We start from the raw sequence: 121896 nt of genomic DNA on the forward strand, positions 1-121896 counted from the left end.
GGGCCAGGACTGCATCACAGCGGCCCTGGCTTGCAGCAAGATCCTGAAGGAGCTGTCCAAAGAGGAGGAGGACATGGACAGCTCGGAGGAGATGCTGGTGCTGGCCGAGGGCTTCGAGCCATTGGTGAGCGCTGGCTGGGGCAGTGGGGGCTGTGGACGGGGACTGGGGGTGGGCCGAGGCTGGGGGCAGCAGACCGGGCCCCTCTACGTCCAGGCAGCACCGTCCCCAGGGGGCCCAGTGAGGCGACCCCCAAGTCTTCTTGCCCAACTAGGGGTCTTCACTGAGTGCTACCGGAAGGGTGAAGAGAGGGCTCAGAAACTGCTCATCCGCATGTCGGAGGCCTAGGGGAAAACCACCTGCCTGCAGCTGGCCCTGGAGGCCAAGGACATGAAGTTCATGTCCCACGGAGGCATCCAGGTGACTGGGGGACCCCTGGGGGCACAGCCTCTGCTGCGGTTTTGGGTGTCTCAGTGGGGCAGGGACAGCCCCTCACGTACTCCAGGCCTGAAGTTCCTTTGCTCCCCGATTTGGAGATCGGAAAGTGCAGCCAAGCCAAAGCGGGGCCTGGCTGGACACGGCACAGACACTTTCCTCCCCGGCCCGGGGTGCTCCCACCCCAGGGCTGTGTGCTGGGTGCCTGGGGGCCTCTGCTGTCCAGGGTGGGCCTGGCACGGTGTGGCAGGGGCCCTGGCAGGGTGTTCCCAGGATGTAGCTTCATGCTGTCGCCTAGTCATAGAGTGGCAGTGTTGGGGGGGTCCCTGTCCCTGCCCCACCCCCGCTCCCCTCTCCCACCCTCCCACCCCCCAGCTTGGAAAGGCGGCTCCGTGGCCCCACTGAGCTGGGAGTCTAAACATCCAGGCTGGAGATGGGACACTCAGGATTAGGGTCAAAAGCCTCAGCTTCGAGACCTGGCCCTGCCACCCCCACCCCTCATCCTTCTCTGCTGCTACTTGCTGCTGAGGCCCAGCCTGGCACCCCCACCCCTGAGCAGTCCCTTTGGCCCTCACTACATGGCTGTGGGCCCAGGTGGCTCCGTGATGAGGAAGGACCGGGACTGTGGGGGACATCGTGTGAGCTGCCGGCCTGCCCTGAGCCTGCCATCTGCCCGCAGACCTACCTGACCAAGGTGTGGTGGGGCCAGCTCAGCGTGGACAGCGGGTGGTGGTGGGTGCTCCTGTGTGTGCTGGCCGTCCCGCTGCTCTTTACCAGCTTCATGTCCTTCAGGTGTGCCCTCACGCCTGAGTGGGGCTGGGAGCAGCAGGACACCTCCAGGGCCAGGGGCTGGCAGTGGGCGGGCTCCAGACTAGCAGCTGGGAAGTTCAAGGCCCAGGTGGAGGCAGATGTGGGGCCCCAAGTCACGCTTTCCTTCTTCACGGCGCCCGTGGTGGTCTTCCACGTGAACGTCCTGGCCTACTTCATCTTCTTCTGGCTGTTCGCCTACGTGCTCATCGTGGACTTCCAGCCCACGCCCTCCTGGTGCGAGTGCACCGTCCACTTCTGGCTCTTCTCGCTGGTGTGCCAACTACTTTCCTTTTGAGAAGCAGCTTTTAACTTGCTACTAGGCCTTAGTAGAGACTGAATGCTTAACCATGGGCCACCAAGTTACCATGAGACCTGAGTTGCCTATCCAGAGCTGGGTGTTGTCTGACCCATTGCATCATAAAGTTGTACATGCACAGCAGCACTCCATCATAAAATGGAAATAGTATATTAGAGATAGGGCTCAAGCAGGCCCTGAAGTCACAAGTAAGTCACATGAGGAAGTGGCTCAAATGCCCATGGTCACGACTCCTGACACATTATCTTTTCTTTCCCAGACCAGAGCTATAGCCTCTTGGGGAGTTTCTTACAGTCAGTTGACTGAGGAAGAGAAAACTCAGGTCTGGTTTAAGATGGTTCTGCACGATATGCAGGGACTACCCAGAAGTGGAAAGCTGCAGCATGACAATTCCATTCTGGGACGTCCTTAAAGGACAATAATGAGGGGAAATTCTCATGGTGGGTGGAACCTCAAGCAATGCACATAGTTGTTCATTTTGCTTGGAAGGAGAACTGGCCAGGGGTGCATTTGAATACTGACTCATGGACTGTTGCTCATGGTTTGGCTGGATGGTCAGGGACTTGGAAGGAGTATGATTGGAAAATTGGTGACAAAGAGGTCTGGGGAAGAGGTATGTGGATAGACTTTTCTGAGTGGCCAAAGAATTTGAAGATATTTGTGTCCCATATGAATGCTCACCAAAGGATGACTTCAGCAGAGGAAAGTTTTCATATTCAGTGAATAGGCTGACCCATCCTGTAGATATAAATCATCTTCTCTCTTCAGCCACTCCTGCCATTGCTGAATAGGCACATGAACAAAAATAGGCATGGTGGTGTGGTTGGAGGTTATGCATGGGCTCAGCGACACAGACTTTCATTTACCAAGACTGATCTAACCATGGCCAGTGCTGAGTGCCCAATTTGCCAGCAGCAGAGACCCACACTTAATCCCTGATATGGCACCATTCCCTGAGGTGATAAACCTGTTACCTGGTGGCAGGTTGATTACATTGGACCACTTCCATCATGGAAGAGGCAGCAATTTGTTCTAACTAGAGTAGATACATACTCTGGATATGGGTTTGCATTCCTTGCATACAATTCTTCTGCAAAATCTACCATTCATGGACTTAGAAAATGCCTGATTCACTGTCATGGTGTTCCACACAGCATTGATCAAGGAACCAACTTCATGGCAAATGAAGTGCTGGAATGAGCACATGCTCATGGAGTTCTCTGGTCTTACCATGTTCCCCATCATCCAGAGGCAGCTGAGTTGATAGAACAGTGGTATATGGCCTTTTGAAGACCCAATTATGATGCCAACTAGGAGGCAATACCTTGCAGGGCTGGAGTAATGTCCTTCTGGAGGCTGTGTGTGTTCTGAATCAGTGTCTACTCTATGGTACTGCTTCTCCCATAGCCACGGGATTCATGGGTCCAGGAATCAAGAGGTGGAAATGGGAGTGGCCCCACTCACTATCACCCCTAGTATCCACTAGGGGTGCTTCTTGTCCCTGAAACCTTAAGTTCTGCTGGTCTACAAGTCTTCATTCCACAAGGAGGGTTCCTTCCAGGAGATACCATAATGACTCCATTGAACTGGAAATTAAGACTGCCACCTGGTCACTTTGGACTTCTCATGCTATTGAATTGACTGGCACAGAAGGGGATTACTTTTTAGTCTGGGGTAATTGATCCTCACTATCAAGGGGAATAGGACTGTGTTCTAGTTTGCTAGCTGCCAGAATGCAACACACCAGAGACGGATTGGCTTTCAATAAAAAGGGATTTATTTTGTTAGTTCTTCAGAGGAAAGGCAGCTAACTTTCCACTGAGGTTCTTTCTTATGTGGAAGGCACAGGATGGTCTCTGTTGGTCTTCTCTCCAGGCTCCTGGGTTCCAACAACTTACCCCGGGGTGACTTCTTTCTCCATCTCCAAAGGCCTGGGCTGAGCTGCTAGTGCTGAGATGAGGAATGCCGAGCTGCTTAGCTGTGCTACGTTGTGAGCTCTCATTTAAGCACCACCCAATTAAGTCAAACGTCACTCATTGCAGCAGACACGCCTCCTAGCCGACTGCAGATGTAATTAGCAACAGATGAGGTTCACATACTATTGGCTTATGTCCGCAGCAACAAGACTAGGTATGCTCACCTGGCCAAGTTGACAACTGAATCTAACTAACACAGATTGCAACTATGCAATGGAGGTAAAGAATAGTTTTCCTGGAATACAGAAGATCCCTTAGGGTTCTTAGTACTACCATCCCCTATGATTAAAGTCAATGGAACCTTGCAACAACCCAATCCAGGTAGGATTACCAATGTCCCAGAAACTTCAGGAATGAAGGTCCGTGTCATCCCACCCACAAAAACCACAGCCAGCTGAAGTGCTTGCTGAGGGTAAGGAGGACATGGAATGGGTATTAGAAGAAGGTAGTGAGAAATATGAACTACTACCATGTGACCAGTTACAGAAATGAGGACTGTGATTGTAAGACTATTTCCTCCCCGTATTATTATGAGTATGTTTGCATTTGTACATAAGCATATATCTTATTTTCCTCTTATTATATGACATAAGTTGTATTGTTCATGTTACAATATTTAAGTCATAGTATATAAAGTTTAAGAGTGAATGTTGGGCAGGCCATGGTGGCTCAGCAAGCAGAGTTCTCGCCTGCCTTGCTGGAGACCCAGGTTCAATTCCTGGTGCCTGCCCATGCCAAAAAAAAAAAAGAAAAGAGTGAATGTTACCTAAGGACTTGCACCCTATTCTGGAGAGATGCAGTGCATTTCCAGTTGTATGCAGGACAGTTGAGTATTGTTATGCAAAACATATGTCTGTTATTGTGTTATATTTTTAAACTAAGCATGTTTCAAGATGATGTGTATAGCTGCCAAATTGACAAAGGGTGGACTGTGATGGTTGGGTTCTGGTGTCAACTTGGCCCAATGATTATGATCAGTTATCTGGTCAGACAAGCACTAGCATGACCTTTGCTGCAAGGATATTTCATGGCTGGCTAATTAAGTCATCAGTCAGTTGATTGCATCTGTGTCTGATTACATCTGAGATTAACTAAGGCATGTCTTCCACAATAAGATAATACAGTCAGTTGAAAGCTTTTAAGGTGAAGGAGAGACCCTTTCATTGCTTCTTCGGCCAGCAAGCCTCTCCTATGGAGTTCATCCAGACCCTTCATCAGAGCTGCCAGCTTCACAGCCTGCCCTGAGGATTTTGGACTCTTCCATTCTGATGGTTGTGTGAGACGCCTTTATAAATCTCATATCTACAGACCACTCCTGCGGGCTCTATTTTTCTATAGAACCCTGACTAACACAGGTATATACCTAAAAGTTCAATTACTGGACCATGTGACCACTCTAACTTTAACATTTTGAGAAACTGTTTTTCTAAAGTGGTTGCACCATTTTACAATATCGCCAGAAAAATATGGATTCCCATTTCTCCATGTCCTTGACAACACTTGCAATTGTCTACTTTTATATTTAGCTAACCAAGTGGGTATGAAGTGACATCTCATTGTGTGTATGTGTGTGTGTGTTTTGTATTTCTTTGCATGATATTGCACATCTTTTCAATTGTTTATTGGCTATTTGTATATTTTCTTTTTGAAAATGTCCATTCAAATCTTTTGCTGATTTTTATTAGGTTATATGACTTTTTATTGTTGAGTCATAACATATTATATTCTGGATACAAGTCCCTTGTGTGATATATAATCTGCAAATATTTTCTGCCATTCTGGGGGTTGTGTTTTTACTTTATTAATGGTATTCACTGAAGTAAAATGTTTTTTATTTTTATGAAGTCCAATTTATTCATCTTTCTTTTGTCACTTGTGTATATTGTCATATCTAAGAAACAATTGCCTAATCAAAGGTAATGGTGATTTACTCCTCTGTTTGCTTCTGAGGGTTTTTTACTCTTAGTGCTTACACTAAGGTGGGCGATCAATTTGAATTAGTATTTGTATGTTATACAACTACATTCTTTTGCATATGGACATCCAGTTGTGCACGCATCACTTGAAATCACTATTCTTCCCCCACATTACATTGCCTGGTACCCTTGTCAAAAAACAATTGTCAATACATGTAAGTATTTATTTTTGGAGTCCTGATTCTATTCCATTGATCTATATTTCTATTATTATGACAATAATACATTGTCTTAATTACTGTAGTTTTGCAGCAAGTTTTGAAATAAATACGTATGAGTCATTCAAATTTGTTCTTCCTTTTCAAGGATATTTGGGCTACTCTGGGTTCCTTGTATTTTCATATAAATTTTAGGATCAGTTTACCAATTTCTTCAAAGAAGCCAGCTGAGATTTTAATAGTGATTTCATTTAATCTGTAGATCAATTGTGAAGATATTTGCCATGTTAACAATATTATAACTTCCAGTTTATGAATATGGACTGCCTTTCAATTTATTTAAGTATTTATGTGCTTTTAACCACATTTTGTAGTTTTCTGTATTCAAGTCTTGCACTTATTTTGTTAAATTTATTCCTAAGTATTTTATTCCTTTTGATGCTATTGTAAATGGAATTGTTTTCTTAATTTCATTTTCAAATTGTTCCTTTCCAGTATATAGAAATTATAATTGATTTTTGCATATTGCTCATGTATCTTGCAACCTTGCTGAACTCATTTAATCATAGTTTTAGTGAGTTCTTCAGGATTTTCTACATACAAAATTATGTCATATGCAAATACAAATAGTTTTACTTTTTTCTTTCTAACCTAATTGAGTTTTATTTATTTTTCTCTCTTAATTTTCTTGGCCAGAACATCCTGTACAATGTTGAATAGAAGTAGCAAGAGAGACATCTTTGTCTTCTTCCTGATCTTCGGGAAAGCATCCTCTCTTTTACAATTGTAATATTATCTATAGATTTTTCATAGATGCCCTTTATATTGTTGAAGAAGTTCCTTTTTATTCCTAACTTGTTGATTTTTATATTGTCAAAGATATTAGATTTTGCTAAAGGTTTTTCCTGCATCTATTGAAATAATCATGTTTACTATCTTTTATTCTATTAATATGCTATATTATAATGATTGATTTTCATATATTATATCAATCTTGCATACCTAGGATAAATCCTATTTGGTCATGGTATATATTTCTTTTTATATGTTGATGGATTTGGTTTGCTAATATTTTCAATATGGTTTGCTAATATTTTGTTGAGGATTTTTGCATCTATATTTATAAACAATAATGATATGTAATTTTTTTCTTATATATTTTACTTATTTTCACATCAGGTTAATACTGGATACACAAAATGAGCTGGGAAGTGTTTCCTCCTCTTTTGTATCTTGGAGAAGTTTGGAAGGATAGGTATTCTTCAAATTTTTGGTAGAAATTATAAGTGAAGCCATGTGGTACTTGGCTTTTGCTTGTGGGAAGGTTTTTAATTGCCAATTCCATCTCTTCACTTGTTATGGATATATTCATATTATATTCACATATTCTATTTCTTGAGTCGGTTTTGATAGTGTGTGTTTTTCTAGGAAATATTTCCCTTTCTTTTAAAATTATCAAATTTGTTGGCTTACAATGCTTGAAGCATTCCCTTATAACCCTTTGTATTTCTCTAAGGTGGATAGTGATATCCCTCCTTCCTTATTGCCTTTAATTATATGATTCTTCTCTGTTGTCGTATTTTCTCTTGGTTAGTTTACTCAAGGTTTGTCAATTTTGTGATTATTTCAAAGATTCAGCTTTTGGTTTTGTTGATTTTTCTATCTTATTTTTCTACTTTGCATTTTTTTCTGATTTCACTTTAATCTTTTATTTCCTTCCCTCTGCTTTATTTGAATTCAGTTTGCTCTTTGCAATAGACTTTTTAAATTCAAATCTCAGCAATATTTGCTACTGTGGAACATTTTATCCTTCATAATATACTCCCTTAGTGTTTATTACCCACCATTCCACTAATTTTTCTATTTATTTAGTCTCTCCATTTAAGTCTGCTCTCCCAGTTTATCTTCTCCTGGGCCTTTAAATATTGGAGTTCCTCAAGTTTTAGTCTCACACTTTTTTCATTCACATGGTGGATATGGTTATGTATTTCCCAAATTCAGGGTAAAAGGACTTATTCTTCAAGCTGCTGGAAGAGCTGCTGAGAGAGAGCTCTTCTCTGCCTTGCCATGTTTAAGAATTGCTTCAGCTGGAGTATTAGGAAAGCCCACATTCAATGACTGGTCAACCTAGGGTTATAAACGGCTGATGCCTTACCTTCACTTGTAGAATTCGGGGACCTATTCTAGCTCCAGAACTTTGGTGGTACTCCATCACTACCCACCTCTTATCACTGCTTAATCACGTCCTCTTCATGTCATGCTCTTTGATACCACGGCACTCTCTCAGAAATTTCCTGCATCCTGACCTCCATCTCAAAGACTGTTTTCTGGGAAACTCACCCTGCAATATCATTGTATACTCTATCTGTAGGTGACTTCATCTAACTCAAAGTTTATCTTCTGTATGTGAAAATCATAAATTTATATCTTTATCCTAATCTCCTCTGAACTTTAGACCGCATTTCCCACAGCTGTCTCCATATGTGCACCTGGATACCTCACAGTGAGCTAAAAATAAGCAGGCCCCAAGTGGAAATTATGATTTCTTCTCTGAAATTTTGTCTTCCTTTATCCCCTGTTTTAGTGTAGGTGGAATATAACCTAAGAAAATGCCTTTGGCCCAGGATTTTACAAGGTTTTAGAACCATTTACAAGACAATTTTTTGATTATCACTAGAATTATTGAGTAGATAAGTGGAGGCCAGCAGGCCTAATGTCAAGCATTTTCCTAAGCGATTTAAATGTATTAACTTATATAATTCTTATAACAACAATATGGAGTCAATTTTATAATTTTTAACAGAAACTGTCATATAAGAAGTATACAAACTGTCCAAGGCCCTATTATTAAAATAAGGATTTGTATATCAATAATTTTGCTGTTATAGTCTACATGCTTATTATTTTCTTACACTGCCTCACTGATACATATGCATCTTACTTGGAACTTCCAATGCATTTGAAAGGAATGGACGGTTAAGAGAAATAGGTTGTCATATATAATGATGATTGATAGGAACCACAAAGAGCAAAAGCATATTATTTGAAAATAGTATCATTTTACGTCTGGTAGGACTTTCCAGCCTTTAAGAGTCTGAGCAAAAATTACTCATGCATTGAAGAGATTCTATTTATTGATAGTGTATAGGGCATTTGATTCATAAGGTATTTCACTTGAAACCAATATCCTCAAAGAATGGGAGTGGATGGTAAGGAGAGGTGCTGAGACTGATGAAGTATAGTTAACAAAACAAGAGGGGACAAGGAAATCTCTTGGCTAGGTAGGTATAGGAAAAGGAGTCTAAGCAGATATCCTAGATCAGGAGCTTGATTTTAAAGTCATGTGATCAAAATAAATGTATGTTAAGAATGCATGTGCTTGTACGTTGTTTTATCAATAAAAATTAAAAAAAAATAAATGGGACAGGTTACAGCTCTGAGATTTTATGATTCTATCAATTCAAACGGTTAAAAAACACTATAGCTTGTTATTGAGTTTGCTTCACAAAGGTCTTATCATTTTATTATCACTGTAAGCTCTTAATAGAATGTTTTAAGGCATTCAATTTCTGAGACAGCCGATTATCTTGTCTTAACACAGGGATCTGAACTGCTATGCTCAGTTCCTTTTAACATCTGACTTTCCAAATTTTCTATTAACATCACACACACACAATACTTTCAGGGGAAACATCAGTGATTTTAGACAAATAAAAAAGGCAGGGATAAAATATATCCATATATATACTTTATGAATAAATACATATACAGAAAGGAAGAATATAATCTTGAATTACTTTAGAATAAAAGGAACAATACAATGCATATGAAGACAGGCAGAAAGAAAAGATTGTAGCAAAGGCAGGTATGTTTAAAGAGCTATATAATACCCATGTTTGAGAAAAAAATGCATAACTATTAAAAGAAAATATACTTTGCCCAATCATTATTATTGGCATCAGAATTTTTTCCTATCTATAAGAAGTTCTGACATAATTTAATTACCTTAGTCCATGTCTTAATTTCATCATTGTTTACCATTTTGCTAAAATAGCAAATGTCATCAAATTCATAAAATATTAACTGTTACACATATGTATTTAAAAAAGGAAAGAATATTATGCATAAAGATATGAATCTAATATAAGTAAAGACTAAGTAAACCTCTTTTTACAAGACTTGAATAATATTATAAATAAAATGTTTGGTACTAAGAAAATAAATAAAAAGTAAATAAATGGGACAGGAGTAAAAAAATGGATGGAACTGGCCTTTGAAAAACCCTGATTCAGGAACTCTCCCCTGTAACTGGCTCTTCCATAGTTACTGAGTGATACGTGTGGGCCGAGTCCTGATACTAATGTATGGGAATGGGTTGTATTTAAGGGGACAGGGTCATATGGTTCTTACTTGCAGCTTTCCACATTGGACTTGCATGTCATATCTTGAGCAAAATGTGAAGCCTTCAATGTGTGGCTACCTCACATTTAAATCTAATTTCCAAATCCTTTTTTTCCTCTTAGGGATAAAACATCCCCCAAATCCAGGAGAAAAAACAGGAAATGGTTTTCATCTGAGCACCTAGAGTGTGCCAGGACAATGATGTCATACTCAAACCTCACAGCACCCCTGAAACTGTTGACATTAATCTCTACTTCATAGATTGGGAAACTAAGGCTTAAAAAGGATGAATATCTCTTCTATGCCATAAAAGTCTAGTTGAAACTATATCTGATTCTAATGTTCAGTCACTAAGCCAAGTCATCTATTGACATCCAGACTTCTTTACTGCCCCTCTATAAAAATGCAAGCTTTATTTCTTTATCTATTTTACACAATCAAATTCATACTTTGAAATGATTTCATGCCAAAGGCTTGCCTAATTAAGAAATCTTTATGTTAAGTGTTTTCCTATTTGTGACTTGAAAGAGTTCATTGAATTCCGATTTGATCAAGGAATTTTAGATTTTAGATGAGCTGTGGGGGTGGAGGTGGCGATTACAAGGTAGAAGGCCCTGGTATCCATGTAGCTATCAGTTGGTTGGCTCTTGAAGTTAAAGCTCATTTAACCTTTTTGAGGGTGATGGTGGCCTGGAAGGAGGTTCCTGCCTCCCATGAGGCTAACATCCTCTGCTCAGGGAGAATCCCACCACTGAGAACTGCCATAACCTCCATGTTCAGGCAACTAATGCAAGTAGATTAACCAGAGTTTTTCTTTACTGGATTCTTTGAGACTTCAGAGCAATGTTCTTACAGGTGCAAAGCAGATAGGAATTTTGCCGAAAAAAAAATAATAAATTCCTAGTATGAGTTCAGGAATCTGCCTTTTTATCAAGCCTGATGTTGATTTTGGTGTGGTGGCCCAAGGACCCTACTTGGAAAAACACTAACTTGGAGACAGCCCTTTCTGACCATTTCTGGTCTGCTAATGCACATCCTTCATGCACACCTTCCCTGCATCACTTCCTGTTTTTGCTAAGCTTTCACCCACCTCTCCTTGTGCCTGTACTGTCAACCCATGACATTATTTTAGTTCTCCATTTATTACTGTCATTGCTTATTATTTATGTAATTCCTCCCAGTGCATTGCACACTATTTTTTTAAATCTCTAATGATATTGCTTTTGACAACAATGTGGCAGATGGGTAAGTAGATTTTCTTTATTAAAAGAAGTATTATTCTGTTGACATAGAATATCCCCATGCTATTCTAACTAAAGGGGGTTCTAAAATTGGTTATCAATTGTCATATTAACATAGTAACTTAATATGAAACTGTCAGAAAGAATGTTGTGAGAGAACAGAAAAGCAACATATTTATTTTTTCAGGATTGACCTGTGTCAAGATGATGGGTTGAAATGACCCAAACTGTTGAATGTTTTTGCTGAGATAACCAGATATCATAATCACTGAAGTTATTGCAGCAAAGAAACAAAACTGACTAAAGTTAGGCCATTTGCCTTCTCAAGATGGAAAGGGAGGCAATTTGTTCTATTGATTTCATCTTATTTGGATCAGTTTTGGCAGAATGGTTGAAGAAGAGTTAAATCAGTTCCTTACCTTACTAAATAGATTTCCAAACAGCAATATTAACATAAGCGGCATTTTAAGGACCATTTCTTAAAAACCGTGTCTCAAAGTTTGGCTATAAACTCTCTCAGGGGCATTATCTAATTTCACCATTTCAAGAATCATAATTATAAAAACAATTCTCAAATCTAACTTGCCTTTATTCTTTTCTGATATATAGTCTTGAATCTAAAACACAAATTCAATAATGCCCAACAAAAAGTTAATCTTCTCAAATCTAACTTGCCTTTATTCTTTTCTGATCTATAGTCCTGAATCTAAAACACAAATTCAATATGCCCAACAAGAAGTTAATCAAACAACTCCCTCTCTGGAATTAATTCTCTACTTTTGAAAATGCTACTAGCATTCTCCTCCCAGCAACAAATGCTTAAGATCTGAAAAGCATCCTTGACTTGTACCGTATTCATAACCAATCACACTCAATTTTTTTAATCAAATTTTAAAATCCTTGCCTCATAATATTTTTCTGATTTCCAAAATCATGATTCTGGACAACTGTAAGCTTCCATGCATATCTCCTAAGTGGTCTTTGTTTCCAGTTTCTACCTTATTTTGCAAATTCTGTACTCTTCCAACATTGTAATCTTTCTAAATCCTACAATCCGCACTCATCTTGTTACTAATTTTTTGATAGCTTGCCAATATCTATAAGATAAATTCTTAACCTTGTGTCCTTTGTGATCAATTCTAAGTTCCCCTCTTTTAGTAACTTTTACTTCCTACAAATATAGTGGGTTGACTGTGGTTCCCCAAAAGACATGTCCTCCCAGAACTTGTGAATGTGACTTTATTTGGAAATAAAGTATTTGTGCATGTTTTTTAATTAAAGAACTCAAGATAAGATCATCCTGGATTAGGCTGGGCCCTAAATCCAATGACAAGAGTCCTTATGAGAGAAGAGAAGGAGAGAAGCTACAGAGGAGAAGGCCAAGTGAAGATGGAGGCACTAATTGGTGTAATGCAGCCCCAAGATAAGAAACCTGGAGTTAACGAAAACCTCTTAATAGCAAGGAATGATTCTCCCATGGAGCCTTTGGAAGGAGCTTGGTCTGCTGACGCCTTGATTTTAGACTTCTGACCTTCAGAACTGTGGGAGAATAAATACCTGTTGTTGTTGTTGTTGTTGTTATTTTTAAGTCACTAGTTTATAATAATTTGTTGCAACAGTCTTAGGAAACTAATACAACAGGTCAACTAAGTCTTCCTAAAGATACTTTGCTATTGTGGCTTCCCTTGCTTGAGATGCTCAACATATCTCTCCAACTACTAATGCTATAGTTAATATTTGTAGGCACACACAATATAAAATGCACTGTTCTTTCCACATATTAACATCTTTAACTCTTTCGTTGGTTCTATAAAGTTGTTACTTTGATGTCCATGTAGGTATACTTCCCAGCTGAGCTGATGTTTTAACAGAGGCAATCTTGCTCTAGAATCCATGTTCCTAACAACTTCACAAAATATCAAGGTCTGAGTTCAGAACACATCCTGTCCTGTTGATGAAATAAGCCTGCACAAAATGACAAATATGTGTGATCTTGTTCAGTGAAATATCTAGATAAACAGATTTGTGGAAACAGATAGGAAATTACATGTTTACTGGGGGCAAGTGGGTGAGGGGATTATGGAATCATTGCTTAATGGTTTCCAGGTTTCTGTTTGGGTGGATGAAAAAGTTTGAGTAATAGATGTTGGTGATGATAGCACAATATTTTGAATGCAGTTAATGTCATTGAAAAATCTATTGAAAGTGGTTAAAATGGGAAATGTTTAGTTGTATATAGGTTACTACCATGAAACATTTTTTAAAAAATCAAGTTGACCTTTTAAAAGAACATGCATTCTATGAAATATTTCCTGATCACCTGACTAGAAGCAATCTTTATGACTCTTTATAGCTATTTTGGTATGTACCACTCATGAAGCAGCATATACTGTATGCCATACACTTTATTTATTCAGCTACAATGTAAAATACTTAACAGGAGAAATTGTGTCTTATACTTTTTTTTTCTTGTTTTTTGGTTGTCTTTTTGTTTTCTTTTTTTGTGTTCTATATTTTTTTGAATCTTCTGCACAGGCTAACATAGTGCCTCATCTGTGTAGGTAAAGATAAGTAAGTCACTGAATGAGTACATCTGGTAGAAGAAAATCAAATGAACATGTTTAGCACAAGCTAAACAGAGGGTGAAACCATTTATCTGTGATTATGTTTTAAAACGGAGATAAAGGCTGACCTTCAGATTCTGATTCACCAATATTTTTTTCTCTCACCTGTAGGCCTCCTCTTACTTTATCTAACAAACATAGAATACAGAAATATGTTCAGAATGTTTACCTTTATTAACATAATAGCCATATGGAAGAAATACAAAAAATAATTAACTCTGATAAAAATGGTAAGATTTTCCATTCTTTGTAAATAATATTGCAGATGAAGTGGATGTGTTTATCAATGTAATTGCTTAATTGGTTTTATTTTTACATGTAAATATAAAAAGTATCTAAAAAGCCAATGCTTTGAGAAAACCAGATCAAGATGCTAAATTCAGTGACTTATTTAGTCAGCACAGGGATGAGAAGAATGACTCACCCCCCGATTCCTTTCCAGCCTCAATCATCCTTCTTGAGCAACAATTTGTGTAAAAGCAGAATCATCTCAGAAAAGATGAGAAACCCAGTCTAAAGCAATAAATTCATGAATGCTAGAGAAAGATCTTTCCCACCTCCAATTTTATAATCTATTGAATGTGGAAAGCTGGCTAAAGTTGCATTTATCAGTTCTAACAGTCAATCAATGCTACACCTATAAAAAGATATTTAAAATAAACATGGTACATATTTTTTTCTTCATAGAAATAGCACATGAAGGAAACCTTTAACAGATACAATTTAAATGTTTATTCATAAAGAAACAGTACTGCCAAATCTGAGGACATATGAAGAGCATACAATTAAATGTTTTTATTTAAGATTTGGCTTCCTGTCACAGAAGAAGAAATTATTTTAAGGGAGGGAGCAACCTAGCCAATGAAGAATGAATATGAATAGAAGTCATAAGAGAGTGATCAAGGTCAGTGCAGCACATGCTTGTTTCAGTTAGGAATGCTTTCAGCTGCAAGTACCAGAACATATAAGCAAACATAGTTTAAATAGAGGTATACTTATCTATATATAACAAGAAATTTTAAGGTCAACAACTACCAATGATGAATCTGCAGCTCAGCTATATCCAGGCCAGAATCTGTTTGATTCTCTTGACTTTATTCTATGTACCTCACTTTGAAGCACATAAGGCTTTAGTCATTTGCCTAAAAGAGCACAGGATAAGAAACCCCGCAAAGACCCCTTAATCAGAAAAGCAAAAGGTCTCTCCAAAGCCCTATCCAGTTTGTTTCCTTTAACATTTCATCCGCCAGAGCTCTGTCACATGATCACTTCTGGGAAAGAAGCCATAAAGGGTTGGAGTTGAATCAGCCAAACAATCACAAATACACATCTAAGTTTAACTATGTATGGATAACAATTTAAGATGAGAGTGTAATACATATTCCTAATACAAATGTATACAACTTCCTATGACTATATTTATCTATTTCCTTTTTGATGAGTTTACCAGTTATAGTTATCTAAAAATATTGACTATTAATTAATAATGAAATCATTTTAGTTTGAATAGAAATACTATGTTTTTTTGGCAATATATAAAGGGTACTATTTTTGTATGTGTGATTTAGCCAGATAAAGTTTAATCATTTAAAATTTGCTAATGTCTTATCTTTCTTTGTTGGTGGCAACAACCATCATGAAACAGATCCTTGGTTTTGAGAAGAATTTCTTAAAGATGAGCATGTAGAGAAATTAGACAGCTGTTTTCTTTCCCAGAGAAATAGTGTAATGGGGATGGAATTAGACATGCATAGGTGCAAAAGGAGCTATGGAACATCATTGGAGGAAAGAGATACAAACACTTTGGTATAGATTATTAGACAATCCCTGATGGTTTGGAACAATCATAACCTACAGGAAAGGATGTCCAAGGTAGCCCTAGAGGAAATTCAGAGCATGGGTGCCTGGACTTGTGATACCAACTTACCATCAAGATCTTGATTGTCTTGGGTAGGGTTGGGTAGTACTAAAAACCTCTCTTCACAGGTAAACTTGCCCCAGAAAATATAATAGGGAATGGAAATGATATAGCACTCCTTGAGACAGTGACAGAAGATTGTCTAGTTCTTGGCTGGCTGTCTGAAGTACTGCTACTGGAACAGAGGTAATGAGTAGCATAGCAATAGCTTTGGTGTGGTGATTCACTAGCAGTTGAGGTGGGCTTGCACCAAGGAGTACACCTGATGACTAATGATGCTACCGTGACCCTGGAGTGGCAGGACTGGATCTGGGATATGAACAGCAGTTTGTCAGTTCAGTGGCAACAGCAAATGGAATATCTGTTTGGATCATCCAATGCACAGCTATGGCTTATTTTTCATCTAGTCATAGTTATGATATCTTCTAGTTTTAAATTGATGAACCTGAGACCTGGAACTAATATTGAGAGGGGAGCAATGAGGAACAAAGTATGTGAATTTGAACCTTGGGAATTGGGCATCTCTTAGGAAAGTGCCTTGAATTGGAGAAAATAAAGCTGAGGTATAATTTTTTTTCTCTTAAAATGTTAAATTAGAAATGTAAACATGCTGACAATACTTGACATTTTGGATGATGTGCACAATCTTTAATCTGATCAATAGAAAAAACTAACATATACTAACTATAAGACCCCTTCAACCCATCACTTATTGAATGCTCAGTAGTTGAATGACACTGTACTGGGTTCTTGGAGAAGGGTGGGGGTTTGAAGATATGATATTCATTTTCTACTGAATTCATTCTGTTCCAGACATGCTGGTTTCTTGGATTTCCTCAAATTCAGCAGATATGCTCCCACTGTACAGTCTATTTTCCTTTAACTGGAATATTCTATCACAGATATGCAACTTTCTACTTTACTTTTTTTTGTTTTTACTCATGTGTCACCTTCTAAATTAAACCTTCCCTGAACTATCTTTTTTTTTAATTGCAATCCTCCTTCACATACTCCATTATTTCCTATCCACCCCTTTATTGCTTTATTTTTCTTCATTGCACTTATCCCCATATGTGGAATAGGAAACATATTTTAGTTGAGGAAACAGGAAGTACATAAATAAGCAAAATGTATATTGTATAATGTCAGATTATGACAAGTGCCATGAAGGAAAACAAAATAAAATAAGAAATAGAAAAGAATAGATGTTGTGTGTCGGGGGGTGGAATTTCAGATAAGATGGTCAGAGAGGGGTCTGTGGAAATGACTTTCAGGCAGAGACCTGAGTGAACTAAGGGATATGAATACATAAGCAGAGCTGATTCTATATAAAGGAAATAAAAAGTCCAACTCTCTGATCCAGGAATGATCTTAGCATGCTCAACAAACATGAAAGACAAAGTAGTTAGAACAGAATGATAGTAGAGTATGTAAAGAACTGAGTTCAGAAAATTAGCAAGGGGGCTAGATCATCACACAGCCCTTGGTAAGGACACTGGGTTTGTTATAATGAAGACAGAAAGATATTGGAAGGATATGAAGAGTTGAAAGGTCTGATCTTTATATTTTGATAAAGATAACTCTACCTACAGATAAAAGAGTGTTGGGGTAAAGGGAAGGAGTAGATGCAAGGTACCAGTGTTGCTAGGAGTAGGATGAGAGTGGAGCAGAAGATGATATGTAGTTGGGTTGAATGTAATTGAATGAAAGGACTGGCCACTAGCCATGGAAATATATAGTCTTGATTGCTTAAAATGATCTTCTGGTAGTAACATATTAGAGAATCAAGCATAATATTCACTACAGGGTATATTAGCATCAGATTATGACAGAGCTTCAGTTATGCTCATTTCAACCAATGTTGGTTGAGGAGCTAGTATGTGTGTTGCAGATTTGTTTGTTTGTACAGGAAGGATACACTGATGTGGTTAAGGAGCAGGATGTTTATTAAGGGCATGTCATGACCATGGAATCAATACCTTTGAAAGCTGCAGCCTTAGCTCTACCTTTGAAAGGTTCTCTTTAAAAAGCTCTGTCAGGCTTCAGTTTCTGGTATGGGATAAGATTAGGAGTGCCCATGGTCAGGGCCCATTCCCACTCCCCCTTTCATATAAATGGTGACCCTAGTCTGATGCAATGATATGTGTGAACTTGTGCTGTTGGATCAAATACTCTAAGAGCATTTGGTTAATGGTAGAGACTGAGGCTATTTAGGTAGGAAAAAAAAAAATCACCATATCCCAAATAAGTGTCAATTCCTGCCAGAATGATATCCTGGCCCTTTCAAGTTATCAGGGGTGTAATGTCAATTTTCCACCAAGTAGTTAGTTGGTCTTCTCCAGAGATGTTGTCAATAAGGGAGTCAGCATTAGTCTGTGTTCCTGGCAAGCTGGATATTTGGTGATGTTTGTTCTAGTTTGCTAGGCTACTGAAAACAGATATCGTAAAAATAGGTTGGCTCTTAACAGTGGCAGTTTATTAACTTAAAAACTTACAGTCCTGAGGCTGAGAAAATGTCCAAATCAAAGCATCATCAAGATACCTTCTTCCTGAAGACTGGTGTTGGTGATCCTGGAATCCTCTGTCACATGGCAAAGCACATGGCAGTGTCTGCTGGTCTTTCCCTCTCCTCTAGGTTTCATTGCTTCCAGCTTCTTGCTTCTGTGGATTTCTTCTTTGTCTGAATTTCATTCTTTTATAAAGGACTCTAGTAGAGGATTCAGATCCACCTGAATGAGGTGGGTCACACCTTAAGGTCCTACTCACCAAAAGATTCTACTTACAATGGGTCCACACCCACAGGAATGGATTAACTTTAAGAACATACTTTTATGGGGTACATACAGCTTTAGACCATCACAGGCAGCAATATTTACTTGATGAGCCTCAGTGAATGGGACTAATGCTGTTGTGCGCAAACATAGCCTCTATTCCTGCCACCATGTCAAGCACTAGGGAGCGGATTATGTCAGAACTGGGCTGGGTAATGACCACTGAATGATATCAACTACTCAGATTATCTATCACATTGCTAAGAGGTATTTCAATGGTGAATGCTCCCTGGAGGATTTGATATGTGATTCAAAGACCTTTATATTTGTGTGCACTACATGTGAATATCCACATGCCTTTATCCCTGGCTTCCTTGTCCTTCATTGTCCAGTGTTCCTCTTCCAGATTTTTGACCAGTCAGCCAAGACATTTGCTACTGTTCATGAGTCCATTCGTATTCTAACTTCAGGTCAGTTTCCCTCCCACACAAATTAGATACCCAGGTGCAACACTTGAAGTGATTTTCTCATACTATCTATCAAAGCTGCACCCATATGCAGTCCATTTTTAGGTTGTACCCACTTACTGAGCCTACTCCATAAGCATGTTCAAGATTTTCCTTCCATCACATTTGGTAATAAAGGATTCCCCATATGACTGTAGGTGTAAGCAAAGGGAAAGTTATCGGTACAAAAGTGATGGACAATATGGTTTGTTTAGGCTACCTGCTCAGGCAGCTTGCTTGTACCCTTCGGTCTTGTTTGTCTTTGATTCAGAAGGTGTCATTCCTATTCTTTCAATGAATGGTCTGTTACTGAGTAAGAAATTTAGGCATCCTCAAAACCATTCTCAGGTTCAATAAATCACTAGAAGGACTAACAGAACTCAGAAAAGCATAATACTTAAAGTTATCATTTAATACAGGAAAATGGTACTGATTAAATCAACCAACAGAAAAAGCGCATAGGGCAGGGTCTATGTGACAATATGTAGAGAGTAATGCCAACCAGAGACGTTCATTCAAGCCTTGTGGTCTGGAGTTTAACTGTGGCTCAGCCAGGTAGACATGGTTGATTGCCTATGTGACTGACCTTAGTCTGCAGTCCCTCCATAGGTCAAGCTGTTACCTCATGGACCAAGGACCCTTACCATAAATTATATCATTAGTGTAGACAATCTTATGTGGCCCCAAACCCTCAACTAAATTAAGACACTCTCATCAGGTAAGATATTCAAAGGAGATAGAGATTCCTTCCCAGGAGTCAAGGGCGAAGACCACATCTCTCTTTAGGAAAGGTTAATCCTTTACTGCACACTAAGCCTGCCAAAATTTATGATTATAAGTTTGACAGATCATACCTGTAGAGATTTGCAGCTGCATGATCACTTCTTTTCTTATGATCAGATTTTCTATCTCTACCAGAGCCAAGTAGCACTCTAAGGGGTTAATTTTCAAAAGGTCAATAATTTTCCATTGTTGATAATATCACCTTGCTCCAGAATTCTAGAGATCTGGGCTGTGATTTCCCCATTGGGGCTTGCATTAACTCTACACAGTAATTTTCTCATTGCTGATATCTGTAACACCATAAAGTTGGTTGAATCATTTGGCAACTTAAAAATGTAGGCATCATGTTTCAGGTTCGATTCCCAAGTGTGCACGTCAAAAAATATATATATATAAGCATCATGCTTACTTCTTTGTGATGGAAGGTAAAAGATAAAATAATTTTTCCTTTACTTTGGGTAGGATGTCCCAGAATGCTTCTGATCATTGAACTCCTAAAAGCTTAACTTATTTTAGAAGTCCACTGAATCTTCTTACAATTTTTCTGCCCTTCTCTGGTGTGGATATGTCTTATCAAAGTCTCTAGGGAGTTATCATTTTTGGTATATTAGATCCAATGAACATGATATCATCAATATAGTGGATCAATGTGACAGCTTCAGGATAGCCAGGTGGTCAAGTTCCCTTCAGACAGCACTATGGCAAAAGATAGGAAGTTAACCTAACCATGGGACAGATCTGTAAGTGTATGTATATATTTTTTCTATTCTATGTAAATGAAAAACAGGTTTTGATCCTCTTTACTAATAGGATTAGAAAAGAATGCATTCACCAAATCAGTAGTCTCATAATGTGTGCCTGAAACTGTGTTAATGTACTTTAGCATTGTGCCCATTGTTTGGACACAATGACTGCAAGTGGGGTTACTATTGGTTGCCTTAATGAATTATATGGAGATATGAAAGTGACCTTTAACTCGAAATCTGGTAGATCTTTAAGAAGGACACATATTTCTGCCATCTTCCTGGAGATATAATATTTTTATCAACTCTGTATCTGGTAGATCTTTAAAGATGAAACTTATTTCTACCATCAACCTGGAGAGATAATATTTTTTATTTATTAACTTGTATAGGTAAGGGGCAACCTCTCAGAGGCTTATACTTGGCTCCCCAACTAGGTAGCTCCTATCCAAAGGCCAAGGACCTAATGTGAGTGTTATCCCAATTACCAAGTGTGCCTATTTCAATGATAAATTCAGACAGGGGAAAATAAACACCATCCATGAGTTCAGCAGATTCACTGTGGGCTGGATCTTGGCCAGGACTCCATTTGTTACCAGGACCCCTTATGCCTCCCCTCATACAGGAATGACCTTTCCTCAGTATACATTACATGAAGAAATGGCAATAGTTTCCTTTGGGAAATAAGAAAAATCATTATCATGTTCATTTGCCAAGCAGCAGCAAAACCTGTCCCCTTGGGAACTCAGACTCTTCTTCAGTCAATAGGTCTGGGTCTGAAAACTGGCTCAGGTAAGGAAACAGGGCAAGTGTGGTAGGCAAAACAGCTCCCCAATGATGGTCACATCCTAATTCCTGGAATTTGTGAATATGTTACTCTGCATGGCAAATGTGAATTTGCAAATGTTGTTAAAGTTATAAGAGATTATCCTGAATTGTATGCATGGGCCCAATCTAATCACATGAGCACTTAAAAGCAGAGAATTGGAGTCAGAGAGAAGTGTATGAAGAAGAAGGAAAGTGAAAGGAAACAAAAATGGAAGGCAGAGAGATTCCATATATGAGAAGGATTTAATGCACTTTTGCTAGTTCAGAGATGCAGGTTCCACATGCAAGAACCAGAGAGATGCCTTTAGGATCCAAGGGTGACCCCAGCTGACATCCAGCAAAGAAATAACTCAGTCCTATTCAAAGAACTGGATTCAGCCAAAAACTTGAATGAATCTAGAAACAAATTCTTCCCAAAGCCTCCAGAAAGGAACACAACCCTGTGTTCCTTGATCTTGGTCTCCCGTGACTCTTGGCAAAGGACACATCTGAGCCATGCTGCATTCAGATTTCTGCCCTATAAAACTATGAAATAATAAATGTGTGATGTTTTAAGCCATGAGTTTGTGGTTATTTGTTACAGGAGCAGAAGAAGTCTAATACAGCCATGGAAGCATTACTTTTCTTGGGGTAATTACCCTCAGATTCCTGAGTATATAATTATAATTTATTGTAATGGTGCAGATTGAGTAGTACCCTTATTGCCTTCCTGTCTCTTTTTACCTTAGATACCTCTGGTATTCTATTGTCCATCTCTGTAACTCTTTGTATCAGGCTCCCTACCTGTCTCCTGACCTTGCCATTCATTCCAATAATCTCATCCTCCGTGACTTCTCATAGTGAGGCAGCATTATAAGGCTTCCATTATTCCCATTTCCAAAAGTAAGCTTAGTTCTGTAGCAGACTTTCTCACATTGGGCTTGTTCTTCAGAGGAGAGCCCTGCTAAATTCCTTAATCCTCACCAGAGGATTCCTTATGGTCTTGTTAAATGTTATATCCTCTGGGAATTCATGTAGAAATAATCATCAGGTGGGACTTCTACTGGTATATTCGCTTCAGCATGTCTTCTACAATCAGATTATATTTCAGGGTAAGACTTCCATCTGTATGAGGAAGATTGAACTCTATGTACCTGACCACTAGGATAAAGGACATGGAAAAGTCATGACATCGATCTGAGTAGCACTTGTCTATGGGTTCTCACTAGGGGGGAGGCAAAGTGATTCTAAGGGCACAAGTAGCAAATGAAGGGAATGTTTAATGGACTATTCATCCTCAGCCCAGCTGGTGTAGTCAAAGTGAAGGGAGTAGGGGTACGATACTAATCTTGCATCTACAGGGACCAGTTAGCCAATCTTCCTGCCCATAGAAAGAAGTGAGGTGAAATGGAAAATCTTTAACTCTAGGGTGAATTTATTCTCTGAGAAGAGAGGGTTAGATTTCTGATGCACTCAGAGCAAGTCAGTCTTAAATAGAAAACCATTTTAGGATCCAAAAGAACTAAGGGATTCCGCCATTCAGGGAATCATCAGTCAAGGGGGTGATGTTGGGAGAGGCCAATCAAATTATCTGATTTCTGTGGTGAAGACTCTTGCAGACTTCTGCAGAAAGGCCATTTTTCTAGGTCCTTCAGCAGAGTGCTCGCTGGGCAGATGGTACTGTCACCAGCACTAAGAAAGGGGTCTTTAAAAGGCTTTAAATCTAGGGCAGGTGGATCAGCAGGCAAAGTTCTCGCCTGCCATGTCGGGTTCGACTCCTGCCCACCCAAAAAACGAAGAAAAGAGAAGGCTTTAACTCTAAATACAGAAGGAAGGCCTTTGGCAAGATGGCAAAACTGATAATGCTCAGGACACTTTGAGGAATGAAAGGAACCCGGTAGAAACTGATCCAAAAAGGATTGAAAGACTTTTATATATATATATATATATATATATATAAATTTTTGAGTTTTGAATCAAAACTTAGAGTGCATATGCATAAAAATTTGCATATACTGCAACTGGAAAGCCATAAGAAGCTTGTTCAGGGGAACAGCTATTCTCTTCTATCTCAGGTTGAATATGCTCCTCCATGCATCTCCTTTCTCATTATTTTCTGCTCCCTCATAAATTTAGTTTGAACATATTTCTCATTTCACCTGAAACTTACTTTGAACTGGAAAATACTTTCTGGGTTTCTTATTCCAAACTTAAGTTTATAAAAGCAAGAATCTGACAAGCCTGAGTCATCTTTTCAAGGCAAACCACAGAGATCATTGTTGTCTGACCAGCCTGTAGTTAAGGAACCATTTGGTAGATACATGATGGCTTAGGCGGTCAGCTACCACGGAGGGAGGTAGTTTAGAAGTGGGTATGATCAAACAAGGTCTCCAGTTAATAGCTATGAAGCACACTGGCCTGAGTTTTTATATAATGTTCTCACAATACTTTGATAATAGACAGAGGCCAATCATTCCATTCTTCATATAGTGGGGACTGCACATAGAAAAAAGTCCATTGGCTGGGAATCACTTATTTCTCCAAAAAGTAGAAAAGTGAAGATTTATGTCACATCTTTTCCCCACTCCCTTACAGACACCCCTCACCTTTTCTGGAACTCTTTCTAGAATAAGTTATCTGCTTAGAGTTACTCAAAGGATGGATACTGAGCAAATGTATTCATGAAGATTGAGCTCTCGCTGCCCTCTAGTGGAGGTGGAGGAGGCAGGTTTACTGCTAATATTTGGGATTGAAGTGTGAATGGATAAGCAGTCTCCATGTTAATGCCCAGAAAGAGCCACTGTGAGAGAAAAGGAGAGAAGAGGACTTCAGCATGAAGGCATACAAAGGGACTGCGTATAGGAAGCCGAAGCAGTCTGGGAAGAACGGAAAACCAAGAAGGAAAGCCTGAATGCCCCATGCCCCAAGCTAGCAGAGCAGCCACAGTGAGGTTGGCAGACCAAGGCAGGGAATGAGGAGCTGTCTGAATGTTCAGGAGCTGTGTGGATGACAGTCCTATCAGAGAACTGCCCAGTCTTCCTCTGAATGGGAATGTCAAACTCTGCAGCCATTCTTTTGCAGCAAGGAGGGACTTTGAATCACCTGTTTCCAAGTGTGTGATTGGGATAACTCCAGCCCATGCTCCTTATACGAATTTTCCCATGTAATACTTTCTATGGTTTCCCCTCAGCTCTACAGTCAATATCTGGAACATAGGAAGTGCTCAAAAACTTATTTCATAAGCTGTAAAATCAACATGCGGCCTCTAGACCCTTGGTAGAAGGTGGATAAGAACTACTGCAGTAGTATTTAAAGGATGGAATACGATTATGGAATAGAACATCCTATCTAGGACAATGAAAATGAATAACTGTGTCATACTTAAAATAAGCATTTTTTGAAGTGATTCTGTTGACTCTTATTTGCAACCAAATGGCTAAATGTAAGAAGACCTGGCTATATAGAACCTCTCATACATGAGGCTTATGCTTTTCCTTTACAGCCGAAAATATCAAATTTTAAAGGGATTGCCTTAAGTCCTACAACTATTAAGCTATATAAGTGAGTGTTTTGGTTTGCTAAAGTGTCCAGAATGCAATATACCAGAAATGAGTTGGCTTTTACAATGGAAATTTATTATTTTACAAATTTACCATTCTAAGCCTATTAAAAAGCCCAAATTAATGCATCAAGAGGAAGATAGTTTCTCTGAGGAAAAACTGCTGGGATCCAGGAGTCTTCTGTCACTTGGGAAGCCAGGGTTCTTCTGTCACATGCATCTGCTGGTCCTTCATTCCAGGGTTCTATTGTTTTAAGCTTCTGATTCCAGTGGTTTTCTTTTTTGAGCTTCTGTGGGTCCACTCCTACTGAGCATCTCTGGGGTGTTTCTTCTCTCTCTCTCTCTCTCTCTCTCTCTCTCTCTCTCTGCTGTGTGTATATGCTGTGTGTCTGTTTTTGCCTTATATCCTCTCATGTAGGGTTCCATAAAGGACTAAGACCCATCTTGAATTGGACAGGTTACATCTCAATTGAAACAACCTAACCAAAAGGTCCCACCCACAATAGTTTACACCCGCAAGAATAGATTAAAAGGACATGGCCTTTTCTTTTAAAGGAGTACATAACAGCTCCAAACTACCACAATGAGTAAGTACAGATTAGCCCACAGAGAGCTAGAGAACAATGCATGGCGATGAATCACAACTGTTATAGAAAAACTAACCCTACCTGAGTCAAGATCTGTCTCTCCATCGTGGGGCATTGTGGTATATTAATTCTCAGCAGATTTACTGTATCAACGGAAGAGTGTAAGCTTGTTATTATGGGTGATGATCCAGCTGGATATACAAAAACTGCATATCACCTTATATTGCTTACATGATTTCCAGGCTGTGGGAATTTATCAAACATTTATGCACAGACTGAAGGCATACCATCAGAGCAAAATGATAAAAATTTCCTTAAAGGGTATTCCTGAAAATTGGCAACTATATTCACAAAATGACTCTCACAAACCTGTTTCAGTGTTTCAATGTTTGTATTTTATATGGGCAGTGGGAGGAGAGACTCTGGGACCTTCACCCAATGAGAAAACAAACTGTAGGAAAAATTCTATGGAGTTTACAGTTCAACCATTGCAGCATCCTATAGCATCCCCAAAGGGATAAACACTTTATATAATGACCAAAGGAGAAATGTTAGTGATATCAAACTACAATGTCAGCAGCAAACACAAAGCAATTACGCCAAGAACTACTTCTCCAACTCTACGTAAGAGTTGGGGATATATTGCGTGTTTGGGAATCGAGTCATATGGGATTATGTTAAATCACTGAAATAAATTTCTGTCTAGATAATAAGTAGCAAAGGATTTAATTCCTTATTCTCCAGGTTGGTTGATGATGGAGTCCTGCAAAAGACAGTGAGAGTTTCCCAGTGCCTGTCCATGCAAAAAAAAAAAAAAAAAAAGACAGTGAGAAAGACCCTGTGGCAGTGGTTCTGAAAGTTAGTTTACATCAGCTTCACCTGGAGGGCTTGTAAAAACACAGATTGCTGGGCTGCACTCTGAGGTGAGGTCCCATAGACCAGTAGATCTGAGGTGAGGTCCCATAATTTGCATTTCTAACAAGTCCTATATAATGCTTATGGTGCTGGTCTGGGAAACCAGAGTTTCCTAACTACTGCCCTATGCATCACATTGAATTCAGTACTTAAGAAAATGTTGGGAATGGGGAGGTAGGGTTGACATACATCAAGTTACAAGATGAACAATGACACTGAGGGCTGATTCTTGTAACCGTATCTAGACTTATAGGAAAGGAAAAAACCTGTATTGATCTTCTCTTATGTTATAGGTTCTTTACATACATTATTTCATTTAGTGGGCACAAAATTTACAAGCAAACATATTCATTATCCTATATATGTGAATAAATAGAATATTCCATAAAGCCCAAGCCCAGGTATATTGTGGTTCTGTCTTTTTATAATTTTCAATTCAAAGAAACATTAGTTTGACATAGAGAATTGGAAAAAGTATAAATCTTTACTAGATTCCTTCTCTAAGGACTAAAAGATGACAAACATTTTCTTATATTACAGATTGAGGTCCAAATGACTCGGTATGACTATTTCAAGGTTATACTGACAATGGCAGGTACTTGACAAAAGCTGGCCTGAAAAAGCAAGGACTGAGTAAAAATGAAAGAAGAATCGAATGAAACAGTGATTTCTATTTAACAAAAAATCCTTTCTTCACATCTTCTCTCCCTTTTAATATCTCTCATAGGTATGAACACAATACCAAGATTTTCCCTTGAGGTCATGTGAGATTTGTGTCACAAGAATTACTGAGGCTAGACAGAAAAGGCATGTATCAGATCAGAAAATTGAAAACTGAAGGGAACTGGGTGGGTTTCCCTTTTGTTTCCCAAATTTGGATTTTGAGAAACAAAATTTGCCAAAACAAAACAAGGTCCAGTGAATTGTGGCAAGTTCATTTATCAGGGATCTCAATTCTCATGTAGCCCAATCTAGATTCTGCTGCAAACAGTCCTGTATTTAAAGTCTTGGGAAACCTTAATATCTATTTTGAAGTGGTTTTTTTGGGACCTATCTCACCACTATTGGTAAAAGGGTTATCACGCAGCTGACACTTTGCCAATCATAGTGGCACATTTCCTGGGGAAGAGTAATTGGACCAAACGAACTACATTTACTGCTGGAATTTTCACCTGGAGATAAAGACTGTATTTTTCCTTTGGGATTTCTGGTGACCGTGTACTAAAATGAGAGAGTAGCAAGTGACTCAAGCCAAAAAGAAGCAAGCTAAGTCAGAAAATAGATAGAGGATGCAGATGAGAGGCAGAGGAACAGCACCAGATTAAAGCAAGAATTTGAGCCTAGATTTGAATTCCAAATTTTCCATCTAGCTCGGGCAAGTTTTCTGGTTTTTTTGGGCTTCAGCTTCTTCTATCTCATAGGTGAGGACCGAATGAGTTGATTTATATCAAGTGGTCAGGACAGCTCCTGGCACATGGCAAGACTCATATACATGTTACATACTTCTATGACATTTTTGTCCTCTGGTCTACCCAATGAAGTGAATAAATAGATCAAAATAGTTAATATCTACTTTTATCATAATTAATGTATAAGATAGATACCTCAAATAATAGCAATTCATTGCAGCAATGATTTAGTGTGCATCAAATGCCAGATACCTTGAAGATAAGCATATTAGCAGAGTAGTATTATACTCTATATGCTTAAGAAAATAGCAGCTATTGTATCTATTTATTAATTCATATAATATTACTAATTTTATGAATTGAGAAGGCATAAATTAATGAGGAAAAGCTGAATTGGTACAATTGGCTTGAAAGATTCAGGATGGTAATGGGATAGTTTGTGCTAGTTCTGAAATAATTGAACTAAAAGTTTAGAAGAAGAAAGTTTACAGTTGCAGAGACCTCTGTTTTTCAAAGATTCTAAATTTTTAATCACACTTTTGTTTATTGGATAACAGCAGATGAGTGAGAGTATTGAATTCAAAGTAATCTGTGGCCAAACAGACAAGGTGGTGAGTTGGATAGTCAGAAAAGAGAACACCCTGTAATGGTTAGTCCCCAAACCACATGGAACAAAACAGGTCTATGGAGGTTGAGAAGCCTTAAGGAAATTGGATGTTAAATGGATAAAGTTAATGCAGTCAACAGGCTGAAGAAGAAACACATAAGCAAAAGGATGGGTCAATAATGATTGTAAAAGATGATACATGGTTGCACAGGTGGTTCAGTGGTAGAATGCTCTCCTATCATTCATGTGGGAGACCCAGGTTAGATTCCTGGACTATGCACCACACACACACACACACACACACAAATACATATATATATATATTTAAAAGATGATACAGAAAAATGGAAAAGATTTTATCTAATAAAGACTTTTTTTTAAACAGGTCACTTAAATGTTCATAAAAATGACATGAGAAGCTAAGAGAAAAATTGACTCCACTAGACTCTCTGGTCTGACATTAGAGAAGAAACAATGGTATGGCAGAATAAGATAATATATCTGCAATATACATAAAGATGATTAAGGAAAAGGGTAAAAAAAGGTTTTAGGAAAAGTGAGACTTTAAAAACCTACTATGGAGCAGATGAATCACAGTGGACTGGGTTAAATAGGAAGATTATAATAGAAGTTGCTTATCATCATCGTAAGGGAAATGAAAAAACTATTGAGGTGGACACATGGCATGAGGCAAAGCAATAGATATCACAGGGTTGACTGAAACACTCTGGCACAGAGCTGAGGCAGGGGGTGGGGGCTGAATACTGGCAGAAACAAGAGATGAAGGAGAATTTCTATTAGTGTCTAAAGTTGTGAGCTTTTTTTCCTAATTCAGAAATAATGCTTATCAAAATGTTTTCAATGTTTACCAATATTTGAATTGATATTTTTTTTTGGAAAGTTTATTTCCCCAAGCCATAAAATGTACTTAATTTTGTTCAGTTCTGTAACAAGAAAAATAACCATCATGGAAAAATTCCTGGAAAGTGCAACATGCAAAACTTCTTTACTAGTTTAATGATTTTTAATACATATTTGCAATACAACTTGCCTAGAGCATAAAACTATTGGTAGTAGCTTATGGTAAGTCCTTTTGACTCTGATGCGAGCTGGTGCATGCTGGATCTCACATTAATTTTTAAAAGGACAAAAGTTAAATGGAATTTTAATGGCTTAAAACTCTGGAAATCTCTCTTGTCTCTGTTGTGTTTTCATTTAATATTGCATTCTCTTCACAGTTAAGATAATTCAGTTAATAGACAGCCAACTGGCTTTAGCATCACCCCCATTGTGTAATAATTAAAATGTCAGTTTGTGCTTCCAGAGCTGCTTCTTGTGTCATGTCCCAAAGAATCAGACTAAACACTATTACTATTTTATAAAGGCATATTCTTAGGTATTGTTTAAAATCAAACATAACCCTGTAAACCATGATCATAATCTGATTGAAAGGCCATAATTTTTAATTTTTCCACAATGAAATAAACATTAAAGTAAACCTGTGATCTGCAGCATGAACTTTCATGCTGAAGCTGCCATTCACGACATCATCATGTCTGAGAAGGTTTATATTGTAGAGAATGCAGAAATATTTGTGGCACTTTTGTAGGTTGTCATATATATCAAGGGCAAGTTTCAATCAAATTGACTCTGATGATATGAATAAAGATATAACTTCAAAGTCACTAATGCTTTTGCTGAAATCAAAACAAAATTTCATGTCTGCGTGCTAAATTTCATGGAATATCCTCAAATGCATGAGGTCTGGCAGGTTCATTTGAATTTAGAGATGCAGTTGAAACTGTGAATTGAGCATCACCCAGCTTACTTGGGTGACACAGGATTAAATAGCTTCTTGGGAGATGGAGATCAGAAAAGGGTCACCTGAGATTACCTTTTGATCTGGAATTTGCAGGCTAAATAAGATTTTATCGGAATTGTGGGAGAGATAGGATTGCGAACAGAAATAACAACACAAGAACATTTCCAAAGATATTAATATACGTTCCTAGGCATGGGGAATGCCAAAAACTCCAGGAGAACTTGAAGCAAAAGGTGGGGGGAGTGAGGCTTTATGTGATAAGAAAGAGGCAGGGGCATGGGGGCACCAGAAGTATTTAAGCAGAGAAACAAAAGACTATATAAGAACTTTTACAAGGTCAGTCAGTCAGTTAAATGGAGGATGAACTAGAAGCTGGAAAGCCTGCTAGCATCTTATCAGGACAATCCAGGACAATCCTTGAGGAGGTCAAATGAACAGCAGCAAAGGTAAGAAATAGTGGGCACCTGAACTAAGGCAAAAGCAGAGAAAGATTCTTTGAAATGTAAAAGCCATTTGTACCAGCCTCTCACCCTGTTTTCAACCTTCTCGTTTTTTGTGGCGTACAATATTTTGCCTTCCTGATTTCTAAATTAGGGAGTTCTTCCCCTGTTTCTCATTCTATGGCAACTGATCCTCAGGATCACTTTGAGAATTCAGTAACAGCACGTCTGAACACGTGTTGTTGAGGACTGAATCATGTCCTCCACAAAAGGCATGCTCAAGCCCTAATCTTCAGTCCTATGGACATGAACTCATTTGTAACTAGGATATTTGAAGATGTTTCCTGGTAAGGTGTGGCCAGACTGAAAGAGGATATCCCTTAGTGCATATGACTGGAGTCCTTACAAGCAGAGGTAATTCAGATGTAGTCAGTAGAAACCAGAGGAGGAGACAGAAAGGGACAGATAACCACATGACTGAGTACTGATAGAAAGCCATCACCAGAATCGTTCAGACTTTGGAGAAAACATGGCCTTCCTGACACCTTGATTTTGAACTTTTAGCCTCCAAAAGCATGAGACAATATATTTCTGCTGTTTAAGCCAGTCTACTATGTGGTAGTTGTCATAGCAGCCCTGGCAAACTAATACATATGTGCATTAATATAATTGTGTTATAATATAAAATATAATATACATTAGTAATATATTTCTATCTCTTCCACTTTATAGGATTTACGGTTATTTGTTAATCAGATGCCTTCCAAATAATCAACCCTATTCCAATCCTCCCATGGTCCATCTAATAACGATCCACTTTTTTAGTTTCACCTAAATGTCTGTGGCACTTTAAACTCAATTTGTATAAAAAGGAATTCAGTGTGTTACTTCTCCTGCATTCCCTATGAACATATATGGTGGCTCTTTTCTCCTAATAACTCATGGTATAAAGGCCAGCATTCTATGTACATAACTTCTGCAAAGCTTCATATGTCTGTCCTTCTTTCCAATTCCCTCACCACCACCTTTCTAAGGTGTCATAATTTCTTGCAGAAACCGTGACCAGAATCATTCCACTTTTCCACATGCCTTCAAATTCCCATTGCTGTACATTAAGATAAGACGAAACTTGATGTTTGCATTGTTCCTCCAATGACTCCACACAGTCAATGGAATAAACCATCAATACAAATTCTTGACCTGACATTTAAGAATGCAACTTGCTTTTCTTGTCACATTTCCTTCTTCTTGCCTACACAGAATCTGTACTCAAACCAAACTGGATGCTCTCTTCTCTTAACATGCCTCTTATCATCTTGATTTTAGACATGCTCTTTCCAAGGTCAGCTTGAACATCATCTTTCTATGCTATTTCTTCCTGATTTTCTTTTCCCCACTGCTAAGTCTGGTCTCAGTTACCACTGAAACACCATAGTACTTTAATCCCTTCTACTTGTGACATTCGCTTTAATTTCCACTACAGTAAATTTTTGCCTTATTTAAAAAAATTTACTATATTGTAAGAATACTTCTTGTGGGCAGGGACTTTGTTGTCCATTATTGATTCTAGCATAGAGCTATGCATGTTGAAGCAGTGCAGTAAAAATCAGGTTTATTTAATTGTAGTGGGTATACCCTCAAAGCACAGATATTCCTAGGCAAAGTGCACCATTTTTAATGAACTGCAACATTTGCTCATGCATTCTTTTGCCTTTCATCATCAATATCACCACCATTATATTCATCATCATTAGAAATTCACTGAATGTGTGTGAAGGCAGGCCCAATGTGATGGAGTTGCACGTAGTCAGCACAGATTCATTGCACATAATAACTTTTACTCCAGGGCTACATTGACAGTGATGATGAAAGTTAAGTATGGCTTGATGACAACCAGAATGCATGAGAAGACACATCTGCAGCTACCATTAATATTGATGCAATTTAAAAGTTTAGATATTGTCATAATTTTGGTTGGAAGTGGAGCACCCATCATATTAATTTAGCTTTATTAATTGCTTTCTTCTTTACAAGCTGGTATATTGCCCATTATTCTAACCTACATACTCAGCAATTCAACCACTAGGTAGCCCTAGCCACGCAGCCAAGTAGTAAATAGTATTTTAGCAGTTTCTTAGTAAGTTTGAAATGATGTATATTAAGTGTCTTACCAGTCCCCAGTTTGCATTTTATAGTAGGAATAAACAAGCCCCTAAATTTTGTTTGGATTGTTCCCATTGTCCAGAATACTGTATTTCCATCTTCTTCACTACTAACTGAATTTCCATTCAATCTTTACAGTTCAATTTAGCATTGTCTCCTCAGTGCTCTTCCTGTGAATTTATCCATTTCTCTGTCTTGGCACCTGCAATTTACTACATTTTCTGTCCCTCTTGGCTTGAATTGAACTGAAATGAACTAGGAAGGGGGTAGGAAAAAATTACTCCTTTAAAAAAGGATCAGAATTCACCTTGAGTATGTAAAAAACAACTTTATGAAATGAGGACCGAATTTAATAAGTTTAAAAGAAAGACAGTACAGGAGGAAAAGTACAAATTCAATTGATGTAAGAAAGGGAAAGACTTGTGTGCTCACGTATTGGAAGGGAGAAAAACTAAACATTCATTATATAACACAAATTGGATGATTCAGCAGCATAGAGCAATTTTGTTAAAAGCTAAACATTGCACCACAGTGTATTAATAGAGTTTGACAAGCTTATCATGAGTAGTAATATTTTCCCCAGTAATTTGACAATAATCAATCCCTTCCTGAAGTATTTAAGAAAGTTGTGGGAAAATGGGAACTCATTCAAAGAAGATCAATGAAATGACTATTAGAACAGTTGAAAAGTGCCTCCAAGGAGGTCAAATGAACAGCAACAAAGATATGAATTAAAATTTGTCATCAAACCCAGCCCACTCCTGGCAGAAGGTATGACAAATAACTATTTGATTAAGCAAAATACTTAAGTTTAAGCACAAAAGACAGAGGTGATAGTCCAGATTTAGTATATTGACCAAAATGGGATGAAGTAGACAATTCTAGAAATAGATTAAAAGTTAAGTGAAGGAGAATCTACTGATAGTACCAAGTGATTAGACACTGGAACAGACTTCAAAGGGAGATCTTGAAATATTCCTGCATGTGCATCTATTACAATCAGACGGCAGACTGCTCTGAATGGTTTAACTAAGTCAGGCATAGAAACAGATGGCTAGACTAATTGCAATCAACCACTCTACCAGAATTATACTGTTTCTTGTTATATTACCATGTTTTGTGATCTAGGAACCTGTGACTATAGAGTATTTAATCTATTTAACCTGTGTCCATGATTTCATATTTCTCACTTTCACTATTCTATATATATTCCTGGAGATGATGAAGAAAAGAATCTCCATTTACTTCCTTCTCCTTTCTTTTCACCTGGTAAGAGACCTGAACTAAGTTACAAGTAAAAAGAACTTGAATTTAGAAAGGTGGACTGTTTCTATTGCATAAATGATAACAATATTATTTTTATTTATATAATCTATCTGAATAATGATCCAGGCAACATTATGGGGGTTTTATATGCCTAATCTCAAAAATTCTCTGAGGAAGGTACTACTATAATCTTTTCCATGGCTGAGGAAAATGAATTAAGTAAATTGCTCTAAGTCACACAAATTAAGAGTCAGAGTGGAAATTCAAACTCAGATCTTTCTGACTCCTAAACACAAATTCTGTGCATTTACTCTTGCACTCATTTATTCAAAAGGTATTTACTGAGAAACTGCCGTGCCAGGAATTTTTGTAGATGTTGAGACATAGGTTGGGTTCCCTAGATAACAAAGCCTAAGGTGGAAATTTGCTTGTAAAAAGTTTACTGGGGCATGCTCTCAGAAACAAAATGTTAATGGATAAGTGGAAGAAGCAGATTGGAGCAGCAGGGAGAAATTGAACTACAAAGCAGTTACATTAAAGGCCTCAACCTATCTCCTAGAGCTCTTGAGCTGGATGGCTTTTCAGAGCTATCTTGAATTATGGAAAGGGATCTAGACTTGCAGTCTCTTGATGGAAGGTGCCCCTAGGGCATGTGCTTAAACTTGATGAGGCAACTCCCCTTTGGCCAAGGGCAATTCCAGGAAAGGAACTAACTCTGTTTCATCAGCTGGAAATACTCTCATGCGAGAAATAGTAGCCTACAAACATATTATAGTCCCTCTCCTCATGAAGCTTATCAACTAGTGATGAAATGGGAGACACTTGTCAAAAAATAATGTTTTTATGGCAGATGATGATACAGTGTAGTAAGAAAAATAAATCAGGAAGAGAAAGTGCCAAAGGTGAGGTTGGTATCTGATGCAATTTAAGCATAGCTTCATTGGGAAGGTAGCATCTGAGCCAAACTTTGAAAGGCATGAGGAGTAGATCTACAATAACACTGGTAAAGAGAACAATTCCATTCAAATGTCCCAGAAGGAAAGAAGAAGCATGTCTGGCTTGTTTGAAGCACTGCAAGGGCTACATCATAGCTTGCAGAGAACAGAGAGGTGAGATAAAAGGCAAAGAAGATAGGAGAAAAGAGGCCATATAATGCAGACACATTAAGGACTTTGGCATTTATTCTGAATGAGTTAAGAAGTTATTTGAGAGTTTTGAGCAGAGGTGTGAATGATCTGCCAAATTTTTAAAGGCTTCCTTTGGCTTCTGTGTTAAGAACAGATTGCAGGGAGACAAAGGCAGAAATAGGATAAAAGTTAAATTATTGCAATAGTCCAGGAAAGAATTGGTGATGGTTTGTGCCAGCATGGTAATAGTGGAGATGGTAAGAGGTGGTTAGGGTTTTGGTATATTTGGGAGGTGGAACCAACGGAATTTGCTAATCAAGGTCTCACAACTTATTAAGCGTTCTTAAGAAGTTTGCCTGATTTCTTAGAGCCATAGTATCTTTTCCTTAAAGTAAGGATAATATATCTTTTCTACAGAGCAGATTGTAAGGATTAAATGAACAAATGTATATGATATGCTTGGCACAGTGCCTAGAACACAATGGATGTCCAATAGACTATTTCCTTGCCCTTCTCTTATCTCCCATCTTTATCAATGAGTTTTTAACTTTCATCAATTCATTTGATCAAAAACTATGTTCTAACATAACAGAGCAAGCATTATTTAGCTTAGATTTATACATGAAGCAATACACCATTACTTTAAATTATTATATAATGAAAACATCTCTGAATTTAAGTCAATGCAGTGTACTTTCAAGTGTAGAGTGAGGTTACTTGCATGTTGATATTTAGATTCTTCCAGATATATCTTAAATCTCATAGATTTAATTATTCATAGAGAATAAATGCAGTCTACTTTTAGGTGGTTTACAAGTGTACTCTCAAAAGTTTACAGGTTTCCGGGGGGCCAAGATGGCGGCTTAGTAAGGTACACACATCTTAGTTCCTCCTCCAGAGCAACTACTAGGTGACCAGAAACAGTGCAGAACAGCTCCCGGGGCCACGGCAGGGAACGGACTCACAGTGTACCTCAGTCTGGACTGGCTAGACCGACTGCGAGACTCTGCTACGGTGAGATCCCCGAGCGGCGGGCGCTTCCCCGGGCCGCTGTGGCTGGCGGCCGGAGCTCCTCCCTCCCTCCTTCCCCGGCCAGCTGAGAGTCTCGAAGAGGCAAGTTTCCCAAGCCGCGGTGGCCAGCGCCCCTCTTTTGCAGGCAGCTTCCCAGACCGGCTACGAGTCTTGGATCAGCGACCTCCCCAAGCCACAGCAGCTGGCAACCAGCGCCCCTACCCCGCGGGCGGCTTCCCGGTCCAGCGGCAGGTCTCGGATTGGCGAGCTGCCCAGGCCGCGGCGGCCGGCGACCGGTGCCCCTCCCCCACAGGGGGCTTCCCAGTCCAGTGGCAAGTTCCCCAGGCCACGGTGGCCAGCAACCGGCACCCCTCCCCCATAGGTGGCTGCCCGGAGGGAGAGGAGGGAGTTTCTGACAGTGGCAGGGACTGGGTCCAACCAAACACTAACAGTGGCATTAATAAAGGAGCCACAACATCTTTTGCTGGTGGGACCCACAGAAAGACAAGCGCCACCTACTGGGCAGGATAAAAAAAACAGAGTCCAGAGACTTCACAGGAAAATCTTTCAACCTGCTGGGTCTCACACTCAGGGAAATCTGATTAAATGTCCAGACACCAGCAAAAAATAACAAATCACACCAGGAAAATTGAAGATATGGCCCAGTCAAAGGAACAAACCAATAATTCAAATGAGATACAGGAGCTGAGACAACTAATTCTGAATATACGAACAGAAATGGAAAACCTCTTCAAAAACCAAATCAATAAATTGAGGGAGGACATGAAGAAGGCAAGGGATGAACAAAAAGAAGAAATGGAAAGTCTGAAAAAACAAATCACAGAACTTAAGGGAATGAAAGATGCAGTAGAAGAGATGAAAATAAACAATGGATACCTACAATGGTAGATTTCAAGAGACAGAGGTTAGAATTAGTGAACTGGAGGATGGAATATCTGAAATCCAAAAAGAAACAGAAGCTATAGGGAAAAGAATGGAAAAATTTGAGCAGGGGCTCAGGGAATTGAATGATAATATGAAGAAGGAGAACAGAAGGGAAAAGGAGGAGAAAAACTAATGGAAGGAATTATCACTGAAAATTTCCCAACTCTTATGAAAGACCTAAAATTACAGAACCAAGAAGTGCAGTGCACCCCAAAGAGAATAGATCCAAATAGGCGTTCTCCAAGACACTTACTAGTTAGAATGTCAGAGATCAAAGAGAAAGAGAGGATCTTGAAAGCAGCTAGAGAAAAGCAATCCATCACATACAAGGGAAACCCTATAAGACTATGTGTAGATTTCTCAGCAGAAACCATGGAGGCAAGAAGACAACGGGATGATATATTTAAATTACTAAAAGAGAAAAACTGCCAACCAAGACTTCTATATCCAGCAAAATTGTCCTTCAAAAATGAGGGAGAAATTAAAACATTTTCAGACAAAAAGCCACTGAGAGAATTTGTGAGCAAGAGACCAGCTCTGCAAGAAATACTAAAGGGAGGACTAGAGTCAGATATGAAAAGACAGAAGAGAGAGGTGTGGAGAAGAGTGTAGAAAGAAGGAAAATTAGATATGATAAATATAATACAAAAGACAAAATGGTAGAGGAAAGTATTACCCAAACAGTAATAACACTAAATGTTAATGGACTGAATTCCACAATCAAAAGAAATAGGCTGGCAGAATGGATTAAAAAAACAGGATCCTTCTATATGCTGTCTACAGGAAACACATCTTAGACCCAAAGATAAATATAGGTTGAAAGTGAAAGGTTGGGAAAAGATATTTCATGCAAATAACAACCAGAAAAGAGCAGAAGTAGCTATACTAATATCCAACAAATTAGACTTCAAATGTAAAACAATTAAAAAAGACAAAGAAGGATGTTATCTACTAATAAAAGGAACACTTAAACAAGAAAATATGACAATCATAAATATTTATGCACCGAATCAGAATGCCACAAAATACGTGAGGAATACATGCAAATACTGAAAAGGGAAATAGACACATCTACCATAATAGTTGGAGACTTCAATTCCCCACTCTCATCAATGGACAGAACATCTAGACAGAGGATCAATAAAAAACAGAGAATTTGAATATTACAATAAATGCGCTAGACTTAACAGACATTTATAGGACATTACACCCCACAACAGCAGGATACACCTTTTTCTCAAGTGCTCATGGATCATTCTCAAAGATAGACCATATGCTGGGTCACAAAGCAAGTCACAACAAATTTAAAAAGATTGAAATCATACACAACACTTTCTCAGATTATAAAGGAATGAAGTTGGAAATCAACAATAGGCAGAGTGCCAGAAAATTCACAAATACATGGATGCTCAACAACACACTCTTAAACAACCAGTGGGTCAAGGAAGAAATTAGTAAATATCTCAAGGTGAATGAAAATGAAAACACAACATATCAAAACCTATGGGACGCAGCAAAGGCAGTGCTAAGAGGGAAATTTATTGCCCTAAATGCCTATATCAAAAAAGAAGAAAGGACAAAAATTCGGGAATTAACTGTCCACTTGGAAGAACTGGAGAAAGAACAGCAAACTAACCACAAAGCAAGCAAAAGGAAAGAAATAACAAAGATTAGAGCAGAAATAAATGAAATTGAGAACATGAAAACAATAGAGAAAATCAATAAGACCAGAAGTTGGTTCTATGAGAAAATCAACAAGATTGTTGGGCCCTTAGCAAGATTGACAAAAAGAAGAAGAGAGAGGATGCAAATAAATAGGATCAGAAATGGAAGAGGAGACATAACCACTGACCTCACAGAAATTAAGGAGGTAATAACAGGATACTATGAACAACACTATGCTAATAAATACAACAATGTAGATGAAATGGACAAGTTCCTAGAAAGGCATGAACAACCAACTTTGACTCAAGAAGAAATGGATGACCTCAACAAACCAATCACAAGTAAAGAAATTGAATCAATCATTCAAAAGCTTCCCAAAAAGAAAAGTCCAGGACCAGACGGCTTCACATGTGAATTCTACCAAACATTTCAGAAAGAATTAGTACCAACCCTGCTCAAACTCTTCAAAAAAATTGAAGTGGAGGGAAAGCTACCTAATTCATTCTATGATGCCAACATCACCCTCATACTGAAACCAGGCAAAGATATTACAAAAAAAGAAAACTACACACCAATCTCTCTAATGAATATAGATGCAAAAATCCTCAACAAAATTCTAGCAAATCAAATCCAACAACACATTAAAAGAATTATACATCATGACCAAGTAGGATTCATCCCAGGTATGCAAGGATGGTTCGACATAAGAAAATCAATTAATGTAATACACCATATCAACAAATCAAAGCACAAAAATCACATGATCATCTCAACTGATGCAGAGAAGGCATTTGACAAGATTCAACATCCTTTCTTGTTGAAAACACTTCAAAGGATAGGAATACAAGGGAACTTCCTTAAAATGATAGAGGGAATATATGAAAAACCCACAGCTAATATCATCCTCAATGGGGAAAAATTGAAAACTTTCCCCCTAAGGTCAGGAACAAGACAAGGATGTCCACTATCACCACTGTTATTCAACATCGTGTTGGAGGTTCTAGCCAGAGCAATTAGACAAGAAAAAGAAATACAAGGCATCAAAATTGGAAAGGAAGAAGGAAAACTATCACTGTTTGCAGATGCTATGATACTATACATTGAAAATCCTGAAAAATCCACAGCAAAACTACTAGAGCTAATAAACGAGTACAGCAAAGTAGCAGGTTACAAGATCAACATTCAAAAATCTGTAGTGTTTCTATACACTAGCAATGAACAAGCTGAGGGGGAAATCAAGAAACGGATTCCATTTACAATTGCAACTAAAAGAATAAAATACTTAGGAATAAATTTAACTAAAGAGACAAAAGACCTATACAAAGAAAACTACAAAAAACTGTTAAAAGAAATCACAGAAGACCTAAATAGATGGAAGGGCATACCGTGTTCATGGATTGGAAGACTAAATATAGTTAAGATGTCAATTCTACCTAAATTGATTTACAGATTTAACGCAATACCAATCAAAATCCCAACAACTTATTTTTCAGAAATAGAAAAACCAATAAGCAAATTTATCTGGAAGGGCAGGGTGCCCCGAATTGCTAAAAGTATCTTGAGGAAAAAAAATGAAGCTGGAAGTCTCATGCTGCCTGACTTTAAGGCATATTATGAAGCCACAGTGGTCAAAACAGCATGGTATTGGCATAAAGATAGATATATCGACCAATGGAATCGAATAGAGTGCTCAGATATAGACCCTCTCATCTATGGACATTTGATCTTTGATAAGGCAGTCAAGCCAACTCACCTGGGACAGAACAGTCTCTTCAATAAATGGTGCCTAGAGAACTGGATATCCATACGTAAAAGAATGAAAGAGGACCCGTGTCTCACACCCTATACAAAAGTTAACTCAAAATGGATCAAAGATCTAAACATTAGGTCTAAGACCATAAAACAGTTAGAGGAAAATGTAGGGAGATATCTTATGAATGTTACAATTGGAGGCGGTTTTATGGACCTTAAACCTAAAGCAAGAGCACTGAAGAAAGAAATAAATAAATGGGAGCTCCTCAAAATTAAACACTTTTGTGCATCAAAGAACTTCATCAAGAAAGTAGAAAGACAGCCTACACAATGGGAGACAATATTTGGAAACGACATATCAGATAAAGGTCTAGTATCCAGAATTTATAAAGAGATTGTTCAATTCAACAACAAAAAGACAGCCAACCCAATTACAAAATGGGAAAAAGACTTGAACAGACACCTACCAGAAGAGGAAATACAAATGGCCAAAAGGCACATGAAGAGATGCTCAATGTCCCTGGCCATTAGAGAAATGCAAATCAAAACCACAATGAGATATCATCTCACACCCACCAGAATGGCCATTATCAACAAAACAAAAAATGACAAGTGCTGGAGAGGATGTGGAGAAAGAGGCACACTTATTCACTGTTGGTGGGAATGTCAAATGGTGCAACCACTGTGGAAGGCAGTTTGGCGGTTCCTCAAAAAGCTGAATATAGAATTGCCATATGACCCAGCAATACCATTGCTAGGTATCTACTCAGAGAATTTAAGGGCAAAGACACAAACGGACATTTGCACACCAATGTTTATAGCAGCATTATTTGCAATTGCAAAGAGATGGAAACAGCCAAAATGTCCATCAACAGAGGAGTGGCTAAACAAACTGTGGTATATACATACGATGGAATATTATGCAGCTTTAAGACAGAATAAACTTATGAAGCATGTAATAACATGGATGGACCAAGAGAACATTATGCTGAATGAGACTAGCCAAAAACTAAAGGACAAATACTGTATGGTCCCACTGATGTGAACCGACATTCGAGAATAAACTTGGAATATGTCATTGGTAACAGAGACCATCAGGAGATAGAAATAGGGTAAGATAATGGGTAATTGGAGCTGAAGGGATATAGACTGTACAACAAGACTGGATACAAAAACTCAGAAATGGACAGCACAATACTACCTAATTGTAATGTAATTACGTTAAAACACTGAATGAAGCTGCATCTGAGGTATAGTTTTTTTTTTTCTTCTTTTTTTCTTTTTTCTTTTTTTATTTTTTTCTCTCTATTATCGTTTTATTTCTTTTTCTGTTGTCTTTCTATTTCTTTTTCTAAATCGATGCAAATGTACTAAGAAATGATGAATATGCATCTATGTGATGATATTAAGAATTACTGATTGTATATGTAGAATGGAATGATTTCTAAATGTTGTGTTAGTTAATTTTTTTAATTAATAAAAAAAGTTTACAGGTTTTCATTAAAGAAACAAGTAGTTGTAACTGAGAAGTTAGTTGCTAAGGGATGATTATGCTTACTGATTCATTATGTAAAATAATCCTTTTTACTTTCTGAGGTATTAGAGTAGACTGAAGGAACTACCTGAAATCTTTACATTGTAATCCAGCTGTCTTGATCTCTGATAATGATTGTATAGCTTCTATCTTGTTCCTTTGTGATTGTAAAAACCTTGAGAATAACCTCTACCAGTACCCATTTATCTAGTTTTTCGATTTTAGAGTCTTGTGATCACTAATGACAACTCCTAATATTTATTTTTTAATTTTTTATTGTATAATATATCATATATACAAAGCAGAGAAATAAAAAAGCAGTAGTTTCCAAAGGACCCCTCAACAAGTAGTTATAGGGCAGAGCCCAGAGTTTGCTACCATACGATGCTCTCAGATCTTTCCTTCTAGCTGCTGCAGTATATAGGAGACTACAAGCCTCCTATATTTTTATCATCACAATCGACTTTTTTTCTGTTTCTTTTTTGAAAAATAGATACAAAAAAAGCAATAAATTTCAAAGCACAGTACCACAATTAGTTGTAGAACAGATTTCAGAGTTTGACATGGGTTACAATTCCATAATTTTAGGCTTTTACTTCTAGCTGCTCTAAGATAGAGACTAAAAGAGATATCAATTTAATGATTCAGTAATCATATTCATTTGCTAAATCCTATCTTCTCTGTATAACTCCATCATCACCTTTGATCTTTCTATCCCTCTCCTTAAGGGTGTTTGGACTATAACCACTCAAACTTTTTCAACCCTAATGTTTATTAATGAAGGGTCTTGGGTCAGCCCAGAACTAACCCAGCCCAAGTCCAAAGTTAACTTGATAACCAAGACTGATCTAACCAAAATGGGCCAGGTTGACATGCACAACAGCTTAGATTTGACCTAAAAGTGACCTACACATCATTATAATATTAAAAATCATGTCTATCATCATATTAAGGCTGCATTTTCTTATATATGTTGTGATCAAGCATGTAGTCAATCTGTGTATGCTCAATAATTAGATCACTTCTAATCGCATCATCTGGGGCCGCTGTGCTCATTATCCTAAACCCTGTCATTGTTTCCTCTAAGAAAACAATCAGAATTACCGCAGTCCAGGGAGACAGATTTGGGGGTCTATAGCCTATCTGATTGCCTGCTTCACACCTAGCAATAAATTTTCTCACTCTGTTGTCTCATGAATTGATCATTTGAGCTCATTGGGTAAAAGAACCTACTACCTGTGTCTGGTAATGTACTAAACCAACTCTTTACATCTAACCGCTGGGAGAAGGAAAAAAAAAAAAAGAAGAATGGAATATAACATTTTAGAGCTTCTTCATATATGCTGGATAAGCAAACAACTATCAGACTTTTGAATAATATGAATGCGGTTAAAGCAGGTTTTTATGCAACTGTAGGAAATGTAGAAGAGTGAGAATTCCTATAATGACATGTAGAGTCCCAGACTTTCAAAGGCAATCATTACAATGCATATATTATCAACAAGGCAGAAGAATCAGGTTATTAAACAACAAAATTGCTGGCTGTTCCTGCTATTAACACATTTTAAATTGCATGTGTTTATAAGATTTTTATATGATTTTATTATAACAAGATTAATGATCCTGTTTATCTCTCTCATAATCACTATGTGAATAATTTCACACAATCAATGCATGTCTCTGTGTTTTATTTACTAATGGTGAGAACTAGAACTATTACCAACAGTTTGTAGGCACTATTACTCACTAGAAAATTTTTATGAAATGTCAGAATGGTAAAAATCATTAAAATTGTGCATTAGACGTAGTAATAACTAATGCTGTACTTTCAAGTTGAGTCAATAACAAACTTTTTAAATATAATGTTCTGATTGTGAGCTGATATTTTACTATTCATTGTATGGTTTTTTAGTCTAGTGGGTCTTGGACACAGATCCTTCTAATCTCACTTTGTTAGCAAGAGTCAATACTAATGGGACCAGCAGCTACCAAAATGAATTCAGAGGGCTCTCCATGATGCCCCCCAGCTCTGGTAGTCTCCCTTCCACCCAGGGGAAGGCCCAATGAAGTCCTAATGAAAGGACGGTTATGGGAGTCTTGAGTGAGTATCCCTAACAAAATCATCTGGGAAGCTTATTAGATATGCAGTTTCCTGTACCCTATGCAAAATTCCCAAATCAGAAACTTTGGGATTGCACCCAGGAATCTTCTTATTTAAGAAGGTCTCAAAATGATACTATTACATACTAAAGTTTGAGAATCACAAATTTTAACTTCAGAGATAACATGAACAAATTATTTAAACTTGCTGATCCTTGGTTTCCTTATCCATAATTTGAGGATAACTATATATTACCTAACAAGATCATTGTGGAGATTAAATTAGATAAAACCAAGATGAAACATATAGTGCATGTAATAATGCTTGGTACTATTTATTATTATTATTATTGGTCTAGAGTTCATAGTTTACTGGGCTGGTTCAATGGAAAGACAAGGGATGTGAGGATATTTTTTACAAAGCAGTTCCAGTAATAGGTCATGAGATTTTGTTACATTGATGATAAAGTGAAGTCAGAAAGGGCTTGGCAGACTGAAAGAAAAATGAGTGTTGGAGTGTCTGGGACTCTCATGAAGTCAAAGAAAAATATGTAATGAGCCTACAAGTAGAGGTAATAGGATGGAGAATGAAGAAGCAAGCCAGAACTCCTTTCCCTCAAATCTTCAGAATGGAATTGTGTGTGTGTAAAATTGCTATGTGGTAATACTCTCAGAAGTACATACAATCATCTAAAAAAGTTGTGAAATGTGGCACTGGGCAATTTAAAATGTGACAATTTAAAAGAGATAAAAATCTTTCTCTTCCGCATCCAAAGAATCTGTTCCTCTCCCCTAGGAAATCATGCTATTCCTTATGAGAATAAGGGACTGAAGTACAGAATAAGAGAACAAAAGTTGCTAAAAAATAGAAACAAAAATTTCAGATTTCATCCATCTAGTGGGACCAAGTGATAAGGTTCAGGACAGGAACTCAAAATGAAATGACTGGGGGTGGGTATGGTGGCTCAGTGACAGAGTTCTTGCCTGCCATGCCAGAGACCTGGGTTCAATTCCTGGAGCCTGCCCATGGGGAAAAAAAAATGACATGACTAGCCTCTCACCTCCCTTCCCTCTGTCTCTTCTATGGTGCCCATGTGCTCTCTCACATGTCTTCTCAATACATTTTCTGCCTGCTTACTCCAAAATAAATAAATAAATAGTATGGAGTTGAAAGCCAAAGGGATTGAGTTCAGGGTCTCTGTAATAATGACTGTTGCATGGTCACTCATATAGCCAGGAAGATGGCATGACTTGGGAGTGGAGACTAAGAACATACTCTAGGGCTAAGAAACTTATCACTGGGAGGTGGAGAGAACACAGGAGACTGATAGTTGAAAAGGAGGAGTGTAGCAGAGTCACAGCAATGATATGCACTTTGCATTAGGTTGAAAGATTAATGGTTTATACACGAGGCAGGATTGTAGACCTGGGAGACTGAGCTTTTCACCCTCACCCCAGTTAGTTTCCATAAACATACAAGATAACCAATGAATACTCAGACTGCTTTAAAGAAAGCCAAGTTCCTCTGAGGAGTTCCCAGTTTTAGGAAGACAGAAGGCCCAGTGTGTAAAAAGGTTGAAAATGTTAGGAAATCTGTTTACCATGGAGGGCAAGGCCAAGACTCATGAATGTTCTACCACTGCAGTCACACAGAGCCTCCCTCTCAAAAGGGGCCTTGCCCTTGGGGCTTAACACTCTGGGTGCCATCTTGAAAGTCTTAACAATTTTATCTTTGAATGTGCGTTTTGTAATTGATGTCTGATGGAAAAATAGAGCATGCACCAGCGACTTGGAATCTTGACTCACAAATGCTCCTACCTCCTTTTTTTCTCCTTACCTCCCTGGGATAAGATCTTACTTACCTGCTCCCTTAATCATCGATCTTACCAGGGGCCTGGACATAGGTGTGGGGAGGGGTTGGGGTCAGGCATGCAAACCCTGTCTGTACTCCTAGTTCTTGACAGGGACCTGTGAGAGTCTACAATTGCTCTGCCAGTGTCTCTGTGCCCACGACATTAAATAACAAATAACGAACACCATGACAGGTCGATAAAGAAATAGCAGGAAAAAAACGTTTTTTACTCCTTTTTTGCAAAGGGGCCCTGCATTTTCATTCTGCACTGAGCCCCTCAAATTATGCAGCAGCCCCGACTGAGGGTTTCCACAGGTGACAGTGGAAAGGGAGGAGGGAAGAGAGCAGTGTTGAGGAGACGATCAGAAAGGAGGTTTATCAGTGAAACCTTAGAGGAAGACGGACAGATAAATCGAGATAAGTGGTGGGGGGCGTGGGGGGGGGCGCGATGTACCTTGCATTTTGAGCAGTGGCCAAGGGTAAAATTGTAAGATACGTGGAGATGAGCCCGTCCAGATGAACTCTGGCTAAAGTTTCAGTGGGAGCACACTGATGTCTACGCTTAGCGTTATCGCTGACGACCTCTGTTCAGGGGACCAAAGAGAAAGTTGAGAAATCCTTGTAAAGTGGTTCAGTAAATCCTTTCTCAGAGGCTATTTAGTTGGTAGCAGCTCGCTTCACATTTGAAACAGCTCCTCTTGTTGATTACAGCAGTAACCTCATGCCATGTGTGGGTGGGTCTGGGCGAAGGGAAGTGGAGAGAGAACTGGGATCTCATCGTAAGGATCTGATTACAGCCAAAAATCTATTTAGTTTACAAAGGAAAATGAAAAGGCTTTGAGTCCTGACTTCTCAATTGCCATTTTTTTGACCTTGATGAAAGACATTATAAAATGAGAACAACTCCTGCTGTCAAGCTGCTAAGGCTGTTCAAAATTTCAAAGTACAGAACAAATGTGAAGTTGCCTTGCAAACTGCTACACAAATATTAAGTCTCTATTTTACTTTCCTTGAAGGATTATAGGAATATTTAAATAATTCCATGGCAGCGTTTAGTAAAGAGAACCTGGAACCATACTCTTTGACTCTCCTGCTCGTTAAAGCTTTAAGGTGGAGCTAAGCAAAACTTACAAAGCAAAGGTGAAGTTTCAAAATAGAGGATGGCTCAAAAAAACATTTATATATACATACATACAAACGTCAAGTGGATATGAGTGTTTTAGATGATAAACAGGGTAAAGGAGATTGCAGGAAGAAACAGAAATGTTCTTATTTTACTGTTTTGGATATTTTCACTCCCTATAATTCACCAGCATTCAAGTATTCTGAGTCTTTTTCTATGTTATAGTCTCTTTCTCTCTCCTAATATATTATGAGAGGGCATAAGATGCAAGTTGACTTGGCCCTACCTAGCTGTTTCTCGTTATTTACCATCCATACGGAGGAGTTGTCACACAAGTGCAACTGTGGGCAATGTGAAAATTACCACTCGTGAGATCAAAAAAGCATTTCATTAACTAATAATATCAACATTTTAGCAGTAAAAGTGCTATAGACAGGTAGCCAAGAGACTGAAATTAAAATACATACTTTCACAGCCACCTCCATGGTTAACCAATTTTTAAAATTAAAATCAAATTAAGATTTTTGAAGTATCTCTTCCGTTTGGCGAGATTTTGGAAACCATTTAAAATCATATCACATCCCAAAATTGTTTCTTTTGTACAGTGGAGATGGAAGTAGGAGCTAGTGTAGGATTTAAATATTAAGTGGTGTTACTAAGTGTGCTGTTGGGTGGAGGTGCCCGCCTAGCTTCTTTGAAAAGCTCGCCACCTAGGGGAAATTAATGTCAAAGCAACATCCGCAGTGCACTGTAATGCTGCACAACACCGAATGGTACATCTAAGGAAAAGAACAAGTATAATGTTCTCATATTTCAATAACTGAGGTGGGCCAGCTAGGGAATACATTCAAATTGTGTGTCTAAAATGTGTGCTTATGCACAATTTTGTTTTGCTTCCCAACTAAACTGGTATTAGAAGGGCATATAACTTTGGCTTATGCATTAGGGCTTGACTTCTAATTTCTATCTCTAAACTTCAAAATATTTTCAGAAAATATATATCCTACCATTTGATTATAGGTATAAAACTTATATTCCAGGAAAGTTTTTCAATTTAAAAATAAGTAAAAATATTTGTAAGTTTTTTTTTTTTGAAGATCCTGACATGGATCTTTATCAGAATAATGTCAGTCTGAATTAATGTCTTACAAATTAGCAAAAGCATTTCTCCTAAAACTCATGTAATTATTTTTGAGCATTTCTGATTAAGGTCCCAAATCAGAAAAGTGGAGTTGCAGATAATTTAGTTGGTCAATCCAGGTAAAAATGGACTAATTTTTCTTTGCTTCAATTTTTGATAAATGTCCTAGAGAATTACTGTATTTTCTGAAAGCAAATTTAACATGAACTATAATCCACATTTTAATTCTTACATGTAAGGTTACAGGTATAGGGATTTGAAAATAGCAGCAAATCTTAAGGTGGTTTTAAATGGGTGACTCAGCAACCAGGTGAAATTTATGTCCTATAGATTAAAAAGAAAAAAAGGTTACTAACTTCAAAAGCCAACTTTCCAAAAAGTCCTTGCAAGAATGATTTTAAATTAACTCGCATGTTCTAAAGATAATTCTTGGTTAACCATATGTCTCTGGATTAATGCAGGAATTATGGAGCAGACGGGAGTTTAAATAGGGAGAAAACAATGTGATGGATTATTTGAAGATGTTTTCATGTATCCTGTATTTCCCTTTATTAGTCCAGTTGTCATATTGTTTGTTGACTGCATATTAACTCATGGATTTTCCCCACTAAATGGTAAGCACTTTGGGAGAGTGGCTATATTTTATGCAGTTATTTCCATGGTGCGAGTTGTTCAGTGTTTGTTCTTTCATAAATATTTTGAATAACATCCTTAGATGTTTCTAGAGTACTTGGGATAGCGCCTGACATATAGTAGAGACACAAAACATGTGTCTACTATGGATAAATGAATGAATTGTTCCCCAAATTGGTCCTCTTCCTGCTTTAAATCTATGTTTATGAAAGAACCACCCTCCCACATGCAAAAAGAGGAAAACAGTAAGAGGTGAATCTACTGTAGAAGACACATAACATTTGCAAGGCAAAGGTTAATATAAATTATTCTCAATAACTTTTTTAGATTATCTCTATTCTCTCCATTTTTCATAGATAACCAGGAGTTAGTGTTATACCAAAAGAAGCTGTTTTTGTCATATGAAATATATTTTTAGTGTTAGCACTCAATGGAATATTTGGTCATGGGGTAGAAAAGACTTAAATGCTGTTACAGTTTAGATTGTGTCCCCCCCAAAAGATTTGTTGAACAGCTAATCTCTGGGAACTGTGACTGTGACTTTATTTGGAAATCAGGTCTTTGCAGATGTATTCAAATTAAGATGAGATCACACTGAATTTGGTGGAGGGTGTTTATGCTGGTTTGAAACTGTTATGTACCCCAGAAAAGGCTTATTCTTCTAATTCTGATTCAATATTGTAGGGTGTGACCTTTCGATTAGATGGAGATGTGACTCCACCCTTTCAAGGGGGGTCTTGATTAGTTTCCTGGAGTCCTTAAAAGAGCCGACAGGGGAAATATTTAGGAAAAGCTTAGATGCAGATGTTTGGAAATGCAGAAGCCCCAAAAGACAGCACTGGCTGAGATAGGCGACAGCAGTTAGACTGGAACCAGAGCCCAGCGGATGTGGTCACATGCCTTTCCATGAGTTGCTAAGCTAAGAGATAGAATCCAGAGGTTTGCCCTGGAGCAGCTAAGTCAGGACCCATGGATGTTTAGAGAGGAAGCTACTGGAATCAGAAATTGGAGGCAGTGGAACTGGAAAGAAGGTAGCAGATTCTAGTCACATGCCTTCCCATGTGACAGATATCACCCATTCTTCGAAGTTAAGCTGTCTTTCTCGGGATACCTTATTTTGGACATTTTTAAGCCCTTAGCACTGTAAACTTATAACTTAATAAACTTGTAACTAATTCCCTTCATAAAAGCTGATCCATTTCTGGTATATTGCATTCCAGCAGCTTTAGCAAACTAAAACAGTGTCCTAATCCAATATGATTGGTGTTCTTATGAGGACACAGGGAAGAAATCCCCATGAGGACAGAGGCAGAGATGGAGTGATGCATCTACAAGCCAAGTAACACCAAGGATTGCCAACACCAGAAGCTAGAAGAAACAAGGAAGCATTCACCCCGACAGGTTTCAGAGGGAGCAAGCCTTGCCCAACATCAATATTTCAGACTTTTAGCCTCCAGACATTATTTTAAGCCACCTAGAATGTGCGATCCTTTGTTATTGCAGCTTAGGAAACTAAGACAGATACATTAAGATGAATTTATCTGCCTGGGTTAAGTGTGGAGCGGGTGGTTAAACTGTGTGTCATGGGAACACAGGCTCAGACACAACAAAGACTGACACCATATAGCTTTCAGCAAAAAACTGCTTTAGTACTTACATTGAATAAAGGGTCCAAAAGAGATCCCATCGCTGATGGTCCTCCAGAGAGGCAGATCTGGGTCAGTGGATGGTGGCTCTACATGCTCCACTTTGCATCAGAGATGAGAGATGTCTGTACTACCTGAGAGCTGAGTACCTGTAAAACCCCAGAGAGAGGAGCCCGGGCTACTTACTGAGGGTTCCTGCCCTGATAAGCAGCTGGAATTGCTTGTTCCGTGTTTTGGGTTTCAGGTTTAAGGTAAGGTTAGGAGTCAGACCACCCGATTTGATCTAACACACCTCTGGCCCCGCACATGCTAGGGAATGGAAACATATTGAAACATCTGCACACAATAGAAAAGGAATGGTGAAAGGTAGGCAAGGGCTGGGAGTTGGTTGCTAGATGTGTCTAAGACCACCCCAGTAATAACTAAATTTGATCCTACCTGGTAAAATCATTTTAATTACTTGGTACTCCAACTATAATAATTCTATATTGTGTTAAATTTAGTAAGCACTGATTATTTTCAGTTTGCAAGGTAGGTATGTTAAAAATCCAAACTTTGGAGTCCTGTAAGTTTTGTATAAAAATGACTAATAATAATGAACATGTTAAAGGGTGAAAAATTCTGCGTTCCAAAACATACTTGGTCTCAAGGATTTCAGCAAAGTATCATGATTTATCTTGTGCATGTTAGCTAGATCAGCAAGCTTCCTCTGACAGTGCATCACTGCATTTGAGTGACAATGCATCACTACATTTGAATCAACATGAAATTTTGTTTTCTTCCCTAAAGGTTAACATCCTTTCATCTTTCTAAGCTAATAATTTTGCTAAACTAGGTGTTTTGGTTTGCTAATGCTATCAGAATGTAATATACCAGAAATGCAATGGCTTTTATAAAGGGGATTTATTAAGTTACAAGTTACAATTCTAAGGCCATGAAAATGTCCAAATTAAGGCATCAACAAGAGGATACCTTCAATCAAGAAAGGCCAATCGCTTCTGGGGTTTCTCTGTCACATGAGAAGGCACATGATGACATCTGCTGGCCCTTTATTCACAGAAAGCATTGTTTTCAGCTCCTGGTTCCAGTGGCCTCTGCTCTGAGTTTCTGTCTGTCTCCAAGCATCTCCAAATGTCTATGTTTGCTTTCATATCTCTGCTTTCTGTGTCAGCTCTTAGCTCTCTCTCTGTGAGCTCTTTTAAGGACTCTAGTAAACTAATTAAGACCCACTCAAGATGGGTCACATCTCCATGGAAACAACCTAATCAAAAGATCCCACCCACATAAGTCTGCACCCACAAGACTGGATTAAAAGAGCATGGCTTTTCTGGGGTAAATAATTTCAAACCAGCACACTGGATAAGTAATCCATGCTAATATATTCACTGTACATTATTAGTTAGCAACCCTTTCATGATAAATGCAAAGTCTAATAGTGACTTATAAGGAAAAAAGTCTTAAAGTAAAGGAGTGGTGAAGAACATGTGGGATGTTTAGATAAGCATAAATGTAAAAGATACTTTGAAGAAAAGAGCATTTTAATGTACATCCAAAATTAAATTGCCTGTCTTTTGCCCATACTTATGGTAGTTATAATACCTTATATAGTATTATTCTTAGTTAAAGTGTTAAAGAGCTGTTATTATTTCCTATTAGGTCTCATCCATGTTGTTTTCTGTTTAGATTCTTGTCTTCTGGGTAATACCTGATGCTTCTCTGATGACAAACTTTTCTCAGCTTTTACACTGAGACTCATTATACCCGTCTCCTTTCAAGTTACCTCCTGACTTTGGCTACTGCTTTTTTCTTCAACGTATTTTATTTTTTTCCCTAACTGTGGCTGCCATGTGGCAGCCCTCTGGCTCTTTTCCTGCCAGCAGCTAGCAATTTTCCATTTCCACCCACTTCCATTAGCAATAGCTGATTCCTAATTTAGAGAATCAAGAATTCTGCAATCAGAATGAGCTTTATACTCTCACCTTAGAAGGGGAAAAGGAGTCAGGAAAATTCTCTAACAATGTGAATATTCTAGTACAATTGTGCACTCTTCTTTTCTTCTTTAAAATGTATCCTATGAATAATTTATCACAAAACCTTTGCCCATCAATTACTGAAACTCAGCATTTTTCCAGATACAGTACTGTAAAATGCAGTATGACTGCATACGTTTGACTTTAGATATTGAATCAAAGTTATGTCCTTGAGTAATATGAACTAACCCAAAATTTCATCATATTCCCCTCTAAGTGGCAGATTTTCTCCTGAATTTCACATTATGATGTAAAGGATATAAAGAAAGAGTGTTACTTCCCACCTTGTCACCTATTAACTATGGAAACTTGGATAAGTTAATAGCTCTGAGCATCAGCTTCCTCATTGCAAAGCATATATGCTTAGCTCAGAGTGAGGGCTCAGCAAATGCTAGTTTAAATATGGAATATATTCTTATGAAATTTAAGGTGCATATTAAGAGAAGAAACATCCTGGGGGTTCATACTAGAGGTGATTTTGTGGCCCAGCAAGTTGGAGGCCAGAAAACATTTTGTGTTCAGTTCCCATGAGGATCTGTGTAATGTGTAACAGAGTTTAGAGTGCAAGATATGTGATTGGGTGCCCATTACCCCAATAACTCCTTCCTTGCTCCCTTTTCCCTATGCTCCCCTACTGAAAGTAACTTAAAAATAAACACAGGTCAGGAATAAGTCACTTTGAGCATTTTATTCATTCTTTCTTAATATTAAAAATATCTATTGAGGGCTTCTTATGTACAAAACTACACCAGAAACAGAGATAATCAATTCCCTGCCATCTAGGCCTTTATAAGAAGAAAAGAGCCATTCACAACTAACTACAATAAAAAAGGAAAAGGATACTAGAAGTATCAATGAAAGAAGTGTTGAAGTACAGAGCTGAAGTAACTACTCTTTTTAAAGGGGCTCTGGAATAATCAACTGCATTTCTAAGAAAGTAGAAAAATGAAGAAGCTGCTTCTAAGGCTAAGGCAGAACCAATCCTTAGCACTGATTTATGCTCCCAATAGAAGTAGCAAAGCAGCTGGAAATAGGGCAGTAATGACATTATCCTCTGGGTGCCAGACCAATAAATAAGCATATTTATCTCTTTCCTTAACAAGTTGTATCTAATTAGCAACTGCAACGATCATCAATAAATTAAAAGATGATCTGATCCCAAGAGATGATTGACTATCACAAGTCCTTTACTTAAAACTAGGTCAACAAGCACAGACTATCATTTTTATTTCTCAGGACTGAATTATTAACCATTATTTGGTTTGGCATTTTGGATACAAAATGTAAGTATATAAGTATTAATCACAATTGTTACTTGTCTGCTCTGATGTTAGTTTTTAAAGCAAAATAAATATACTATCAGTGCAGACTGTTAATGTCAATTAGTGATGTTAATGTTAAAAGGAATTCAAAATAGATTTATTGTAGTAATGCCTTTAGATAAACTATTAACAGGATAAAACCACTATAGCAATAAAAATAATGATATATGGGAATTCAAGGACTCTTACATTTACCCATCCTTTCTTTCCTTTATACACTTTCATATTTTATACTTATGGCTTAGTCTTGTAGATTAAAAATGATAATAATCATTAAACACTTTCTGGAAAGCAAATGACAACATAATCAAATAGTACATCTTAATATTATACTTTAAGCCAACACCTTTACAATATTCCTTTTATATGTATTACTGCTCTGAGTCCTTTAAATTGGTTCTGTAAAGACCCAACAAAACAGTGATCATTAGATCATATTTAAATTTGCACCTTTGCCACTAGGTGGCAGTTTTATATTAATAGTGGTAGAATATTAAAAAATGACATAAGGCAGAACTTGTAAAAGAAAGGAAAAAGTTTTATATAATTTTGTTCTATACTTAAATATTTGTGTTAGTAAATACCCTGATGTTATGGATTTATTGTAGAAAATATTACATATAGAATTCACTAAACTTTAAAAAGAAGAAAACTATTGTTTTTAAGAGTGAATATTGATTTTGGGGAATTCACTGAAAGAAACACATATACAGTTAGTCTTGACCTTAGCCTGGCATTTGATATTAGAATCTCCCAGCTCAGTCAGTGGAATGCCACAATCAATAAGAAATTAGGCAAAATCTACAATTATATACAGTAGGTATTAAAAGTTTGCTTTTGGTGATATTTAATTTGCAAGGTATGCTTTTATTCATTAATCTCCACTACCTTAGGCCCCACCCCGAGTCTAGAGATTTGATTGATTCTTATAACCTGCACAGTGGTGTGTGCAGCTCAAATAACATATCCAATTGCCGTTATTCTAGGGAAAACCAGGCAGTTAATGAATCATTTTGCTAATTATCTTGTGGGATTTTGTATTTATAGTGATTTTAATCATTAACAAGTGACTTCTAAGCACCATACAATATGTCAATGTTGTCTTTTGTGTATTTATTGGGTGCTTGTTCTTATTATAACTAGTAATAATTGAATGCCACTGTTCTGAATGCTTGGTAATGAGTTCCTACAGATGAGGAAAATGAGAAGCCAAAATTGCAGCAACCTGCCTGGGGTGATGGGTCACACGAGTAGTTAAATTAAATTTTGAATTCACAAACCCCAATTTTAATTCTTCATTAAGCTACCCAGAGGCCTCAACTGTGAGTCTAACCCTTAAACCACAACAATGCTTATAGATCTTTAATGTGCATACTTATCACTGAGGGATCTTGCTACAAGGCATATGCTAATTCAGTAGGTCTTGAGGGAGTCTGGGCTTCAGCATTTCTAACCCGTGGTTGGATGGTGCCAAGGCTACTGGTCCAAGGACCACAGGTTGAATAGCTAGGTACTGTTCCATCAGAAGCCAAAACAGAATTTCAAGAACAAGTTGGTACATGCTAGATTCAGTGGTAACAACTGAAATATCTGATTATCTCAGAGCCACAATTAACTGAGTTTTCCCTAGGCATTGTGAATGAATTGAGGCAGACTCAGTATTCAGAAATTAAGTGAGATGATACATCTGATTGTAAATGTAGTTTTGTGAATAATGATTAATAGTGATTTACAATCTATAATGCAATTATTCCTAAATATTGGTGTCTTTGCAACAAACCTGAGAGGCAACAGAGTAGGATTGCTGTGATTGAGGAAACCGAGACCCTAATCATGCGTGGCAGCACACAGATTCAGGCCATGCCCCTCCACCCAAACCCATTTCTTCCATCAGCAGATCTTGATCTTGGGTCATTAATTGGCTAAAACTAAATAAATGATCATGCTACTACTAAAATAGGTAGGATATGGCCATAATACGATTTTGCTTTAAATACACAGATACTTGAGGTCAAAGTGATTTGGAAGCATTAATATTAAGGGTAATTTTCAATTGTTATTACTTTAATAGAAACCTGCCTGAATACATAAATGTCTGATTTTGCTACTAAGACCAAAGTTATACTTAAGTTGTTTTCTTAGTACTATCCATTCCTCACCCCAAGATCCCTTTGGGAGAATGTCCAATTTATTTCCCAGACTCTAGGTTGGGATAGCTGGCAGGAGATTGTTTATTTCACTTCTTGTGTTTATGTCCATGGAGCTAAATATGTGAGAAACACTTTCTTTTTCATATATAGATGTTATTGAATTTTATGAAATCATATACACATAGAACTCAGCATTGATCTAAATGTCAAGTGTATTTACCATCCTTAGAGACCTAACATTTTCACAGAGAAATCCCCTTAAGTTACTGTGCAGATAAAATAATCAAGATAAAATTTTAAAATGCTGTCTGTCACTAGGAAAGGAAAATACCACAGTCTTCACACATGAAAACATCTCAGAAGAGACTTCAAAGCTGCTTATCTAGCCAGGGTTTTCTAAATATATGATTTATAGTATCCTTTATTATTGACAGAAAGAAATAATACCTTCTCTCTTGAAAGAAATGACTAAGTGGCTCTTTGTTCTTTGTCTCCTCTGATATCAAGTTTTGAAACAGCTTAAGAACAACAATGAACATTTTTTGTAAAACCGTTAATTTCTCCAAGAGTACACTTACCTCTAACATTAAGACTGAGTTTATCCTTTGCCATATTTACACTTGAGTCTGAATCATCATTAAATTGCACTGAATGAACTGCAGCAGTTCTCCAGAAGAGCTGAAAGCTATGGTGCTCCAATATTCTGAGAACAATTCCGAGGACCCTTCATTGCATGCTCGTGTTTGGGAAGGTCTGTCTGAAAACTGTACTATCCACCACCCCATAATCATGTCATACTAGCCTTTCAGATTAGTAAAGGAAAGGAATCACAATGTCTAGCTAATAAAAAGAGTTCAAGCCATACTAGCCTTTCAGATTAGTAAAGGAAAGGAATCACAATGTCTAGCTAATAAAAAGAGTTCAAGCATCTATTACTATGGTATCCTACTTTTAATAAGTTTCTTTTGGTGTCTATTCCAGAAGATTTAAATAGCAAAGAAAGTAATGGACAGATAATGTGACTTCTGCCTACCTCTCACTTCTTATTGGCTGCTCCTTCAGGACACTTTCTTCCTTCTGTCCTCAGTTTCTCAAAGGCATCAAGCTCCTCCCAGATCTGGGCTTTTGGACCACAGCTTCCCCTGCCCACAGTAAACATCCCCAGTTTCCCTCTGGTTCCCTTGTGATATGCTTTCATAGCAGTACATTTCCTTCATAAAACTTGCAGTGATTAATTTTTTCACTTAGTGCTCGTTTTTCTCTAGTAAACTATTAAGTAGAAATATTGCTTATTTACCATTGTGTTGTATACATAGCCATACTTATGCTCCTAGGCCTTAGGCTTCAGATTCTTCTTAACCAAACTAGGCCTCAGTTAACTTCCTCTTTAGAAACGGCCCCAGCTTTCAGCTATCTGCCCAGCAACCTATGACAAGTATATCACCCCACACGCTAGCTACCTCTTCATAGGATAGCATAGTAACCGCATATATCACCTCATATCATACCATCCTGCTTCTCATACCTGATAGGACAAAAGCTAACCACACATTATAATGTTGCTTAACTCATTAACATACCTGCTTAACTCATTATCATGCTAATATAACTATACGTGCAAACCCCGCACCCAATCGGAAACAAACACATCTTACCCATCACTATCAGACACCATCCCTTCTCCCAGTTAATCCACCCTCTCCTTACCGCTATATAAACCCTTGTACTTCCTCAAATAAACGTCCTGGTGCGCAGACTTGCTATCTCCTCCTGGTCCCGTGGTCGTCATTTCTCTCGTCGGCTGCGCACGCTCCAAAACCAGCTCCAGCCCCTCGGAGGCAACTGATCATCGCACTCCCCGCTCGCTGGCGCGGAGACCCCTCGAGACCCGGACTTAGCAAACCCCGGCCTCCCCAGGCGGGCGGAGTGCGAGGAACCTCGGCTGCCGACCCCGCACCATTGTGTCCTTATCACTATTCACAATGCGTGGCACCAATAGCTCAGTAGATATTAGTTGAATAATGGCTAGTGAACCAGATTGTTAATTGCTTCAGGCACTGCTCATGTTCCTATGCCTTCCAATGACTGGTGGACGATGCTTTGTACATAAGGAGGTAACTAATGCATTTAAGTTATTTATTTTAAAATAAAATTAATTCCAGGAATAAATTGAGTATTGTCCAGATGTGATCGTGAGAAAATTCAATGCTAAATGAAAGGGCTTCTTTAATGTCAACACTTCATTTTGACAATAGATCAAATGTGTTGGCTGACACATTTATGAGCTGACTGGTAAGGATTTATAACAGCATCAGAAGCAGGAGCCTTGTCTTTCCCCTACGTATATACATTAGAACAGAAACACAAACCCCAATGGATGCTCGATTTCAAAATGCTTTTACAGGTCACCAGAAATTTCACCTTGTAGAAAGTTAAATGTTTGGTCTTCCAGTGCTATATTTTGTAATGTTTGGTGCAATTTAAAAATTCCTGTCATGTTTGTGTCATGCTCATTTTCTTCTATTTAGCTTGATTAGATTTCTGATATTCAAATAATGAGAAAAGAGATGCAGGATACTTTTTTTTTTTTTTTTTTTTTTATCTAACAGCCTAAGTTTATTACCCTGAAACCTGCAATATACTAGGACATAGGAGTAAAAATCAACACCCAGGTAATCTTCTCTTTAATAGATAAACACTGAGTTGTGGGCAAAGCTATACTTACAAATATAGTTTGTCAAAAGATGCAATTTTTGAGAAGGCAGGTTCAAATTCATCATCTAGGGATATTCTAGGAATATGCTATGGATGAAACCTTGTATTCAATTATGAGACATAAACGGCTCTTGTTTGAACAAGAGCTATCGTTTTGAAGGATTGTAATAAACTAGTTCACACAAGCTCGCACACATCTTTGTTTTACTTTCCTTAAAAAGGAATGCAAACCAGGAAACAATGAAGGGGACATTCCAACCCCAAAAGGGCCAATAATCTTTCTTAAAAAAAATCAATTCTGCAAAAACTATTTTTTATGTTTCCTCTGAATCTATGACAAGGAATAATCCAGGAACAGGACTTCAAAACCTAAAGTATGTTCCATTGTTTGCAGTTACCTTGGATTTTAACTAGATGTGCAAGTTGACTTTTGACCATGGGGAATCCTCTCCATGCATGGATTATGGATTGCTGAGGCCATGGCAGATAATCAGTTCCACAGAAGCAACTCCAGGTTCTTCTGAGGAAGATCCATAGCACTGTGGAACAAGGAATATACATGAGCAATGCCACAAGTGACTGCAAATGGGGTTACCAAAACACAACCCTCAAAAATGAACCTCTGAAGGTGCAAAATCTACAAGGAAAAAAATATATAAATATATTCTAAAATATAGATGTTTTACAATGGCTTCAGCTATCATGTTAAGAGCACTGGGGGTTAAGAGCACTTAGATTCTCGAAGGTTGTACAAAGATAGAACATTTACAGAGCCACTGTGTGATTCTGAGACCCTTGTGTCTGATGCTCCTTGTATCCAGGGTATGGACAGTAAGTAAAAAATATGGATAAAAATAAATAAAAATAGGGGTAAGAGGGTAAAATAAATTGAGGAGATGGAAACACTAGTCAATGTGAGGGAGGTGTAAGCATATGGTATGTACTTTTTTTTTCTTTTCCTAGAGTGATGCAAATGTTCTAAAAAAATGATCATGGTGATGAATATACAGCCATGTGATGACATTGTAAGCCACTGATTGTGTACCACGTATAAAAAATATGTGTGAAGATTTATCACAATAAAAAATAAAAAGAGCACTGGGGGAGATTCAATAACCATGGAGTATGTTTTTGTAAGCACTTAACAGTCAAAGTTACCTGTTGATTCCAAGCTCGTTAAATAGAAACCTGTATAAATTTGTTACAAACAAGAAGTGACATTTTGCAGCAACGCCAGAATTAAAAAAAAAAATGTTCTCAGATGTCTAGAGAGGAAAACGCCAATGAAAATATCCAAACTGCAGTAATAAAATATTTGGCCTTTAATCATTTCCAGTTAAATTGTATCAGAAAACTCCCCCTCCCCCACCCGCAGTCATACACAAACACATCAATTTTTAAACATTTTTATAGTGGCCAAAGATGGGGTTTACATAGATATGTTTATTAATGGAACTCACTTTTTAATTAGCTTTTAATAAACTGCTAATCCATTCTAGCCTCAAATCAGCTCCATCCCTTGCCTGATGTTTCATTTAACAGTTCATGTCCTGTAACAGGAGCAGAGTTTCCTGTGACGCTTCCGGAATGATCTGTTTCGGGCTTAAATAGGTACAGTTCATAAAGTTCCCTCCGTCTTCTTCAGCCCCTACTAGGAGTGATAAAGGCAACTCCAGAGGCAAACGGTTCTCCACCTCACTCTGCTCATCCTCCTCTGCCACGCCCACTTCCTCTTCTTCTATTTCCTCCTCTTCCTCTTCTTCCTCCTCCTCCTCCTCCTCCTGCTCCTCCTCCTCCATGGAATCAGCCTCTTCCACCTCCGCTTCCTCTTCGGCTTCCACCTCTTCCTCCTCGGGCTCCGCCTCTTCCTCCTCCTCCTCCTCCTCTCTCACCTCTTGCTCCTCCCCTTCGCACTCCTCCCATTCCTCCTCATCATTTTTCTCCTCTTCCTCGTCCCCCACCGACTGCGGGGTGAGCGACAAATCTTCCTCCCCAGGGGCAGGACTGAAGAGCAGGGAGGGATCCTGCCCGGAGCTGCACCCCGCGCCCTGCAGCGCCGCGTCCTCCTCGCCGCCGCCGCTCACCTGGGCCTGCTGCGCGCGCAGCGCCTCCTGCTGGCGCTCCAGCTGCTCCTGCTGCCGCATGTCCTCGTAGATCTGGTTCATGATGAACTGGGTGGTGTTTCGCGGCGCGCGCATGCCCGGCGCCCGCCACCCGTACAGGTTGACGGGCCGCAGCAACGTGCTCAGGTCCACCCGCGGGTTCCTGCGGAAGGAGCGGCGAGGCTGGCGGCGCAGGCCGCGGCCCCCTCTGCGGCCCCATCGCTTCTTCCTGCCGTAGGGCCTGGCCCAGCCCGGGATGTGCGGCCCGCGCCAGCAGGAGCAGCAGCAGAGGCAGAGCGGGTGCAGCCCGTACACCCGGATCACTTGCACAAGGCCCGCGGGCTTCCTGAACGCCGCCGGAGGGGGGCGCCAGTGCCCTCGCCGGCGCCCGCAGTTGGAATGCACGGCCCAATAGGGCCGGCGGGGCGGTGGTTGGAACCAAGGACCTGGGCCGTGCTGTTGCTTCGGCAATTTCCTCGGGGGCTCATATTCGACCTTGGGGCCATAGTAGTACCGCCGCTTGTAAATCGGGTTGCCTCTGCGCCTTCGGTGGTAGGACCAAGTGCGTAAGGGGGCCGAGGGTGCCCAGCCGCCGCCCAGGTTAAGAGGGTCCTCCCTTTTGTTGAGGGTCTGGGTCATGGTTCAGGAAGGCCCGAGAAGTCTAAACGGTTGCGTCCTGGAAGGTATCGTCAAGTTTGGCCAGATCCGACGGTCCGGAGAGCCTCGCCAGCCCGCGTCTCCCAGCACCGCGCCACGACCTCCCGCAGGGATCACGCGTTTCTGTCCAGGAGACCCTCTTCTGCTTTGCTCACGCTTCCGTCTTAATCTCTTGTCCTTCGCACCCGGGTTGTCTCGCCCCAGGTGGGCTGGGTGGGTCTGAGGCTGGGTGAGGATGGTAGGGGAGGAATCTGTTGGTGGGCAATGCACAGTGAGACCCGCTCCCGGGTCCCACACACCGGCCTCGGGGGAGGCGCGGGTTGGGGACTGGGGAGGCAGGGGTTGCGCGTTACCTTGCTGCTCCCTCTCAACCCAGGTGCTGCCCCGTCGCCGTCCTGGCCGGACTGGGGTGGCGCTGCCGCGGCAGCCTTTAAATACTGGCTGGGTCCCCCACGTGCCCATCGCGTCCTCGGTTGCCCTAGGTGACAGCCAATCAGACGTCGAGGTCGTTCTCCCTGTGCTTGGAGGTGGGGTTCCTGCTGGGAACCAGGGGCCCCGTGAAAGTTCGTAGGGGGCTTGTGACGCAGTTTTTGAGGGAGGGAAAGAGGGGTCTAGGCTGGGGTTGACCCAACCCGGGCAGGGCTTGAGGTACAGTTTATTTGGAGAGTTTGTATCACCCTGATTTGCGTGGATAGAGAAGGTGGGCCTTCAAGTGAAGCCCGGAGTTTGGGGAGAAAGATTTTATGTTGAGAAATGTTATCCTACGCCTTTGCGGGGTGGAGAAGGTAAAGAGAAGGTTACTAGAATTGGAAACTCTGGGCCTCACTCCTTACCTTGTGTCCAGTGCCCACTCGTTTAATTCCTGGGAACTGCCGTCCAGCCTTCACAACCAGAGGGCCACTCGCATTTATTGCGTGGGCTTATGCACAGAGGGGCTCACCTTTGCCTTGTGAGGTAGTCTCACTGCCACGTTTCAAAGATTCGGGGACTGAGAGTTTAATTTGCCCCATGTTGTAGGGCCCTTATGCTGGGATTTAAACCTAGGCCCCTTTGCCCCCCAGAGCCCAAATTCTACATTGCTGTCCAACCCACCCACTTAAAATAGCAGTCTTGTGGAGAGTCAATGAATTACGAGTAGGAAAGTACTCTGCCAGCTATGGAATCCCGGACAAATGTCCGTTGACTAAACAAATACCATTGTTACTGGCATGAACATCTTGGGTTTGTTCTTGTGAGTACATTTACTCCTGTTATATCTTTCCGTTGGTCCCTTCATTGGCCATCATACAGCACATACATTGGGGACCTTCGTAGCATCTACAGCATATAGATTGGCTTTCACTTAAATAGACATGGTTCAACTTCAACTTACCTGTGATTAATCTCTGTAAGCCTCAGGTTCATGCTATGTCATAACCCATAATATGAGTATAGTAATAGTAGCTATTGGGTAGGATTGCTTTAAGGACTAAATAAAACACTATGTGAAAGCATTGAGCACAAGCTCACAGTAAACTCTTAACTGTTAACTGCTATCATTATCATGTTTACATACTTTAGGCCTTTTAAAGCTGGTAATTTAAAGGTGGTAATTCAGTATATGTAACGCCATCTAACCCTGTGCCCATCACAAAATAGGTATCATTCCCTCTGCTGAGACTGTACCCTTTTCTCGTCCCACTTTGTAGCGGCATCAAGGTAGGGTTGCCAGGCTTCATCCCAGAGAAGATCATCGCAGAGTATCTTTCTTTAATACTTTCTTGTTGTGAGTGGAATTGTGTAAAATGAAGCACAGCCCCTGCAACCAAGTTTGCACAGCCTCCGTTAAATGACGGCGAAGCAAAATGTGTGAAAGCCTTGAAGTCTGAAAGGTCATTTATTCATTCCAGGTTGAAAATTGAGAATGGTATGGGGGTACTTGGATCAAGACTCCAACTATTGTCTTGGGACCTGTAGACTCCACAGGCTTCACTCAATTTCATCTGCTCAGTGGTTTTCTAAAGACAAGTCTGCCTGACTCAAAATGTACAATGCTGTTACTTTGAGTCTCCAGTGCCCCCTTGTTTGACTCTAGATGTAAAATCACACATTTGGTAGTTACCTTTCTTCTCTTCTGCTTACCTCAAAACGAAATGGCACTTTTCCAGTTTTATTTTCCTCACGTCATGATATAAAAGATTGGGTTTTAACTGAGAGCCTTGGAAATTGACACCACTGTGGTGAAATTCCCATCAGTTTTTTCTTTAAGAATATGGCTAACTCATTTTCTACATCATTAAAGCCATCATTATTGAATCAGTTTGATGTAACCTTTTTTTACAAACAATATTGGCTTTATATATTTCTCCCATGGTGAGACATTTACCTTTCATTATCCTGCTTCCTACTAAAAGCACTGACTCAGTATTGGCTTTCCCACTCTTCTTCTACTTAAGAGAAGCAAAAAATTATGACTTTTGATTATTAGCTTTTTTCTATAGATTAGGGTTATGATATATTTTTTTGTGTGTACTAGTAAGCCACCCAGAAAGATTATTACAAGAGTACATTAAATGCAATCATCTAAAGTCCAATTAAGAATTTTTTACAGACATTTTTAATTAGCCCATATTCTTCAAATTCTGCAAAATGAAATGTTTTGATCCAACATTAAAATGCAATGCACTTACCACTATATACTGTTTTTATTTTCTAATACTGCTTAACAAATTACCACAAACTTAGCAACTTAGCACACGTTTATTACCTCAGTGTTTCTAGGTATCAGGAATCCAAGAACACTTTTTAGCAGGGTCCTCTGTCAGGATCTCACCAAGCTGGAGTCTTAAGTTTTGGTCAGATTGGGTTCTTATCTGGAAGCCCAATTCAGGAAGAATCCACTACAAAAAGTATTCCTGTTATTAGCAGAATTATGTGGTTGTTGGCTGCATGCTACCTTCTGCGTGCAGAATTCTGTGGTTGTTGGTCATAGAGGCCACCCACAGGTTCCCAAGGCCATATTCAGCTCCTTAGAGACCACCTTCATTTCCTAGAGGCTGCCCACTGTTCCTTGCCACTGGGCCTCCTCGGTATGGCAGCTCACATCAACCAGCCAGCAAGGACATTGTCCCTATTGCATACTAACAAGATGGGTGTGTGTGTGTGTGTGTGTGTGTTTGTGTGTGGGGGGGGTAACAATCATAGGCTTGACATTGGTGACATCCCATCAGCTCTACCATATTCTATTGGTGTCAGAAGTGTTAAGTAAAATAAAAGGGCCACCTTTATTGGGCACTGCTGGGAGGGACGCCTTTCTGAAAAAGGATTTCCAGAAAGGCAAAATAGTTGACCTGGAGGGGCTTTCTGAGAAGATGAACTGATGGAATGCACCCTACGGAATAGTAGATAAGCAACACCTGGTAGTAAACCAGTTGTCAGTACAGTAGAGATGGCTTGTCAGAACAGGCATACCATGCATACAGATTATATCTGCTCCCCACTTTGTAAGACACACCCATGCAGAATGGAAACTTAACTGTCAGCCAATCAGAACATTTTCTCATTTGCTTCTGCATTTGTCCTAAGTGAGCTCCTCCTTTTTAACCCCACATGTCCCCACCCCCACCCCATGGAGCTCCTTTCCACATCTGGTTTGGATGCTGCCCGACTGGTGAATAGTGAACTGCTCAAATAAACTCACATGAATAATATCTTGTCTAAGAATTTATTTTAACAGAAGCAAGTTACAGGTCCCACCAGCACTTAATGGTTAGGGATCAAACATGGGCACCAGGAGTTGGGAAATCACTGGGGGTCACCTCAGGGCCTGTTTGCCATATATATCAAGGGAAAAAAAGTATTAACTAGTTAACAGCTTTTTTTAAGGGGATTTAAATGACATTGTTGGCATTTTGAAAATGCAGTAAGTGCTGTAATGATGACATAGAGGTCATGCCATGCTTTATGATGTGTACCTTGTGTTTTTAAATTGAAAAAACACTGCAATCTTGGTGTTAGTTTTATGCATTTGTATGGCTTGGAAAAGATAAATAAGGTCTAACACTTGATGGCAGTAGTAGTTCATTCAACCTTCAGTCAGCAAGAGTCCATGTACAATTGATTCTTCAATTTGGTATTTTGTGGAGACAGAAAATGGAGAAAAATTTTAAATGATTTTGGGTTGTCAGTATTACCTATTATGTTGTTGAAGTAGAATTGGGTATACTTATTAAATCTTTTGCATTTTTAATTGGCTTTCAAAAGGCAAACCTCAACCAATAAAACGTGGACATAAAATTCTTGAGAGAGAATTTGGGTACAACTGATGTATTTGGGAAGAATAATGAAATTCAACAATTTTCTTTTTAGATCCGTCTATGTTCCTAATACAATACTTGCAAAGACAACTTTTTGTATCTTAAATAGATCCTGTATATTAATTAAAAAAAAAAGAGAGAAGAAAAGAAAGAAAAAGTACAAGTCATCTAGTGGTGAAGGAGGTAAGTACAAGGAAGGTATTAAGCCTTTTTAGCTTTTCAAAGGGGAGGTAAAAGGACTCAAAATTATCCCTGGCTTTCTCTTCACAATTTGAAAAGTTATGGGTTTGTTTGCAAATTTTAGAAGTAGGTTGTGCATCCGGAAACACAACTGTGTCCATGTACGAATTCTCAAACCATTTCAGCAAATTATGTAAAGAAAGTTAACTTGGAGATGAGACAACTAAAGAGATAAGGTTTCTACAGATTTAAAGAGAAGAGTGTGAATTCTAAATTCACAGCAGTACTTTGTGTAGTTACTATTAGCACTCACTGTTTGAAAATATTAATTTTATGGCAACTCAGGTTTTTCAGAGAATTATCAGCATACTGTATCATGATATCTGAAAAGCATGGTTCTCAGTGATGATTAGATGGGAATTGTTATGCATGAAAATGTTTACTTAGAGATAATTGTATAAGTGCAATTTATTCTGGGGTCTTAGAATGTAACGGGATTTTTTTTTCTTGGCAAATAACCTGTAATAGTTAAAATAAAAAGTAAACAACTAGCAATTGAATAGGAAAAAAACTGAATTAGTAAAATAAAGAGTATTATATTTAATCAGGCTTTGGTTTTAGAATTAGAATTCCCAATTTAAAAGCAAGGTGCTTCAGATGACCATTTAAATATGAAACTTTTAAAAGGACTAGAAATATGAAACTTTTAGAAGGTATTATCACATGTTCAAGTTATATTAAGCACTCAGTCCTTCTAGAATGAATTACAACTGCACAATAGCCTTGTGAATAGGCAGTCATAATGCCTGTGAAAATGTTAATTGCCCCCATAATATTTGCATAATAATGTCTTTCCTTTTCATCCTTGTCTTGTATTTTATTTGCAACAAAAAAGTCCTGGCTTTGTAGTTAGGGTGGGCTGCAAGGGCTGTGAAGAGAGGAATTCTATGCCATTGTGCAGTGGGATGTGAGAACTCCAATAATGGTTCCTGTAGACCAGGCCACATGGTGACATTTGTGAACCCCTTTCTCCATAAAAAAAATATTAAATATTATATTTTATGACTCTGTTGCTATAAAGATGAATATAATCCAGGGTGGGTTCATTAATACATGCTTATTATTACAATATTTATTTTTTTCTTTTTATTTTAAAAGAAGTTAAAACATTTGTGGGGGGGTCCCTAAAATTACCTTGGGCCATACGTGCTGTGCCTTCTGTACTGACGAATGTCACCCTTGCCAGCAAGGAGCCTGTCTTTACCCCCCGGCCCTAAGCATCTCAGCCCATCTTTTCTACTTATTTTCTGGAGGCTGAGTATCTGAAGGACAACTCTAGAGCCCAGAAATGATTTCTTTATCACGATTAGGTCTCCAGTCATTTGGAGGTCACGGTGGCATAGCAAAAGGAAATGCTGAGTGTGGCATTTCTGTCCAGTGTGTCTACCATTTTGTTGTGTTGCCAGACAGGAAAAAGGCAGACCCAGGTATGTGAGGGAGAACAGAGCTGGGGAAGTCACAATTACACTTGTCATGGTCAGGTTCATGTGTCGACTTGGCCAAGTGGTGGTTGGGCAAGTGCTGGCTTGTCTGTTGCAATGAGAACATTTCATAGAATTAAATCATGATCATGTCAGCTGCATCCACAGCTGATTCCATTTGTAATCAGCCAAAGGGGCATGTTTTCTGCAATGGGTGATGCTTAATCTAATCACTGAAAGCCTTATAAGGAGGATTCAGAAGAGGAAGGCTCTTCCTGTTTCAGCTGGTGAGCCGCTCCCGCGGAGTTCATCCAGACCCTCCATCGGAATCATCGACTTCACAGCCTACTTTGTGGATATTAGACTCTGCATTCCCATGGTCACGTGAGACACTTTTATAAATTTTATATTTGTGAGTGTTCCCTGTTGATTCTGTTTCTCTAGAGAACCCTAACTAATACAATACCTCACAGCCATTTCCCACCCTTGCCTCTTCCCCTCCTCCTTCTGTTGCATGCACATGTTTTCAATACATTCCTATTTTGCAGCTCAGAAGAGGTACAAGGTCTAATGGAGCAGCCTGCCCATATTTTAAACTCGAAACTGGGAACAAGCAGCCCCAGTTGTTTATCAGGGCAGGGACTCTCAGTGGCAATTCCCTACCCCTGGGTTATAGAATACTCAGCTGCCACCCACCAACCCTGACATGAGAAGTTTGTCTCTAGTGACTAGTCACGATGGGAACTCTTCCATTGCTCTTTTGGATACTTTATGATGAAATGGTCATTTGCTGAAATCTTCGTTGTACCTGAGCCTACGTTCCCAGGACACACCATATAGCAACTTGCTTCACCAACAGTGGGGTGGAACAGGACAAGATTTTTGAGTCAGCCCACTGGAGTAAGCACTTTCTCTTCTCTGTGACTTAGAAGAGTTGTTATTTCTCCCGACTTCTAGGATTGCTGTGAATTAATATATGCAGAGCACCTAGTAGAGAGCTGGCATATAGATTGTGTCCAAGAATTCATTGCTGTTAACAATGAAAATGTGTGTTGGACGGTGTTTTGTTTTGTTAAAACTGCCAGAATGCAATATGCCAGAAATGAAACAGCTTTTAAAGAGGGAATTTATTAAAATACAGGTCTACAGTAACTTTCCTGATGGGAAGGCACATGGCTGGCATCTGCTGGTTCTTATACCTAGTTCTGTTGCTTCCAGCTGCTGATGCCAGTGGTTTCCTCTCTAAGCATCTGTGGGCCTTCACTTTGCTTCTCCAGGACACAACTCTGGGTTCTGGCTTGCTTGCCATCTCATGGGAGGGCACATGGTGACAGCTGGGCTGTGCATCTCCAAGTGTTCATCTCTAGGCAGCTGCTCTCTCTGTTGGCACTCCAGGCATGTTCAAATGTTGTGTCTCTTTTGGTTCTGAAGCAACTGTTCTCCAAACATCCACATGTAAGGTTTCTCTAAAATGCTTCCCTCTTTAAAGGCCACTAATAAATTAATCAAGACCCACCTTGAATGAGTGGAATCATGTCTCCATTTAATCAAAAAGTCATACCCACAATTGGGTGTATCACATCTCCATGGAAGTTATCCAAAGGGTTTCCACCCTATATGGTTGAGTCAGTTTTAAAAGAAACATGGCTGCCTGCACAAGACTGGATCAGGGAAAAGACATGGCATTTCAGGGGTACATAACAGCATCAAAGTAGAAGAGAATGATTTTTAAAACTACATTTAGTGTACTTCAAAGGCAAACCCTGGGCCTAAAGATGGCTTTCTGACACTATCCACTGAGGCATCTTTTCTTTGGTCTCTTATATTTCACCATATTTTATTTTATAGCAATGATGTGCTATAGCATCTATAATAAAGGAATCAAAACCAAATCATCCATTTGGCTGCCTTGTTGGCACAATAAACTAGAAAAGTCAGTGATGCTTGGCTTTTAGTCTGTGTCTTGTCAACATGGAGACATGACCAAAGATTATTCCATTTCAAAAATACAATAGTAAAATATTAATAAAACATTACTAATGTTGTTTTATTATTATGACTGGAACCTCCAGTATTTTCTATGTGTTTCTAGGAACATTCATGGTAGAGAAAGAAGACCAAAGTCTGTGGTGAGTCACCATTTGCTTAATATCACTAGGATTCGGAGACTGTGGTAGGCAGAATTTTAAAGAAAGCACTTCCATCCCCTGGTTATTGAAGCACTAATCTCAGTTCTGCTGTGAAAACATTTTGCAGATATGATTGAAGTCCCAAATCAGTTGACCTTGAAATATGGGGGTTATTCAGGTGGTCCTGACCTATCAGATGAGCCCTTTGAAAACAGAAGAAGAGAACGGGGGATTAGAAGCATGAAAAGGCTTCAGCATGCCATTTCTGGCTCTGAAGATAGAAGAGGCGACGTGACAAAAAATGTGGGCATCCTCTAGAAGATGAAGCTGATCCTTTGCTGACAGCCAGAGAATGGGGACTTCAGTCCTACAGTCACAAGTAACTGAATTCTGATTTCAACCTGAATGAGCTTGGAAGTAGATTCTTCCCCATATCTCTAGATAAGAACTCAGCTAGCTGACACCTTGATGTTGGCCTTTGAAATCCTGAGCAGAAAAACCAGTTGAGACAGGTGGGACTTCTGACCTATCTGTGAGACAATAAATGGGTGTTGTTTTAAGCTGTGGTCATTTGTTAGGCAGCCACAGAAATTAAATGTTTTAATCTTGTTCATAAAAATAGTTATGAGGGAGTGTATCTGCAACAGAACAAAAACTCTCAACTAGTTTTTAAATGACACTGATTTGTGGGAGTTGATGGCTTGATGATTATTTTATTTTAAGCTTTCCAACTTTTAGAGTGTTCAATTCTGATTAAATCCATGATTAGCAGCAAATTAACATATATTTTTCATTATTAAAGACATATTGGTATTATTTTCCTATAAGTTGAAGTAAGAAAATGCTTAGACATCAAAAGAGGAGACACTTTAGAATAATACTCTCTATTTTTTCTATTATAGAAATTCTGGCTTTAGATGTAGAATTTACAAATGATGATATGGTGATGATGTAGAGCAAGGAGAAAAAAATCAGATAAAATTTTAACTAAAAAATATATTTGAAAGATGGAAATCATTGAAAATAAAAAATATATTCATGTTTTTAAATGTTGGAGGTGTATTGTTAAATAACTATCTTACTTTTTACTTTAATATAGTGTTTTGGTTTGCTAAAGCTACAAGAATGTAATATACTAGAAGTAGGTTGGCTTTTTCAATGGGGTGTTATTACAGTACAAATTTACAGTTCTAAGACCTAGAAAAAGTCCAAATTAAGGTATCAAGAGGAAGATACCTTCTCTGAGGTAAGGGTGCTTACATCCGGGGTTTCTTTGTTCCATAGGAAAGCACGTGGTGACATCTGATGGTCCTTCTTTCCTGGTTCTGTGTTCAATGGTTGTCTCCAAATGTCTCTGGGTACTTCTTTCTTAGCTTCTCTGAGCTTTCTGAGTTTAATTTGTCTTTTATCCTCTCACAAAGGACATAAATAAGGGGATTAAGACCCACCTTGAATGGGCTGGGTCATGTCTCTATGGAAACAACCTAATCAAAAGGCCCCACCCAACAATAGGTCTGCCCCCACTGGGATGGATTAAGAGAACATGTCCTTTTATGGGGTATATAACAGCTCTGAACTAGCACACTCCACCCTCTGGCCCCCCAAAACATGTTCTTTCCATATGCAAAATACATTCATTCCATCACAATATCACACAAGCTTAAATTATTTCAGTAACAGTAAGTACAAAGTTTCATCATAATCAGTTACAGGCATGGTCTTAAGGCAAAATTCCCCTTCTGACTGTGGACCTGTGAAACTTAGAACAGGTTATCTGCTTCCAATATACAAGGGAGGGACAGTCATAGGATAAACGTTCCCATTTCCATAGGGAGAAATTGTAAGGAAAACTGGGATCAAAGGTCCAAATAGTTCTGAAACCTGCAGGGCATTAGATTTCATGATCTGAGAATCATCTATAGAATGACATTTCATCCTAGTGGCTTGAGAGAGCAGCAAGCCCACCATTTCCAAGGGCTTCCAGAGCAGCCCTTCTCTCTGTAAACACTGGGGTGAGGGCTTCAACATCTGCAAGTTTTAGGAAGACCACCATGTTCTCAGCCTTACTCTCCTCAAGCATCTGGGTGGCAGCTGGACTTTATTCCATCTTTGGGGCACATTCTCAACTCCCTTTGAACAGTGGGGTGGTGGCCAGTCTCTACCCAATTCCTTGGGTATGTGCTCCACCCTATCTGAGGCTTGAGATGACAGCATTTTCCTGAACAATGGGGTATCCAAGCTCTCTGTCAATTCTCCAAGCATCTGAGAGCCCTCTGGTGTAACACTCCAACAGGGAGGAAGGCTTGCCCTCCACAACCTCCAGGGCAAACTCACCTTCATTAGCATGGGTGGATCTACTCTTCTGGCCTGAAATTTCTTGACTCAGACCTCAGCTTCCATGGTTCTGCCTTTACAGTCATTTTACTTCACTCTTTCTCTTCTCTGTCCTTTTTAGTCAAGGCTGACAATGGTTCCAATTATACAAATTCCACAATAAACATGTAGGTTTCACATGCAGTTTGCAAATGTCACAACCATCAGATAATAAGACTTTCCAGATTCTTTCTGGATAACTCCATTTCCAATCCTGACTTATCCTGAAATAGTCAACTGGTTCCGTCAGTGGCTAAATCCTCACATAGGGTATTATCTTTTGGGAACTCATTTTCCAAAAGCTCAGAATTTCCCAAATCATAAATTTTTGGTTTCTTTTTACCCAAGTGTTCAATTCTTAGCTTATCCCTTTTGCTCTCACATTTTACTATATGCTATAAGGAGAAGCCAGGCTGCATTTCCACATTTAATTTGGAAATATTATTGGCTAACTATTCCAGATCATCACTTTCAAATTCTACCTTCCATCTGACATCAGGACTAAATTATACTATGCTCTCTGCCATTTAAAACAAAGGTTACCTTTCTTCCAGTTTGCAATGACATACATCATTTCTGTCTAAGGCCTCATTGGTAGTACCTTTAGCATCCATATTTCTACCAACAGTTACTTGAAAGCAATCTAGGCCTTTCTGATGAAGCTCCTCACAATTCTTCCTGAATCTTCCCCTTATCCATTTATAAAGCCATTCTATCATTTTTGGTATTTGCACATCACAGCATACCACTTCTCAGTACCAAAATGTGTTCTGGTTTGCTAAAGTTGCTGTAATGCAATATACTAGAAATGTATTGTCTTTTTCAATTGGGTTCTATTAAGGTAAAAATTTACAGTCATAAAAATGTCCAAAGTAAGGCATCAAGAGGAAGATACCTTCTCTGAGGAAGGACTGCTGGCATCTGAGGTTCCTCTGTCACATGGGAAGGCACATGGTGATGTTGCTCATCCTTCTCTCCTGGTTCTGGTTTTAATAAGTAGCTGTCTCCAAATGTCTCTGGGCATTTCTCTCTTAGCTTCTCTGAGTTGTCTTAGTTTCATTTGTCTTTCATCATAAAAGGACTCCAGCAAGGGTACTAAGACAAACCTTGAATCACATCACATCTCCATGGAAACAACTTAATCAAAAGGTCCCACCCAACAATAGGTCTGCCCCCATGGGGATGGATTAAGAAAATGTGGCCTTTTGTAAGGTACATAACAGCTTCAAAACAGTATACATGGTAATTCATAAATAGACTATGAAATGATTAAAAAAAATTGATATTGTACCATCTTAGTGGAGAATCACATACTCACCTATACTATTGTTGAAAGTGTAAAGGGGTATCATATCTTTGCAGGACACTTTAGTATCATTTATTAAAATTTAAAATGATAAATTCTTTGAGAATTATCTTTCTATGAATTTATCCATAGAGGTACCCCACATGTACACAAACCTAATTATTATCATTCAAGAATATTCTTTGCAGTTTTTGTGTAAATACAAACAATATAATGTATATCCAAGTAATGGACTAATATGTGGCTTTCAGAATCAGTAGACCATTCAGAAAGATAAACAGGAATTATTTTTAAGTGAAATAAGCCGGATTAAGAATAGCAATTATCTTCTGCATTAAAATAATTGCATATTTACATGGATAAGTGCATACATAAAGGTAAATTGAATATACCTATAGCACATGCATAGATATATTTGTGTGACAAAGGGGAATTTACTTAATGTGCTTGTTTTGTTTCTCTGAAAAAGATATGCAAGAAACTACTGACAGTGGTTAATGCCATACACATTTCTAGAGAGTGGAACTTAGGGTCTAGACCTGGAAAGAAACCCACTTTTCACTGTTTATTCTTTTGTCATCTTCATTTTTTTACCCTGTGCCTGCATAATGACCATACATTTTAGAAAGATCAACTCTCCTTAAGGTGGACCTCAGCTTCTTCCTCGTGTGGGCATCATATTGTTTTCTGTATTTTTCCATTTTCTTTATATTTTTTCACAGATACAGAAATGCACTGCATAACTATTCTGTTTAGCAAATCTACGATAAGTTGATAGCCTCTGAAATGAGAAAATGTTATTCAAAAAGTGAAGGATACTTCTATTATTACTGGATCTGGTGATTTTACATATTATAATGATACTGAATATTTCACTACAAGACCATTATAATTTTCAAATACTTTTATTCTTTTTTTTCATATTCTCTTAATGAATTAAGGAAAAAGAACATGCTTCAGTGAAAAAAAGAATAGAAAAGTTTAATTACAAAGGTAAATCTTGGCAAAATACCTAAAGTATTCATACTTTATTTTTCATTATTATATACTTAATTTGAAGTTATGTAGGATATAAATCCCTAAAACATGATTTCATAAGAACGTAAGTAAAATATTTCTATCATTTAATTTTGCTCTTTCTGCATATCTTACAGATTTATTCTTAACTCATCTGGCGTTTCATTAGATACAAAATTGTCATTATATGTTAACATTTTCAGTTGTATTTTATGTAATCATATTGACTTGCAAAACATGATTTGAAAGTATCATGCAGCGTTTTGTTTTTCAAAAGAGCGGTAAGAATTCTTTTAATATAGGCATCATAAGGCTAGCCATGATCTAAAATTAGACAAGACTCCCAATAGGTAAACGAGGTAAACACATGTATGCTTGAGGAGTTTTGCTGAGATTGATAGGATTTCCATCCAATCGAATGTCCTCTAGTGCCTTACGTATATAAGTCAAATTTTTAACGTTGCAGAAGGTATCTTCATGCATCTCAAGAATGTTGTTATTCTAAAAAGGATGAAAATAAGATACAAGACAAGATATAATATATCCTTAGTGGTGAATAATAACAGTACATTCTGCCTAACCCTCATTTAAAATTTTTTTTTCCTTCCCTCATTCAAAACTACTTAAGTGATGATTATATGCCAGGTTCTTGCTAGACAATGTGCATAAATCAATGGGCAAAGTAGACATGTTCTGGCCCTTACACAGCTTATAATTCATTTGAGGAAATATACAAAAAAAGGTGAAAAAAACAAATTTAAAGAGAAAAGATTGCTCTAAAACATGATGAGTGCTAGGAAGAAAGGATAGTGACTATGAAAATTTATCCTGAGAGCTAGCAGTATGCTGAGAACAGAATGAGAAAATAAGGACATGGAAACAGTCAAGAAAAGAGTGTCCTAGGCAGAGAACCCAAGCAGGGCCATGTATGAGCTGGGTGGCTCTGGGCCTGCACTTAACCTCTCTGACCCTCGGTCTCTTTGTCTGAACAGATTGAACCAGATGGTTAGGCAGAACTAAAGCCCTGGGAATTAGCATAGAATGTTCAAGTAATGGTGAAAGGTCAACAGAGCTGAAGCCCAGTGAGGGGGAGGGGGGTGGAGAGCAACTGTGAGGAAGACAGCAGGGCCCAGGACTGGATATTTTGGTAGCCATATTGAACTATGCTTCACATAGCATCAAATCCACCCATTTAAATTGTATAGGTTGGTTGTTTTTAATATAGTCACAGAGTTGTGCAGCCATCACCACATCTAACTGTAGAGCATTTTTCAGCCCCCCAAAGAAACCCATACACATTAGTAGTCACGCCCCATTTCCCCCTTCCCTCCACCTCTGGCAAATAGTAATCTATATTGTGTTTCTGTGGATTTGCTTGTTCTGGAAATGTCACATAAATGGAATGATATATTGCATAGTCTTTTCTGACTGATTTTTTCCCACTGAGAATCCATTTTTTAAGGTTTAATCCATGTTGTAGCCTATTTTAGTACTTCATTATTTTTTATTACCCAATAGTATTCCATTGTATAGACATGCCACTTCTATTTATCCATTCAACAGTCGATGGACATTTGGGTTCTTTCACTTTGGGGCTTTTATAAATAATGCTGCTATGCATATTTGTGTGCAACTTTTATGTGGACATCTGTGTTCAGTTATCTTTAGTATATACCTAGGAGTTAAATTGCTGGGTCATATGTTAACTTTATGTTTATCAAATTGAGGAATTGCTGTGCTGTTTTTCAAAGCATCTGCACCATTTTACATTTCCAACAGTGAAGATTCAGATTTCTCCACATCTTCTTCAACATTTGTTGTCTGTCTTTTTTATTATAACTATCCTAATGAGTATGAAGTGGTGTCTTCTTGTGGTTTTGACCTGTATTTACCCAGTGACTAAAGATTTTGTGCTTATTTTCATATGCATATTGACTATCTGTATTATCTTTTTTTGAGAAATGTCTATTCAAATCCTTTGCCCATATTTTATTAGGTTATTTGACTTTTTATTGTTGTCATTCAAGTTCTTTGTATCTTCAAAAGTCCCTTGAATTCCCTTGTTATACATACGATTGACAAATATTTTCTCCCATTCTGTGGGTCATCTTTTTATTTTCTTAATTGTGCCCTTTGAAGTACATTAAAATTTTTTTTGTAATGTCCAACTTAGTCACTTCTTCATTTTTTGTCACTTGTATTTTGGTGTAATATCTAAGAAACCATTGCCTAGTCAAAAATCGTGAAAAATGTACTCATTTGTTTTCTTCTAAGCGTTAATAATCTTATCTCTTGCATTAAGTTTATGATCCATTTTGAGTTAATATTTGTATATGATGTGAGGTAAGGGCCCAGCTTCATTCATTTGCATGTGGACATCCTGTTTTATGAGCACCATTTGTGGAAAAGATCACTCTTTCCCCTTCATTCCATTGTCTTGCATCTTTGTCAAAAAGCAATTGTTGAGAAATTAAAAAAAAAAAGCAATTAGTGAAAATTGTAAAGGACTATCCTTGGATTCTCAATCCCAATCCATTGATCTCTATGTATATCCTATGACAGTGCTGAAGCATTTTGAAGTATTTTGCAGTAAGTTTGAAATGAAGTTTGATTCTTCCACATTGTTCTTAATCAAAATTATTTTGACTTTCCTAGATCTTTTGTATTTGCATATGAATTTTAGGACCAGCTTGTCATTTTTTGGAAAACCACACAGATGGGATTTTGCTAGGAATTATGTGGGTATTGAATTGACCTACAGGTCATCTGAGGGAGTGTCGTAGTTTGCTAAGGGTCCTATGACGAATACCACACACCAGTTGACTGAAATAACGGAATTTATTGCCTCATAGTTTTGGAGGCTAGGGGTCCAAACTCAAGTTGTTGGCAAAGCCATGTTTTCTCTAAAGTATTCTGGTGATGGCAATATCTCTCTTATTCTCTAGCTTCTTCTGACTTCTGATTTGTTTTGGTTCTAAATTCTGCGCCCAATTTCCTTTGGACTTCAAATTAGATTAAGGCCATCCTATTTCAATTTGACCTCATCTAAATAGGAACTGTGAAAATCCTACTGACAGATGAGCTCACCCCTTAAGTAGTAATAACATTTTCAAAAGACTGTTTACAAATGGGATCACACCCACAGGGCTTGGGATTAGAATTTGAACATGACCTTGTATGGGGCATGATGCAGTCTCCCATGGGGAGTACTGTCATCTTAACAATATTAAGTCATCTAACCCATAAAAATGGGTTAGTTTTCCTTTATATCTTCCTTAATTTATTTCAACAATGTTTTGTACTTTTCAGTGTACAAGTCTTGTATTTATTTTGGTCAATGTATTCTAAGGTAATTTATTATTTTGTGGCTATTGTAAATGGGATTACTTTCTCAATTTATTTTTGGATTGTTCATTGCTAATGTATAGAAACATAATTACTATTTGTATATTGATCTTGTAAGCTGCTACACTGCTGAATTCATTTCTTAGTTCCAACGTTTTTAGTGGACTCCTTAGCCATTGTTTACATATAAGATCATGCCATCTGAAAATAAAGATAATATTACTTTTCTGAATGTAGAACTGAAAACAATGCTTTTACTCCAAGCTTTTGAGTGATTGTATTACAAAAGGATGTTGAATTTGTTCAAATGCATTTTTGAATGTATTTTGATAATCAAGTGCTTTTTGACATTTATTCTACTATTATGGTATATTATAGGGGTTGATTTTCAGATGTTAAAACAACCTTGAATTCCTAGGATAAATTCAACTTGGTCATGGTGTTTAATCATTTCTTTTTTTATGTGTTGTTGGATTTCCTAATTTTGTGCTGAAGATTTTAAAATCCATATTCATAAGGCATATTGGCATGTAGTTTTCTTTTCTGGTTATGATGTTGTATAATTTGGGCATAAGGGTAAGTCTGCCCTGATAGAATGGACTGAAGTATGTTAATTCCTTTTCTGTTTTTTGTTTTTTTTTTGTACTAGTTAGCAAAGGATTAGAAGAATTCATCTGTGAATTCATTTGAGATTGAGTTGTTTTTGTTGTTGAAAGTTTTTAAATTACTAACTCCATCTTTTTGTGTTGTAGGTTTAATTAGATTATGTTTCCTCTTTATTCAATTTCAGTAGTTTGTGCCTTTCTAGGAATAGGTCTATTACATCTAAGTTCTCTATTTTGATGGCATATAGTTGTTTGTAGAAGTCCATTATTATTTTTATTTCTGTAAGGTTGGTATCACTGCCCCCTATTTCATTCTTGATTTTAATAATTTGAGTCTTTTCTCGTGGTCATTCTAGATAAAAGTTTTTGAATTTGCTGATCTTTTCAAAGAATCAACTCTTGGTTTGCTTTCTTATTCTACATTTTATTTATTTCTGCTGAAATATTTATTATTTCCTTCCTGCTGCTTGCTTCAGGTTTAATTTGCTCTTCTCTTTTTTCTTAAGATGGGAGGTTGGTTTTTATATTGTGATCTTTGTTCTTTTTAAATATAGTCATTTACAGTTATAAATTCCCCATTAATGCTGCTTTAACTCCATCCTATGCAGTTTGGTATACTATAATTTTTGTTTTTATTCATCTCAGACTGTTTTAATTTTCTTGGCTACTCAAGCAAGTACCATGCAAAGGGATGGTTTAAACAATGGGGATCTATTTGCTGATGGTGTTGAACTAAAAGAAAGTCCAAATTAAGGCATCATCAAGGTGATGCTTTCTCCCTGAAGACTGTGGAGTTCTGAGGCTGGCTGCTGGCAATCCTTGTTCCTTAGTTTGTCATATGACAAGGCATGTGGTGGTGTCTCTGGGTCTCTCCCTTCTATTCTGACTTCCGTTGATGTTCAGCTTCTGACTACTCCATTGGGGCTTTTTCTCTCTGTCTAAATTGAATTACACTTATAAAAGACTCCAGTAATGGGATTAAGACTAGAAGATTGGGGTGGACTATACCTTAACTGAAATAACCTCATCAAAGGACCCAAGGTCCTACTTAAATGGGGTTACAACCACAAAAAAAAATGTTTAAGAACATTTTTTAAGTGTTACTTATAATCACAAACCACCACACAGAATATTTTTAAGTTGCTTTTGTGATATCTCCTTTGATTCTGGTTATTAAGGAAAATATTCATTGCCCCATATGAGTTTTTAAACTTTATTTACTATTGATATATAATTAATTTTATTGTAACTGGAGAACATCCTTTGTTGCATTTTAGTTCTTTTCGATTTATTGAAACTTGCTGGTAACCAACATCTAATCTATCCTGGGAAATATTCCATGCATGCTTGAGAAAATGTGTATTTAGCTGTTATTGAGTAGAGTGTTCTATAGATGTCTGATAGGTCTACTTATTTTATAGTGTTGTACAAGCCTTCTATTTCCTTTTTAATCTTATGCCTAGCTATTCTATCTATTATCAAAAATGGAGTGTTGAGGAATGAAATATCTGTTTCTCCAAATTTTGTTAGATTTTGTTTCATGTATTTTTTGGCTATGTGGTGAGGTGCATATATGTTTATAATACTTATGTCTTCCTGATATAATACTTATGTCTTCCTTTTATCATTAGAAAAGATCTTTCTTTGTCTCTAGTAACATTTTTTTCTTAAAGTATATTTTGTTTGATATTAGTATAGCCACTCCAGCTCTCTTTTGGCTTCTGCTTTCATTGTGTATTTTCCTATAATTTTACTTTCAACCTATTTATTTTAATCTAGTTATGTCTTTTCCTCTAAAAAACAGAATGTAGTTGGATCATGTTTTGCTTTTTGTCCTTCCACAAACCATTCTGCCAATCTCTGCCTTTAGACTTAGATTTTAACCCATTTATATTTAATATAATAACTGAAAAGGTAGGATTTTACCTACCATTTTGCTATTTTTCCATATGTCTATGTATTTTTTGATCCTCTATTATTGTCGTTGTTCATATTCAACAGATATCTTTCAGTGTACCTTTTTCATTCCCTTGTTGTTTCTTTTACTTTAAAAAAAAAGTTATTTTCTTAGTGGTTGCCCTGGAGATAACAATTAGAATCTTAACATAAAACAGTCTAGTTTGGTTAATACTAAATTAATTTCAATAATGTACAGAAATCTTGAACTAATATGCTTCCTTTCTCACCCTTCTCCTTTGTACTATTATTTCCATACAAATTATATATTTATATATCAGTCCAATTTTTCAATAATTTGTTTATGAAATGTCTTTTACAACAGATATGAGCCAGGAAAAGCTGCAAGATTTCAGAGATTATAAAATTTATAAAATAGGAAGCTATATATTTGGTCTATAAGATTCTAAGCTCATTTTTTCTATTTGCCAGCTATTTTATGTTGGGTATCTCACGTAAACTCTAAGTATCCCTTTCCTCATCTTTAAAAGTGGGAATTATGATGATACCTTCTCACAGAGTTCCACGTAAGGGTTGAAATTAGCATAATTCAGGCTAGGAGCATTGCTTAATAAATATTAACATATTTTATTAGTAGAAGATAACTGCAACTTTTCAGAGGATTGCTAAATTGAGGCTTAGGCTCAGAAATAGCTCTAGCATTAGAATTCCTTGCTAGCTACCACAGTGATGTAAATGAGAGTTTTGCATCATGAAATAATGTTGAGAATTTCAAACACTTTCAGAAAATATACTAATTGCTGACACAATATAATTGAGTACAGTAGAACACCTTTTGTGATATGTTATCAAATGATTTATAATGATAATGATATTCCAACTATCCAATTATTTCTTATCCCAAAATTACTCTACATACTGATACCAGATCTGAGTTACTCATTTGTTTATTCAATGACTGAACATGTATTTTGAGCCAGGCATTATGGTAGGTCCTAAAGGTTCATTGAGCAACAACTGCATTCTAATAGCGCACACACTAGTTGAGACACTTAAATGCATACAGATAGGTTGAAATATATTAAGATGAATTCCATAATGTAGGTTTGTCAAAGTACAATGCTAATACAATATAAGCATAATATTTTTTTTCCTTTAGAAAGGAGTGTGGATTTAGGAAGACCCTTAAAAGATGACTAAGGAATTTTTAGATAAGGAGTTTGCTAGACAAGGTATTTGGCGATGGAAGGACACTCTGGTTAAGGCATGCATGCCTTTCTCTGTGGCCTCATCCAAACTACCTAACCTTCCTTTCTTGTAAAAGTGAAGAGAATAAGCCAGTTACTATCCAAATTCCTTTTAAGGCTCTAATCATTCAGCGGCAGCTGCAAATGAGAAGAGAAATGGAACTGGAGCAAGACACAAGAGTGATATTAACAAGGGCGAGTGAGGAATAATACAAATGTAGTGCCTATTTTCTCTACCATTCTATTTGATAAGTATTAGATGTTGTTAATAATAATTTGCCTCACATTTAAGTGCTTATCATATACCAGGAACTCGACTACCCACTTTATAAACTTTATCATTTAATCCTCCCAACCATCCTATACAGTAGATTATGTATCCCTCTATTACAAGTGATAAAACTGAGATTCAGGGAATAAAAAAATGTATATAGTCGTTAGATAATGTTGGGCCTGGAAGTTTCAACCAGTATTTCTGGTTTCAATCAGTATTTCTGGTTGTGCTAAAACCCTACTGCTATAGTACATGTTGGCAGGCATTTCTCAAATGAATCAGGAAAGGAGATTTTAATATTAATATATATTAATATATGATATATATGTATGTATATATGAAGAAGTAAATTAAAAACAACTTCATGGTGGACTCTGGTGAAGTATTCTTGGACAATAAATATTTTAAAAGGTGCAAGCAATACTTTTAAAAACTTAGAATAGGGAACATAAAACCAATTACCTAGAAAAACAAACAAACAATAAAACAATTACCTAAAAAAAGGGCATGGTATTATATATACTGGCACCTTGCTTATGAATATAAGATCAAAAACCTGGCTACTTTGTAGGGACAACATCATCAAAGGCAAGAGTAATAAAATTAATTCATAATTGGACCATACATTTCAATATTTCTTTGAGGATTCCCTTGAAAATCATCACCCCAGTCACAAAGAGGGCAAGAAATCCATACATGCATATAATTTGGTCCCCAGTGGGGTGGGAGGGGGGAGATAATAACAACCCAGAAACAGGGATGAAGGTTAGAAAGGACATGTTCATTAAAAGAAGTAAACAAATCCAGAATACCTAAATTAGAGACTGTTCAAGATTCATAAACAATATGCACAGAGCATCAAAAAGTATATATTTGTTAATAGGAAGAAAAGGAAAGATACAGAGATACATATTTACAGAAGCCAAAGAGGAAAACACAGGGACCAGAGACCAGCCCTTGAATAGCAAAATTGCTTTTTGTAAAGGCTTGTAATTTACCTGCAGGGAAAATTTTAATATTGCCCTATGATGGAGGTTTGAGTTTATAATGGATATCTTCTCTACAGACTTTCCCACAAAACAGATGAAATTAATACAGAAGCTTGATTACAGCTGTAAGCCAGAAGTTACTCATATATGAAATAAATAATTTATCTCTTTTTGTTTCACAATAAAAAATTTTTGTTGTAATTAAAAATATTTTTAATCACTTGGGCAAAAAATGAAATAGATTTAGAAAATCCTGGGTCATTAACATTTTTGAAAATGTATTCTTACTTATGACTTCAACTATAAAATTTAGCTTAGTGATAATTAAAATAAGCCCGAACTTTCAAATAGGTTGGTTTGGGAAAAAATGCATTTATTTTAACCCAGAGAAATGGAGATTTGTCATCTTTTAGCAGATGGGAATGCCTTAGAAATGAATTTAATTCACTTTTTAAAACTAAAATTAAAAGCTAAAATTGATATTTTACTGAATAGTTAAAATACTGAAAGTTAAAAATCAAATTCGATTTTTCTTTTTCCCTTTTCTACTTTTACACCTTTCATATTTCTTCAGTAGGTGGTGCTTTCATTCCCCCACTCCCACTCCCACCGAAGAAGCACCCTGCCAAAAAGGTGAATTATGAATTGGCCAGGAATGAAAACGAAGGCTACGGTTGTCAGAAAATAGAGCAGGATGGATAGGGTCATGATTGCATTTTTTTACCTAGTCTGAGAGAGAGAATGAGCTGTAGAGAGAAGATAGAGACGAAAAAAATTGTCACAGTATATCAACATGCCATTATAAATAGTGTTTTGAGTCCTGGACTTCCTCTTGCTTGGTCTCTTTTTCCCTGGAGCTGTGGGGCATGTCTTGCTGATAGAAGCCTACCTGGAGGTGAAGGGCCCGTAGGTTTTCCGGGAGTGGCAGAGGAACGTGGTCCAAGTTGTTATCAGTGAGGTAGAGATGGTGTAGGTCATACATATCCTGTAAACATCCCAAACATAGGAATTTAACAGAAATTACCAATGCCACGGTTGACAACTATTTGTAAAATAACATGCCTGTCTAGGCATGTTTTGTAAAGTTGAGGTAGATTAGTTGTCCTCAATGACTATACAATTCGAATGAGTTTTGGAAGAATAGTCCTTTAATAAATATTTCTTCAGGAAGATGAAAATTGATTTTCATTCTCTAAGAAGAACCTTGCTTTGTCCAGGATAACTTTTACAATGTAAGCAAGGCAGTTACTTTCCATGGAAGATATGATGGAGGTAGGATTTTGAAAATTCAAGTGAGGCATAGCAAGAATTTTCTTCATTTTGTAAGCATGGAGAAGTGAAAATTATATAACTTTCCAAGGATTAAGTAGGGCTAGAAATTGTAGAGGAAGTTTATGGTTAGATTTGCTAGAACTGGGTTTTAAGGACGGATGATACTACAGCTTTGTTTTGTCACATGAAGACATTGATGGATAAGGACTCTTGAGACAGGTGCTTTTCTGAGCTGGAGTGAAGAAAACAATCTATAAGCGACAAGACTTGGCATAAGTAACAAACATAGTAAAAGCAGGTCATCGTATCACAAAGATCCAGGGCTCTGAACAATGAATGGATGGACTCAAGGAAGCACAACTAGTAAAGCATCTTACCAACACAGAAGAACCTAGAAGAGCAGAAATAAAACTCTCCTTCATTTTTCCTAAAAAATACCAAATGACAACAACAACAAAATGGATTGTTTATGCTGAGGGGCTGTATAACATAGTGACTTAAGAGCGTGGCTCTGGAACAAAGCACTGGGGTTCAAATCCTGGCTTTGCCATTGATTGCTGGGTGACATTGGGCAAGTTAGTTGTCCTCTCTGTGCTCCAATTTATTCATGTGTAAAATGGTTATAATAATAACCGTTATTTACTATATAACATTTAATTCTATACAGGGATTGTAGTTCGTACAGAGTTAATAACTTTAAAGTGCCCCAATTAATGCTTGCCACACATAGTAACTTTACAATGATTATATGCTTTACTTTTCTCATTAGGAAACATGCAAATATTAAAAAGGTATTCTCTGCCTTCAAAAAGCCTGTGGTCTTCTATCAACATATAAAGTATGATACATTGTGTCATGGTCAGGTTCATGTATCAACTTGACCAGGTAGCGGTGCCTGGTTGTCTGGTCAGGCAAGCACTGGCCCATCTGTTGCTATGAGGACATCTCACAGACTTAAATCATGCCCATGTTGGCTGCATCCACAGCTGATTGCAGTCAGCTAAGGGGAGTGTCTTCTGCAATGAGTGACACTTAATCTAATCACTGGAAGGCTTTTAAGGAGGATTCAGAAGAGACAATCACTCTTCTTGCTTCAGCCAGCCAGCCTCTCCTGACAGTATGTTGAAGGCCTTCATTGGAGTTGCCAGCTCACAGCCTGCAGTTCAGGTCTTGGACTCTTACATCCCCAGAGTGGCCCAGCCAGCCTCTCCTGAGAGTTCATTGAGGACCTTCATTGGAGCTGCCAGCTTGTGACCTGCCCTACAGACCTTGGACTCTACATCCCCACAGTTATGTGAGACACTTTTATAAATCTTATATTTATGGCTATCTCAGCTAATTCTGTTTCTCTAGAGAACCCTAGCTAATACACATTGTAATAAGTGCTAAGTCTGATGTGCATACAACTTACTATTAAAACATAATATGGGGTTGCATGGGTGGTTCGGTGGTAGAATGTTCACCTTTCACGTGGGAGACCCAGGTTCAATTCCTGGACCATGCACTCCCCCCACAAAACGAAGCCAAACAAAACAAAACAAAAAAAAACTCACAATGTGGAACTTGTGCTTCTGGGAAAACAGAGTGTTTATACATTTTTCTCTATTTCTACCAATGAGTACAACTAGAAATCCTAGACATTAGATGTGAAACAAATATATGAAGTCTCTGAAAAGGTGGAAATATGTAGTAATATACGCTAGGAACTTTGGGACCCGAGGTATAATATGGTGGGGAGTTCCCTGGGTTTTCTTTCTGCCTCATGTATCCTAGACTTGGACAGACACAAAAAGCCCAACAAAAGCCTTCTCTCACTAGTCAGAGGACAAGGAAAGAGCCAGCCTAGCAAGACAGAACATTTTTAGACAATGATTGTTCTACTCCAATCAAACACCACGGAAAAACTTTGACCCCTCCCAGCACCATGCCAGAAAAGGATAAGCAGGAGATTAGACTTCCATCCTTATTGTTCTGTAATAAAGTCTAAATCCTTGCTCAGCAGGATGCTGTCAGAGGAGGCCTAGTGGGTAGACAGGACTTTCAACATGGCCCACTGGTGAAGAGGTTCCCTTCCCCCAAGAGTGGAGGCCACATGGGGAGCTGTAACAGCACACTCCTAACTTTCCCACCCAGAGAGCTATCGGTGGATCCCTAGTGGGGATCCCAAACTCCTTCACCCACCCATCATTAAGGAAAAGCCCACATATTTTAGGCATCAACAGAGGCTAAATGGGGAGCCTGAATTTCTGTACTGACCAGGAAGTACAGAGAGCTCTCTCTTCTTCCCCTACTGGATTACAGGAAGCTGCATAAAAATAGAAGTTTTAAATAACAGCCAATATCTCAAAAATTACATAAAAATGTCCAGGTTTCAATTAAAAAGTCACTTGTCATAACAAGAACCAGGGAAATCTCAAACTAAATGAAAAAGACAACCCATAGATGTTAATGTTAAGATGAGAGCGATATTGCAATTATATGATGAAGATTTTAAAGCAACCACAATAAAAATTCTGTCATGAGTAATTATGAACCCATTTTCAACAAATTAACAGAATCTCAGCAAAGACAAAGAAATAGAAAGTCTCTGTAAATAAAAATATATAAAGACAAAAAGACAAACCAAATGGAAACTTTACTACTGAAAAACTACAATAACAAATGCAATGGATGGATTCAACAGCATAATGGAAGGGGTAGAGGATAGAATTAGTGAGTATGAAGACAGAATAAAAATTACTTAATCTCAAGAACAGAGAAAATAGATCTATGAACAAAAATGAACTGAGTCACCAGAAACTGTGGGACTATAAACAGATTTGATATTTATGCCAGAGTCCTGGAGGGACAGGAGAAAACAGGTAGAGCTGAAAAAGTATTTGAAGAAATAATGGCTGCAAATGCCTCACATATGGCAAAAGACAGAAACATACAGATTTAAAAAGCTGAGTGAAACAGGACAAATCCTAAACAGGATAGAACAAAACAAACCAAAAATACACAGCAAGACATATTATAACCAAACCTGTGCAAACTAAACACAATGAAAAGTGTTGAACACCATGAGAGAGAAACAACACCTCACCTGTAGGGAAGCACCAATTCAAATGACAATGGATTTCTCAGAAGAAACCATGGAAGCCAGAAGAAACTGGCACAACATCTTACAAGTGCTGACATAAAAAATAACTGTCAATTTATATCCGTCAGGAATGAAGAGAGAAATCAAGACATTCTTTGATGAAGGAAAATTAAGAGAATGTGTGTGTTGCCAGCAGACCTACCTAACAAGAATGTCTAAAGGAAATTCTCTAAAGAGAAAAGAAATGATAAAAGAAGGAATTTTGGAACATTAGGAAGAGTGAAAAACAAGGTAAAAAAAATAATAAGGATATATAAAAGAGACTTTCCCTCTCTTTCTAAGAAGGAAACTTTTTTCCTAAATTCTGTTTGATGGTTAAGAAAAAATTGTAATTCTATCTGATGTGGTTCTAAATGCTTATAGAAGAAATATTTATGGCAATGATATAAATGTGGGAGAGTAAAGGGATGTATGTAGAGATAAGGTTTGTATATGTCACTCAAACTGGTAAAATGATGTCATCAGTAGACATATATATATACACACACACATACATGCATACACACATATGCATATATGTGACAAATATTACATAATATCTAGAGCAACCGATAAATACCTATACAAAAATATACACTCAAAAAACACTAGATAAATCAAAATGGAATTCTAAAATTCTTCATGTAGCCCATAGGAAGCCAGGAAAAAAGAAAATACACCAAGAAGACATAGCAATCCTAGTGGTGTATGCACTAAACAACAGAACTTCAAAATATGTAAAGCAAAAACTTATGGAACTTATAGTAAATAAATCCACAACTATGGTTTGAGACGTCAATCCTTTTCTCTCAACAACTGATTGAACAGCTAGTGAGAAAATCAGCAAGGATATAGAACTCAGAACCACCATCAACCAATAGGCTTTAACTGACTGATTAAAAAAAAATCACTTAGCTTAACAGTCTAAAGTAGAAAATGCATATGATCTTGTAATCACTGCAGAAAAAATATTTTCCAAAATTCAAAACCCATTAATGATATATATTTTAAAAATCTCTCAGGAAAAAATAGGAACAATGGAACTTCTTCAACTTGATAAAGAACATCTACAAAAAGCCTACAGTTAAGTAATGGGGAAACACTGAATGATTTCCCCCTAATATTGGGAACAGGACAAGAATATCTACTCTCAACACTCTTATTCAACATAGTTCTATAAGTTCTGGCTAGTGCAATAAGGCAAGAAAAGGAATCCAGCAAGATTGCATGATACAAGATAAACTTACAAAAATAGAATGTGTATCTATATAAAAGTAATGAACACCAAATTTAAAAACACATTACCATTTATAATTGTTTGAAAAAAAGACAGAAATACTTCAGAGATAATCTAACAAAACAATTCAGGATTTATAGCATGAAAACTCCCAAAACAGTAGAAAAGAAGACAAATACAGATCTAATTTAATACAGTCTTATTGAATTCATGGACTAGAAGACTCAACATTATAAAGATGCCAGTTTTCTCCAAATTGATGTACAATTTTAATACCATTCCTATCAAACCCAGCAAGATTTTTTTTAGATACAGACAAGATAATTCTCAATATTATACGGAAATGCAAAGGAGCTAGAAAAGCTAAAATAATTATGAAAAAAATAAGTGAGAGAATCAATCTTCCTGATTTCAAGACATCATATAGCTATAGTAATCAAGACTGTGTGATATTGCCCCCAATATTGGGAACAGGGCAGTATATATATATATATATATATATATATATATATGTATAGTATGTATATATATATATATATATATATGTATAGTATGTATATATATATAACAAATAAATACATATATCAATGGGGCAGAGGAGAGAACCCAGATATAGTCATATGTCAAATATGTCTAACTGATTTTTGACCAAGTTGCTAAAGCAAGTCAGTGGAGGAAAGACAGTATTTTCATCAAATGGACATCCTTAGGGAAAAATGAACTTTGATCTAAGTCTCCCACTTTATCTAATTATGAATTCAAAATAGATCACAGACTTAAAGCAACATATAAAATTGTAAAACTTTTAGAAGAAAAAGCATAAGATTAAATCTTCAGAATCTAGGACTAAGCTTTAGATTTAACACTAAATATATGATCCAGAAAAAGAAAATTTGATAAACTGGACTTCATTAATATTAAAAACGTCTGTTCTACAAAAGACACTATTAAGAGAATGAAAATTCTCTTAATGAGATAAGAAGAAAATATTTGCAAACCATAGATTCAACAAAGGATAATTATCTAGAATATATGAAGAATTCTCAAAACTCAACAGTAAGAAAACAAATTGCAATCAAAAATAGATAAAAGACATAAAAGACATTTCCAAAGAGAATATAAAGATGGCAAATATGCACATGAAAAAAAATGTTCAACCACATTAACTGTTAGGGAAATGCAAATTAAGCTACAACAAGGTATCTCTCCACACCTTCTGAATGGCTAAAATAAAATGTAGTCATGACACCAAATGCTGGAAGGAATGCATAAAAACTGAAACACTTATACAATGCTGGTGGGAATATAGAATGGTACAGCCACTGTAGGAAATAGTTGGCAGTTTCTTAATAAACTAAAAGCACAGCTTCCATACAACCTAGGATGTTGTATGTATAACCTCTCAGGCAATTATTCCAGAGAAAAGAAAGTTTATGTTCACACAACAACCTGTACATGAATGTTTAAGCAGCTTTAATGAACCCAAACTGGAAACCTTTCAGATGTCTTTCAGTGGGTGAATGATAAACAAAATGTGGTACATTCATACCATGGAATACTACTAAGCAATAGAGAGAGCAAACTATTGACAAATGAATGAAACAACTGGATCAATCATCTGAGAATTATACAGAGTGAAAAATGCCAATGCCCCAAGGCTATATAAGGCATGGTTCCATTTATGTTGAATTATAGAAACAGAGAGCAGATTAGTGATTGCAGGGCAGAAAAAGGGGCTGTGGCAGAGGAAAGTGGGTGTGGTTTTAAAAGGCCAATGCGAGGGATCCTTCTGTGGGTGGACTTGTTCTCTATCTTGACTGTATCGATGTTAATACCTGGTCATGATACTAAACTATAATCTGGCAATTACCAGGGGGAGGGGGAGGGGAGGGGGGAATAGGTAAAGGATAGATATGATCTTTTCATATTATTTCTTTCAACTGTATATGAATCTACAATTATCTCAAAATAAAAAAGATAATTAAAAATGAGAAACTGCCAATTCTATATGCAGAAATCAAAGAAGACCCACGGAATAGATGATGCATGAGTGGGTGAAGATACTTTGTATGTGCAAAGAAGAGACTAGCTATCTGAGCACAACAGATGGGAGAAGAAAGTGGGACAAATATACACAGGAAAGCAAGCTAGGGGGAGAGTTACGGGTAAATGGTGACAAGCTTCACGTGCCATACCAGGGAATTTATTTCAAAGTATGTTACATAATTATGGTAGGTAGTACAAGAGTGAGAGCCATGTTGCTTGAGCCTGCTTTTTCTTGTCCTTGGCACTTCCACCTGTGATGTCTCAGCTGTAGAAGGGATGTGAGCTAACTTCATGTATATCATCGTTCTTTCTGGGTTTTCCTTTCCTTTCCACCAGAACCAGTTTATGACAAGTGGCCTCCCTGGGAATAATGGGTGTTCCTTTTAAATAGTATTTTAAAGCTTTTCACCCAATGTATATTTCGAGGAGCAGCTTGAAGGGAGTAAGAGTGGATAAGAATTCCTGTTGTTGACTTCTTAGACTCTATACAGGTCATTCTGGGCTCAAAATTGCTTCCTCCACTTAGAAAACAAAATCTCTAAGATTAACTGAGCCCATCCTCCTTTTAAGGGAGTTGAAAAGCTTTTTTATCCTCAGTCCACCACCTACATCATGTGCAAGCAGCTTATATTTTTAATCACATATAGTACTTTGCCAGATTGGAGTTCTTGGTCAGTATGAATTCTTCAGTTTACACCATTTCTGGTTGTTTCTTTGAAATTTCTTATAAATACCTGGGGGTATTCCAGGTATTTCCCCACTTCTTACTCCAGCTCTTATTTCTTGGGATTCAGCCACCCTTAGAACTTACCTGAACACAGTATTTCTCAAAAAAAGCATGATAAACAGGGTTGTAAAGTCTATTTTAGAATTTAAAAGTCTCATCAAATTGAATACCCTTATGGAAATAATAAGGGTGCTCATTGATAGCAAATGGAAAAGAGAAAGTTTTCATATGCAAACTTAACACTTACTTTAAATGCTTCTTGCTTTATACCTTTTCTTCCAAGTCTATTGTTGCTAATATCAATAAATGTCAAAGTGGTTGGCAGTTCTGGGAGCTGCCTTATTTTGTTGTCACGCAGGACAAGCTCTCGGAGTTGAGGCAACTTTCTGAATGCATCTTCATCAATCTCCGATACTAAATTTGATGTCAGATCAATCCTTTTTAAATCACCTAGAAGAAAAAATGAAGGACATAAATATTTTTGAATATGATTTGCTCACATAAAAATAAATATAAATTTTCCCACATTAAATAAAATAAATACAGATTAATTAGCAATGGCAGTAAATAAAATACTTATCTTGTTAATTACTTTGTAAAAATTCATTATTTCCTCTATATAATATTCAAACATACTCAATTATAAGTATAAAGTGTAATTTAGGAAGGAAATTGGCACATTGTATTTAAAATAACAGGTTTTTCCTCTACTTTCTTCATAATGTTGTCTAGATTTTTACTGATTGAAACAATTTCCTTAGTGATGGTAGGTTTTATTTTCTATTATTGAAAGATACAGGCATTAAATAAATCTTCAAATAAAACACTTTAAGAAGAAAAGTACCAAAATACTTCTAAATTGGCCAAAACTATAAAGTTAGAATTTAGGTTTGCATTCACCAATCATAAAGAAATTCAGTTTAATGGAAGTTAATCCAAAAGCCAAATCTTATTTAATATGTGGTCATGATATCTTCTACTGTACTCAATCTTATAATACAAAATGTTCTAGCCACATACAAATAGAATTACTTATGGTTTCTGTTTAGTTGAAAATAGGCAGTTAAGTTGAAAGTAGCATCACCACTATATACTCAGTTTAATTAATAACTTTCAGTGATTTGTTTTTACTTATCCTTATTAATGCAATCCAAGTATTTAAATAAGAAAAAAGTAATTGAGTCACAAACCATATTTTGGCTCTCAATTTCATTTTCTGTAGCAACATGTACATCATAAACATTTTTAAAAGTCTATACAGGAAAAAAAGGACATTGGTGCTGCCATCCATACTTAAGCTTGCAAAGTCGTTTTTGTTGATCTTTTTAATTCTGTTAAAGCGAGAGTAGAAATAAGCCGTGCTTTTGGGCAGTGGAGGAATTGCATCAAGTTCACGGTCATCGCAGTACACGGTGGTACTTATACAAGTACAAAGAAGGCAGGTAGGAAAGTCTAAAAGATAGAGGCAGATCATTAGATGTCAATAACAAAAACAATTTCTAAGAAAGAATGTGGTTAGGAATGTTTGGTAAACAAGATAAGAATTTGACATAGACCATTCTGTTTTATTTCCTATTTTCTCATATAGCTTTCTGTAAGTGGACTATTTAAGCCAACTATATCAATTAAAGCTGACCCAAGAACAAGTGTATCCTCTGTAATGTTTTACAAATTTGTTTTAAATTATTGTCTGGCTAGAGTGTGGCCATTAATTTTATCTTATTAGATCAATCTTATTAGAAATTCTACTTTCAACACGTAAACATTAAAAATGTGGTTTTTCATACACAAATTTTTTATATATAGTATCTTTCTTAGGTCTTTGGTTTAATTTTTAAATACCCCGCTGAAACTAAATCTGATTCGAGGAAGAGATGTGCAAAACTAATTAATGTTTTTTTCACTCAATTAGTATTTACTAATTCCATTCTGTGTGACTGGCACTGTGCTAGCTGGTGAAATGGTGAGCACAAAGACCCAGTTCTATTTTATAATCTGCTATGTGCATTAATATATTAAATAATCATACAGAAATAAAATTTTGACTGTGATAAGATTCATTTGGTCTTATGAAAGACCAAATGAGCATAAAGCAGGGGAATGTGGTCTAGTTTGGGAGTTGTGGAAGGGTTCTCTGTGGCAGTGATATCTGAACCGTAAGCTGCAGGAAGAGGAAAGTTACCTATGAAAGAGGGAAGGGAAGAGTATGCCAGGCAGAGGGAGCGGTACATGCCAAGTCCCCTCACTTCGGACAGACTGCAAGATGATGCACGTGGCTAAAGCTCAGAAAGCATGAGAACGCATGGGATAAAACATGTAGAGCCTGTGTAGGCTGCGTTGCAGGTTTGTTTCTTATTCTAAGGATGGGCAGGGGTATGGCATGCCAGATTTGCATGACGAGAGATCACTCTGCCTAATGATGTGCTGGGAGGCTAAAGGATAACAAGTAGAAAGAGTGGACATGAATTGTGGTAGATAAAAATGATGGTAACTGGGCCAGGGTAATGGTGATAGAGAAGGCAAGAGATTCTAAAAATGTTTGTGAAGCTAGATTATATCTTAAAATATCAATCTGTTATTTCTCTCTATATCAAACACACACACCTGCGCATGCACACATACGCATACACACCCACACATGCCTACGCCCCTGCTTCAAGTCTCTGTTTAGTGGCCAGGTGGAGGACAGTGTGCTTCCAAAAGAGACAGAGAAGCAATGAGCAAATGGGAAAGTGCAAAGCCAGGGAAGGGAAATACTACGGAAACTTAGGGAAGAGAGAGTGTTGAGGATGAGGGATAAGTCAACAGCTTAACGCTACTGAGATGCCAGATAAGTTAAAAACTGAAAAAAAATGTCTCTTGGACTCCAAGAGCTGTGGAGTAATGGGGCTGGAAGCCAGATTATAGTAAATGAAGGAGGAGAACAGAAGCGCTGAAACAGTTATAGCAAATACAGACATATTTTGAGGAATGTGGCTGTGCAGAAAGAGGAATAAGAGATAGTTAAAACTGTAAGTTCTATTTGCGCATGCTCAGAAATTAAGGAACCGCCCCAGAGGACAGACAGTTCCTCTGTTGTATGGCAACAGGAAAGTGAGGCAGCTGCTGATGGGGAGATAGCGTTTATGGGAGGAGTTTGGGGTTGGGGGGGCAATGAGGTGGGACAGCGTATATTAGATGTGAGATGGAGATGATGAAATGGCCGTGATCAAGACGAGAAGAGGACAGTGACGGAAGAATCGCTTTAGGATTGCTCAGTGAACAGTCTGTCCCGGTGAGCTGGGACTTTTTTGGGTTTTTAGCACTGAAAGTCCTGCCTCCTGGGAACCCCATCAGTCCCGGGCAAATCCAGATATTTGGTCTCCTTAGTTGAGGGGCCATTTGTGGCACCCCATAGAGTTGCATTGAAAGTCACTTACAATAGCAATTTCAAGAATGAAAATCATTTTAGGAATGGGAATCTAGGAAAAGTTCCTTAAGGGAGAGGTGTAAGTTATTTAACACTTGCTAATTTCTTTCCAGTCATTATAGATTATCATTTCCCATTTATAAGATATTAAAAAGGTCTTTGATTCTTATATATTCATGGCCTTGCAGCTTGAACAAAAACTGCTAAGGGTGATTTTTATAAATTCACACCAGCTACAGTTTAATTCTAGTTTGTATAATCACAACTCAAGCCTACATTCTATGGTTTGGAATATTGTTTTTAAAAAATATATGTTAGTAAAAATATGATAATTTGATTTTTAATTTACAGAATAATGTCAGACTACTTAATGTTGATGAACTCATGAGGCTTAAGTTTCATTTAAAATTAAAAACTTCTGGAGATAGTTTCTCTGAAAATTAAAATGTTAATTCAAGTTTTAACTTTATTTTTCATCCACAGATTATTTTAGAGACCAAAAATAAGAAAAAAATTAGTCTTAGGTTTTTTATATCATTTCAAAACTGACATAACTGAGCATATAATTTTGGCTAACATTTTAACAGTATTCAAAAAAATTTTTTAATGTTTTTAAGATATTTCAAAACCTTAAAAAGAGTGGCCCTTATGCTTCTCTGTTGTTTGGCTCAGTTGAAGGACCCCCAAGTATTGATGCCTGTTTGGTCTGTTTTTGACAGATCTGAAATTCCTTAAAAGTAAGCAAGTTTTCTAGGAACATCTCATTTTCTTATTTTGGGGGCTCTCCACTGGTTACTTTTACTTCCTTCTCGTTTTGCATGTGCATCTTCCTGGTTCTGTTTGTAGAGTATTCTAGCACTCCACAGAAGTTTAAATATGTGAAATGGGTAAATGTAGTCATTAAAGACACTGATTTAGGATTTAGCTTTCTCTGTTTGAATCCCAACAACACCAGATACCATTTCTGTGATCTAGGACAAATGTAATAGCATGTTGGAATTTCAGTTTTCCTTTCTATAAAATGGGGAAAACAGTACCAATTTATTACAGGGTGTTCTTGTGACCATTCAAGGCACTGATGTACATAAAACACTTTGGCAAATAATCAGCATTTGATAAAAGACAACTTTTACATTACTTATTGGTGAACCATTAAAATGGACAAAATATTTCTTATGCTTCCTATGGGCTAGGCACTCCATTCATTCACTTAATCCTTATAAATTCTAGCTTGTTTGACCCCAGTTTTAAGATTAGGACACTAAGACAAAAAAAGATCAAATGCACTCAGCGCTGTTCCTCCAGCCTCTGGCAGAACAGGTGTTTGTATGCCATGGTGGGGGTGGGGGGGGGGAGCTGCTAGGTCCAGGACCCTCTCAGTTTAACCCCTGTGCCCTTGCTCTCAGTCTTATGTCACCTTGCTCCTCCCCTGTTTTTCTTCTGTCGGTATGTGCTGTGTACACATGTCTTATAATACCTGAAACACATTCCTGCTTCTGAATATGTTTACATGCCTGTCTCCCTGCCAGAAAGAGCCTGGAGACCATTTTAAATGAGTTTTATACCTCTAGAGCTTGGAATAAAAAGACGCTCACTACTAACTTAGGCTTTGCAGTGGGACTCCTACCTATTTCTCCACGTCCCCACACCACGCCATTCTCTACATGTTTAAAAATATCTGGGTGTGAGTTCATGTAAGTACCTGCAAGTTGACACTGACACATTCAGAAAACAATTTAGACAAATCATAGAATCACAAATAGAACCAGGATTCCTAAAGGCTCTGGTTTAGAGCCACCTTCAGGCTATTTGAAATGCAGCCTGAAGTTTATGGAGTTCCTTGCTTTCTTTTCTTCTCTCTGTCACTTCCTGGGACTGTTTTCCAATAAGTGCACAGACGAGAGTCAGAGCAAGCTGGCTTCCACTTCACTTTGTGCAACTAACAGCTAGAAGACGTCCGGCAAGTTAGTGATCGCTTTGAGCTACAGTTTCCTCATTGATCATGAAAACAGTAATACGAACACCCTGGCAAGGAGGTTACGAGAATCAGATGAGATATTGGAAAGTGCCAAGCATTATGGCCCACAGACAGATTGTGCTGGGCCAATGTAAAATATGATTATTACGCTCAGCGTTGGCCTATCTCACAGGCAGAGATTCTGCTCTCGCTAACAGACTCCCCCATGTTCTAGGAATGAAGTTCACCACAAAGGTTTTGAGTACTGTTTCCATCCCATATCTTTGGTTATTCATTAAGCCCAAACTGAATTATTCTGGCTGCTTTATATTGAGTAACAAATGCACGAACCTCTCCTAGCTTCAAACCTAGCCTATTCTGAAAACTTCTCCTTGGATCATACCCAGTCCCTATGGAATTGAGGCTGGTAATTTCGAGGAATGGCCAAACGGACCAAGTACAATTCAACTTTGTTTTACCCCACCTTCATTGGGGCGCGAACCCAGAAGGCCGGTGGATTCGGGCTCCTGCGGGGAAGAGCCGTCAATCAGCCTGGGGGTGGACTCCTCGGCCTCCTCCTCCGCCTCCTCCGGCTGCGGCGGCGGGGTGAGGAGCTCTCTGTTCCCCGAAGGCATCCTGGTGGCTATTTCAACCTGAGAAAGAAGCAGTTTCACCGCACAGCCTTTTCCAGCAAACCGCGCAGCACACAAATGTGAAATGTATCTATCTTGGCCACCAGAGGTCGCTCATGTTCTGAATTTAAAAACCATAACTACGCCCTGCTTGCCTGGGAAAGCACATGTGGTACTAGTTACCTTATTGCTGTTTCCAGTTGATTTTTTCTTCTCAAACCTTAGTGATCCTTTCCGATGGCTCTTTTGCAACATCCTTATATGTCTAATTTCTTAGGTTAAAAATATTTTTCAGTTTTTTTCATTTATTGTTAAATACATAGCATTACAAGAATGCAAAATGAATACAGAAATGTGCACAGTAAAATATAAAAATACCCTTCATCCTTCAGCCCTGATTCTATTCCCCTTGAAGATAATAACTAATCGGAAATTAGTGTATAAATTTTCCAGCCCTTTTGACCCTAGATTTCCTACATTCAAATATTCTTTGCTTTACTAATGCCTTTAATGGCATTTTACTGAAAGGTTTCTTTCTTTCTTTTTTTCTTTTTGAAAGGTTTCTTTTTTGCTTAACTAAAATATATGGAAAAATAACAACTATATTATTTGATAATAGTATGCCATTGCTCATTCATTTTCTACATTAGCTTGAGTAAGATATATTACCAACAATAATTGGTATGTTAAAATTGACCTTTTTGAGAGCCTAGACAATTGAAGACATTTATAAAATTGACAAAGTACTCAAAGTTTTTTTTCACAGCTTATATTTTAGATTGCACTTGGTTCTGTTTCTTCTTACTTGCTTATTTTAAGCAATTTTATTACTTCTAAGAATGTTGTATGCATTTAGGACAACCTCACAATTTCAGCTCCCTTCCCTGTCTCAATGTCTGTTTCTTTGATTTACTTAGTAAATGTTTACTTCCCTGATGACCTCGTAAGCCTGGACAATAAATCTGCCCAAGGGCAACTGAGATAGCCACATCCACTTTCAGGGGCCCAGTGGCATCCCCCATGGCATCCCCAGAATTCCCAGATTCCCTGTTGGCCATTCAGATAAGGCCTTTTGCTCCTTTCCACACTTCTTCTTTACCTGCTTTCATTAAAATGGCAAAGAATCAGAAAGACTGCTTTTTAAATTACTAATGCCAAAATGATGTGCTAATCATTACTCATATATGAAATAGGTATATACTTAGGCAGGTGTGTTCTGGCTGTTTTAAGTAAAAGATACACTTATCACTTAATGTCACTTTTGACACACTTGGATATATTGCTACATGAATGAAAATGATCTTTCTCAAGAAAAAGCAAAATTTATTTTGCCTGTTTATATTTTTGAATTATACCTTCCTCTATGCTTTACTAGCACTCTTCAGTTCTTTGTTTCAACCCTTCTTACACTGTATTGTGTTGGTTCCTGCTTGCCCGTATACCCTCTAGAGGGTAAATTCTGTATCATTTTATCTTTGTACTTCTAGGCAGCAGCACGATATGTGCTCAACAAGAACTTATTGAAGTATACTTTAAAAAAAATCTTGCTTGTCCAGCACATACCTTATTCATAGCTCTCTGCTTAACCTTAGAAATTTTGCTGAGAAGAATCAATGAGCGTGTTAATGTTCATTTCAAACCCATGAAATCAACCAAAAGAAATGAAACTGTATTTGGTACGTTAAGAAACCATACATGATGACATTATGAAGTAGGAGAAAAATCTCCGGAGGAAAGAATAGCACAAACAGGGAAACATACGGTTTCCATCTGTGAGGTCAGAATGAGGCAGATTAAGTAGGAATGGATTTGTAGAGGGACCAAAAGGAGACTCCAGGAAGAGCGGAAATTGAGGCAGATGTTTCATGGAATGGAGGCAGCCTAAAGAGAGAAACACATTCCAGATACGTTGCCTCGAATCTTTAGCTTTGTCGGGAAAATATTAGCACATATTTTTTACAAAGAGTTGTTTTTCCACTGATTTGAGGTAAGAGCTCCCTGTCATTCAGTATAATGAGGAAAAACAGCTTTTGTCATTATCAGAAACTGTTTTGTTCATGCTCACTTATAGAGTTTGCTAATAAAAATGTGAATGCTGCACAACTTTTAAAACCAAAGGAACAGAATATCTTTTCAGTTCAGAAAAATTTCAGAACTGTAACCTCAAGTCAAGGTACTGTGCCTGGAGAGCCTTTTGCATTGTAGACCCATGCATTTTCACATACAATAGATATCAATTAAATTTCTGCCTGTCTTCTAACAGCTTTTGTACTGAAATATGAACGTATGAGGCAATGTATGCAAAGGACCGAGGCAAGAGAAACATGAGTGCCTGGCTCTCCCTGTGACAGACTTTAAAAAAACAATTTTTTATTGTATAATATAACAAATATACAAAGCAAAGAAATAAAAAGCAATAGTTTTCAAAGCACTCTTCAACATGTAGCTACAGGACAGATCCCAGAGTTTGTAATGGGCTACCATACGATCCTCACAGATTGTTCCATCTACTTGCTCCAGAAAATAGGAGGCTACAAGACTTAAATATTTTTTTATCATCACAATTGACTTTTTTTCCTTCTTGTTTTTTGTGAAAAATAACATATATACAAAAATGCAATAAATTTCCAAGCACAGCACCACAATTAGTTGTAGAACATATTTCAGAGTTTGATATGGGTTACTAATTCCACAATTTTAGGTTTTTACTTCTAGCTGCTCTTCTGATACTGGAGACTAAAAGAGATATCAATTTAATGATTTAGCATTCATAGTCATTTGTTAAATCCTATCTTCTTTGTATAACTCCACCATCACCTTTGATTTTTCCATCCCTCTCCTTAGGGGCATCTGGACTATGGCCATTCTAAATTTTTTATATTGGAAGGGTCTGCCTATGACAGACTTTTATGCTTATGCTGCAGAAATCTAAATTTGGGCATAAACACAAATGGCCGAAAAACCCCTCCTCCTTTTTCTAAAACTACAACTGATAATGCTCAAGTACAAATATAATTAACCCTCCATATAAATATTCCTTAAGTCTTCCAGAGTTTTCTTCCATTTCTTAGGCTTTTTAGCTCTTTTTTTTTATTATTCTAGCTTGCTTCCTACTAAATCTGCTTTTAATCTGTTCATTGTATTTCCCTAATGGCTAAAAACACAATACAAAGGGTCATTTCTATCTAGAGATTTTGATCTCAGTCTTTAATGCAATTTACTCATCTTCTTTAGTACTCACAAGGTACATCTTTGATTGGTTTGCAGTAAGTGAACTATTTCTTCTCTCTTGTTACCTAGCTTTAGAACAGTAGGTATTTTATGACATGAGATAGCAAGTTCATAGCCCACAGATGGTGATCTGTGTAAGAATGAAGCCTCTGCAGATGTGAACCTAGAGGGATCAGGGTACCAAGGAAAGAAGTCTTCAGTCCTGCCTCAGCCTCCCCACATCTCACAGGCTTGCCTCCAAGTAAGTAACCGAGAACCTCAATAAAATCCCCAGGGTTTTAAAAAATGAAATGACTCTGAAGAGTCTCAGACACTTTCTCGCTGGAGAAATAAAGACTCTCCATAGAAAATAATTCAGTCATATTTCTTGCACGAGATTACATGTACTGAGTATTTTATCAGCAATATATAGGTTGTTATTAATAATACCAGAGAAGAGTTGCGACTTTCATTGTACGATAATCTGCAGAGTTAACCCTACAGGCACCATTTTAAGTGATCAGGACTTTTGGTTAAAAATAATTTGATCAAATCCGTTTATCTCTTAGCAAAAAGTACCTCTAGATTATCTATGTAGTCTCCCCACCATTAAGCCTATTTATTACCTTAACTGACCCTTTTGCCAGTTGCCATGAGATGTTTGCCGCCACTAGACACTGTTCAAATTGACAAACTTGATGTCTTCTGTTTTTTATAATCTGCCAGCCTGAATGTCTACGCCAAGCATTATGCTTACATTATGATCAACTGTCTACTTTGCCTGTCAACGTTATTTTCTAAACATCTATCCATAACACTATTTTTTCCTCCCTATTTGCCACCGTCACCATAATCTAAATTACTGTCATCTCTTGCCTGGAATACAACAATGGCCTACTTTTATGAAGTGTTGGGTTCTAGTCCAATATATACTCATCTTTGAGCTGGAATGAATTCTTTAAAACCCAAATCTGATCATGTCAACCCTGCTTGACTTGAGTGACTTCTCAGGAACCATATAAGCAAGGACCCTGAGAAGCACTGGGACATATTCAGTAACAGGAAGGATTCAGACCAATGAATTTGAATCTAATTTATCTGTGAGGCCATGGGCAAGTTACTTTACCTCCCTGGACTTCTGTCTCTATTAATAAAATCATGGTATAAATGGACAGCTGTACCTACATTACATTGCCAATGCATATAAAACATTTTGATCATTGCCAGAAACATAGTAAGTGCTATAGAAATGTTTGCTATTAATATCAGAATAAATTCAAAACTCTTTTTCTTACAGGGTCTTGCATGTTTGTTGCCTTCTCTCTCATGCTAAATTTTCTCTTTTGCTATATGATTAAGCTCTTTGGCTATGGTTAGTTACTTAAACTCTCAATGTTCCTTCTTTTATAGGACATTTGCATGCACTTCTTCTCACCATCTTTATTAATTAACTATTTGCTCATCCTTCATAGGCAGTTCAAGTGTCACTCATCAGGGAAACTTCTCATATGCTTGGTGGGCTCTCACAGCATCGTGTACTTCTTTTTTGGTTTATCTGCCATTGTATTTGTGGCAGATTCTTTTTAAAAATTGTTGTAATTACTTTCTTCCTTGTACCCACACAGGGCAATGTATAACTCAATCTCTGCCTCTGTTGCATGGCCATCTCTCTCACTCTCTCTCCCTTCCTGACTGTGTCTGTATTTCTTCTGCTTATAAGGATACAGGTAATACTATATTAGAGACCCATCTTATCCAGTTTGGCCTCATTTTAGCTAACAAAATCTTCAAAGATCTTAATGGGGTCACACTCATGGGACTGGGTGTTAAGATTTGAACATATCTTTTTGGGGGAATGTAATTCAATCCGTAGCACTGGGATATTATGCATTTAGAACATGCAAAAGTTTTCTTCTTGGTGTTTTCCTTGATCTATAATATTATGGTTATTCTGTATACATTCATGATTCTAAAAGTTAATCCCTCTTTGTTTCAATGCAATGTCTGAGTGAAAAGTTCAATACAAAAGAAACGAGAGTTGATGATTTAAAGGCTTTACCCAAACCGCCCCTTTCTAGTCCAGGCATCCTCTGGGACCTTAGAATTTTTTTCCCCGTTCCTGTGTTTATTTTCTCATTTCCTTTACTTGTTGTCAGAAAATGGCACTATTCCATCGTTAGTTGCCAGAAAGATTTTCTACTTTAGTTTTATCCCAGTTTATTCAGGACTCCACTCACCATTACCCCCTCAGACTCCAGAAACTTAATAGGTTTCCAGTATCTTAGTTCTAGCAGAATGTATCATCTAGTTCTAATTGAATGTCTCCTAATAATATTGGTAGAGAACTTTGGCAAAGGGTTTAGAAATATTATCTAATAACAAAGTCAGATCATGTTCCCTTTCCCCTTACAGCCCCTGTTCCCCAAGTAAGGATGCCAGAAAGACACTTTAGCGTAGGCTGAAATCAGTAATCTCAAGAGAGTGGGAGAGGCAGTCTGGGGGCAGAGGGGAGGAGTCAGCCACAGTAATTGAAAACAAAGAAATTGGACTGGAAAGAAGATATTTGGAAACTTCCAGACTCTATGAAGTAATTTACTAAGTTTTCTTTTTAAATTTCAATCTTTCACATCCCCAAACATGGCAAATTGCTCTTTCTTACAACTTTTCTGCAGCATAAAGTATAATAAACCATGCTTTATAACCTGTAGGACTTCTCTGCATAAAATGACTGTTCACTTATGATAATGATGGTGTACTGACAGTGATGAATTATCATATTATCTGATTGTCATTACAGACATTCTGAATAGGAAAAATGTGCATTTAGAGAGGTTGTCCCTGGAAGAAACGGGTGAGAGACAATTCCCTGTGAAAGGGATAATAATTGCATTATTTTTTTGCTCACTTTCCAATATCAGTGGTAAATTTTTGCAAAGTTTCACAAATTTAGAAATCCTCTTTATCTTTTAGGAGTGGAATTACCTTAAACAAGTTCAAAAGATTCTGTTAAACTGAAATGCCACCCTGAATCCTCAATACATTCTCTGTAAGTTTTTTCACTTGGGAAGTTGAATTATAATCAAAAGACTGTTGATGACAGAATAAAGGACCCTAGGTAAACCAACTCTAAAATGTTCAGGAAGGGCTGAGTTCCAAGGGCTCAAAATCTTTAAATTTGTTGATTATCATGAAGTTTATGCAGCCATTAACATGATAGAAAACACCCTGCCAATGGAAGAGCTCTAAAAGTTTAGTAACTGATCTGGTCCACATTCGCATCTGTGACCTTCCTTTTATTCTCTCCTACCAAAAGTTATTGATCCACTTCAAATCGCCATTTTCTCCTTAGATATGTTATAGTTTCAATATAGTTTTGGTTGGTGAACTTTTATCTTAAATGTTGTGGCTTTGGCCTCTTTCTTAGTTATGTTTGTAATCAGAGTTTTGATGCCATAACTCCAAAAGAACACAGTGGCGAAAGACTTGATGTAACCTCAACGTCTTCTGAATCTATTTTTGCATGCTTTTTATCATATATGCGAAAGAATGGCATATAAGTTATATCTGCATACATGCTATTCAATGCTTTAAAGCCCACATGGAATGTTAATAGAGAGACTGGTGTGCTAGCATTGTGATTATACTTTACAGTTCACACAATCCTATCTGTAGCTTGCATTGGGCTGTGCTGCCATCACAAGCCCATAATTGTGCAAAATGACAGAAGACAGTATTGCCATGCACTAAGTGCTGAAGCACTAATCCTTGGGTTGTGTCAATACCTGTGTGTGTGGACCTTGATACACACAAAACAGACTTCTCTGTCCTTAGGAAACTCAAGGCAGGCTCTACTAGAACTTCCTCTAAGAGAGCAAAAATGGGAAATTTGTAGGATCGGAGAAGACCCTGTGAAAATTAGGCATATTAAAGGATAAATGGGGGGACAATAATAGGCCCAGCCCAACCCTGAGTTAGTTCCGTCTGACATGGAAACCATATCTAGAGTGGGATCATCCTGCTCAGAAACATGATGTTTTCCAAGATTTTTTTGAACAATGTTACTTTTGGTAGAATTGTAACTTGCTGATTTTATATCTGTCACTACGGAAGAAGCCACAAGACAAAGTACAGAGAACAATGTTAGAGAAAGAAAAGTCTGAATTAGAAAGCAAAGAAGAAATAGCACAGGATTACAGAAGTGAAGGAACCAAAGTAACAAGTGTAATAAAATGATTTTTATTTTTAAAGTGCCTGAGCTATATTGCAAGAATAGTTGAGGGAAGTGAAACACCCGAGCTAGATTCCCTCCCCAGAGATTCTGATTTCATTAATGGGGGGAGAGGTGAGTGGAGCTTGGTCATAAGTAATTTTTTAAGCTTTAAACCTGATGCAGATATATAGCCAAGGTTAAGAACCACTGCACTAGGATGGTAATTCACTCAGAATTCATTTAGAATAGGGGGTAGTACAACCAGAAGAGGATTGGGAGAAAGAAAAACTGTTTAGCTGCCAGAACATTCAATTCTTGAGCTCAGTCTTGAGGAGAACATGGCAGAGGAATTGCTTATTCAGTAGACCCCCCAGGGGTTTGGGTTTCAGAAACATCAATAGCAGCTTTAGTTCAGGAATCTGCTGAGGTTGATCCTCCAGCCGAGAAAAATATGGGGAGAGGGGAAAACTCTATGGGAGGTAGATTTCTTGAATCCCATAGCAAGAGACAAGGGTAGAAGTGAGACACATAGCATCCAAGTGTGCAGAACCATCCTGATTGAAAATCCTTGCTCAAAAGGTGATAGAACGCACACCCAAGGCAGCATCAGTGGCCAGAGATACAAGGCTTAGCAGGAAAATGGAAAATAAAAGGCCACGAATATGGAGAAAGAAAGTTCAGGTAAGACATAGTAACTGGGCCTACCACTCTTGTAAATTCATAAACTGCTCAAGAAGACAGAAAGATCTCAAATGCCAGCCAGAGAGAAGAGACCTTGTCTTAGGGACACTCTTCCTGGCTCAGCACTTCTCAAACCTTAGATGCATCAGCAAGACTTGGAGAGCTTTGTATAAATATAGATTGTTGAGTTCCCGCTAGAGTTTTTGATTCATGAGGTCTGAAGGAGAACCTGAGAATTTGCATTTCTGATTAGCTCTCAGGTGATGTTGAGAACAGCTGCTAGGATAATGGTAAAACATCTGCCATCATTTAGCTCCTGGCAGGAGAGTTCTCCAAAATGTGGACTCATAGATCTTGGACCTGAGACAGCTGATATAGACTGAACAACATCTGGATGAAACTAAACCTAGATTTTCCCCATCTACTGTCCTTTCTTCAGACCAGCAAGTCTCTTACTCTGGTCTCTGGCAACACTATCTACTGGTTTGCAAGAATATACCTTTTTTTTTTTTTTTTTTTTTTTTGTGGAGTATCAACTGTAGGGATTTGGGATTAACCTGTCTTTAAATTTGATGGAGATAGGCCCAGTGTTGTAATACCTCATGTACTATCAATGATTTGTTCTCTTAGCATTGAGGCCATGGGAAACATAAAAATGGATTAATTATTTATGTGCCATTGAAGTCCCTACTCCTGTGTCTATGAGTCTATTCCAGATATAGTTAATGAGGGAGTCCAGCTTTATAAAAAATCCCACTAGCCTAGGTAAATCAAAATGCACTGAGTAAATAAGCAACCCTCTCAACCAGTGTTCCCTCCCGCCTCTCCATGTGGCATGAGAGCAAATGGTTTAGGGGCCTGGGAAAAGCCAGATTGGGAGGCAAATGTCCTCACCAAACTAATCACTCAGTTTGGGATCCCCAGGTGCTGGTCAGTTCCTGACAAGAACCTCAGGTCTCAACAGATACTATTTAAATTACAGGTTTATTTTTTATTTTTTAAAAAGTATTTGAAATCTAGAATGTTATCTGGATTTTCATTCAAGCATAGACCAGGGCTTTTACTAAACAAAATGGAAATTTAAATGTATCTTTCGCCCCAGTTTTTCCACACAGTTGATAATAAATCTTAAAGCTATTGATCTGTTACTAGGATGTCAGGAATTGGCATCCAAAGGTGTTAAAAGGCTCTGAGCTGTTTGGCCTGGGTTACTAAACATGCATTCTTATGGGTTTAACATACTGGGATGTAGATATGTTAAGAGCACTGGAATTCTGCTTTAAACCTGGGCCTGGTGATCAAATTTATTTGTAATCCATATTAATTATCTAAAAGAATGTGGCCATGAATATTTGGCAACAAAAGCTGTCTCTCATTTCCTATTTTATCTTGAAAATAGACAAGGAAGAAATGTATTTGGCAGATTGCTTGATCTTCATATTTCTAACAAAGTGACTTTCAGAGCAGAAGGATCATCTTACTTATTTCTTCCTTAAATACTTTGACAGCTAAAAGAGATTCTTGGATATCGCGTTAATTGTAATCACTTCAAAGTTGTTGTTTTTCTGATTCTAATGATTGAATTACTTAAGTTTGGAGAAAAGAAACCTCACTATTGGATGTAGCTAAAAGGAGTAAAGATTAAAGAGAAGCAGCAGAAAAATAATGAAAGCTTTTTGCCAACATCTCGCTTTGGCACTAAAAGAACCTGGTTTAAATTCTATTCTGAAATTACTAGTTGAATAACCTTGGGCAAAATTCTGATCCTTGGTTTTTCTTATTAAATGGGCAGAACATATCTTCTTTCCAGGGATAATTGTGGAAATTTCCTTATGTTTAGGGTGTCACACATAATTTTTGAATTCAAGAATATCACTGACAAAGACTATCATCATTCTTTTTATTTTCTTTCTGAGCCTGCAATATTGTATATTTCTTATTGTTTCATTTGTTTATGTTTTCAAATAGCTTAAAATAAGAATCAAATGTTTAAGACTTTTTTAAAAGAAGCATATGGAAATTTGATGAAAAATGATATTAAAATCTCATCAGGAAAATTTCCCCTCCTTTCTTCTAAAAGCTTCAGTAAAGAGTATGCTTAGGTATTTTCCCCCCTATCTGGAAAAGAATATTCAGTGTGACTTCTTCTAATAAAAGCTGTTTTATGTGCAAACCTTATGTTTGAAACTTAAAAGTATACTATACAAATTAGAAAAAAATGAGATATGATTCCAAATATAAAGGTAAAAACATGCATTATGGAAACAATAGAAATATTACTATTTTATTTACTTTTTTCAGATACATAGGGATAATTTTTTTAGACAAACTACCCTTTAGTAATAAAGTTCTATACCAATTTATTATATTGTATAGAGAAGACCTAATTTTAGGATCCTTTTAATATATAATTAGGTAAAGTGGACTTTGACTTCCATAAGGATTTTGGGATTAACTTGGTTCTGTTTAAGTGATTTCTGGTGTTACACAACCTACGTTCTAAAGTTATTCTACCTGACACCATATGACAAGTGAAAATAATCCATTACTCAATCGTTAATTGATACAACTGCCCTCATTAAATTCTTTTCTGATTCTTACAATTCCACTAACTTCATTCCTCTTACAAAACTGATAGCTTTTTAAACCAAGGTACTTACTTTTTTCCCAAGCTAAATTAATTTCTTTCAATTGCAGTATCTTTATGAGGGTGAGGTGGAACAATCTAGTCACTAGATTATTTGTTTTGTTTCCAGGAAAGGAAACGATTGGCCTCAATTTTAAGATAGTTTAAGAGGTAATGGCAAGGAAAGCATTCTTCGTTCAAGAAATTTCCTATGAGATTACTATTACTGATATTCCTTTATTAGTTGATATGTGTTTATGAATGCATGCATCAACTCATACCAGAGGATATGAGGCAATTTTAAAAGCATGTAGGGTAATACTTCCCAAAAAAGCCACATGTGCAGATTTGAATGACAGGAAATTAAAGGTGGGGATAATAACATGAAATCAGGTGAGAACGAGCCAAAAATTTGGCTCCAAGTTTGTGAACAGCCGAAGCAAAATGACAAGCACAATCAGTTACAAGACAGAGAGCCCAGAAAATTACCAAATTCCTTACAAGTTGCAACCTTTTCTGATGCTGAAGCCTAAGAGAAGTTTCTTCTTTGTCATTGCAAATGCCCTCCACACATTCCTTACCATAAGTACAATCATGAGCTCCTTAGGACTTTGCTAGATAGCATTTCTTGGTGTATATGGATGATGCAGGCACACTGCAGGTGCAATTAATGAAAAGCAATTAAATATCACTAATGGAATGTAGTACAGGTGAGGAGTATTCTAATTAGATGGATGGAGCCAAGGAAATCTTACAGGAGGCATGAAAGTTTAGATCCTTCTGCTGAACCTCCGTAAATATTGACACATCTGTGGAGACCTTGATTGGGCCAGATATATTACCCCTAGGCAGGGCCAGTATTTTTCTTAGAAATTGGTAGAAAGCAGTTTGAAGTTCCCTCCAACCTAGAGAAAAATGGGCAATCAAGAATCTGAAAATCATGCCATGAAAAGGGCAAAATCAAATCAGAAAAACAATCTCAATTTAAACCAATCACTGAATATCAAACTTTGAACAATGCAGTTTTCTGAAAATCCCCTTAAGCAAATAACAAAATGTTTCCTTAGGCCACCAAAGAAAATAAATTTAATTAAGTTGTTGACCGTCACCTAGATATATATTGAGTTCTGGCTATCTGCAATCATTATTTTGAAGTAATGTTAAGCTATTCTTCCTCTTAGTAATTAAATAAAAGAGTAAGTTTCTATAAAGGTTACTTCTAGCTCACATTATTCGCGCATAGGAGAATGTTTTTCTTTCCCTTTTAGGAGTGATGGAACGTCTGGCACGGAATGCCATTAGTACTATTAGCAAGTTAAAAGGACACTTTGCAAAGGATAGGAAAGGGAAGGGAATAATACAATTTTCCATTACCTTGCTGGAAATTATATGACAAGATATCATCCCTGTGGTTATATATTATTACTAAGTGTGTAATCTTAGTCAAGTTACTCAACTGTTCTGTTCTCGGTAGCTTATCTAATAGGAATGTTAATAGTACTTGTGTCATAGTATTCTTGTTAGGAATGCACAAGGTATTATATGTAATATGCCTAGAATATTACCTGATACAATTAAGGAAGAACTCATTAAGGTTATTAATAATAACAATAACAATAATGATAATTTCAGTAAAATTATTAAGATCCAGAGACTCGATATTTTGGTCATATAGCCTATAACCAATTCCTATTCACACCATTAAAGTAAAATGAAAGCTCACTAAAAACTTCAAACCATTCTTTGTTATACAAACAGATTTACCCACTGGGTACTATAGAGTATTATGATGAAATTGCTGGGCCTAAAACCTGCTCTTAATTTAGAATCCATTAGATCCTGGATATTCTAGCTCATCAGTAACTACATAAAACCTGGAATACTATTACTGCTTATAAGTTTCAAAAACAGAAACATTTCAGTGTCCCTTTCCAAACCATTAAGAAGGCAATGAGTAAACTACTATCTGTAAATATCAACTGAGATTAATTGATTTTCTAAGACTGGGGAGTGGGGGTGGTTGGGCTCATTGATTGGCTAAATGGACTGATTCACAAAAACCTACCTTACAGCAGTATAATTCCAGTTTGTTTTTCAGAAAAAAAATTAAGTTGTTACCTGATGCATTAGTTTTCTTTTGCTGCATAACAACTAGCCATTCATTTAACAGCTTAAAATGATACCCATTTCTTAGCTCACAGTTTCTTTGGCTCAGAAATTTGGGGCTAGCATGACTGCTGCTCGCTGGTCGCACAAGGTCAAAATCATGGTGTCAGCCAGGGCTATGTTCTCTTGTGGAGTTCAAAGTCTTTTTCTAAGCTCGCAGGGTTAGGACATAATTCCGTTCCTTATGGCTATGGGGCTGAGGTCTCTGTTTCCTTGCTGACTGTTGGCTTCTCTCAGCCCTTCCAGGTCACCTGCCTTCTTTGCCATGTGGCCCCATTCATCTTCAAAGAAAATAATGGAGAATTTCCCTTGCATTGTCTCTCTTGTGCTTCAAATCTTATCTCTGGCCTCAAAACCTTAATTTAATGGACTCACGAGATTAGGCCAAGCTCACCCAAATAATATCCCTTTTTTAAATTCAACTGTGCCATATAGCACAACCTAATTACAAGTGTGATATTCCAACATAATGCTGAATCTCAAAGAGATAATCTACAAGCTATGTCAAGGGTTTTAAGGATTATTAGCCAAAGTCTAGATCAAAGGATCTTCTACATTGTCCTAAGAAGCCCAGTCTTGTAAATGAAAAGAAACAAGTCAGCATATTTTTCCGAGATATTTTCAATTATCCAAAAGACTTGAATTTTAGAATAGAAGGTTGCCTTTTATAGGATAAAACAGGCAAAATCATATCTTTGGTGTGGAGGATGAAAACTGAAAAACCTATCCTGCCATTCTCCGTGTGCTTTACTCCCCATGATTTTTTTCATCATTGTACCTTGCAAGGGTGTATTAGCGGTATTCAGTTAGAAGTGTCAAATCAGATCAAGAACATCTGGAACAACCAACCTGAACTTATAATGATGAGATAAGGAAGCTCAACAGATGTCACTGAAATCTGTACTCTCAAAGCTACATGCGAAATATTCATGTCAGGAGTAACCATGTTCTAGAATCCATTCATGTTATTAGATTGATCGGCTTTATTTTAGGCCTTCCCATATGGAATTATAGCCTAGTTTCTGTTTGCTTCTTTGAAAAGTAATTCATATTCAGCATATGTTAAGACCAGAGCTAAAGTTCTTTTGAATTTCATTTCTCCTGTCATCTTCTTTACCCTATCAACATTTTTGCTTATTTTTAGTGTATTTATTTTAATTTGTGTGTGGTGAGTGGGTTGGTTGGTTGATGTCACCATCAGACCAAGCTTATCAATATATTTTTATTTATATAAGTTCAAATTTTCAAATATGTTCTTTTATCATTATACTATGTCTATGTCTATAGGTTTATCTATTTACAGACAGGTTTTCTGATGGTGACTTCACCAAAAAGAATTGTTAAATTAGGAATGGTTAATTGTTAGTGACTGCCTGGAACCCTCAATTGTTAAGGATTCTGAGTTTATCTAGGCCAATGAGAAAGAATTCTAGTGAGAATTACAGATTCCTGCATTGGGTAAGGGCTGAGGGTGGGACAGGATGCAATGCTCTGCTTGTTTCCTTACAGCATGATTGTTATTCCAGAATATGCAAATACTGAAGAAAGGTTATATACTAATCATCTTTATTTAGATATGTTTATTAGCTCAAATTTCTTGAAGGCAGGAACACCTTCAGAACCTTTTGAGAATGCCCAGGGCTTCCTGGCAGGGAAGAGGATCTGGCTGTAAGGAATGGGTTAAAAAAGCTCTGCAGATAAAGCTCTTCTGCCACACAATTTTGCCTAGGGCAGCTCTGGTCTGGAAAGGTATTCCCTTTCTTGCATTTGGCTTTCTCCAGGGAGTAAATGGAACCCTAGAATTCACTCCCCAATTCTATTCAAAATGGAGGATGCACTTAAGGTAATCACCAAACCTTTCTGATCCTATGAAATTATTTTTTTGGAAGAATGACATACTAAATTTGAACTAAGATATTTAATTTGGTAAATAGGCATTGGGTTTCTTCTGTTTATGAAAGATGGAAAAGGAGGAAAGCAGATGAGTTAAACACTGGAAAATGTTCCCCTTATAATCTACACTGATGCCTGAAGTTGAAGTCATAGACGCTACCTGGAGAAAGATTGTGTTAATGATAAAAAATTCTCAACCCTTAACCAAATAGAAACCATGCAGTAAAATGAGTCAAACAGGGATGATTAATAAAGACTTCTTAAATAGAGTCACAACCAAATATGAAGAAGAAAAGCAATTTTCTCTGGAGACTAAAACTTCACTAAAAAAGTGCAAAAGGGAGGAGTTTGGGAGTGAGAGGGCAACAGGGTGAGGGCAAAGAGAAAAAGAAAGGCAAATGGGAGAGGGAGGGAGGAGATTGGTGAAAACGCTAGTGAAAATCTCATGCTTGTATTTAATTAGTCAACCTAATATTGAAAATATTTACTATCTGATTAAGAAAGATATATGTAAGTTCCATACAATTGAAATGCATGCTTTTACCTAAATATTTCAAATTTCATATTTTTGGTTATCAAAAGTAGTTGTTTTATGAAGATTTACATTGGAAAAACTGTGCACAAAATATGTTATGGTTCTATACAAGTGATGTAATTTCCCCTTTGGTTTTTTTATACTTAATTAGCTTTTGTCAGTGTTGGACATTAATTACACTCTAGTATTTCAAGGTCCGTTTGTTTTATGATTTAGGAAAATTAGTCTGTATCCTTTGGTTATGTAAAATCCTAGCATTTAATTATCAACATGTCATATCAGATTTGCATAATGGGCTGTGACCTTGCCAATGCCCATGGTATTGCTGGAGAGATAATCATACATTTAGGGAAGCACATTCACTCTTGGGGCGCAGTGGCATTCTAATCATTGTCCTTTATCTGCAATATTTTTATTTTCTCCTAATTTAGTTTAATCTCACATATTTCTCCTTTACCTCAAACCTTCCTCATCATTGCATATTTTTTAACTCTTCCTTTCCTCATTGATAACTTCTTCCTCCAACTTTTCTGTGTTCTAAGTTGGCAGAAACACATTTATTGTTTTTGTGTGGAGGAAATTTAGGTGAAGTATCAGAAAGCAGAGGCTGTTGCAATGTTCATTTCCAACAGACTGAACATACATTGGAGAAAAGGTCAATATGAAATGATTAAGATGGGACCTCTCTATTTTTAGATATTCCAAAAAGTACATGGCGAGAACAAACTCACATCATCCCCCATCCAATGCCTTTAAAAGTAGAGTGAGAGGGATGAATTACCTCAGCTTGGTCAAAAGGCATGCTCTCATAGTTGTATGAATTATCCAGGTCTTCCAAGGAGGCATCGTAGTTTTCCGAGGCATAGTTGATGGATCTCAAAGTGGGAGCAGATACAGCAGCCTCAAAAATGACAATTCCCAGGACAAGTCTTGCTAAGGCTTTCATTTTTCCAAGTTTTCCTAATGATGCAATTTTAAAATGCATACGTGTTTAATTGATAGTAGTTTATGAATAGCTTGCACTAAATGGGAATGATAAATCAATGTCAACACTAAGTTACTCAAGTTGGTAGGTTTCTTTTTCATGGATAATTTATTAACATAACATGACATCATATAGTTTCTGAGGTCCTGTTGACAAGAGATGTTGAAATTAATCCACAAACCTATTCACATTTTTATGCAAAGATAGTAAGATTGGCTGCATTTTATAGAGAAAAATGGAGAAAGAGTGTGGTGTGCTTATTCACAAAAGCCTTTCCAGTACCTAAGTGTTTTACTGTTTAATGAGGATTTAAGTTCTATTTGATCCTTTTCTCACTCTAGGAGATAGGGCTGATGCTGCTGATGACGATTATTACAACAGTCAAACCACTTTAAGGAGCAGACTGAGACAGAATTGACTAAGGATACAACTCAGAGTTATAAAGGTTTCTAGTGAATTCAAGTGCAGGACTTTTTCCAGAACAAAATAATGAAGTGGTTTTTTTTTTCTCCTGTTACTTCTTTGTGCCTATAGGTTTCATCAATATATACATAATTTAATGTATTTCATGCAATATTTTTGAAAGTTTTCTTAACTAAGCCGAGCAAAATTTCTTTAAAATTTACTTCTTAAAGTTTTATTTCAGTTTTAACAGCTCAATAAGAATACATTTTCAAAAGGCAAGGATTTCTTAGAGAAGGATTTGCACACTCAAGGGATTAGAACAGTCTCTCGCTTTATAATTAGTTATAGGCATGTTTTTTTTTTTACATTATATTATCATATTTTTGGGGGGGGTTAAGTCAAGATCTAATAACTTTATCTTAAATTTGTGTGTACTCCTTTGCACATAATTGATTTAGAAAAAAATTCAAGTTTAATTTCAAACATTTAAATTGGTTCTATCAAAACTGATACCCAGTGGTTATTTATTGAGCATTTATAATTTATAAACAAATTTATAAATATTGTAAAAATTTTTATCAGGCATGTCCAATTTTAAAAGGTTTTATATTTTGAATACACTTTTTGGGTTTACTTTAAGAACAGGGAGTGTGGTGTATGGACCTATGCAAACATATAAAAAAAGGAATTCATGATAAATATTTCCTTTAACCTCTAATGCACTGGCAGACACACTGACCTTCAGTTATTTGAAAGTAAGTCTTTATGAAGCAGTTTGTTTTTAAATGAAGCAGTTTTAAGCAGAAGGATATGACATTCCTCTGAGAATAAGAAGTGCAATACAAGGAGCTCCTGTTTATCCCCTCCTGTGCTTTCTCCAAATAAACTTTTTATTCACATTGAATAAACTAAGTCTCTATTTCACTTGCCTTTCCAGGTCTTTGTAGGATTGCAGATTTGGAACTGTTCTAGGCAATTACCAGTGAAGTCCTACTTTAATAAAGCAGTATTATTTGCAAATCTTCCAGGAACCAGTCTCCCATATTCAAATGGGAAATAATGAGTGGCCACCACTAAACTTAAAAAAAATTTTCCTTGTCCATTTCTGGTAAGTTTTATCTTTCAAAGAAATTATGCACTTGTTGATACTTTTTCTCACTTCATACTCAATATTTGATTATAATGGCTACCTATCAGGTTTTGCTTGAACTTTGCATATCTCTTAATGTTACTAGCAATAAGGTGGTCTGTGAACCTTAGAAGGTGGAGGGCATTTATTTATGTTTAGTTAAAAAATTATGTTCTTTCCTTCCTTCAATTATGTGAATAGTTAATGTAGTTTATTTATCGAAACTTTGAATTTGTTGTTCTCCTTTATATCATCTAATGATATTTTTAAATGTATAGCTCATATAAAACTTTAAAGTAAATAGCTTAAAAATACATGCCATATGATCATCAAAATATTTTTAAACATCTAAAATCTCACCATTTGATCCCTTTGCATAATATTTTAATCAATATAAATCAGTAGTGCTTCTCTATATTGGAAAGGATGTGGTTTGGGTCAGTGCACTTGATTTAGGGCATATATTGGAAACTACTAGAATTTTATTGGCATCTATCGTGACTGTTAAGATCAACTGTTCTGCTCTGTGTTATTAATTCCTAAGCTACTTCAGGATTTTGGATTTTCCAAGAATAATATAAATATAAACTCAATAGCAAAATTAAACCAAGTCCATTGAATCAAAGTTTGCTATGAAAGATTAAAGCAAGTTGGATTATTTTTTAAAGGTTGTTATAACAGGAAAAAAATACCTCTAACCAAAGAAGAAAACAAGTGTAAAAACTTACCTTTGGCTCCTACTTGGTGAAATGGCACGAAGTGACTGAGGCTGCAGAGCCAGTGGTATTTGACCCTGACCAATGAATGTGAATTCTGGGTCTGTGGGAGGTGGAATTTATAACACTCAATTTTCTGTTTGGGAAAGTTAATCTTGAGAAATGCTTCTCAGTCTTTAAAAACCCCAAATTATTTTATAGTCACCCAGGCTAATCAGTAGAATCCAAATAAAATATTAGATAAAGCTCTTTAATTTTTTAAATGGAAATACTTGGTTTTAACATATCTAATTCATAACAAATTCACCAACTAAGGGGAAAAGTTAATGTATATAGTGATACTCTGGTTGGATATTTCAAAAAAGTTCCTATAAAAAATAATTTTCCCGGACCTTGAATGTCTTGAACTGCTTTCTTCACTTTTTGCTAGTGTTAACTGAAGTTTAGTAAACGTTATTATATATATATATATATAATAGCCTTAGCTATTTGATGTTGGATAAGCAAAAAATGATAATCAAACTATTTTGATAATTTGGTATACTTTGATAGCAATGAAACAATAAACCTTTTGCAAAAAGCCTACAAAAAATTATGTTTAAAAATAATGCAAAATATGATCTGCGTGTTTTGAAAGAAAGGCTTTTTATTCTCTCTCTTATCTTTCAGAGCCAAACAAATCAAATTACACACACACACACAAATTGTCCAGAATACAAGATTTTTTTCAGGTTCTTAGTTCTTACATGGCTTCTTAAATTGAGTTTTATTACAGGTATGGAGAGAATCTATACAGGTATTTAGTTTCTAGACCTCAATTTTATACTGTGAAAGTTCTAAAGAAAGATGAATCCTGCATAAGAAGTATTCTGGTATGCCTTAAATGAATCTAGGAAAATGGGTCTCACTATACATCAGGGGTCGTTCTTCTTTCTTCCATGACTAGAAGTGAATAGCTATATTGAATTTTCAAAGCAGACTTAGTCCTGTGCAAATTGATCAAGGAGGAGAAGGTCTGCTCAAGATTCCCTTGTTTCCTCTTCTGTTCCCTTCTCATCTTTTCTCTGGCCAAACCTCTGTCTATCTATTTAGGGTACTCTGATTCATCATCCCCAATATCCAAACCTGCTTCCCAATGCTTTGTTCTCATTGTGCATTATTTTTCTTGGGACCAGTTTTTTTTGGGGGGGAAACAAGCAGAGATCTTGGATGTGAAAATTAACTTTGGGGGGGGGGGGGGTTGCATGGGCAGGCACCAGGAAGCAAACCCAGGTCTCCGGTGTGGCAGGCGAGAACTCCACCTTCTGAGCCACCGGGGTCCACCCTGTGACAATGAATTTTAAGTTTGTTTTGCCTAGTTGTACGAGCAAACACTGGCATAGCTCTTCCTGTGGAGGTATTTTGAAGATAAGATTAGGCCTACAATCAGTTGACTTTAAGTCAAGGAAATTGTTCTTCATAATGGGAGTGGGCCTCATCCAATCAGTTGGAAGCCTTAAAAACAAAGCACTTAGGGTTACACATGGAAGATGAAATTCTGCCTCAAGATTGTACCCTCTGTTCTCTGTGTTTCCAGTCTTTGGGTCTCCCATTTGTATTTCAGACTCAAATTTCAACATCACTTTTATCAGAATTTCCCTGCTATATGGAGTACAGATTTTCTAGTCCCCACAATAATATGAGCTAATTCCTTAAAATAAATTACTTTTTGTATACATGTGTGTGTGTGTGTGTGTACACACATTTGTATGTGTGTGTATATATATATGTGTGTGTGTGTATATATATATATATATATACATTTTGTTCTTGCTTATTCTGTTTTTCTGGAGAATTTTGGTAGACTGATACACTGGTTGGTTAGGGTATAAAGTCTGCCAAGATGTCTCAAAATGGAGAGGCAGCTTTCAGAAGCATCTTTAGAAAAAGGACTGGATCTGAGGTCCTAGGCTGGGTTTGCTTAGCAGAAATGTCCCACACAGTTTGTGGAGTGACTTCATATAATATTGTTGATTCTCTCAATACATCTCTGAAGCAGAACGATTATCACTATTCACAGGTGGGAAAACTGAGACTCGGAGGTTATCAGATGTCACATGTGACACAAAGAAAGAGAGACTTGGTCAGGTCTCCTGATGTCATGAGACCCATCTGAAGAATATGAGTGGGCATAAAAGACAGTAGTCATAGTTCCCTCAGGTTATATCAAGATTTGTTTACCTGGTTGCTAGTTTTAGCCTCTCTTGGGTGATTTAGAATAAAAATCAGCACTCTTCCTCTTTCTCTTCCTGTGGTATTTAATCCAGTACTCTGCACATATGTCAGGTAATACAGAGATGGGATCTAGTCCTTTGTTTGAAAGAGGGCTCTGTCCACATTTAGAAAATCCTGCTTCCAGAAATAATGCTAATAGTCTATCCTTTCATCAACTGTTGGTGTTTAAATGATGGCTTGAAACACAATCTACTAATGCTGTTAAAGTTCAATTTTCATGATAGTTTAAGAACCAAATTGTCTTAGTGTAGGACTGACTGAAAGCACACATTGTCATTTCTGAACCATCTCTTTTTCTAAATAAATAAACCTTTTACCTTTTCTTATACAAATGGACAACTTCTCAAGTACATTTCTCTTGGTCTTATTTGGACTGTCTCCAATATTTCAAAATCCATTTTGAACTGTGAGAGCTCAAATTTGTAACAGTTTCATAAGGACCTAATCTCCACTGAACAGAGAGGAAGGATTTATTACCAGTTCTAGCCTCTCTTATCCTTGGAAAATATCTTCTAGTCACATAATAATTTTCTTTAATAGGGTCCAAGTTTGGTTATCAGAAACTTTCAGGGGATACGTTATGACTAGTTGTGTTGCCTAATAACTGAAGCTTTATCCCTTTAAGCTCTGCAACATTTAACAAATCCTTTAGGCTAAAACTCTACAAAAAGTAATTAAATATCATCCTGCTTGCTTCAATAGAATTAATTTTAAATAAAATATGGTCTTCTTTTAATGATTGCCTTCTCTCTTTTCCACAGCTGGGATGAGCAGAGAGCAGCCATCACTCTGAGGACAGCCCATTGCTGCCCCCCATCTCTCCTAACCCTTTTCCACACCCCGAAATGACTACATCAGTGAGAGCTGCAGGAGGAGGCACATATATCACCCACTGATTATAAAAACTAAAACCATCCCCTCAACTGAGTAGTCATCTTCCTAAAAATACTGTTAGTATGAATCCCATATTGCTTCATAAATCCTAGGTCTTCCAGTATGACCAGAAACTCATGTTTACTAGGCTTCCTGTAGCCCCCAATTTTACCCAAACCTCTCCTTCATGACTCTTTTAAGTCTAATCTCCAATCCGCAAACTCACCGTTATCCTCAGTTTCTTTTGGAAAATTTTCCATTACTTCCTTTACCTTAAAAGAAACTGGCTGGCTCCTGACAAAGATTTTCCAATACAATCCTTTAATGTTGAGAGGAGCAGTTTTTTTCCACTTCATCAAATAATTGAAGAATGGAGGTGGTCCTTCTTGTTTAATATTTTCTCTTCTAAATGAGTTCTTCTCTTTCCTCTTTCAAAAACTTCATCCATCCCAAAACTCATGACCTGTAACACCTTCTACTGATTTCCTTGTCAAGCCCTCACATGATTGATGGCTTTCATTCCTGGATACTCAGTCTTCCAGTCATCACTTGCAATGAAGTCAACATCCACGCGCATGACCCATCCATCAGTGTGACCTGGCAGTGCTTTATCTTTTCACGTATAGAAAAGTTTGCACATTTCCACCCAACCACCATCATCATTGTCATATTCTTCAGCTTGTCACCATCAGTAATTACATGACCCCACTAGCTCCATCTTTGTAATTATTTTTCTTTTGTCTCATGAGAATTTCAGTTGATAGGCCCCATCATTTTGTTTGTTTGTTTGTTTTCACTAGCCTTTATAGCTCATCTTATCTTTACTTCTTTTCCTACTTTTAGATTCTGTGGACCATTATCATAATTGTCTCTTTCAACTACATTCTATTCTCTCTTCTTTATCTTTCTAACATTCTAATCTGTGAAAACTACAAATTAGGTTGAGTAAAATTCCCCCTTCTTTCCTTTACTTTTTTTTTGTTGAGGCAGTGATTGCTTGAATTATACCAATAAACAATACAATGAATGAACCATTAGTCTAAATATTCAATTTGATCCTACTGGACTGAGGATACAGCAGCCCCAGCTTCATTTCCTGGATAAGAATACAGTCATCAAGGGCCACAGATAAGGGGATAAACACAGAAGCAAGTTAGTTGATTGTAAATTGGCTGTTAGAAGTGGAGACTAGAGGTAGGGACTGTGGTGGGTCATTACCTAGTGCCAGCCCCAACCTATATCTCAGCTGTTTCTCCACAAAGTGGCTAGGCAATGCTAATAGTAGGGCTGTATATCCCAAGACACCAGATTCTGCAATACAGGTGTTTGGGTGGAAGGAAGTAAAATAGTAATCTTTGGTGTTCTTTAAGGCACATAAAAGGAATCCCCTATTCTTAAGCATCTTGAAAATTACACAAGAAGAAAATTTAATCATTTTAATGCTTAAAGGTAAATTTTAACCCTATCCTGCAGATCTGTTATGTTTCTGTTGTTAATTCACTTTCTAACACTTTAAAATGACTATTTTATAGCATGTCTTCTGTCCTCAAACCTACCATATTCTTTTTCTTTCTTTCTTTTATTTTTTTCATGGGCAGGCACTGGGAATTGAACACAAGTCTTGGGCATGGCAGGTGAGAATTCTGCCTGCTGAGCCACTATGGCCTGCCCTGTATTCTTTTTGACCCCAAAGAAAAGGCAGAAGTCATCAGAGCAAAACTCAGCTTTCCACCCTCAAATCCCCCTTCACTTATATGCATCTTCTTTGCCCTCCCTTCTGTGATAGAATAAGAGTTTAAAAGTAAATTTCCTAAAGTATGCCTGGGTTAGAGTATATGAGGCCCCTTTCTGTGCTGGTTTGAAAGTGTTGTGTACTCCAGAAAAGCCATGTCCTTTAATCCACATCCTTTAATCAATATTGTAGGGCAGAAAATTTGATTGGATTGCTTCCATGGAGATGTGACATCCCCAACTGTGGGTGAGACATTTTGATTAGATTACTTCCATGGAGATGTGACACATTGAATTGTGGGTGTGGCCTTTTGCTAGATGGAGATGTGACTCCACCCATTCAAGGTGGGTCTTGATTAGTTAAATGGAGTCCTTTAAAGGGGAAACATTTTGGAGTTGCTTGAGACCTGAAACAGAAAGATAGATATTTGGAGATGCAAAAAGAAAATGTCTCCTGGGAAGCTGTTTGAAACCAGAAGCCAAATGACCAGCAGTTGTTAGCCATGTGCTTTCCCAGCTGACAGCAGTGTTTGGGTGCCTCCAGCTTTCTTGAGTCAAAGTATCTTTTTCTGATGCCTTAGTTTGGGCATTTTTATGGCCCTAGAACTATAAACGTGTAACTAAATAAATTCCCTTTATATCAGCCAGCCCATTTCTGGTACATTGCATTCTGGCAGCACTTAACAAGCTAATACACCTTCTCAAGGTCCATGTTTCTTCCACTGTCTCCTCCAGCTCAATATCTCACTTTTTCCTAGATCATTTCCATGTGCTCTGGGCACCAAGCTAGGCAGTCATTCTATATAACTTAAGTGAACCAAATGAAAGTCAATAGAAAATGGTGACCCTGCAGCAACTTAGAGAGTACATGCTAAGTCTACAGAAATTCAGAATAAACTTATTTTAAAACATTGAGTCCAAATATTCATCTTTAGACTTGATTCATCCCACAAGTCTTCTAAGTTTTGTTTCTGCTAGAGATTCCCCATTTTTTTAAGAAAATAGCTCTTGAATTCCACCTCATCACTCTACTACTGTTTTTTTCTCTGTCCCTTGTCACAAAATATTTTCTTAATCAAATAGTATACATCAGCTATTTCCTCTTCCTCTGTTCTAATTCATTGTTTATTCCATGCAATTTGGACTTTATATGGGAATTTGTTGCCT

General features: G+C 37.5%; 2 protein-coding genes and 1 long non-coding RNA gene across 12 annotated transcripts; all 3 read right to left on the reverse strand.

Moving 5' to 3' along the window:
• Positions 1–2240: 2240 nt before the first annotated feature.
• Positions 2241–61718, reverse strand: CCER1 (coiled-coil glutamate rich protein 1). 7 transcript variants are annotated; one of them, XR_013155858.1, is made up of 5 exons: positions 60438–61718; positions 59376–59516; positions 57296–57404; positions 50772–50909; positions 26170–26402 (listed from the first exon to the last, which is right to left on the reverse strand). XR_013155858.1 is itself a non-coding variant. In XM_077111584.1 (1 exon), the coding sequence occupies exon 1, from the start codon at positions 61716–61718 to the stop codon at positions 60513–60515; it is 1206 nt and encodes a 401-aa protein (XP_076967699.1). In that variant the 3' UTR covers positions 60368–60512. The 7 variants fall into 7 exon arrangements, 1 of the variants encoding a protein (XP_076967699.1); XR_013155857.1 differs by lacking the exon at positions 26170–26402 and adding an exon at positions 46695–46801; XR_013155859.1 differs by lacking the exons at positions 26170–26402; positions 57296–57404 and adding an exon at positions 46697–46801.
• Positions 61719–68379: 6661 nt separating this feature from the next.
• On the reverse strand, positions 68380–73265 carry LOC143642778 (uncharacterized). 3 transcript variants are annotated; one of them, XR_013155864.1, is made up of 4 exons: positions 73090–73265; positions 72156–72268; positions 71058–71233; positions 68380–70024 (listed from the first exon to the last, which is right to left on the reverse strand). It is a non-coding gene; the product is annotated as an uncharacterized LOC143642778 (long non-coding RNA). The 3 variants fall into 3 exon arrangements; XR_013155863.1 differs by having other exon boundaries at positions 71058–71223; positions 72156–72282; XR_013155862.1 differs by having other exon boundaries at positions 68381–70024; positions 72156–72282; positions 73090–73263.
• A 1191-nt stretch (positions 73266–74456) lies between these two features.
• EPYC (epiphycan) lies at positions 74457–115938 on the reverse strand. 2 transcript variants are annotated; one of them, XM_077111585.1, is made up of 7 exons: positions 115864–115938; positions 113398–113576; positions 97148–97316; positions 92591–92749; positions 91545–91747; positions 83784–83879; positions 74457–75018 (listed from the first exon to the last, which is right to left on the reverse strand). In XM_077111585.1, exons 2-7 carry the CDS (start codon positions 113560–113562, stop codon positions 74848–74850), a joined length of 963 nt encoding a protein of 320 aa, XP_076967700.1. In that variant the 5' UTR covers positions 113563–113576; positions 115864–115938; the 3' UTR covers positions 74457–74847. The 2 variants fall into 2 exon arrangements, with proteins under 2 accessions (XP_076967700.1, XP_076967701.1); XM_077111586.1 differs by lacking the exon at positions 113398–113576 and having other exon boundaries at positions 115864–115891.
• Between the last annotated feature and the right edge of the window lie 5958 nt (positions 115939–121896).

Source organism: Tamandua tetradactyla, chromosome 7 (assembly GCF_023851605.1).
Source record: "Tamandua tetradactyla isolate mTamTet1 chromosome 7, mTamTet1.pri, whole genome shotgun sequence".
Lineage (NCBI taxonomy): Eukaryota > Metazoa > Chordata > Mammalia > Pilosa > Myrmecophagidae > Tamandua > Tamandua tetradactyla.

What these genes read in the sequence shown, in the direction of transcription:
- CCER1 (XM_077111584.1), bottom strand. Translation starts at nt 61,718, where the DNA reads ATGACCCAGACCCTCAACAAAAGGGAGGACCCTCTTAACCTGGGCGGC.
- EPYC (XM_077111585.1), bottom strand. Translation starts at nt 113,562, where the DNA reads ATGAAAGCCTTAGCAAGACTTGTCCTGGGAATTGTCATTTTTGAGGCT. An exon ending in AAACGACTTTGCAAGCTTAA is followed by an intron (nt 91,748 to 92,590) that starts GTATGGATGGCA and finishes TTTTTCTTCTAG; the next exon opens with GTGATTTAAAAAGGATTGAT. An exon ending in TACGGGCCCTTCACCTCCAG is followed by an intron (nt 75,019 to 83,783) that starts GTAGGCTTCTAT and finishes CATCCTTTTTAG; the next exon opens with AATAACAACATTCTTGAGAT.